The sequence below is a fragment of the Thermobia domestica genome, chromosome 11, assembly GCF_964235325.1.
Source record: "Thermobia domestica chromosome 11, izTheDome1.hap1.1, whole genome shotgun sequence".
Classification (NCBI taxonomy): domain Eukaryota; kingdom Metazoa; phylum Arthropoda; class Insecta; order Zygentoma; family Lepismatidae; genus Thermobia; species Thermobia domestica.
The window spans coordinates 94,256,992-94,401,170 of NC_137464.1; the positions used below are offsets into that span (position 1 = coordinate 94,256,992).

Sequence of the window (144,179 nt, forward strand, 5' to 3'; positions counted from 1 at the left end):
AGCAGAAAGAATTTCATTCCTCATATTAGTGACCCCATATTTAAGAACATTGTTTATCAAGTGAATTTTCTTTTTAAAAAAGATAAGAAAAAGTACATTGATTTTCAGTCTTGAAAGTTACTGTATTTTCAATTGAAATTTCGTTGATTAGGAAACAATCATGGATCTTTAGAATAAATTACTTATTGCAATATTTTTCTTGATTTTTTCTTGTCAGTGGTAATTCTAATCAGTATAGTTTTTAATACCATGTGAAATTTCAAATAGCATTACAAGGGGGTCCGCGTTATTAGGAAGTTTGAGAACCACTGCACTATTGCATGGATTTTAGCTTTACAAACAAACGTTCTATAGGGTAGAAGGGGTAATTGGGCGGAAAACTTTCTAAAATATTATATTTTGCATTTCAGCATATTTTTATGGAATTTAATTACACCCAAATTTTGGGTGGGTAGATGTTTATCAGAAAAAAAGCTTAGATGAATTTTGAGAGGGTGTAATAATGTCAAAAGAAACCAAAAACTGATTTGATTGAGAAATGACATATTTAAAACCGAGTTTCAGGTTTGTGTGTGTTTTGTTTTGTCACAATAAATCGTGCATCTGTTAATGTTTTGAGCCAGATTTTTACTGCTGCTTAAAACCATCATAAGGATGCTGCCATGAAGAGCAGCAATCTTGAATCCTCAATGTGAGGCAGTCAAAATTTTGTTAAAATTTGTACCCAGGGGGTGATTGGGCGCATGATGTGGGGATAAGTGGGTGGAATGCCTTAAGTGAATATCTTTTGCTTAGTATTAATTTAAATGCGTGCTATCTTTGTCTTTTGTGGTGTACACTTTCGTTTCATGGTGCATTGTGCTTCTTAAACTATTTTATTCAATTTAGGCCTCCAGTGCCCGGTGCGTATGCCAATAGTGCTGATACTGTAAATATTATCTATTTATCAATCCAGAATTCTAACACATGTTCTATTGTAATAGTTTATAGTTATTTAGCGTTAGTCTTATTACCTTCTTCTATGTTTGAATAACAGGACCTGTTCTCTTGTTTTTTTTTTAATTTTTTTTTACGTTTTCGGCCAAAATTTTGACCGCTTATGGTTTTTTTTTTCGTATGTGACACATAAACAATAACTGAAAGGCTTGAAAAATCAAATATCTTTGAAATATTTTGGCTTTTCTATTTTCTTTTACGTTTTCGGCCAAAGTTTTGACCGCTTATATTTTTATCGTATGTGGTACAATTTGGATTAAGTTCACAGAACAATATATTATGCTATAAACAATAACTGGAAAGCTCAAACTCAAATATCTTTGAAATTTAGAAATAAGTTACTCCTTATTTTGCTTAAACAAAGGTATAATTTTTTCTAGGCCACACAAAACTATTAGTTTTTAAATGAAATACAAGTTATATATAAAAATAATTATCTTCGTAGCAAATCATTTTCTCGCTAGATGTCACTCACAACTCATCAGAGTAAATAGATGTTAACGTTCTCCAATCTACATACAATACTATCTGCGGGTCTTATTTCGTCACGGTTGGAGGAAAATCAGCAGATTCGACTCAATGCAAATAACGTAATAAGTAATTATACGTACAATAACAACAATCGCAAAGTAAGACATAAATTTTACATTGCGTTGACGCAAAGTGCTACTAAATTCTCAGCTAGCCCCAAAATGGCTGTTGTGTCACTGTTCTTAAACTTCGATTTACTCGCTCCGCCTACAGAAACCGATACACAGAGAGGAAACCTGCTTGGTTGCCAACCCGTAGCTCGCTACCACACTGTTATGGAGGAACCTACGTAGGCGCGAAAGCAATTAAACGTATCTTTATGCTAGCAGTAGACAGCGGTATACCAGAGGGTTGCCACATCATCAGTCACTAAGAAACCGAGAGGGATTGCATTCCAGCATTAACGGCTGTCTTAGTACGTATTCATGTTTGCAAAAAATATAGAGAAACTAGTACATGAAAAGAAAATAATAAACTGAAACATATTATTTCAAATTAGTTTATACGTGTTATATTAACTTTATTAATGTTACAGGGCTACCGCCGTGTTATATTAACTTTATTAGGTAGTCTCGGTTGCCCATAAAATACGCCACTGCTTTTGCTGTATGCAGTGGCTGCCGGTGGATTGTGGCTTAGGGTGTTGCAGTACGAACGATCGGAAGCAGAAGATATAAACTGGACTCATTGACTAATCAGCATAACTTTAGATGCAAATTCTATATGACATGTGAAATTGAATAAAATTCGGTGTTTTTTAAAAATAAAAATAATGCAGAATACTTTATCCGATTAGTCAACTTATTTAATTAGTAAGTCCATTCTCCTCTCTTTGATTAGATCAAATCTGTCTAATACATGATGGTTGAACTCTGGTATTCTTATTATCTGGTCTTTTTCAGTGGAAAGCATAACTAATTGTGATAACCTTTCTTGGGATATTCAATTCCTTGGAAATGTCAATTCTTTTCGATGTGGTAAAACGCCTTTCTCCTTATGCTGACGTCATAGGTACAGTTATTATTTATTTAAGAAGCTTTGTAGATTCACTAAATAATTTTCCCAGATTATTGAAAACAATTAATTCTAGCAAACACAGTGCCTGACAGTGATCCAAATTCCTCTGCAGCGTAGACTGAAGACAGTTTGTTGCTCAGATTAGTGTTATAAAAAATGTAAATTGAACACACACTTTATTTACAGTTTATCTAGGAAAATTCATAACAAATTGTGAAAATATATCTAGTGCAAACAACATTTCTGCCGTATGATGTTCTGTGAATTTAAACCGGATTTTTTGACACTCCCCTGAATTGCCCTGTGCTTGTTTTGTCTAAGCCTTAATTGTAAGTTTTTCCTCAGTGAAGAGCTGGGTCAATTGCTTATTTTTGTAAGTTATTTACAAAAGTCATGGTATAGAATTCATTTAGAATTTGTAGGCTACTTACAGAATTCCAGTATACACAATGCAAGTAAATATAATAACTAAAAACGAAAACAGCTGATTAAAAAAAAATACAGCTAATTCAAAAGTCAAAAGAGCTTATACAAAAGAGGTATATGATTCGCGAATGTCACATATACATCAATACACATACGTGCGTAAAAGAAAAACTACATTCCAAATCATCCGTTTTGGTTGTAAGCAATGCACAATGAACATAATATACTTTCACACGAGGCGAAACAATGCTTATCAATGTCACATGTTCTGGAAACCAAACTTTGAAACCCGCCAAATGTAGGATCACCATGTAACAGAAGCCAAAAGTCAAAGAACGTTAAAACAAACAGCATTGCCAGTTCTAAATCCAGAAATGTTTGCTGGGAGGGGTCCAATACGTGCGTATCCAAAAAGATGACAAGTAATTGTCTTTCAGTCATCTATATTTTTAGGGAAAAAATGATGGAACGATTATTGTATAAAAAAAGAAAGAGTGTATAATGAGGCGTAAAATAAAATATTTAACCTACATCAATCATTTCTCTGTTAAACAAGTAAAGTTCGTTAAGAAAGTCTACAAATGTTTGTCGAGTTTTGAAATTCTTGGGAGGTCCGAACCCGGTGGACCCTTCTTGTGGCTGCGCCCCTGAGCATTGCTAACTCGTCCCAAATTGAATATGGCGTTTCCCATCATAGCTACAGTTTTATGTGGAACGTTATCAAGAGTATAAAATTCAATAAGGGAGACACCTACTCTTAGTCTCTCGGATTTAGATTCTGCAGTCATTCAAAATCAGGTCACAAATTTTATTGACATTTTCTGTAGAGATTGACTTAGAAGGCCTGCTACTGCGGGGGTCATTTTCAATGCCACATTTAAATTCAACTACCCACTTTTACAACATGGAAAAAGAGGGCGCGGAGTCTCCTAGTATCTTTACCATGTCCATATGAATTTCCTGAGGTGTTAAGCTCTCTTTATGCAGGTACTTAATGACAGCTCGATTCTCGATTTTCCCATGTCACAAATTTCTGTCAATTCCGCCGATTTAGCGCCTTATAAACTCCTTACCTGAAGGAATAGAGAAATGAAGTTTTACACAGAGACTACCAACGAATATAGCTACGCAGCTAATGTATACAAACATAAAATAATTGCTTCCTTCTTAGTCCGCCTCGAAATAATGTAGAATTTAGAGTTTTCGGGGTCGCTGAGACAAACAGTGAGACATTCCACACCGTTTAAATTCGAGTTTAGCCCGCAGTGGGACAAATCTTCCTAGGACTCCAGGACTCATAGGACTTTAGACAAATTCTCCTAGAGTGAAGAGGATGACATGTAATAATAATCGAAAACGATCGATATTAGTGTCGAATTGATAGCTTTCGGGGTCGCTGATATAAATACTGGCCATTTAAGTCCACTTTAAGCAGCCTCCTATCAGCATGATGGGTGAGAAACATGAAAAATAAAATATCCAAAATGGCGAAGAATTGTATCTAATCTATAGTTTTTGGGGTCGGGAAACGGCTCACCCGTTTGAAATGACTTTTGGAACAAGACTAGTATCAACCTCAAGCTGAGCTTTTATCATGTCATTTCAATCTAACTTCGTATTCTATAGAGGAAGGAGACGGTATTTCAAAATTAAGTCTAAAAATACGAATTTCTTAGGACTTTTTATAATCACAGTTTCATTGAAATAAGTATCGAAAAGACAATTATTATTTTCAATAACCCTATTTCCCACAGAGCAGAGCAGAGCAGAGATTTCTTGGCGGTTTTTGTGGTTGATTTAAGTACCGGGCTTGGGCCCTTGCCTTCCATTTGTGTTGTTGACTGTCGTTTGTGTTGCGTGCGTATTTGTTGTGAGAGAGGACGCAACTGTCGCGCTCCTCTTTTGCTGTTCCTATGTCAGTTTAGTGGTTGTGCGTTTTAGGGGTGCGGCATCTTGTAAGTTCGTCTTCTTGGGTTGGCCGTTCCTATGGTGGCTATGTGTTGGTGTGGTGAGGCTCTGATTGTCCTCCAGAAGTTGGCTGATCTGTGAATTCTGTAGTCATGTAGAAATGGGAGTTCCAAATCTTCATGTATTTGCTCGAGGCGAGTGTCTCTCGAGTGTCCAGTGATAGCCCTGGCTACTCTGTTCTGGATGACTTGTAGTTGGCTGAGGTGCGTTTTTGCTGCGTGTTGCCATGCAGGGTGGGCATACATCAGGATGGGACGAATGCTCATCTGATATATATGGCGTTTGGTTTTCAGGGTGAGGGATGGGGAGAGGAGTAGCGGTAGCAAGGCTTGATGGCGTTGACTGGCTTTCTTGGCGATGGAATGTATGTGGTGAGCAAATGTAAGTTTCCTGTCCAGTATTATTCCGAGGTATTTGGCATCATCTCGGTTCTGGAGGGGTGTTCCAGCCATGGTGATCCTGACGTGAACCCTTCTTCTGTTTCTTGTGAAGTTTACTACTGAGGTCTTCTGTTCGCTGACTTTGATCTTCCACTCTTCAGACCATCGGTGGAGAAGTTCGGCGTGTCGTCTGAGGTATAGTTCAGCGTATCTGATGTTTCCATGGCTGGCAAAGATTGCCGTGTCGTCTGCGAATGTTGCTACCGCTGTGTTGGGGGTTGTGGGAATGTCCGCCGTGTACATGGCGTAGAGGGTTGGGGATAGGCAGGATCCTTGGGGGACTCCTGCTAGGATAGGTCTGGAGGGTGTTAGGTGTCCTGCATGGGCAACACGAAAGGTTCTTCCTTGAAGAAAGGATTTGATGATTCTCAGAAGGTAGTGCGGAGTGCCCTGGAGCATCATCTTGTGAAAGAGGCCTTCGTGCCACACCTTGTCGAATGCTTTTTCTATGTCGAGAAAAAGCCCCAAGGTGTGGCCTCCCTCGTTGAATCTGTCACATATCTTCTCTACCACCCGTACCAGCTGCTGATCCGCGCAGTGTCCTTTCCTGAAGCCGAACTGGTGGGCCGGGATGATGTCATGATCTTCTATGAATTGCTGAAGTCTGCTCTGCAGTACTCTTTCAAACACCTTGCTGGTATGCGAGAGCAGGCTGATAGGGCGGTAGTTGGCCGGGTTTGATCTTTTCTTTCCTGGTTTGGCCAGCATTATGACTTTTGCTTCTTTCCAGGCTTCTGGGTAGTGTCCGGTTCTCATAATGGCGTTGCACAACTTACAGAGTAGGACCAGGGCCTTTCTCGGGAGGTGCTTCAGTGCTTGCGGCGTCACTCGGTCTTGACCTGGAGCCCGGTGTGCATTGATCCTCTTGATGATTGCTTGTATCTCCCGCGGTGTTGTGAGGGCTTCTGGAGGAGGTGGGTCTTCTATTCGGGAGAGGTGGTAGGATCTATGTACTGCTGCAGTGGTGGTTGCTGGCGTGTTGGTATCGTTGATCTGGAAGGTGGTTTCCAGGGTCTGGGCGAAAAGTTCTGCCTGTTCTTCCGGTTCGTGTGTTGTTCCTTGTGGAGTTTGAAGTGTGAGTGTTCTGGACTTTGCTTCTGGTCTTGTGATGTTTTTCACTAACTTCCAGAATTGCCTGCTGGGTGCATCTAGCTCCTGGAGGTGGAGGTTCCAGTTTCTGAGTTTGATTCGAAGGAGCCTTTTCCTGACTCTGGATACTAGGTGGTTCCAAAGTGTTTTGAACTGGGGAATTCTGGTACGTTGCCACTGCTTCCGGGCCCAACGCTTCAAGTGGATCAAGGCTGAGGTGCGTTGTTCTTCTGGAGTGGTCTGGTGTGATGGATGAGTCGTTGTTGAGGTGGTTGAGGCGATGGCTATGGCTGAGTTGATGGCTGCGGTCAGGGACGCAGTGGTGGCCTCTATGTCTTCCGTTGTTTCAATTATCCGGCGTGGATCTAACATGTCGCTGAGCAAGGATCTGTAGTGGTCCCAGTCTGTTGTGCGCAGAGTTGGAAGGGTTCGAGTTGTGAAGTGGTAGCTGATTGCGATCGTTTGTAGAACGGGTAGATGATCCGAGTCGAGGCCGTGGATAACCTGAGGTACACCTAGGATTGCCAGGTTCGCTGTCAGTACCATGTCCAGTACATCAGGCATCCCGCCGTTTCTGGGATAATGCGTGGGTTCCGTTGGAGCCGTGGGAGTGAAGTCTATGGTGGTGAGAGCGTGGTGGAGGATCCTTCCGTTTGCGTTTGACACATTGGAGTTCCACGCCGGATGTTTACTGTTGAGGTCTCCTCCTAGTAGAATCCGGTGTCCTAGCTGTCGCAGGGCTTGCAGATCTGTTGCGTTGAGGTTGTTGTTGTGAGGCTTGTAGGCTGCTATTATTATTATCGGTCCATTAGCTGAGTAGAGGGTGATCCCTGTAGCTTCCAGGGATTGTAGAGGTGGTAGAGGGAGAGGGTCGTACGGGATACTGTCTTTGATTAGAATTGCTGTTCCTCCAAGGGGTCGGTCGGGACGGTCGGTACGGATGGTGGAGTAGTTGCGGATTTTTAGGGTAAGGTGTGGTTTTAGGTGGGTCTCTGACAATAGGGCTATGTCCACTTCTTCTCTGCGGAGAAAGTCCTCAAGGTTGTTCTTCTTCTTTTGGATTCCTTCTGCGTTCCAGTGCAGCACTTTGACTTGTCTGTTGATTCTTCTTTTAGTCGGTGCCATCGTCAAGGATGGACGCGACTACCTCAAACATGATGGTGATTTTGCTTAGCGGGTCTGTCGTTTCTTTCACCTTCCGGAGTCCTACTCGCAGCTTTTCTAGCATTGAACGAAGATTGAGGCCCGAGAAGAGTTCTCGGATCTCTTTGAATGTGTCTGCCAATGATGGTTCAGTGCGTTTGTCCTCGGTGTCTTCTTCTCTGGATTGGGAGTTGTCCTGGGTTGTTTGATTTTTCTTTGTTTCTTGGTTGGGGGGCCTCCTGGTTTTGTGGTTGGTGTTGTTCTTGTCTTCCGGCGTGACTGCTCCTGCGTAAGATGTAGCGTTGTTTCTTCTGCGGCTGGTATCAGACTTTGAGGGAGGGTCCGACTTAGCTGGTGTTTGGGTTGGCTGTTTCCTCTTGGCTTTGGTCGCCTTGAGCATGGGACAGCCCATGTAGTTGGCGGGGTGTTCGCCTCCGCAGTTACAACATTTTGCCGGAGTGTCCCTCGTTTTCTTCGGACATTCCGTGAAGAGATGGGATTCTTCGCATTTGATGCAGCGAGGGATCGCCCTGCATGTTTGCGTGGTGTGCCCTACTCGTTGGCATCGGTAGCATTGGAGAATTGACTGACCCTTGTAAGGTTCCACTGCCACTCTGTAACTAAGAAGGTACTTGAGATCGTAAATCTTGTTGTTCGTTGGGTCCTTGGGTAAAGTAACAAGGAATAGCGGAAACAGGGGCCTGTTGCCAGACGGGTCACTGCGTCCCCTCATCTGGACCACATTGGTTGGGGTGAACCCCTGGTCCTTCAAGTCCTGTAGTATGTCAGCCGTTGGAGTGTCGAGTGGCATCTTCCGGATGACTACTTTGATTGGGCGTGTTTGTTTCGGAAGTTCTGTGGCAAATGATTGTCCGGTCTGGATACAGAAGGCTTCCATCATTTCAAAGTCGCGCCAGGTGGTGCAGTGGATTTTTATGTATGCACTCGGTTGCAGAATTTTGTAGGGATCCTTGCAGTTTGCGGTTAGCGTTTTTATGAAAGTATGTCTTTTCTGGACGTCATATATGAAGAGGGGGGGTATCTTCCTGCTGCGGACGGTGTCCTCCGGATTTTCTTCTTCATATTCGGTGGGTGTTTGACCACCCCCAGCGTTGGATGGGTCGTTGGTGGTGTCCAGCGCCGAGAAAGAGTTCCTGAATTCAACAGGTGGCGTAATGCTACTTTCTGGTCTTCTTTTCGCTTTCTTCTTGGGGTGTTGGAACTCTCCTGCGCTATCGGTAGGGTCGTATTCTTCATCACTGGACCCTGCCATCTCGATGGACTGATCTTGGATCTGGGGGGCATCCGCGTGGACGGTTGCACTGTCAGCTGTTTCGTTCATGTGAGGGGTAGAAGTGGTTTGAGCCGTGAGGGCGTGGAGTTCCTCGAGACTCATAGGAACCAATTTAGCCTTACGGGTTGTTCTGCGGCGTTGAACAGAGCCTAAGTTACTAAAACTCATAGCTTTTAGTTGTTTCGCAAGGCTTGTTTCCGGTCCTGCGGGTGGTTTCCTGACGGGAGGCACTTGGTTGGTATGTGGATCACTGCTTCTTGGGGGGGGGGCGACCTGAGTGTTTTGTTTCATTTCTTGGCTGACGTCTAAACGCTGTCTAGGAACGTATTGGACGAGCTCCTAGCGGCCAGTTTTTCTTTTAGCCGTATTGCTGGGATCTTTTATTATTTATGGGAACAGGACCTAATTTTTATTTTTCCCCAGCCTATGATCCGGGCTCCCGCTCCAGCGGGCAACTGAGCTAGTTGACGATGGTCCTGCTCTTTTGTGTGTGCTGCTAGCGAATGCTGGCTTCTGATTGGCTCTCGCACCTGCGTCTCTCCGACCAATCAGAAGCAGGTTCTTGGTTTCTGTCGTCTCGGGGCCACGCAACTTGCTGAACAAAACTGTTCTTGTTCGTCGAAATGGCGGTTATAGTGCTACCGTGCTTTGTTGCTAACTACCAACTCTACTGCTAGCTACGCATGCAACATGCACACTGCACCGCACTTTCACATTCACTAGAGTTCGTCACAGCACTTAAATGTTCGCAAACACTGTAATAAATGTTTATTTCAATGTTTATTTAAGATGTGGGGAATAACAGTTTATATTTTCACGAAAACACGAAAAGATGTCAGGAGCACAGGCACTCGCGTGACGCGCACTACAGCTTCGTATCTCAGTATTATTTCCCACGTGCAAAGAACGGGTATTTCAGCTACTTCTATGATAATAATAAAATGAGTGTTGAAATTGTCTGCAGGTATAGTGATATTCATTCACCATAGCATATTAAAGTTGAGGTTATTGAAATAAATAAAGATATTGTCTGATTTTAATTTTTAAATACATTCTCTTGAAAACTTATAGTAAAGAATCATTTCATCGTTTAAATCCATTCAGTCAGTGCCGTTCTCTCTTGGACTTATTGGTTATTATATTTAGTAAATACGTATACTTTTTGAGTTAAGTATATCGGTATTTGACTTAAGTATATGACCCAATAAAACATGCTGACTATTTATTTTTGAGTTGCAATACTTCCTTCTTGGCTGGTTTTAGTTTAGCGTCCCCTTTCAACACTGAGGCTCTATGAGACACAGACCTCTACAGTTTAAGTGTTCTGAATCACCGAATCTGGGATCCGAATCACCGAAATGCGTTCGAATTTGAAGGCTCTCATAGGGAAATCGAGTCCGGGGCCTTTTGCACCAAAAGTCCGTGTGCTAACCACTAGATCATCACTGAGGACGTAATACTTTACCGTATGCTTGTTCTGGAATGAACAATGAGTACATTTCTAATTTCGGGACATTTCTTACTTGAGTGGTAGACAACATAGTTTATTCGAGATGCTAGTGTTTCCTCCCACATTCATTCTACCAATTATTTCATAATCATTCTTTTTTTTTAATTATTCATCTCCTTTAGCCTAAAGGATATAATTCTGGGACGTAAAAGCTAGAAATTTCATTTCATCTTAATATCTTTCTTGGAGAGTGACAAAATGAACATTACTACTTCTTGAAAACCTCTGATTAATTCTAACTTTCAGGAATTCCAAAGATCTACAAAACTGTCTTCATATCAACTGGCTTTATCTGTGACTCTCTTTAATTATGGACCACGTTGCCTTGAAAAGAGAAAAAGAGAAAATTCTACATATTTAATCGTGGTGAATGGAGTGGGTTAAGATTTGTGAGTGGGTCAATGGGTCATGGGTCAACAGGCCGTAACCCACTGTCACCCATCACCTACCGAGACCCACTCTTACCCATTGATTCCCCACTCTGACTCACCGACAAACTACAATGCACTAACCCACTCTGTTCTGTGCATTGTAGACAGTATCTTCTGAACACTGACGAATTAGTCTACGTTTCACTTTAAAGGCCTCCATTTTTTCCTTTTTCATTTGTTTCTGTTTATTTACCTGAGATGAGCATATCTACCTTGTAAATAAAAAAGAACTTCAGGCGCTCTTGGATATTGATATTTATAATTGTAATAATAGCAATAGGACTCACTATTTGACCTTCCAGACACAGTCGAATTTAACTTCGGGATTTTTTTCTGTACGTTGGCTTACTTTACTTTGATTTGAGACTTTCAAATTACATCCTGCTTTCCACTGAAAAGTGTCTATAATTCAAAAAGGAAATAATTATGATATATGATAATTAAATTTAAATTCATCTTAATTTGGAAGATGATAAACACTTTACCATTTCATATCGTAAAGGTCAGATTCACCGGTATTGAGCGATTGACCATAGAAATTCAAACTCGAATTAGTAATAATTTCACAGCTTTGTTTTACTACAACTGTAAACCCTGAAGTAGGTGGAGAGGAGGGCGTGGATCATGGGTCAAAGTTAATGATGATGGGTTTTGGTGTGTGGTGGCTCTGAGTAGGTCATGGTGGGTGGTGGGTCAAAATGGGTCTGGTGTGTAAGTCAGATGTATCAAGGTGGGTGGTAGGTCAGATTGGCTCACGGTGGGTCGTGGTTCAGAGTGGGTCACGGTGGGTCATGGGTCATCTTTTCATTGGCCTACGCCATTTCTGTGGGGAACAATGTAAAACTGAAAAGAATGGTGATCATTTGCGGGAAATATGAGGGTCATTGCTATTCTCACTACCTAAAGACTTCCAGAAAATTGCATTCATTTTGAGCGCAAATGAAACGAGAATAATGACATAACATTGAAGCACAATGTCGAAAACTATAACTGAAGCTGCAAAGCCATAAAGATGCTATACATACTTTAATTAAGAAAAACCCATGAATGTACACACTGCTAGAAAAAAAGACGACTATCCTCAATGATTTTCCTGTATTGACTTTAAAAAAAAAATCATTAGCCGCAATGTTTGATGTTTTTATAGCAAAAATTAGCAAGTATCAGAAACAAGGCTCTTGTGCATGTAGTTTCTGAGAAAATTGGATGAGCCTGATTCCTACTGATTGCCATTATCTGCATCACTCTGATCCCCATTACCTCTTTCGCATAGAAGAATTAATGAATTCGCATTTTGTTAAGTTTCGGGTTTTACTAGAAGGACTAATTCACAAAAGAAAAGAGATGGCCCTGTTATAAAATTAAAGTAATTCAACATCAAATACTTTGTTAAATATTTATTTTTTCATTTGTGTACTGTAGATTATTTTAATATTTTTACAGTCCTATGTTGGTTCATTAATTGACTTGAAAATGTTTACCGTAGGAAGTGGAAAGTACTTACAAATTTGTACCCATTGTTTAAAGAGAAGGGAAATTCTACTAGGGTACAATTGAAGATGAACCTCAGAAGTCAACGACCAATTAATGAGCTTATTTTCAGTTACATGGTTGTTATGGATACAAGCAATGTTAATAAAACATCCACATATTGTTCTTATTCTAGTATAAGTGGATAAACATTATTTATTCTGCTATGCGTGTAAATACAGTATGAAGACCATTGTAGATTATAGGGAATAAATATTCTATGTAAGTGCTGGCAAATAGGAATTGTAGTTAATTTATGAAACTGTTTTAAATTGTTTATTACGTTTATTAAATTTTCAATAATAAAAATCAATAAATGATTTTTATGTTTAATAATACTTATTTTTTTTTTTAACGAATCTTACATTTAATAACCTAACCTAAACATGAAATTATAAGCCAACACAGTACATGAATTAAGATAACCCTGTGTAGCGTTGATTGACATTGTATTAAACTAAACTTAAGCTAAGGTAACCACAACTAGCCTAATATAACCTAAACTTTTGAAAGATAATAATAATAAAAAATAGCGCCTATCTTAACATCTTCATTCCCTCGTTCGCTCCACTTCCTGTAGTTAAGAAGTATATAAAACTAGGGAAAATATGTAAAATTGCTGTTGGACTGAGCATTTTTAAGGCAATAGATACGCACTTCTTTTATGCTCACCCAAAGTTAATTTGGATGTAAAAGATGTGATTGCTTGTAGAGTAGAACTTTTAAGAATATCTTTAAGGATTGATTGTTTTATCTACACCTCATTTAGCAGCTCTATGCTCTCGTTCTTCTTCACCGTTCACATGAATACTTAACTGAATTTCGTCACACAAATTATCACTGATTTCTTTTTCTGCATGAACAATTTCAACGTCTGATTCAGAACTACCGTAGCCAGCAAACAGCTTGACTGGGACATCTCTTGTAACACCGCACGCCAAGAAATAAATCGCTTTTAATCGCTTCCCTTTTCAGAAACAATATCCACAACATCAATAAGATGACACAACATCCCACAGTATGCGCTGACCAAGTATTAAGGAAGGATGCTAAAAAGAAAATTGTTTTCGCCAACTACCTTGAGAGAATCTTCACTGCACACACTACATTGTTGTTCACTTGTCCTACAGACACCCATATCTTAAACGAGGTCTCTCTTACGCAGTCATCATTTCATCCTGATTTTGCTTACCAACTTGATCTCACCAAGCAACTTACTGCTATGATCACATCCGATGATATTACAGCTGCTTTTCAATATCGTTATCACACAGCTCCGGGAGCAGTGCTAAGTCTAACTTATTGTACTTATCTCCAAATTCTTGACTCACCTCTGACTTTTTAGTTTCACTTGCCTCTCTGTACATATTCTTTTATCTACAGACTATTTTCCTATACAATGGAAACTTGCAAAAGTTGTGGACTTTCTAAAATCTCGCAAAGATCCAGTTGTTGTGTCATCTTATTGATCCATTAGCCTTACTAAAGTATTTAGCATGACACACTAGAACGCATTTTAGTAAAACGGCTTCATCATACCTACGAGTGGAGAACAAACTACCAGCCATGCAAAGCTGAATTCCGTCCATCCTATAGCACTGCTGACCACTTACATTGGCTTTCTACCCTTTTTGTTAATCATTTGAATAAGCGTTTACCTTCTGTTAAGATCTCCTTTGACATTGAACAAGTGTTTGATACTGTTTGGCATGAGGGCTTAAGCGTCTACCTCCTCATCCTTATGTACGATTAATTGCCAATTTTCACTACCGACTCCAAGTTTCAGTTCAGATCATCATGGAAACGCATCACACTTTTCAACTAAGCGCCGGTGTACCACAAGGGTCTGTTCTGTCACGTCTTCTTCTTCTGTCACCTCTGTTCTGTCACTTATTATATATTCTTTATGTTTTCAACACTCCTCAACCTTACCTTCCATGCACTATATGCAATAATACTGATTACCATGCACTGGGGTCCACTGTTGACCGCATTACTTAGCTCCTACAACCAGCTTTGGAATAACTCATTACATGATGTCTCAAATCGAAGCTAAAATTAAATTCTAACAAGACTAAAATTACTCTCTTTGGACTCAAACGGCATAAACACTGTTAGCAATCCGAAACGTTTACGTTTAACCCTTTTTGACTCTCCAATACCTCTTCAAAAGAGTCTCAAATACTTGGGTGTAATGTTTGACGAATATTTTACTTGGAAATCTCTTACAAACTAGAGCCTAATATCCGTTGCTGTTTGAACCTTTTACTAAACTTTAAATTCACCGTGTGGGGTTTCAATACTAAACTTCTACCGCTCACATATAAAATCTGTGTGCGCCAAACAATCACATACGGTTATTTCATCTGGTTATCAGCAGCTCCGTATTTCTACGGGAGCCTCAAAGTTCTCGAATAACACATCTTACGCCTGGCCTATTTCCTCACAATACTCTCACTGCTGAAATATATCGTTGTGCACATTTCTTACCCCTTTTCTCGCACCTCTAATACATACGTCAACGGTGTATCACAATCCGTATCGATCTGGCACATCCAATTGTTCATGAGCTCTTAGTCCAAGTTCCAGCCTTACCACGCTATACCTGCCCACTGCTAGACCACCTTCTTGCTATATAAACGGACGCACCTTACCATAGACTGATATGATTCTGACTCTCGTATCCACTACTGTCATCCAGATCTATACTGCACATACTGCGGATCTCATGGCTCTAGGGCAGCACTTTACCGCCGTTGTCTGCTCTAACAATTCACCATTTTATTGTCTTACCATTACCTCCTTACAACTTTAGCGGATAGTCCAATACAGCCTGCAGCCATTCTAAAGACAGGGGTCGTGGTTGCTCAGTGGTAGAGCGTTCACCTTTGGTGCATGGTTCAATCCCAGCTCGCGTCAAGTGAGCTTTGTGGTGGACAAACACCGTGTGTGTGGGTTTTCTTAGGGGTTTCCCGTTTCCTCCCACTTTCTTAATTCCACCAATTCATTATTTTCTAATAATCAGCGTCTCCTTAGCCTAGCCGGTATAACCGTCATACTTTTAAAACTTATTGATTTCATTTCGTTCTAAAGATTTAGATTCCATAAAAATTGAAAGTATCTCTGGCCACAGAGAAGGTATTGCCTTCTATGGACCATCCATACGCGGGTGGGAATGGGGGCGCGGTGGCTCAGTGGTAGAGCGTTCACCTCCGGTGCTTGGAGTCCCTGGTTCGATCCCAGCTCGCGCCATGTGGACTTTGTGGTGCACAAACATCGTGCTCGTGTGTTTTCTCGGTGTTCTCCCGTTTCCTCCCACTTTCTTCATTCCACCATTTCACTCATCTCTCATCATCACCGTCTCATTTAGCCTAACCGGCATAACTGTGGGACGTAAAATTTAAAGATTTCATTTCATTATTTTTCGGATGGGAATGAAATTAAAAATAAATAAATAAATAAATAAAATGATTGTTCCAAGAATTGTAGAAATTTTCTTTGTATAGGTCTTAACTGAATTTATACGATCGCCAAATTAATTAACAATATATGTATCAACTACTAATTGACGACCGTGAAATAGTAAAATGAGTACTTGATTATCTGACGAAATGCGTCAACGGTAGCTCATTTCAAAGTTAATAGTATTGCCGTCTACCGACAGGCTGAAATGTTACCGTTCACATAGACACTATTTTATTTAATATAATACCAAAATAGCATATATATGACCATTTAAGGTGTTTAGACAATAATTTAATTAATAATAAAGGGCAAACAAATTGTAGAAAGAACAAATATATTACCATTTTGGACAAAATGTTTAACACAACAAATTACATTAATAACTAGAAATATAGGGTCGCAGTAGCTCAGTGGTAGAGCACTCATTTTTGATGTATAGGATCCCCGGTTCGGCCCCAGCTGCCTCCAAATAGATTCATTGATTTAAGTTGTGTCCTATCCAATCCAATCCAATCAGGGACCTATTAGTATCGATTTGCGTTTTAGTTTACAATCCTTAAATTTAGCGAAGACAGAGGATGAGGCTCCAGGATTGTTGTTACTCACATCAGAGGTCCAACTTTATATTTTCTTTCAATCTGCTTCTCAGCAGTCACATGTATACAGACATACGAGGGTGGGCTGATAAGTTCTCGGCCCGACCCAGAAGGACTTGAGCTGCAGGTATGAAAGTGTGAGACTATTCAACACAGACCCCTCGAAGGTCAACACACTTGGCACTTCGATGCTGCAACTTCTCCAACCCCTTGGCGAGTAAGGTGGGTGGTCAATGCACTGAAACCCTAGGTCCCTCAGAAAATCCATTGTTTTGCTAGCCTTGTGGACGGGAGCATTGTCCTGCAAGAACAAGACACCTTGAGTCAACTTTCCCCGGCGCTTTTCTTTAATAGAGTCCTTTACCTTAGCCAGCAGACTGCAGTAATACTCTGCAGTTATGGTTTGGCCCTTTGGAAGGTAGTCTGAGAGCAAAACACTATCCTTATCCCAGAACTAGCAGCATTCACCCCGCTTCGCTGCGGTCACCCCGGAACGCAATAAACTTTGTTACTTAGATAATTTTTACTTTTTCGCTTTCAAGTGATATGATAAAAACCATAGAAGATTGCACTAAATGTTAACATTATATCGCCTGTCATTTATGTTAACCCGCCCCGCTTCGCTGCGGTCACCCCCGAACGCAATAAACTTTGTTACTTAGATAATTTTTACTTTTTCGCTTTCAAGTGATATGATAAAAACCATTATAACGCCTGTCATTTATGTTAACCCGCCGAGTGACACGGTCATGCGGGTTGCATATAAATACGTTTATTTTTATACCTATGATGAACTAACAAAGGATTTGTACGTAATGGACACCTGAATGGTCAATTATCTCAAGACACTGGTAATTGAAAATTAAAGTGATATGATAAAAACCATCTAGGGTCCAAATCCTAATAACCCCCCAAAAATAAAAGAAATTGGTTCAGCCGTATTAGCGTGATGAGCGGACAAAGGATTTGTACGTTCTCTTTTATATATATAGATAGACCTTATCCCAGAATATTGAGGCAAGCACCTTCCCTGCGAACTTTTGTGCTTTGAATTTTTTGGGCCTTGGAGATCCTGAGTGGCGCCACTCGCATGACAGCTGTTTGGTTTCCGGAGCAAAGTAATGCAACCACGTTTCATCCTGGGTAACAAGCCGATTCAAAAAATCGTCCTTGGAGTTCGCAAAATGCCGTAAAATCACCTGCGATGATTTCACACGCTTGCGTTTCTGATTCGCGTTCAAACATTTCGGAATCCATTTCGCAGAAAGCTTGCGCATGTCCAAGTGATCATGGATTATTGACCTAACACGTTCTTTGGATATATGCACTTTGTCAGCTACCTCCTGAAGCGAAATCCGTCTGTTGCTCAAAATCAGGTCATGAACCTGGTCCACTTTTTCCGGAGTTTACACTGACCCTGGCCTGCCACACCTGTCACCATCTTCTGTTGAAAATTCACCACGCTTGAAGTTCTCACACCATTTCTTCAGAGTGGAGTATGAAGGGCACTGTCCACCAATAGTTCTAGCATGCAATCATGGATTTCCTTGGGCGACTTCTGTTGCAGGAAGAAGAACTTCATTACACCTCGCAACTCTTCTTTGGTGAATTTGACATCTGGCTTCGCCATGGTTCATTCAATTACCTATAAAATAAAAACCGTTCATGGTAGAATCGTGAAATTTGGTACTTGAACATATAAAAGACCAAAATTTCACATGACATCAATTACATTAGGATAGTACATTCGGAAGGGGGTCGGGCCGAGAACTTATCAGCCGACCCTCGTATTTCCCCTAAAGGGTTTTTGAGAATGTAAAAGGTAAGTTTGGGTGAATGTCGAAGGAAAGTTACATTTTTGAACCTAATTTTTCTCGGGGATACAATGGCCCTGCCATAGAGCGCTCACCCCTGGTGCGTGAGGTCCCTGGTTCGATCATAGCTAGTGTCAAATGCATTTTGTAGTGGACAAACACCGTGTGTTTAGGTTTCCTGAAGGTTCTCCCGTTTCCTCTAGTTTTCATCATAAGACCGTTTCATGTATCTCATCATCGCTGTCTTCCTTAGCTTTGGCGCATATCGTAGGACGTTAAACTCAAAGAAAACTAAAAATAAAATTACGTAATTAAGTAACAAACTGTATAGCCTATGAAACCCAGAGGATTAATGCCACATTCACGAAAGTTCTCTAATGTCTTCTGTTCTTAGCCTAATCGATCCAATTTCTAGTTTATATTGCTATTTCTGCGAGATCCATCTTAATACTGTCCTCCCAACTACACTTAGGCCTTCTTAATGGTCTTAATAAAATTACATAACTAAATTACAATACAAAAATATTTTTATTTAAACTACATACATAAGTAAATGTTATATACTCTACTTTTCTTTTGCTTTCACATCCATCTTATTTACAAAAGATACGTAATCTTCTAGGTCTCAAACAGTAATTATTTTTATCTGAGTAGATTTATTCCTTGTGGTGGTATTGTTAAATATTTATTTAGGATTTGTTTCTTGAATTTAACAAACTAGGAGCGAAAAGTGGGCAAGGCCGTCTAACGTAGACAAATTGTTGGTGGAGAGGTGTATGTTATTGCTGTACTCTTGAAGAAACTACTTTGACAATACAAGGTAGCCAGTAGTTGAGGACAATTGAGGAATGTGGTAACAATTTCTAACATCAGGAATAACATCGAAAAGTATACATACTCTGAAACTAGTCGCCTACACAATAATTTCGGAAAATAATACATACAACTATACAAATATTGACTACACTACTGTTAAAAGATGATGTAGCGCTTCCGCTATAAAATTCTCCTCTAATATGTTGTTGAGGTGTGTATTGTAGAACCAGATATTGGCGGGGTAGTAACTTCACTCGCTCCATTGAAACTGTGTCCCTGGAAGTATATTTAAAATTTTATTAACCAACATATAACAAGTATACAATATTACAATAAAACCTACCCAGTTGAGCCCATAACAGATGTAATTTCAAGCAAATTTGGAAATATGGAGTTGATATGGTCTTTTCCAGTTCATGACTGAGTACAATCCATCATCACTAGCGTACGCAGGAATTTATTTCGGGAGGGGTCCAAACTCAATATGAGGGTATTTTATATTAAAATTCCTAAAATTACCCCTAAAATTAGGCTAAATTTATACAAAAGTCGAAATTTCGGGGGGTGTCCGGACCCCCAGGACCCATCCTCTCCGTACGTCCCTGTCCATCATAAAATATATTGTCAAAATACGAGATGGAAATGATTTTCCTTTTGGGTACGATAGCTCCAGAAAGAAGACAGACTAATTCAACTGGCAACATCTGGCCAGTTCGCTCATCGGAACACTCATAACGCCGACGCCTCACTGGTAGTACGATCACAGAAAAATCTGTGATAGAGTGATGACGTATTAGGCCACCGTAATGACAGTCAGTCTCTCAGCCACCCCAGAAAAGAACTCATTCTGTTGTGAATAGAGTACAATGTAGCCAAAGAAGTTATTTATGCATTTGCTTAGACACATATTGAGCAGAATCTCTGGATATCGAGCCGAGGCTGATGGGAGCGAGAGATAATGCAGAGAGAGAGACACGAGTTCATTGATCACGTATTGTGCTCAAGTGATATGCAGCCGAGGAAGATGGCTATCGTTTATTCTCATTTTCAACAAATTTAAAAAGTTCGTTACTGAATTCTCTATGTCTGTCTCTGTGTGTATCTGTTATTTGCAATTTTTTCAATTTTGAGCCCTCCATTCGATAGAGCATAAAAAACTGTAATTTTTCGCGTCACTCTTAGCATACTCGAGATATTGGCCAAAAATGTTCCGATTTCGGGAGATTTAAAGAGCCATATCTTGTAAACTATAAGTCTTAAAGAGATCATACTGATGTTGATCAATACCTAGAGGGCGATGAACATTTTGGTACCAAATATTAACCGGTGGTTACTAGCCAACTAGCCACCGTTCCCCAGATATTGGCAAAAAAAGTTCGGATTTCGGTAGATTCAAAGAGCGATATATCGGGAACCGTAAGCTATAGAGAAAGGATATTTTGTGAATTTTTCAATTTTGAGCCCTCCATTTTAAGCATGTGTCTTCGGTAAACAACATATCGTAGAACGTTTTAACAAAACTCTTAAACAAAATATGTGGAAAATATTTAGTAATCAAGGAAATTATAAATGAATAGATATATTACAAGAATTGTTTAATGAATATAATAATCAAAGTACATAGAACACTTGGTATAAAGCCTGTAGAAAGTAATAAGAAAAATAATTCTTTCTAAGTTCGTTCTGACAATGCCCTTATATCATTCTCAACTGGTTTAGTCAAAATCAGACGGGGACTACATTTGGTTAGATAAATCGGAAGCGAAAAAGCAGGAACTTTTTAAAAAGACGAGTTACTCACTGGAAGCAAAGAATATTCTGATATTGAATTCTAACCATATATCTTTTTAAAATTCAATAATATTTTCAATGTGTTTGATGAATCATTTAACTGTAATAGAGGTAATTAAAATATAGGTATTTGCTTTGGTTAAATTTTATTTTCATATGAGTTATACGTACTTCCATAGCTACAATATACAGTATTCAGACTGTTATTAATATTTAATTTTAGAATAATTATCATATGATTATTTCGAACCTGAACGTTCACCATTAATATAATCCATATATTTTACTTCTCAATTCATCTCTCAATTAGTTTCTATAATCTTTATGGTTATATCGTAAAGCACTAGATGCATCCCAACAACTATAATCAACTTTCTCATTGTTTGCTAGGAGAGCTTATATGATCAAAACGTGGCAGATATAACGTGATCCTTGCTGCACATAAACTCGTTGAATATGAGACAAAGCTTTGATCCATTGTTGATTGTTTCCTGTCCTATATTGCATCTTGGCTTGGCCCTTCTAATCTGAGCTCAATATGTGGTTAGGCTATTTGTGGTGACCACAGCCAGCTTACTACAAAAGGAAACATTCACTAACATGTTACTTTTCTCTTTCTTTTCACCTTCAAACGAAAGATATACAAAACGGTCACTGAGGTATCGTGTGGAAATCACATAATTTTTAGGAGTGTCTAATAGATACCGAATCTGTGAAAAGGATAAGAGTAATATTAGAGAAAAGTGTGGATGGTAAACGGAAAATTCTACATTAATATTCTCAAATAAATATTAATAAATATTAATAATTCTATATTAAGATAATAAAGATAATATTTAATATTCTTTAAAATTCTATTCTCAAATAAGTGTCGTATTCTTTGTATGTTGGCTGCGGAACAAAATTACTGGATTATCTCCGTCTATTCATGGGCCCTTCATTAATATTTATCTCTCATAACTAGAGTTTACAAGAACCAACATGACGGTCAACATGTTGTTAGTTATTTGGAGTGTAACTTGACTTTGTGTCACTTTGTCAGTGTCAAGAGACATGGAGCTATTGGGAAACGTGAGATTAAAACATCTCAAACTTTCACTGGGAATCGAGTCACGTGTCCCGTACATGTGATCATTTCAAGCACTAAGTTATGTAGTGTATTCAGAATCGAGTCATTTATAAAATATTATTATTATTATTATTATGTTATTGTTCCCTTGCTTTGGTTATTATTTTTACTACGGCATTGTAGTTTTTGTTTTACGAATTTAATTTCTCACTTGTTATCAACTGGAGCATGCTGGGAGTTTGCTGGCTCGCCATGTAAAAATTCTCAGATGCTTCAGTTGACGTAATTGCCTGGTGAGTTTAACTTCATTTTTATAGCTTATCAAATTTTCTATAGTTTTGTGACAGTATAATTGAGTCTTGCCAGTAATATACGTATTGCAGATCAGTTTAAATATATACATATATTTATGTGAATCTTACGAGTATTAGTTCATAAATTTTCATACAGAAAAATTATAATTATTTGTCATTTTTTTAATCTTGTGGCTGACGCCATTTTTGTAACATAAGAAAAAAGGGCTATTGTGTCCTCGTGATCAAGGCCATTTTTGAACAAAATTAAAATATTACATATCCACAACTTAGAGTTGACAAGGGTTGAATTAAATAGCGTTTAGTTTCTTGTTGAATATTTTTGATTATTAAAAAATACAATTGTAATTTTTTGACTTTTTTATATTTCTAAAACCAGCAGTATAACCTCAATAGTATATAGAATTCATGTATGTATTTTAGCCAGAAACCAAATTAGATTCTCGGGAAGTTAATTTACTCATCCAGATGTGTGACTGTTTTGTCTCTCTGGCCTTGCAGCCTGCTTTCCAATACATGTTTGGATTTATTCAATTTTGTCTTGGGTGAGTTGTGGGGATGGAGAGAGGAAATGGTTACAGTTACGTTCATTGACTCTAATTTTAATTTGGGAGTTATTTTTAAGAGAATTACATTAGTTAACTTAGGTGAGAAACATATAAACTACATAAGATACAGAACATCTCAAGCAAAATCCTTACCTTGAAATGTAATTCTGCTTGTTTCCAGAAAGATAGACGTTTCCTTTAGATGGAAAATGATGCAGTAACTGAAGATTAAGCTCCTGTGTTCTGTTTGCTATATTAACTAATACAACGTAGCTTTCTGAATTCATTAATTCCCTTTAAAATAGAGAAAAGAAATATAAAGTGCTCATGAGCTATAGAAACAGAGAAATATCAACGCTGAAATTGTAATTAAAATTATTCACTCAAGTAGTTTATTTTAATTAAAATTAAAATACCGTTATAAATAATTTAACAAACTGTTACATGGTGTAAAGTAGGTATTTTAGAGTAGCTAACTATTTGACCGGCCGCTGGTTATGACATCATACAACAGACGACCAATTTCCACAGTCATAGTTAATATCTCAAAAGTAACGGTCACTTTTTCCCCATGATACTGTACTTTCTAAACACTCGACCAGTTATTTCTAATTGCTCCCTCATTATTCACATTTTGCTGCCTCCATTCCGAGTAAACCATACAAAGAAAACAAGAAGCCGATATGAAACCTGGTCTTGTAGATGCGCTATTCGTAGATCTATGACTCCTAGCATACTGCAAACACTTGTATTTATTACATTTCCTTACCTCGACACATCTTCAATTTTTTTCATCTATATCTTATGGACATTTCTCCGATCGGAAAACTATACTCCTACATCACACGACATGACTCTAATAGATATTCACGAAACCTAATTTTGATATTTTCCTTCGTTTTAACGTTTTATCATTTTTCTTCTACGCCCTTTTCTCACTTAACTGGGCTTGGTTTGCCGGATTGCTGTTCTTCGCCTGTTTCTATCTTGTGTCATATCCACTGTGATACTACGCTGCACTATATTATTCTTCACACAATCTCACCGCTTCTTCTTTGACTGGTCTCGCCCTCTTTTCCCATTCAGTTCTACAGCATCCACTCGGTAAGATACGTATTCCGAAGGTCTTGTTATATTCCCAAACTACCTTTTTCTACTCTTTCTACTATTGGTCTCACCTTTACTGTCCCTCGGATCAATTCAGTATTAATTCTATTATTCTACGTCATTTCACACATACACCACAGCATTTTCATCTCCGCAATATGCAACTTCTGCTTCTCTCTCTCTTCTTCATCGTTCAACATTCCCTTCCGTATAATATACAAGATCTCACTAGACTTTGAAAACTTTCTCTTTAAGGCGTACTGGTAAATTATTGTCAGACAATATTTCCCCCACTTGTTTCCATTTTGTCCAACCACTGCTAATTCTGCTTTTTATATCTTCTATTCTTGTATTTTCCTGCAGTACTTCAATTTCTTTGTCATTATTAGCTCTTCTTTGTCTAGTTCTATTCTTGTATTTTCAATTACAACTTTCCTGAACGGAAACAAAAATATTTTCTTAATTTTACTAATTCTATGTATTTTGCTCTCGAATGCTTCTCTCCAGATATCTAATTCTCTAGAGTGCTGCCTTGGCTTCACTCATCAGTACACTGTCGTCAGCAAATAGTATATTCCGATACGCGAACTCTTGGGTACCCTTTGTAAACTTGTCCATCACACGTGCAGAAAGGAATGTGCTAAATCTCGATCCCTGGTGGGCTCCCACTTTAGCTATGAACTGTTCTGTTATTCTACACTCGATCCTCACTCCTGTCATATATTCATCACACACATCTTGCATTATACAGCTGTATGTGTTCGGAACACACTTCTTCGGTGCCCACCAAGGAAGATCTCGTGGAAGTCAATCATACGCTTTCTCTTGGTCGATAAAAACCTTATGGAGGTCCTTCTGCTATTCTCTGTATTTTTCCATTTACATCCAATATCTACCGTCCTGAAATTAAATGAGCTCTTTGTTATTTCGGTCTCTACTCTGAATCTTTCTTCTACCACTCTTTTCCAGAGCTTCATTACATGGTTCATAAGTTTTATTCCCCTATAGCTACCACATTCCTGCACATCTCCACTGTTTTAAAAATTTGGCACAACGTAGCTGCTTCTTCATTCGTTTGGCATATTTCCTGTTTCTAACATCCTATTATAGAGTCAAATAAACCATTGAACTTCTTCACTTAAACTTTTCCATGCTTCAATAGGAATATTATCCGGTCCTGGGACTTTACCACTTCATCTTTTTCATGTCATTTTCTATTTCTACCATAGTCACAGGCCAATCCAGTCCCTGATTTGTGGGTAGATTTTTAGCAACTTTCCCTTGGCTTTCTTCCTTGAGAATTTTCTGGAAATATTTCTTCCACGCTTTGTATTTTCTCCTCATTTGCCAGAACCTCGTTCTTTTTACCCTTGAGACCGTGCCCATGCGAAATATCTTTCATTTGCTCTCTCTTATTTTGAAAGCTTGTATATCATCTTTGATCCCTCTTTGGTTTCCAGGTTATTGGACAACTTATCATAAACGTGTCTTTTGATACACTCACCGCCTTCTTGACGTTCTTCTTTGCTTCTTTGGAGCTCTCTAGGTCTTATTGATTGGCAGAATTCTGCCAGTTTTTGTATCGTTCCATTTCTTTCCTTCTCAGCTGCTTGAACTCCATTATTCCACCACCACGTTTCCTTATCAATGAGGCTCTTGATTTAATTTATTCCACAACTTTTCTTGGTGTTTCCCTGAGGGTAACTGATTCTCAGATTCATTCCTCTTCCACATGCATCTTTTCTCCATTTATTTGCAATAATTGCAATGTGGTAATTTTCCTTCGAATACTTTTAGCACTTGTTTCATTTAGTTTCCACCACTTTGTTCGGATTGGAACATATTATTTCTTTTGTCCTTCTTTTTACTTGCAAATATTTGCTACTACGAAGCAGTGTTGCTTCGTTAGAGTCTCACCTGGTATTACTTTGCATGATCTTGTATTACCTAGGTTTTGTCTCCTCTGTAAGATGAAGTCAATTATTAATATTATTTTAAAACATTAAAACGGCAAAACCACTGTGATTTTTACTTACTTACGTAGTTCTCCTAACGTGAGAAGACTCGTGTTCTTTTTGCAATACGTTTCCATTTTTTTGTTTATTGCTGTTTTTTAATCGGTTTTCGATCTACTAATGTTTGTGTATACTTTGTCTTTCCACTGGAATGTTTTACTCTGCCTCTGTGTCTTTCAGTTTCAACTCGTTATGTAATGTTTCTTTTTCTCTTCTTTGGATGTGTCTCCCGATTGTGACCTTCTCCGAGTTATTGATGTTATATTCTTGTCTAATGTACTTATTTTAATTATCCTTTGCCTGATCCTATAGGTTTCATTTTTCAATTCTATGGGCCCGAAGTCATGGTCGATCGAAGAAAATTTTCTAGAGAGGGGAAATTCCATGCTATATTGCTATATTACATTTGGTATTTAATATACTTGGTTTGCTATATTACGTATACATTTTCGTGAGTCAGAGGATGCGAGCCACACCCTGACCTCCCCTTCGGGCGCCCATGCCCGAAGCCATTGTGTAGTGTCTGTTTTCAAATATAAAAAGTCTCTACTCTGTTTGACATGATATTGTCTATGTTTTCCGCTTACGTATCAGAATTACGTCTAACGCTAATTATGTTGTGAAACTTCTCTTCTTATCTTGAAATCAGCCTAAATATTCTGTTCCATACACCTAATATTTCTACCATTTAACTTATTACCGACCAGAACTTCTTGCTTTAGATTGGAAGAATATTGTTCCCGGAATTTGGATAAACTTCTATGTTGTTTCAATCTCTTTAAATTACGCGTATTCACTCAGCAAAAAGAAAGAAACTAGTTCTACTATGACGCACCAACAATAATAAATACAAGATTGTCACTATCCTATTTGAAGCTATGTGTTCATACATAGACACGTTTATCTAAAAGAGTAGAAGCGATTGCTCATTATCTTCCAGACAGGTAGAAACATGAAATTTCCGCAGAGTACTCTTGTCACCATGAACACAAGAAGTAAAAACCTTAAGAGAACAAGTATGCTAAGAGAGTAAAGGGAAATTAAATTTTCCGCCAGAAAATGAGTGTCCCACTAATCCTCGAAGCTAGAGAAATAAAACTTGGTATATAGGCTTGTTAGTACACATTAGGAAATATATGTTTCAGCGTTTTCGAAAATTCCACACATAAAGAGCATTTTATAACAGTTACATTTCCCTTTCTCAAATCAGAAGGTCCCCAATATGAGGTATTGCTTAGATTGATGTGAAAATCAGTATATAAATTATCTATTAAGAGCAAGGTAATAAGGTAAAGTAAGGATAGTTCGTACACAATTCAATAAACTTGCATACAATAAACAGTATTGAAGCAATACCGTTCAGATGATACTGTGTAGTTAAGTGTCTTGTGCACAATACCAGACCCACAGTCCAGTGGTGCCCACCCCTCCTCATGTCCATGACGCACCCCCCTCAATTGTCTATCCGTAGGTGTTCTTCCATGAAAAGAATCTTTTCGATTAATTTTTACACCCCCTCAAACATACTTATATAGATTTTTAACTCCCCCAAATATTTCAATGACGCAGTTTGCGTCATAGCTCCCCTTTGTGGGCACCCCTGCCACAGTCGTTGTTTAAAGTGATTGTGTTCTTAGTGGTGGCCGGTTTCCTAAACACTAATTTTGGAGGATTTCTTTTACAAAGGAAGGGGAGATCGAGATTGCAGTGATACTACAGAAACAAGAAAATCCTCAAGAAAATATAAAATATATATTTGAAACATGACACAACTGATAGTGAACAGTTATCGACACTATGAAAACACACTTATAAACTGTGCTACCAAAATAACGAACAATATTTAGGTATATAGACAGTTACGTAAAGGATAAAACCGCTGTGAAACCAATATTTACCTCAAGTCCATAGCCAGAGCACTAAGACAGGAAAAGCAGAGACCATCTTAGGAGAGGGTACAACCCTCATGCATAGGGCTACATTCCAACAAACAACTGAAAGTTTCAGGGAATTAAAGGTGGTCACAGAGCGGCTCAGTCCTTTGGTCATCCCCACAATATGGGCATTTCTCTTATTATTGCGTTCAATGGATGTCTGAGCGACCTCTTCTACTTCATGATTGCGCGAATTATCCTATTTGAGTATGGAATATCGAATCCGCAGAGCTCGAGTACAATTTTTCAGATTTACGGTAAACTACGTGAAAGCTAGTTTCAATAATGAAATAGCTCAAATACGCATTATTTTTTTGAATATTATCATCACAATCTTCCTATGAATTTACACTGAGTGTTTGGAAAAAGGTACGCATTTACTTTGCACCATTCACGCAAAACATGAAACATATTTCTCAGCGAACAGTTTCTATTGACACATGAATATAACGACTCAATTTGGAAAGCTACCAATTCTTCGTTCGTTACAACTCGCAACATCCTTATCTCCTCCCCTCTGTCCCGCACGCGAACTTCCCTACTGTGTAATCCTTCCTTACTATATCTTATGTGATTTATGTGTTTCAAAAAATGCTGCTCCTAAATGGGAAATAAGAGAAATTTCTACAACATCCGAATTTTCGATTATTTATTCCACGCACGTAGCCAGGATTTCGTGAGGGGGGGGGGGTTCGTGACTGAAATATTGTGGGCATCACACCAGGGGTTTGATCATTCTAAACTATTTTACTGGAACATTGAGACGAGCCTAATTACTCTTCAAAGTTGTTTAGCTCTTCTCAATAAAATTTGAGTCTTTAGTTGTTGTTTTTATAAATCTTCTTGTATGTTTTGCCATCTTATCCATAATTTCGATAGTTTCGAGGAATACTGTATTTCCGGTGGAGAAATTCCTAGAACATTCCAGACTTTTATATTTTTAATCATTTACGTTCTTTTCCCCTTTTAGATTTCCTTGCTAATAATAATTAGTTATTATAATTGTCATAATAATACATAGTAACTATTTAATTAATATATATCAATATTTAGTTGAACCGATATTAAGGTTATAGTAATTGAGCGAAAAAGAATCTAGTTTTCATTCCGGAAGGACAAAGGAAACGCGCGTAGACAGAGGAAGAAGAAGAAGAAGAATAAAGCAAGGTTGAACACAAAATGGACGCTACGATGTAGCTAGCAACAAATCCAGTTATTGCTTTAAAAAAGATTAATCTATGATCTAAGAGCAAGACGAATGATGACTTAAGTAAATCAGAGAGTGGTGAGAAGCTTCATGAACAAAGGAAATACACCCTCCATTCCAAAAGAAACCGATCTTTTGAAAACAAATAGTACCACTAGTGCCATCTGTTGTAATATTTTACCGGTAGATGGCGTAGTCCCTCATTGACAACTGGTATAAATGTCATGACATTTGGATGCACGGCAACAAAGTTATTGCGTTTCAATTGTCAGTGTGTTGTGTACATCGGTCGGAAAATGAGTTTCAAACAACGAGCTGCAATTGAGTTTTGTGTTAAACTGGGTAAAACTTTTAGTGAAACGTACCAAATGCTACAAAATTCATATGGTGATGAGTGTCTATCCCGTACGCAAGTTTACGAGTGGTTCATGCGATTCAAATCGGGTAGAGAGACGCTGGATGATGACGAAAGATCAGGCCGTCCCAGAACCGGATTATCGGAAGAAGACATCGAAAAAGTGCGTGAATTCATCAAACATAACAAAAAATCGTCGGTGAAAGTTATTGAAATGGAATTAGGCATTCCTCAAACAACCGCATACCGCATTTTGACCGAAGTTTTGGGCCTTAAGAAGGTTAATTCGCGGTTTGTACCACACAAACTCACCGAAGACCAAAAAGTTGATCGAATTGCGCATTGCAAAGACATCGTTAAAAGTGCTCGGCAGGATCGAAACTTCTTGAAATCGATTGTAACTGGTGACGAGACTTGGTGTTTTGAATATGAGCCCGAAACAAAGAGGCAAAGTGCTGAATGGAGAGCGCCGGATGAAGGAACATCCAAAAAAAAGTCGCTTGGTGAAGTCAAAAGTTAAGGTGATGCTGATTTGTTTTTACGATTCAAAAGGAATTATCCACAAAGAATTTGTTCAGCCCGGCCAGACAGTCACTGGAGAGTTTTACTTGGGCGTCATGAAGCGTTTGCTGGCAAGAATTCGTCGTATTCGGCCCGAATATCGCGAAATCGGCAGTTGGACTCTTTTGGACGGTAATGCACCATCACATCGTTCGCGACTTGTAACTGAATTTTTGGTCAAAAATCACATTATTCGGTTGCATCATCCGCCCTATTCACCAGATCTCGCTCCTTGCGATTTCTATCTGTTCCCGAAACTACATTTGGCGATGAAAGGAAAGTGGCACGCATCGATTGATGCCATTGAGAAGGCGACGACCGCCGTCCTAAAGACCATTCCAATAAAGGACATGGAGAAGTCGTTTGACAACTTGTTGGAGCGTGCAAATATGTGTATCGATGCAGAAGGGGAATACATTGATTAATGAAAATGATTTGTTCCAAAATGTACATTGCTTTTTTGTTTTTTTAAAACGTTCGGTTTCTTTTGGAATGGAGGGTGTATATCATAATCGGATTTCAGTGTTCTCTCTCAAGTTGTCTGTAGGTACGTCCATACTAATACGGTTCCTTTAGTTTTCTAATTAATTATCCCATTTATCTAGATTCCTGAATACTTAGACACTTGTCTTGGGAACATGTTAGTTCTTGTAGTGTATAAGGTAATTCTGTACCGCTTCCTCAGTAGCCAGGTCAGTGTTAACATTTTTCGTGAACTAAATAATCTGTAATGCTCGTCTTGTAGCACACTAGAGATGTTACGAGGGTAAAGATAATACAAATGAATTTTGATATGGGACTACCTAGCATAGGTTGGTTAGATATGGTGGTCTAATTTGAACGCCTACGATGTAAGTTGTTTATAGTTAGAATTTTTCCATAGTGCTGTGATATAGAGATACAAAATTATATAAATATAAAGCGAAGCAGATGTAGTAATGGAACAAGTGTATAAATATTGAGATGAAGGTGTAAAGAAATCGTTTCCATTATAACTCGGCCAGCATTCAAGTAGCCCTAGATTGTAAAATGACCCGTAGTTTCTAAGTTATGTCACTATCGAAGCATTGTGTAAATCTTTATATGTTTGAAACGTAACTGATATTATTATTCTCATCAACTGATAAGGCCTGAAATGTGTAAGTTACGAATATGGGAGGAATGCGAATCTAACGTTTCTAGTGAAATATTAGTGAATGTTTCAAGCCTTAGTGTGTTCACTTCCACTTATGGTTTTCTCCCCATAACTCATTATCCTAATATAACACGTGTCTGGAATCTAACTGTTCACGTCTGAAGTGTCACAATGTATTCGACCGCATGAAAGAAGTTTCGGACTGGATACAACTATTTTTAGAATTTCTAACGTTTATGTTAATATCAATTATAGAATTACTTTCTGGTGTATAGACACAACTGAGATAGTTTTTCAACTTCTGAACGGGGACCTAGCAACTCGGTGTCAAGTTGCAATGCATAAATACGTTGTTCTAGTCAACTGTCTTACGGAATGACATTCTACTTAAGGTGATTATGATTTTTTCTTTCTTTTGCTTATGAAGTTATATTAATAAAACTCTCTTCAATCAATAATTATTTTTATTCCATGGTAATATTAGCTTGATAGTATACAATTAAGTTAAGGTATTCTTAATTTAACTATAAAATTAGTTATTTAAGGTTGCTAGTGTTCGATAATGTTGTCAAGGACTTGGAGAGTATATTGTTTGGATATCTTTTTCTTTTCTGATTAAGGATTTCATATATATATATATATATATATATATATATATATATATATATATATATATATATATTTGGTCTAGGAATTAACTCGTGCGGGTGGACAAGAGATGGCGCAACGAACGGAGCGTCCCACAGTTCCGTGTATCCACACATGTGTTGCAAACCCCTGTCATCGCGTATCGTTCGTAGTATAGGGCAGTGGATTAAAGCGTCAACAACACCAGTTTGTAGTTAAGTGAACATGGCGCAATTTGTGCCTGATAAAGTGTTTTTGCGGGGTGTCCTGCTGCATTACTTTAACATGCAGAAAAGTGCGACTGAAAGTCATCGTATTTTGGTGGAAGTGTATGGTGACCATGCTCTAGCTGAGCGAACGTGTCAGAAGCGGTTTGCACGGTTTAGAAGTGGTGATTTCGGCTTGGCAGACCAAGAGCGAGCTGGACAGCCAAAAAAATTTCAAGACGAAGAATTGACAGCATTGCTCGAGCAGGATTCGTGTCAAACGCAGGAACAACTTGCAGCAGCATTAGGCGTTGATCAAACAACAGTCTCCAAACGCTTGAAAGCCATGGGAATGATTCAAAAGATGTCACATTGGGTTCCACATGAATTGAAAGACAGAGACGTTGAAAGACGAAAAACCATTTGCGAATTGCTGCTTCAACGACAGAGCAGAAAGGGGTTTCTACATCGAATTATTACGGGTGATGAGAAGTGGATCCATTACGAGAACCCTAAACGAAAAAAGGCCTGGGTGAAACCAGGTGAACCAGGTCCATCACAACCAAAACGAGATATTCACTGTGCAAAGGTTAAGCTGTGCATATGGTGGGATATGAAAGGTGTGGTGTACTATGAGCTGCTGCAACCGGGTGAAACTATGAATGGAGAACGTTATCGAGGACAATTAATGCGTTTGAAGCAAGCTCTGGCCAGAACACGACCAGAATGGGAGAACAGACATGATAAACTTATTGTTCAACATGATAACGCTCGCCCACATGTCGCAAAACCGGTCAAAACCTATTTAGAAAATGTCGGATGGGAAGTTTTACCCCACCCGCCGTATTCACCAGACGTTGCTCCTTCGGACTACTACTTGTTCGATTGCATGAAAAACGATTTGATTGGACAGCGGTTTACTTCTTCAGAAGATATCGAAACATGGGTCTCTGACTGGATCGCTTCCAAGGATGAGGACTTCTTTCGCCACGGAATCCGTACATTGCCTGACAGATGGGCGAAAGTGGTGGCTAGCGATGGACAATATTTTTCTTAAGGTATTTATGTATTTTGTGTTTGTACTACAGCTTCAATGTGTGCGTACCAACCGCACGAATTAATTCCTAGACCAAATATATATATATTACTCCCGTTGCGCACTGGTTTAATATTTAATCACTTAATCAACTAACTGACTTTAGGCATTGTTTATAGGGTAAGGTGACTCTCTCAGGCCACGCTAAACCGTGATTAGCGTACGGCTCCTGACATGCCAACAGTGAGGAGGGATCGTTACAACATATACTGGTTCGTTTAGGCAGGATTTCGTCACGGGGGGGGGGGGGGGTCGTGACATGAAACACTGAAGGCCCAATCAATCTAAACTACTTTACTATCAACATATATTGGTGTGTTATGGCAATAAAATGAGGATATGCTGGTAAGTATTTTAATAACAACCTACGAAGAAATCTCGAGTAAAATAAAAAAAAAGTATTGAGAATGATTTTACAATATTTACGTTCTTCCTCTGTTTATTCAAATATAACAATTTTCCTTTCATTACGACCTCAACTATTATAAAAGTACACATTCACTATTATAAAAAGTACTCTCATGTCCAAAATGATTGTCGCATATCTACGACTGTCTTCTTGTAAGAATATAATTTGATAATGATTTTGCAGGGTACTATTAATACTGATACCATTTGTATAATCGGGAAATGTATAGACCCTATTTGTGGTAAATTTCATAGGAAAAGAATCGTAAATACGAAAATTAGAGTGATTAAAACGAAATGGTGCTAAATAGAGAAGAAAGTTTTGTTTTTGTTTTATTGTTCTAATTTACTGCTCTTTTGACAAAATTTTCCACTTACATGCCTTTGCCGATTATACACATACTAACATTGTAAGAAATACCGGGCGAATTCGTTATCAAATTATACTCCTACAACAACATATTTATAGACATTCGAGAATAGTTTTGGACATGTGTGTACAAACTCAATAATGTCTTGTAAAATATATTACAATATCTGCGCTCTGTTGAATCAAATGTTAACAAAACTTCCTTTTCACATAATTTTTTTGTTTTTATTATTCCTTCAACTACTGTCTGTTCCAAATGACAGGTTGAAGGCGTAGGAGAAAATTGTTTTTAAAATAACATGTTTGATACTGCAAGGGTGCGATGACGAAACATTGTGATCAAAAATGTCCACGCTGTTACACAACCGGCATTATGCTTTCAGAAGCTTGAAATCTCCCTGACTAGTAGCGGAAATTCTAAGAATTGCGTAACTTCCGAAAATTTCAAATTCCCTGACTCTTCCAGGATATCCCACTCACCTCGCCACCATGTATTGGAAGTAATACAAATCTCCTCATAAGAAATAGTAACCAAAAGCTTTCTGTAGTTTACGCCGATTCTTCTTTTTCTCACTTCATTTAGTTTTATTCTTCCTTAATTTTTTTCATTTCTGGTCTCGAAGGGGAAGGGACCCCCTTGGCTACGTGCATGATTTATTCAGAAAGTGCTGAATGTGAGGATTAGTCCTTAAGTTGTAACTATGTATCATAACTTCGGGGTGACGTAAAGATAAAGTGCACAAAAGGTCTCTACGTGGTGGTGCATTAATAGTTCATTTACTCTTGTTGAGCTTCACAACAAAATACCCTATACGGAATAGCAATTGCTATAATCAGGAAAATACTTTATGGAACCCTATATATCTTAAGAAAAAACTCTCACCTAGCAAACACGAAAATATTATCAAAATAGTCCATGATTAAGTTTCCTTTTTGGATGGCTGGTTTACTTCTGGCATTTTGAAGCTTTTTATACACTTGCAAATGGCTTCCTTCTTCTCGTCTTTGTTCATCAACATTCAGACGTCGGTAGTTGCTATTGACTGGCAACCAGGTTCTGAAGTTCTTTGAAAACCCTACAAAAGAGAAAGCACTCTTTTAGTACTTATTGTGATCAGTAGATGTCAAAAAGTCGAAAACGAAGGCCATGTTCATGCAATAGGTTGCACTAAGATTGCCCAATTTGAGAAATAAAATTACCGGCATCCGCTATTCCTAAAAATAGATGAAGAATAATTGTATTTTTAACCTTGCAATGTATATAGACGTGTTCAAATTATTAGACTCAACATTCAGTTTCTGAATATCTTACTGTTCTTACAATATTACGTCAGAAAACGCGTTTGAACTTAATGCAAATTACTGTTCTGTAACTCTGTTCTAATTTCTTGTGGTCATAGCACATGCTTTTCCATATCAATTAAACAAATGCGTACGTGACATTTTAAATATAAATACTATATAGTGTGTGTATCGAAATTGGAGACAAACAATGAAATGGAATACTTACAAGAAAATGATCTCTCACACAAAGATTACTATTTCGTATGAAATCTTTCTATTCTTTATTCCTTTATGGCATGCTATTTACGAGTTTAGCACATTTTGACTTCAATTCAGTATCATGATACCACAAATTAGTGATCTCGATCAATTGATGTTTGGTGGTAATATGCTTCTTCTTTAGCTTTTTCTTCATGAAGCTCCAGGGGTTTTCAATCGGGTTCATATCAGGACTATTGCCCGGCTACGGAAGAACACGAATTTCGATGCTCTCGAAGAATTTTGTCACAGTTTTGCCCCGGTGGCATGGAGCTCCATCATGCATAAAGATGAAGCGTGCGTCGTCAAACCAGATTGCAGTCTGGAGAAGCAGTTCTTCTTGAAGAACTTGTAGGTATTGGTCGTACTTCATTGTTCCCTCTATTAAATGCAGTTTCCCAGGCCCGAAGACAAACATCACACCCCAGACCATGACTGAATTTAGGATGCTTCACTGCATGTTGGAGGGATTCCAACTTGAATTCTTCCCCAGGTCGACGTCGCACATATTGTGAACATTCATCAGACACGAAGACACATGATTCATGACTGAAACACCTATTCTCCAACCATCAGCAGTCCAATGTTCTAGGCCTAGTGCCTATTCGAGGTGCTTCTTTGCCATGATTGGAGTAATTTTTGCTTTCTTTCTTGGCCTGAGTGCTTTTATTCCCTCAGCACAAAGAAGCCTTCGAACATTTTCAGGCGAAATGTCTATACCATACTCAGCCATTTTTAAGTCTCTAGAAGTTGCGTTTTTGTTTCCCAGAGTCAATCTTTTTAGTTTTTTGATACCTCTTAGCGATAGCTTTGGATTTCGCCCACACTTCTTAAGCCTATTTTGCTGATACATTTTCTTATTGTTAATCGCGACGGAAATTTTACTCACAGATTTTTGCCCTACCCCAACTCTAATAGCAATTTTTGTTGTGTATATCTTCCTTCGGCCAAAAGTGCTTTGACAACTTCCACTTTACGCGAAAAAACGTCTCTGGCTTTTCAAATTATGCCGCGATTACAGGACTTCATAGAATAAAAGATTAATACACAAAACACGACAAGATCACTTTAAACTGGCCCATTCGAACAGTTGAACGCTTTGACTGTTGTAACTGCTCACGACTGCAACCACAATACTTCAGACTGTAACTTGTTGTTAGACTGAAACCACAATAGCTGTCTACAACTGAAATACCACTTTCAGAACTCCCTCCCCTCTACTATGCAATATCCTGTTTAACGGTGATATCACTACTTCAAGTGTACAGTAAACAAATGAAGAATCCTATATTGGTGGTTTAAACCACTAAATTACATGTTCTAGAACTCCGAAATTAGGACTGCAACAACATTTTCGCATTTTTCGAGAGTGAGTCTAATAATTTGAACACGTCTGTAGTTGAGCCTGAAAAACTACCGGTTAATTGGTGACCCTAGTCTGTATTGTTAATAGTCTTTTATTTATAAATTTTGATAAAATCTTAAATAGAGAAGCAATCAGAGGAAGTTTATCAATACAATTAAACATACAATAAATTTATAATTGACGTCAAAATAAACTATGTACAGACCTAAGCTACGGTTCTTCAATATCTGCTTGTTTACATATTTGATGTTCGTTGATTTCTAAAGCTTTTGCATTTTCAGATGCATCTGTTGTTTGTATTAGATTAATTCGAGTAGACAAATCATGGTTATAAGTTACATCAAGAATCTCTATTGCAGCTTTCAAAGGAACGATTTTCTGTTTTTCCCAGAAGAAATTGATAATGTTTGATAGACCAAAATATTATCATATAATAAATAAATAATGGGGAAAACTGACCAATTAAACTCGGCTTAAGAAACAAAAGGCATCTTATTCCCATCATTAGATTCTAACAAAGTACTAATGAAGAGATGGTACCTTTCTGCAAAAAGCCTTTAAAAATCCTAACTAATTAGGTTCATAATCGCCCCCCTCGCAAATTTTCCTAATTCACCTTAAGTCCCTCTCAAACAAATAATACTATGGAAAAAAGGTTTAAAATTCCTAACAAATCTAGTTCTTAAATCACTGTCCGTGAAAGAGGCACAATCTTTTGCGACTTCTCTATCTATGATGAGGCTAAAAGTCTAAAACAACAAATCCAGATAATTTCCACTTTCTGTAGAGTATTAAAGTATATTCTCGCCAAACGATTCCATCCACTCTTACTGGACCGAACCGACAACTTATGAATTGAAGGCACTAAACTATTAAAGCATCATGCATAATACTACGTGTAAATCATGAAATTCCGCAGAAAATATTACTAGGAAGCATGTTTGGTAAGGGAGAGTATAATCTTTCCAAGCCATAAGAATGATAGATGTTTACCTATATATTTACAGTATATACTTGAACTCGGGAGTTCGCGAGAACAATGCTTTTGTATTGTGTTTTAAAATATATCAGGACAAATACTCTTTTTTTAAAGTTTTATCCGCCATATATATCTAGCTTACACTCACTTTAGCCGAAAGTTATAAATAAAGAGTGCACCTTGACACTAAAGAGAGATTTTGTTTGCCTTGCCACTGAAAAGGAACGTTAAGTCTTAACTATATCTTCACTCAACACCTGGCTCTACCATGCAAAAGCGTCTTCGCCTGTAAGATTATGTTGAATTACTGTCCCTCCTACAGGGAGTAAATAACCTACCTGCATTTTTTGATGCATCCCATTGCATGGGCGTTCTCTCTGGATCTCTGGATTGTTGTTGATAGAGACGTGGTCCAGCATTTCTACCGCTTGGATCAACTGTGTCTTGCCAGCTGATATGCGTATCCTCCATACCAATCTCCTCGCCATAGTACGTTACAGGAGTACCTGGCAATAGCAAGCTAATGGCATTCAAACTGTCCACAAAATCACTACCAAATCTAGTTGCAACGCGATGGTTGTCGTGATTGCCAATCTGGAAAATTCAAAAGTTTCCCGTTAGAAAAAAGTACAACAGTTCCTATTAGCAAAACTAACGCTTCAAAAGTAGATTGTATCCACGCTATCTCTTTAGTTCCATTCAAAATAATACGAAAATAGTCGTCCTGAATTAATTTAATCGTCAGACTAATAAATATCGCCCCTTTACAAATTAGAATGTACTCTCATGTCCAAAATTATTGTCGCATGTCTATAAATGTGTTGTTGTAGGAATATAATTTGATAATGAATTCGCCCGGTATTTCTTATAATGTTAGTATGTGTATAATCGGCAAAGATATGTATGTGGCAAATTTCAGGTTAAAAGAGCAGTAAATAAGAACAACAAAACGAAAATAAAACTTTCTTGTCCATTTAGCAACATTTTGTTTTACTCATTCTAATTTTCGTATTTGTAATTCTTTCCCTATGAAACTTACCACAAATATACATTTCCCGATTATACACATAGTATCAGTATTAAAAGTTCCCTGCAAGATCATTAGCAAATTATATTCTTACAAGAAACAGTTATAGATATGCGACAATCATTTTGGACATGACTGTATGTGTTCAAAAGTAAAAGCCTCGAAACCGAGAACTTTATCGGGGGCAGGTACACTTTTTAGTGTTTTATAGTTGTTCACAAATAAACCTGTAATCTTCAGCTATTCCTCAAAAAGATTACTAAACTATACCTGAAAAATCCACATAAGAAGCGATCAAAATTTGTTGAAACATTTCACTCAATAAGTATATGCGAGAGGTTAGCGCTCTTATTTTGCAAACGGAAGATTCAAATATTGCAACTGGCCATCCTCACTGAAGTTTCCAAAGTTTTCCACCAGTACCATCAACCGAATCACATAATTATATCTTTAAATCAGGGTTCACCAAATTTGAGCAAATTCTGCTGTGCAAAGTGCAATAAACACCGCGAAACCGTAGAATACGTACGGTACATTCTTTGATTGAGTTTTCAAACTGTCAAAAGGAATCAAGACAAATCACAAAGATTAGACTATCTAGATATGTTATTAGAGTTCATAAATTCAGAACATACGAAAAACAGCATTTAATACGAGCTAGTATTAAACTTTACAGTTATATGTGTTTAATAAAACTGCCGTTTAGATTTTCGATCTATGCTGTGTAAGAATGGGGAGTCTGTATCTGTCCATCAGTAGCACAGCAAAAATGGTAAGAAATATAAGGAAACTAATTCAGTTTCCTATGTATAGAGCTTTTGCAACAGAAAGTGGTAGAAATCTGCCTTTTCCGATGTTAATATTGATCGTCATAGAGCAAAAAAGGTATTTTGATACAGATTATGTATCCCAAGAATAGAGCCTATCTTTTTATCACTCACCTGGAAACGGAAGTAGTGAAGCCCATCGTAATTTCAGATATCAGTATTAAACCTCTCGGTTTCTCTAGGTGACGGCTGACTTAGGTGAAATTCCAAAATCAGACAGTTCAGAAACCATATTCTATGCCAATGAACGAACCACATTATTCACGCGTTCAATAAGGTCGTCCGCTGGCACAGATTTCCATCCTTAGCTACTCTCATCGAGTATATCGGTAAGTCTTTCTTTATAATCTCTGTAGCACTTGTGGACACAATAGTCACTTATAAAGTTCCCGCCGTAATCTTTACTCATTCGACAATGAATTGCGACTGTATTATGCTCTTTCGCCTGGGAAATCGTATATTACTGTACAGGGTGGACTATAATTAGGTATATATAGGGTGTTTCAAAACAACACTGACAACGTTTGGGAGGTGATTCCTGACACCAAGATAAGACAAAAAGTATAGACCGCCCTGGATGCACAAATGCTTCCTTTCGGAGTTATAGGCTGCCGGAAACATGAAAAAATCAACTTTAAGACTCAATAGCTCCAAAACTATGGGAACTACCGTAGTCGGATCAAGATTTCACTTAGGAACTAGTATGTGCAAAATTTAAATGTTCAAGTTTCAGAATCCTGTGGTATTTTCGGAACAATTTTTATAGAGGTAGTTGGAGGGTACTTCAAATTATGTGCCCGTAGCCAAACTCCCTCTATAAAAATTGCTCTGTGAGTACCTTAGAATTCTGAAACATGTATTTTTGGATAGCACACATATTATTTCCTAAGTGAAGTCTTGTCTGACTACGGTAGGGCCCATAGTTTTGGAGTTATTGACCTTTAAAGTTCATTTTTTCATGTTTTCGGCAGCCTATAACTCCGAAAGAAAGGATTTGTGCACCCAGGTTAATCTATACTTTTCCCCTTATCTTGGTGTCAGGAATTGCCTCCCAAACGTTTTCGGTGTTGTTTTGAAACACCCTGTATTTCAAAGATTGCGGTAAAGAAATTAGCAACATAGCTTGAACATAAAATTATACATAAACACATTACTCTCATATCTTTGCTTACAAGAATTTTAATCTCTGTTCTCCCCGGCATGGTCCACCAATGCACCATCCAAATCAATACATACCTGGAGACGAAGAGCAACATTGTCAGTTTGATAGACCCGTATTGGTATCCTGTGGAACTCTTCTGTGTTAACTTCCAGTAATTCGGTCAAATTGCGTATGTGATGTTGATACACTTTGTCTTTTAAAACACCCCATAAGAAAAGTCAGGTGGTGGCAAATCGGGAGATTGAGCTCCGTCCCACCTCCGCGTAATTGTTTGTTGCAGAATACAAACGCACACCACGCACACGCTGTTCCAGAAATAACCGTTCCGCCATCTTGTCTGGCATACACTAACGGTTCTAACTTTAGCGACCGTTATCTCTACTTTCAGGCTACTCAATGTTACCATATCGAAACTTTTTGTTCAAAATTACAAATACTACTGTCAGTGAAACATCATATATAAATAATTATGGGCCACCCTGTACATTACGTGGTTCACACTTGGGGAGCGCTTTCACTTGAAATGTTTTCACGCTCGCCACTCCACAATGATTGAACGACAGAGTCTATCCATCAGTGTGGAGTATGGACAACGTCGAATGAACAGCTGTCTTATCCTCGTTTCGTCATCTCATGTGGTTCTCTTCTAAGTGGCTTAACTGAAGTTGAAAAGTAACCATGTTTCATTTCTTTTAATAGTAATTTCTTTGTTGTCATTAAAGTTTGTTTTACCCAAAATGTATTAATATTTGAAAGCTTATTACTTACCACCCAGTTAGGCCATTTACCCTCGGGCATATTATCAAGCCAAAGACGAACAACTTCATAGAAGTCTCTGGCTGATGATCTTCTGTTTATATTACTAATGAAGAAGAAATTAAATGGTAAGTGAGCTATTGGTGTGGATTCATTTCCATAATATTTCATCGTGTTCTCCACGGAAGCATAAGCTTCTGTCATCATTACTCTGGAACAAACAAACAAACAAAAATGTTATTTTAATATAGTGAGCTTTACAAGAAACGTGAGGGCTACTTTTTTTTAGTAACCGCCGTTATACCACCAGAGTTGTGCAAAAACGAGCAGTTGTGCATTGGAGGTCGCGCATCCATCCCCATCTGATAGAAAGACTCTACCGTTGGATCATTGTCGAGTAGCAAACGTTAAAACATATCGAGTGCAATTTAAGGGCCCTCTAAATATAATCTCCTTTATGTAATTTGATTTATTCAAGCGAGTGCTGAGTTTCCTGAAATTCTAAGATCAGACAGTGCAGAAGCCATCAGAAATCCAATGATTCACGCGTTCTTCAAACTTTTCTGCAGCCATAGATTTCCATCCTTGGTTGCTTTCATCATGGGTGTCGGTAAGTATTTCTTTAAATTCTCTGAAACATTTGTGCACACAGGAATCACTTATATAAAGTTCCTACAGTTATACTCATTCGACAATAAACTGAGGCTGTATTAAGCCCTCTTTCATCTGAAGAAATCTAATTATATAACGTAGTTCATACTTGGAGGGCGCTTCGATTTTACTCGATGGGACTTTCCATGTGAAATCAACCAATGAAATGACAAAATCTGACCTGACCATCTTAGATTTTTGTAAAAATTGGTGCACAGCTTTATTACAGTGGGAGATTTAAAAAATCCAAATATTACCTCTCTCCTCCTGAAAGTGTACCCATACAGGGTGTTCAAAAATGTCAAAAAAAGGATTTTTTCAGTTACAATGATTATTAAAAATTGTCATAAAATTGTTAATATGTGCACTAGAGACGTGAAACAAACACCATTAAAAATATTAAAGATTGCTCTACAAATTGTATTATATTGAAAAAACTTGTAAAACAAAAAATAACGCCTCAAAAACTCAAATTAAAATTTGGATTTTGAATTTCGTATAGAAATGTCCCTGTGAATTTGTTCAAAATTGTCCACAGTGTAGTCTCATATATGTACTAAAACACCACAAAGTTACTCCTTGGGCACTCAATGGGATCCTATTCAAAATTTAACATAAATTAAACATTGAACGATATTGACCATGTGAATATCTGGGTTCAGATCGATAACCATTTGCATGTAGCTATTAACCTGCAACGTCAAAGGAATTTATATTCAATTTCATTTGGTTCTTCATGTATTCATTTGAATTTATACAATTATCCACCTTTCGAGTTATTTAGAGAGGTATTACGTTTCCGAACAGTACTCAATACAGGTCATTATTCTTGTTAATCAATATGGATGTTTCTAAATTTATATTGGCTCCATTGATACATATTATTTTCATTCCTTTGTTTCAGGATTGCTGTTACAGATCTTATTATAAAAGGGAGGGATATATTTGCCTCCCTTTCACAATATTTGTATCAAATGTGTTATGAAACACAGTGACACTGATCACAATGACTTCACACACTTTCAGCACAAACGATTAGTCAATAAATTCTTTTTTCCTATTTCAATTGTGTACTTTCACATGTCTGTGACAGCAATCTTGAAACAAGGGAATGAAAATAACTTGTATCAATGTAGCCACTATAAATTTAGAAACATTCATACTGACTAACAAGAATAATGACCTATATTGAGTACTATTCGGAAACGTAATACCTCTCTAAATAACTCGCAAGGTGGATAATTGTTTAAATTCAAATGAATACACCACGAAACAAATGAAATTGAATATAAATTCCTTTGATGCTGCAGATAAATAGCTACATGCAAATGGTTATCGATTTGAACCGAATATTCACATGGACAATATCATTCATTGTTTGGTTTATGTTAAATTTTGAATCGAATCCCATTGAGTGCCTAAAATGTAACTTTCTGGTGTTTTAGTACACATATGATACTACAATCTGGACAATTTTGTACAAATTCACAGGGACATTTCTATGCGGAATTCAAAATTCAAATTTTAATTTTAATTTTTTGAAGTGTTATTTTTTATTTTACAGGCCTTTTTTCAATATACCTAGGTAATACAACTTGTAGAGCAATCTTTAAGCTTTCCAATGGTGTTTGTTCCACGTCTCTAGTGACATGTTAACCATTTTATGACAATTTTTAATAATCACTGTAACTGGAAAAATTCCTTTTTTGACATTTTTGAACACCCTGTATCAGGGTTGAAAAAAACATGATTTTTTTTTAAAAAAATCAAAAAGGACGTTTTTATGTTTAAAACATGTTTTTTTGTTTAAAACGTTTTAAACGTTTAAAACAAAGTACTTTGTTTTAAACAAAAAAAAACGTTTAAAATGTTTATTTTGTTTAAAACAATAATCTAAATAGGCATATATGTTACATTTTTACACTCTTAGGTATTGCTTGCCATCTACATTCAACCGCTAGATCAAATTTCGGGAACTTCCCTAATCTCGATCCGCCCAAATGTTCAATTTCGGAGAAAGAAATCGGGATTTTCCCGATCTCCGTACACAGAGTATGTAGTTTAGTTTCTTTGTGTTACGTTCTACTGGTCGTCTGCAGTCTTAATCTTTAAACGCCCATTAACGCAACTGCTGTGTCAGGGCTTTAAACCTCAATGGCTCAGTCTTGAACCTCAAATTAAGGCTGGAAGATGGTTTCGGTGCCAATTTATTCCTGAAAGATGCCGCTTTGCTGGTGTGCATTTTATGTATGTGGGAGGAGGGTATAGTTTTTTTTTTCAACAGTTTTTTTGGGGGCCATTCCCCCTCTTGGGTGATAGATTCATAAAAATTGTTACGTGAAGCAATGAAGTAGGCTACTACATGGTAATATCGTGTATTTGTACTTCTTGCTTATATGGGGTAGCAAGGAGGAGGCAAAGTTAGCCAATTTTTGGAGTTTAGTTTTTAGACTTAAATTACATTTATTTTTACAACAAACATCAATAGCTCACTCTTTAATTAAGCTAGAAAGATGATTTGGTGGCAAAGTATTTTTGAGGGATGAAGCTTTCCGTCAGTTGCATTTTATGGATATAGGGGGTACGTATGTACGGCCGAGAGAGGGAGGATGAAGTTTTTTTTTTAATTTTTCATTATTTTTTTCATCAGGTTTTGGCGGGTATTCCTCCCCCCTTTGTGGTACATCCATAAAAATTGGTATGTGAAGCAATGAAGCAGTTCCCTACATGATAGTAACCTGTATGTGTACTTGTTTATAGAGGAAGAGGGGGTCAAATTTGGTTAATTTACATTTATTTTCGGGACGGTCCAATATAATACAAGATATAATTATTTCACTAAAGTGATCTAGAAGCATAATTCTTGTTCGTATACATGATGTGTGCAGCAAAAATGATTTGCATAAGGACGTGGTACTAGTGGGGGAGGGGAGAGAATGTCTAATTCAATGAATGTTTTCTGCGCATATATATATATATATATATATATATATATATATATATATATATATATATATATATTAGATATTTCCTACATAAAACGAATTCATTACGCAATGGCAGCAATGGCTACCATTTCTTACATTATTGTCACAAGTATGTGGCCTACACATTAGCATCATTTTGTCAGCGTAGAGTGGCTACAAGGGTTGCCAGGGCCCCGCAAAGTCAATATTTTCATATTTTTAATGATTTTTTTTATGTCTGTTCTTTTTCTACGAATACGGCGGGAATTTCACGAATGTTATCTCGTTGGAATTTGTGGTCCATAAGCTTTCCAATGGTGTATAACTCATGACTGTGTGATAATTAGGGGAGTCACCAGAGCCCCGAACGTGAGAGTCTACCATTTTGTTAAAATCCCTGGCGGGTGTCTAGAGTTAATTGTGTTGTTATGCCGTAGACACTAATCATTATTAGCTACCCATGTTGGAGATAGAGATGTATTTTGAAAACTGTTTAGTTAAAATATGTCATTTGCTCCTTGTAGGCTAGTCACTGCTCTTTTCTATGAGTTGTATTGTACTTGCCAGAGCATTTCTTCTAGCTTATGATGTGAGAACTGTTCATTATTATGGAAATGATAGTGATCAAAAAATACCCAAGTTTTGAATTTGTAAATTTGGATCTTAGAATAGTGTAAAGTGTGTTTAACCTCCGTTATTCTTGGAAATTAAGAAATGTTCAAATATTTCACTTGAATTTCTGTTGGTTTAGTTATACGCACACTGATGTGCAGATTTTCGTTCAGTAATTGCTGTTATAATAAGAATATAACTCTGCTTGTAATTTACTCTATGCACAAATCCTGCGGAGGATGGGTTGTTTGTTAGAAAATTAAATTAGCTTCTTCAATCTGATATTTTAGTTGTTTTAAACATGTCCAACCAGCATCGAAAAAAAACACGTTTAAAACAATTTGTTTAAAACGTTTAAAACAAACTGAATAAAACAACAGCCCTCGTTTTAAACATGTTTTAAACACGTGTTTTAAACATTTTGTTTTAAACATATCAACCCTGCCCTGTATGGGTACACTTTCAGGAGGAGAGAGGTAATATTTGGAATTTTCTCATCTCCCACTGTAATAAAGCTGTGCACCAATTTTTACAAAAATCTGAGATGGTCAAGTTTGATGACTTATTGATTTGACATGGAATGTTTTCACGCTCGCTACTTCACAATGATTGAACGGCAGTGTCTGTCGATGTACGGAGTGTGCAACCTCCAAAGAACAATTTTGGCTTACCAACGTTTCGTTATTTCTAGTGGCTTAACGGAGGTGGAAAAAGAACAGCCCTCCCACTTACAATTCTTAATTCATTGATTTAAAGATATTTAAGATTAAACTTTAATAATTAATAATAATTTCAGGCTATTATATCTCATTAATCGTAGTGAGATGATTTCATACTGGCATTATGAAAGGTTAGATAGGAGTATATTTTAACGTCAGTTTCACCTTAAGTGATATGTGGCGTATTTTTGAAGTTGTTTCTGTTGGCAAAGAAGGATATACTTTTAGCGGCATAAAAAAAAAAAAAAAAAAGTTCTTATCGATTATCTCGAAACGACATGTGAAAATTTATTTCCAAGCGTGTAATTTTACTCATCTTGATGCGGCTTATAATTTTATAGACGCATATGCAGGACTGGATTAAGGGGGGTGCACCGGTGCACGTGCACCCCCTTCATTGTAAATATACACTTTCTAAAATAAGAAGCTAGCAGTGAAAATAGCAACACTTTCCGAAACTTTCTGCCGTGATGTTTCCGTTTGAGGCTTGAAAGAAAGAGGAGTTTAGCAAAAGCAATTGTTTAAGTCGATTTTCTGAAGGTTGAACGAAAAAGATTAACCAAGCAAAGCAATATAACATTTGTCAAGTAGGGAAGCCAGGAAGAGAGAACAATTTTTCCTGCATATCACTTGCGACCCTCTTTAAAATACTCTCCCGCCCCTCCGTTCAGCGTTGTCAGGTGTAAAAAATATTTTCACATGTCACTTTGAAGAGTTTCAATGAAACTAATTATTTTGGTAGTTATGGTGCACCCCGCTCAGAAAATCCTGAATCCGACCCTGCGCGTTTGTTTCATCTTGAAGCATTTTTGCCAAATATATTAATACGTACTATTGGAGAATTCAAAACTTTCCGATACATTATGATTTTATTGTCTCAAGGTTCAGCAATTGGAATTTTAAATTTACATTCTATATTAAGTACTTAAGCTATTTTTTTTTTTTTTAAAAGTCACGAGTCAATTTGAAGTTTATTGTGGCCTACTCAATAAATAATTTATGTACGATTTCATCTTGTATGTTAACTTCACTTACTAAAATATAAAGCTCTTATTATATTATAAAACTCTTGAAATACCTTCTTCACCTAAAGAGAATATGTTTACATATAAAGTGCTCCCTCCCTTAGGATACGCATGGTAAGAGAAGAAAAAGGGGTTCAAGTTTTCTGCCAAGAATTGAGTATCTCACGAATCCTTGAACTTAGAGTGATGAAACTCAGCACATGTACCCTTCATTAAAAAGTAAGAGAAAACTGTTTCAGTGTTTTTGAAAATTCCGCTCCAAAGGGAGGGGAAAGACAGAGTAGGCCTATTTCTATAATATTTAATGTTCTTTTCACGTATGCAGAAAGTGTCGAATGTGAGACTTCACTTAAGTTGAAGTGTGAAATTCCTTAAAAGAAAAATAAACCCTTCCCTAAAGTAAGAAAAATATCGTTTTCGAAAATCCTGTTCTTAAAGGAGGCGCATATTACTTTTTACAAAACTAGTATCCCTTTTCTTAATTCAGTAAATGTAGAGTGTGAGGTTGAAAGTGTGACCTTCGGTATATAAACTCTAAATTAAATATAAGGAATACGTACTTTAGTGTTTTCAAAATTTTTACCTTTCAGAAAGTTTTTAATGTGAAGATGCGCTTAAATTAGAAGTGTAAAATTAAATTAAAAATATTTAATTTAATTTAATTTAAAGTCTCTAAATTAAAATTCTATACAACATTCGAATTTTTTTATTTTTTTATTTATAAAGTGCCGAATGTCAGGTTTTGCTTACTTTGAAGGTGTAAAATTTTGTATATATAGACCTTTGATTAAAAATAAGGGAACAAATGCTTCAACGTTTTCGAAAATACCCCTCCTGAGCGGATAAGGGCGGTGATATCTGTATCAACCACATTTTCCTTCCTATATTCACGAAGGGCCAAATGTGATGATTTGCTTAAGTTGGCAGTTCTAAAATTCAGTGTATAAACTCTTATTTCAAAATAGGAGAACATATGTTTCAACTTTTTTTAAACAATTGTAAAAGGAAAACTCGGGGTCATCTGTGTGATATTGCAATTTCCTTATATTTATTCAGGAAGCAGCGAGTGTCAGGATTCGCTTAAGTTGGGGATGTGAGATTCAGTGGTATATAAATACTAAATTTAAAATAAAGGTTACATTTTTCAGGGTTTTTGAAAAATTCCACTCCTAAGGCGGAAAATTTGCATAATATTCCAATTGCTTTTTCTTTATTCAGAAAATACTCTCTGTATGGACTCGCTTAAGTTGGAGATGTGAAATTCAGTATATAAACCCTTACTTAAAAATAAGGGAATATGCGTTTTATTGTTTGAAAATTCTATTTCTAAAGGGAAAGAAGGGAATTATTTATAATATGCAAATTTCTCTTTCGTCGTTAAAAAAAGTGCTTGGTGTGGGGATTCGCTTAAGTTGAAGGTGTGAAATTCTCTTCTCTCTCTTCTCTTCTACACAACCTCTTCATTAAAATTAACTGAACGTCTATTCGGAAATTTCGCTTCTGAAGGGGAAATGGCGCAAATTTTACAATGTACACATTTCCGATTTTATGTTTATTATGACTTATTCTTTCTGTGCGAAGAACAGACACATTTCTGCTAGTTTCAATAATAAAAGCTCACTATGAACAATTTGGATTGTTAATAAATATACACTATGCCTTAAAGGATACAACAACGTAAAAGTGGGAACGATACATGCGGCAGATCCCTCAACTATGTTGGAAGGAGTTCTTGGTTCGATCCCAAGTCATACGAATTTGTGCTGGACAACATCATGTCCGTGGGTTTTCTCGGTTTCTCCCGTTTCCTCCCACGTTCTCATTCTATCATTTGTTTCAAAATAATCTACTTTGAGCAATTACCCATATCTTTTGGCCCATCTCTTCCTAGGGTAAAATTGTGAAACGTAACAATATAAATTTGATTTCAATGATACACAATAAGGATAGAATGAAGAGATATAAGTTTGATCATATTCAATTATAATTATCTCAGTTTCTTCTAACAATTCCGCCCAGTGTGTTATATAGTAGAGTAGATATTTTTAAAGTTAAATACATTGTGGATACAATTACTGGCATTGACTTTCTTTCTCATAAAGTAAGAAGAACCATATGTGAAGATATCCTACCTGGAGAGAAGAGGTTCTTCTTACTCAAAAAAATGGGTGGATTACACGAGTTATTAGTCCCAAAAATGCAGGTTGTATCTCACACCTAATCTGAGATAGATAGAGCTCAGATTGTAGCTCCTCCCTGGTTTCAAGGGGATCCCAGGCTAAGGGTTGCTCTCTGGTGGATTGTGAACAGACTGTGGGATGTGGTACCTTGCGATGTCAGACCTTAAAACGCTACGGTGCCAACAATGATGATGTTGGGATATTCCCACTAGCTAGAGCAGTTCTTTCCTCCAGTAAAGCAACATCCCACTGTACATGTGAGAGGAGAAATTGCGCTTATCTTTGAAGGTGATGGAAGCTCACAGAGTTTAATGAATTTAGAGATCAGTTTCGACATGCGACATGTGCAAACCATGAAGATTTTTATTAAATATGTTAATTTTGTCAAAATATTTTGAAATATGTAAAGACTTATTTCGATTCACCATACCACGAAACATTAATATCCTTGTTCCGATTGCGCTTCGAGGCATGGTTTAAAATATGAAATTTCGTATTTTGCTTCTCTCTCTAGTTATGATATTTTTTTTTTCATATGAGGAACTCTAAAAACTCCTTAGTATCAGTTTTTTTCTCTGTTCATCGAATGAGTATGTAATTTTGTCCAAGTGCTTTACGTATCAAATTATTAGAATTTCGTAGCTTTTTTGGTATTAATAGTATTTCAGTTTCTATATATGTTGACTAGTCTTCTATAGCTTGTTAAATAAATCGTTAAATACAAATCAAATTTGAGCAACGTCGAAGATAACAAAAGCTAAAGCAAGGAGACAAATCGGGAATAGCGAAATACATATTATCTAAGAATCACATTCTTTTCAGGAATAGGTTACATCACTAATACAGAAGAATCGTACGAATTTCTATAACAGTAGAAAAATTGTTTTCCATAAAACTAAATAGCCGAAGAATTGAAACTAAGATAAGCACTATTTACCATAAAAAAAAAGTCATTTATGGAGTTCTAACAACTTTGGGAAAATACTTCTGGTTCCAACAATTATGTTCGTTGAATACATTGAAACGTTCTACGCTCAAACGCCAGTTAATTATAACTTTTAGAAATATGGGAAAATGAAAATAAAACAAAAAAGGATGAAACGTAAGAGCTATATCAAATGTTTATCTCTATGAAAACCATACAAAGGACATTATATGATCATAGCTACTACCCGTACCTTGTCATTCCATCTCGTCTTGTATAATCATCTAGAACTTGTCTGAATTTCGCCATTACGTCGTACAGCTCTGGTAAATCTTTGGTGTAAATATGATCCAATGTGCCATAAGTGTCAGGATTAGCATCGTTAGCAGATCGTGGTTCGTTTCTTAGTCGTGGATCCTCGAATAAATGAGGAGTGGCATCTACTCGAAACCCGTCAACTCCCAAGTTCAACCAAAATCTTAAAATATCCTGTAAAATAAATAAATAATAACATATTAACTGAATTGTTGTAATTTAGGTTTTAAAACTTATTATTCTTTACTTAATCCGGCAAACTAAGACAATTTATGTAGCTTTTAATTTACAAATGAGGTGCTGGTGAACCCCAACTACTTATTTACATAATATTTTACGACTAAATTAAGCAGAAATATTTCAATTCTACGTGATGTTTGTAGATGACTGGAATTGTTATAAAGCATAATTGATGGCACAGTTAAGTAGTATACAGGGTGTTTCAAAACAACACCGACAAGGTTTGGGAGGTGATTCCTGACACCAAGATAAGACAAAAAGTATAGACCAACATGGGTGCACAAATGCTTCCTTTCGGAGTTATAGGCTGTCGAAAACATTAAAAAAAAATGAACTTTAAAGGTCCATAGCTCCAAAACTATGGAACTTACCGTAGTCGTGTCAAGATTTCACTTAGGAACTAGTTTGGCTTATGTGCCCTAACTAAATATCCAAGTCTCAGAATCCTGCGGTACTTCCGCAACAATTTTTATAGAGGTTGTTGGTGAGTACTTCAAATTATATGCCCGTAGTCAAACTCTCTCTATAAAAATTGTTCCGTGAGTACCTTAGGATTCTGAAACATGTATTTTTGATTAGGTCACATACTAGTTTCTAAGCGAAGTCTTGACCGATTGCGGCAGGTTCCATAGTATTGGAGCTATAGACCTTTAAAGTTCATTTTTTCATGTTTTCGGCAGCCTGTAACTCCGGAAAGACGCATTTGTACACCCAGGTTGATCTACACTTTTTGTCTTATCTTGATGTCAGAAATCGCCTCCCAAACGTTGTCAGAAATCGCCTCCGAAATCGCCTCCGAAGTCGCCTCAGAAGTCACCTCAGAAATCGCCTCCGTGTTGTTTTGAAACACCTTGTATATGGCTAAATACAGTACATAATGAATGCGGAATACTGTTGTTATCATGAACTGAATTTCGGTGGACTGAATCTCGATGTTATTACAACTTTTCTTAGGTCTTCAAAATTAAGGCATTTACTTACTTCATCAACATTATTTCGTATAGCATCTTCAGTCATTATCAGTTGGATTGTTTTTAATAAATCTTATTGTTACATAGAATCCCGAGATAATTATAAAGTCGTAAAAAAAAAAAAACTAAAATTCAATAAGTATAGAAGTAGATTAGGTTAGGTTAGGTAACCTAACTATGTAACGTACATTGGAGTTAAATGTCATCCAAGCAATTGTGCAGCTGTATAACCGTATAGAATCAGCTATAAGTCTTCTTATAAGGCAGCAACAGGTTCAATTCAAGTTGTAGGGTTCTCTCATCCAACGTATATATATATATATATATATATATATATATATATATATATATATATATTACAAGTTACTTTGCGTTAAATATGTTAGCCACTAGTGTTCGCTGGTTTCTTTTTTTCTTTTTTTTTAAATCCCTCAAATTTCTCAAAATTTTCCGTAATTTGTTGAGTGACCAATTCCTATGACAGAAGTTATGAGCTAACAATTTAGGTACGTATCCCAGACAGCATGTTTGCTTGCCGCAAGCTTGCCTGCCGCTTTTATTTGATTTTATTTCGCTTTGGCTTATACACAAAAGCTTATTTCTGCTTAGCGCAAGCCGTATTGCGGGCAACCCACGCTTCGCTTGCGAGACGCTTTTCTTTAGATTGAAGTAAAAAGCCAGCGCGCGTTCGATTTTCAGTTGTTCTCAAAATCCACGTGACGCTGACCTCCTTACTTTCGGCGATAAGGTAGTGTTTGCGTTGTTAGTGTCTTGTTAGCATTCAGCTTGAATAAAGGACAAACTTAATTATTTTTTTTAATTGTTCCGTCTAGTACTCTTGTACTCTAGTCCCACGTACCTATAATATCGCTCTTTATTTCCTCATATTTCGGTAACTATGAGGCATAACGAATTGTAGTATTTACGTATAAAGCATAAATGTGAACATAGATGGCAGCAGATTTGAACCTACTTATTTCGCGAAAGAATACAGAACTCTTGCAGATATTTTAATATAAACTTCAAGTTTAACTTACAGTTTACTATAAACTTTATCTGAATGCTGTGTTTAAAGTATAAACATTTTTCTGCGTTTTTATATAAAAAGGTAGAAATTTCAAGTACTCGCCACTAATATAACAATATGTTAGATATTTGTAAGAAGCAACGGCGCGTTGCGTGTCACAACTAAACCGTAACAATTATGCTTATTTTGATGTTTTGCAAAAGCGGATGGGAGACTTGGGTGTTTTCATGGATGTGCATATGCTCCAATAATTGGGGAGGTGAGGGGACAATATATTGTAGCATAGATTTAATTAGACGGTTAAATTATACTGATTTCATACTGTTTTATCTAAATTCGCTTAGTGCAAGATTCCATATAACTTCTTTGGATTGTGTTTCGCTTGCAGTAAGCTTAATAAAGCTTGCCATTGATGAGAATACGCTTAAATTGGCTTGCGTTTGAGATAAATTGACTTGTGTTTAACTTGTGAAGACAAGCTTGCCCCAAGCCTTGCCCAGATGTAACTAACTAGCTTGCCACAAGCTTAAAGCAAGCTAATTGGCTTGCATAGTATAGCTTGCGGCAAGCTAATTTACCTTGCAACAGCAAGTTTGTGGCAACTTGCAGCAAGTTTAAATTGCTGTCTGGGTATGTAATAAAGGAAGTGCCAACTACATTTGATTTATTCACTTGCTTTTTTTTTTTTTAACTTTTCCTTCACTTTTTTCTACACAAAATACACACAAATACACCCAGTCACAAATGCTACTTTGAACAGACATAGACTTTGAACAAAAATCTATTGCTATTGTATTACTTTATTTCAAAAGAACAAAGAAAAATCTAAGGATTGTGAAGGTTATTCAGTCAGCGCGAGAATTTCTCTGGATTTTCAAGGTATTATTCAAAAATTCCTCTTTCTTTTTTTTTTTTTTCCTTTTTACTAATTTACCTTAGAAATTTCCCTAGATATAGGCCAATTTCCGTCGAACTACGAACACTGCTAGCCACAAGGAGTAATCTCTGTACACGTTAATTGATATAAATTCATAGTAATCCCGACAGATGGTAGCACGTATTTATAGTTCAAAGAAAAGCACTATCACGAGAGCTATCTTACAAAGAACTGCGAACTACTTCCACAGAAAAGCTGATCAGAGGTTTGTATTATTACAAAACTTTTCTCTCTCTCTTATCTCTCAACTAAGTTACATTACAACTAAGAAAAAAAAAAACGGTCAGAAAGTTCAGTGCGACTTTTGTAGATAAACAAAAAACTAGTGAGGTGCCACAGCATTCCTCGGTATATTCCAGGCTTAAGAAAGCAAGTTCAAAAGTTGCGAGATGCCGAAATCGAGAAAATTGCAACTTTGAGGCTGTTTAGCTCGAAAACTACGAGAGATGTCAATGGCGGTTAAAGAAATACAGTATTAGAGGAACTACTATGCTGTCTATCTAAATAACCATGTTTCAGAGTTGGGACGTATCGGAGCAACGAACGGATTTTACAGAGGGAGCCGCTCTTCCAGGGACGTCATTTAGGGGGGGGGCAGGGAGGGGCATTTGCCCCCCATGAGTTTGAGTTGTATATAGATTTTATCAATAGAATAGTAGTAAATCAGTGAAAAACGCGAAATTTTACTTATATCAAGAGGTCTTGCCCCCCCCCCCCAAGCAAAATCTAAAATGACATTCCTGCGCTCTTCCTCCTCTCTCTCTAAAATCGTATGCGCCGGTACAACCCAACTCTGAAACAAGGTTATTTAGATAGAGAATGCCGACTGATTTTGCTTTTTTTTCTGGTTCTTTGTCGAAAACAAAGAAGATAACCAGATAAGGGACAAAGATTAAAAGGAACGCTCAGATGGTGAGGTCAATGCTTGCACCTTACAGATTTCGATTAACTAGATCTTGTGTACTACAAACAAAAACTAGCTTGGAGCTTTTTACTCGGAACGCAGACTATTGCAACATACGGTATTCTGCAGTTGATAACTCTGTTGAGAGATGTTTCGGTTGTACTTTCACTTGTGTCCACTATCAACTCACCATTTGTCGACCTATAGCGGTATCACTCTTTGTAGGGGGCCACTAGGGGGCCAAGAATTTGAGCAAGGGGGCCTGGCCCCCAGGCCTCCCTTGGCGCCGCCACTAGCCATAAACATATTCAATCTAAACTTATGCTCCGTATCATTTTAACATGAAATTTTTAATTATATTAGAATCATAGACAACGGCGGAGCTACTCGAAATATTTAGTTAGTTTTCCCCTTGATGGAGCCAATGTATTCATAGAAATTAATTTTAAAATATAATATTAGGAAAAACCTATAAGAGATTGTTAATGTAATGAGAGCATTCTCACATATTAAATTCAGGTAGAGTGAAATTTTTCATAGTACATTTTGTTAGGTTCTAAATCACATTAGCATAAAACAAGTTAAAGAAGAGCGAGCCTTATCTTCTTCCATTATCTTAGTATGAACGAATCGGTGACTTATAGGACAGTTAACAGATCCCCAGACAGCAATTTAAACTTGCTGCAAGTTGCACAAACTTGCTGTTGCAAGGTCAATTAGCTTGCTGCAAGCTATACTATGCAAGTCAATTAGCTTGCTGCAAGCTTGTGGCAAGCTAGTTAGTTACATCTGGAGAAGGCTTGCGGCAAGCTTGTCTTCACAAGTTAAACACAAGTCATCTATGTTCACATTTATGCTTTATACATAAATACTACAATTCGTTATGCCTTATGGTTACCGAAATATGAGGAAATAAAGAGCGACATTATAGGTACGTGGGACTAGAGTACTAGAGTACTAGACGGCACAATTAAAAAAAATAATTAAGTTCGTCCTTTATTCAAGCTGAATGCTAACAAGACGCTAACAACGCGAACACTACCTTGTCGCCGAAAGTTAAGAGGTCAGCGTCACGTGGTTTTTGAGAACAACTGAAAATCGAACACGTACTGGCTTTTTACTTCAATCTAAAGAAAAGCGTCTCGCAAGTGAAGCGTGGGTTGCCCGCACTACAGCTTGCGCTAAGCAGAAATAAGCTTTTGTGTATAAAAATGCGAAATAAAATCAAATAAAAGCGACAGGCAAGCTTGCGGCAAGCAAACATGCTGTCTGGGTCGAATCGGTCGCTCATAGGACAGTTAACAGTTCCTCTCGCTAATAGGACTGTCGCAAGTGGGAAGACACCAATAAAACTACATGTTTAATATTTCGTATTTTCAAAGTTGTTCGTCGACCCCATTTTCTCTAAGACAGAAAAAGAAATATTCCGTTCTCATTGAAAAGATGTCGGTATGCAGTATCCGTGCATACCGCCAGAAATAAAACTCTCTCTCTCTCTAAACGTAAGAAAGAAAAAAAATATAATAGGTCTATCATGTTTCTATGGCTAGAACAGATTAGTTGTGTTTATATTAATTTCAGTGGCAAAAATAATTTCAGTTCAAGAAGAATTTTACGGAACGAATTAAGTTCGCAACCCGACTGTCTACTGTACTGTAAAAAATGAAATGAAACCTTTAAGTTTTATGTCCCACGATTATGTCGGCTAGGCTAAAGGAGACGGTGATGATGAGAAATGAATGAAATTGAGAAAGTAGGACGAAACGGAAGAACCCCGAGAAAACCCTCACACACGGTGTTTGTCCCGTGCCACTTGACGCGAGTCCCGCTTCACCGCTGCCCCCTACTGTACCATAGTTCAAATAATTATCAGCGTTGGCAGAAATGTCTGTCTATCCTCTATCCCACGTAGTAAATTTACTCAATTGTTCTTAGTATATCTAGGTATGATGTAGATGAAAACGTTTATTTTCTTGTAAAAATTAAAGATTTATTCTTTTATTAAATGCGGCTTAATTTTTTATTATTGTCGGCCCTTGAAAACTTCAATGACCTACTTTGGTTACAATTCTCCGTACAAGCACTACTAGTTGTTAGTAAATACAAGAGCTTTTTTTTTTTCGTGTGTGTGTGTGTGTGTGTGGAAGTGTCATATTGTGGTCCTTGCGTTCCATTTGATTTGTGTGTTCTCGTTGGGTGTGCAAATGTAGAATTTTGAGCAGAAATTAAATGTACACGTAAATGGAAAATATTCATACTCTTCTTTATGGTTAATTCTTATGGTTTCGTTCTAAAAGAAAAATCTAATTTTTGTGAATGGCAGTCAACATGTAAATCATTACACACTAAAGTATATTATTGTCAGACTTCCAAAAACACTTTGGTATAATCGGTTTGTTTTGTATGTGATCCCTTGAAACTCTAAATCTTGAGTAGATACAATCTTATGTATTAACGAAGTGACTACTTACCAACATTTCTTCAAGTACTGCAGGATTTCTATAGTTCAGATCAGGCTGTTTGTATGTGAATTGATGAAGATAAAATTCACCTCTGTCCTGGCTATAAGACCAGGCTGATCCGCCGAAAACACTGATCTGAAACAAAATAAAGTAATGAAAAGACATTTTTATAATGAATCTGACGCCCACGTAGTTCAGGTTTAGTATGTAGCGATGGTCATTTCTGGCTTGGAGCGTATTCTTCATCTTTAAATATTTATTAAAGAATGTTTAGGCTCAGTAGTAACCGCACCGTATTGATATATAAAGGGAATAAATTCACATATTAATTCATTCTTGCTAGTTCAATAATACTAGTACCATTTGTAATTAATGATAATCGATAACCTTCATACCTATTCTGAAGATTGCCGGTTTCTAGCCGGTGATTTTGTTTCAGGGTAAAAGAATTATCTATTATTATTATTATTATTATTATTATTATTATTATTATTATTATTATTATTATTATTATTATTATTATTATTATTATTATTATTATTATTATTATTTTTATTATTATTATTATAAAGAGAATCAATCCACAATTTGCCTTCTAATATCCAACACAAAACATGTAATAAGCTTAAGTCTAACTGGCTCATTTGCTTAATTTGTTCAAAAATTGGTTAAAATTTACAATTATCTTTGATATTTGAATTATTTTATCATGATTATTTATACAGGGTGTTTTAATTTTTTGAAGTACAACTTTATTTCTTGAATTCAGAACTGCTTTATTAAGATGCTTGAGTTCGACTTCATGCGCATCGAAAAGAAGGACTGGTTTAGGTAGCTTAGAGTAAGGTAGAATATGATAGAGTAGAGTAGAATAGGGTAGGGTAGGAAAGAGTAAAGTAGAGTAGGGAAGGGTTAGGTTAAGGTAAGGCAAGGTAAGTTTAGACTGACCCCTTCTGTTAAAATGAATCCAGTGCCATTTTTCATGTCTATGTAAGGATGCAAACTGAAGCATCGCGTTGTAAAGTTGATCTCAGTCATCTTCTATCCTGCGTCAAGTACAGATGGAGTTCTATTTGCATTTTGTCAGTCTTTGGCACAGATAGTGAAACTACTAATCACACGGTAAACACTGAATCCACATTGTCATCAAGACCAGAACAAGAACCACATCGATAATGTTACTGTTCCAACATGCGTCATGCCCGAAAAACGAATCCTCAAACACGATCCCTCAGGTACCTGCTTCATTCCTATGCTTTTTACCCTTTCTCATTTGACGCTTAGAGATATTTAGGCGTCCTGTTAAATTGTGTCCGTCTACTGCTTGTGCGGATTTATTGGCTGTGAGGGATTCTTGTAAGGAAGTGTTGGTTTCTCTGGTGCAGCCCCGCATTATTTCTCACTTCCATGATGATACAACTGCGAATTGCACTTATCACACTGATTATTCAGTAAAACATTAAGAAAACAAGAACTAACATAAATATTTAGAGAGTCAGTGACAATATATTAATAAAATGTATATGAATTGAAACAGGGACCTTTCACTTAGATACTAGATTAATTCCACCCACGAATTCTTCCAAACACAAAACTACTCACTTGAAAACTGACTGTTCTTCGCTCTTCGCATTACTGCGATAATAATGTAATCTGTTGGATTAGTTCCTTCAAAATTCACCACAGCACTGTTATCGTTTCACGTTTCCCATGACAATTCATTTTTCGGAATATGTTCGTAATCGTCAATAGTGTAATTATCACAAAATTATCCGAGTAACGAAATTGCCCGAATTTCCCTTACATATAAAATAAGACTAGAAGGTTTTCGATAGCATCCTTAACAAATTTTACTATTGTATTTCTGCGCACTGACTTCTGTCCTGCATTTTGGATATAGGCAATAATGTCATTTTATTAGATTACATCTCTTGCTGAAAGCTTTCAGATTATGTAATCCGATTCCCTTTTTAATTTGTAATTTTTGAGTTGCCCCAAGCTACTCCGTTGTACCGACGATAATGATCACATTACTGTGTTGGTCTGAATAGAGAACGATATATTTAGTATAGAAGCAGCTTCGTAAAAGAAAATACTGTAAATATTGTAAATGTTCCATACTACACAGGGCTGTGCTATCTGTATCATTCAATCGCGACTATGCTGTGCTGTTGTATGGCTCGTCAAGATCAGATGCATACAGGAATAGTAGGTAATCGTAAAGTGTCAGGTTATGGCTCAATTTGATTGACACCTAAAATTTGCTATAATATATTTTCATTACGCACTCATGAAGCATTCAAATCAATCTGTGTGTACTACCAGAGTACCACTGTTGCCAGATCAATCAGTTGGAAAAGCAGGAGATTCGAAGATAAAAAACAGGAGAAAGCAGTAGACACATACAGTGGTGGCGTTGAATGTAAATCCGAGAGAAGGCAATAAAATTTGCTATTAGTAAGGGGGCAGTAGTCAAAACAAGTAGTCCAGAATTCATTTCCGATTAACTACGTTGAGCAAATAAAAGGGAAAGTCCCGAGTGAAAGAGCAAAGTGGAGTGGTAAAATGTCTTTTCATGCACGTAGCGATAACATAGCTATATGGTACAGTCACACGTGATCGTGGCGTGAAACGATTTCTTGCTGACGATCGTGGAGAAATGATCTAAGCCACTCTTCCAACCCAAGTCACAATCTAAACAACACTTACTTGTAAACCTTACAGAAAGTCTGAATATAGACGAATCTTATAGAAGATGACGTACAGTTGTATTCTTTGCATTCATATTATATATAGTAAAGCTCTGTAACTATACGCTCTACAGAACTTTGTGTATTATAACAGAGAAATTTCATCTTTTTATGAGGAAACATTGAAAATTCAATATTAATAATCTTCAACTTCTCGAAGTAAGGAAAAAGCAGGAGATTGTTCACTTTTCGTTTTCTTTCGCAGTAGATCAGTAGAACGTAGAAAAAGCAGGAGATCTCCTGCAAAATCAGTAGATCTGGCAACACTGCAGAGTACAGCTCACAGAGGACGAGAACCCTGAAACAGGAGAAGAGGGGAAAGGTCAACGACACGGTCAAGTCCATTTTCTGTTTTTGAGGTGTGGTCTATACTTAAATGTCGTCTGCTACTCCGGGTAATTATCTGTGTGTTATTCCGTGGTGTCATTTGAAACCCCTGTGCGGAAAGCGGGAGAGCCCATACCTACGTAACACTATTTCCGCTAGGTTTCTTCTCGTCATCTGAGAGCTGTACTATACGTAGAGTGACAACCGTCAGAAAAAGATCATATAACAAAGACTGGCATTTAAGTTTTAAATTGCATAATGTTTTCAAAGTGTGTGTGTGATATTTTATTCTGGGTATTTTTAATTTCCCACTAAAATCATCTCAAAACCTTGATGGAATGATACGAGGTTTTTTATATTTTATTTATTGGAGCGAAGCTCTGATTTACTCGAATTAGGCGTTCATTTGTAGGGATAATCCTCTGAAATACCTGAACCGTCCATAACCAAATTTGACATGTTAAATTGCGAGGCTGCTCTGAGTGTCGTAAGAGATCGAATGTCACGATCGGACATACCATTGAGGAATAATCACCGGAAAACTGGATTCCAAAGACTTAACATTGGAAAAGAATTTGTTGCTAGACTTCTTATTGTAAACAATGGAAAATAGAATTTTCAGCATTAGAAATAGGACAAAAACTTTTCGTTTTGTTGTGTGAACACAATTCGTCCAAGCCAGAATGGTTTTCGCTGATATGTCAAATTCAACTATTTGCATGATGTGTTCGTTCACGAAAAAAATGATACACTAAAAACTGTATGAATAATCAATAAAGGTCTATCGCTTCCAGTGGCGTAGGGAAGGGGGGCGGAGGACCCCCCAAAGAGGTCCGACAATGTACTTTGGTACTTTGATGTTTGTATTTTTTTAATATATTTTTATGTTTATATATTTTTTGTTTGCAATTTTTCTATATGTACGTATAACAGCACTTTCCCCCCCCAAACACACATCCTGGCTACGCTACTGATCGCTTCACTCAAAATTTGCAACTAATGCATATATAGTTATATTTTAAAGTCGTACTATACAATGTTAAAGAGAATACGGTATTTTAGCTGAACTTCTGAGCGTCTTTAAATAATGGCGTACAGGTAACGAGATTTTGTACAGCTACCCCTAGTTTCTGAACTGAAAAGATAACACTGACTTACGGGACTGCCTTGTTGTATCAATATGTGAGAAAATAAAAATACTTCTCATTAATATATATTAATAACCATTGACGAATTAGTGGTATGGGAATGCTGGTAATAAGTAACAATACAGTTTTTAATACTTAAAGCCGAACCCATTGTTAGTTTGTTACGGGGGCAACAAAAAACTATTAAAATAGGACGAAAATAAAAGTTCTTCGCAAGTAATATAAACAAATAGAGGGGTTAAATAACGCTTAGAGAATTAATTATGGACCAAAATAATTCTAATACTCCAACAAATCAAGCCATGCAAAGGAATTGGTCGCAGGGCATACCATTAGGTGATAGTTTATCTCGAGGTAACCTCCCATCAACGCCTTTAGCTCCTCCTACAAGTGAGTCTGCTTCTTTTGTTCACAGTAGAGGAGGATTTACACTGCAAGACAGAATAGCTCAACGAATGCGTCGTTTTTTACATGAGCTTTCGCAACGTTTGAATCGACTTGTAGGTAATCCAGACCTTGAATTCGAGGATGAAGATGATGATCGTTTATTGGATCATGCCGTACCTGCTGAGATAAACGGAATTCAGGTACTTATAATAAATACATCATCAATTTACCAAGTTATTATTCGCAGGATAAGAACCGGAACGTTCATACATAATGGATCTGTGTTATTAAGTGTTGTTTCAATTTCTGCAAACTCTGTTGACAATATATTTTTAGCTGTTGCTGCTGCTGCTGGATCAGCTTGCTTATCATCCATGTATACTTATTTCTGGGAAGACAGTAATTTAAGAGTATATAGACCACTAAATAATCTTTTAGTGCAACCACAGCAACCAAATGAGGATGGAGGTATTTTAGCTTTAAGAGCTGACGACGAGGAGGCCAGAACATCATTAAGGAATGGACTTCTGTTCACAGCAGTGTCATTTTGTGCTGTCAGAGTTTTGAAACGGCTGCTCAACTGAAAGCCTTAAGTGTCTTCATTTTGAGGATTGTATATAGTGTACATAGTTTTTCCTTGGTTCACTTTCTCGTAGTTAATATGTAAATAGTAGATAAATAAAAAACACGTACTTAAAGATCATACTATGCGTTTTTTAAATATGCGTTTTTTAAAAATATGTTCATTGGTGATCCAGACCAATGATTGCCAGATGGTGGTCAGCGGGGCGGATCCAACTCGCGTGTATGTTGCATACGCCCACAAATAAAAGTTAATATTGTATGATATGTTTGCTTTTTTTCTCTTCAGGAATAACTGAAAATGTGTAGCTTGCCATCACAATATAGATACATGACTCAAGTCCTGGTTTGTAATTGTGAATATATATTTTCTTAACTTCTTAGTTACCAAACCCATTTTGAAAGATAGAACCTTTGGTACCGGCCTGATTTTTAAAGAAAAATGTCAGTTCATATGGTTATTTCTAAATGTTCGAACCTTAGGTTCTAATTGGCTAGCCAAAAGAAACAAGAAGCAGGATACTGAGAATACAACGAAAATTAGAAACTGTATGATTTACATACATTTAGAGAAGCGTAGGATCACGTAATTCCTTTTGAAAATAGTCAAATTTCAATCCCTTAGGCCTATAACTTTTATTCCAGTTTATTGGAAATATCATACTTTGGATGTGCATAACCCTACGTCTTACTTTCTTCATTACTGTCGTAGAAGTCTCCAAAATTTGCTCTTGATATAAGGATGCCGCCTGATAATTCAACCAGTCCATGAAAGCTTCCTTCAGACCCTCATTATCATCCATAATGTGTTTATCAGCAACATTTTCCTTCATTTTCGAGAATAGGTGATAATCCGAAGAAGTCATCTCAGGACTATATTGTAAAGTTTTCTGTCTTTTAGGGTAGAGCTAGAAGATGGTACACGGAAGTTTGGACTTTCCCATCACCTTTTATTATAAAAGCTTCCTCTTGAATACAAAATATTACAAATAAGCACAAGCTACTCTAATATTTCGGAGGTTTGTTGGCGTGCATCTTAGGGCATATTGAATAGGTGCCTCTCAATGTCCGGGTATCTTAGAGAATTTGGTAATTAGGTGCCTCTCAATGGCCGAACGTCTTAGAGAGGTAGTGAAGGAGCTCAATGACCATACGTATTAGAGAGTATAGGAAGAGTACCTCTTAATCGTCAGGCGTCTTAGAGAGTTGGTGGTTTGATCAACCGGGAGAGATTGATATCTCCTATGGTGAGCTGTCTTCTTCTATCCTAAAATGTCGGCTATCTTCGTTGATCTCCGTCACTTGCCGACTATTGGTGATGGTAGACGACGTCTTTGTGGATGTCGTCTGAAGAGTGCTTACATCAAGCACGTCGTGTAGAAACACACGGTTACATCTAGCACATGCTCTGAAAACGCGTGGCACCTTACAATATATATGGGCGCTCAAGTGTGTTCCAGTGTAATTCATCAAGGAACAAGGCTTATGCAAGTTGTGTGATATGCGGACTATATTGTTATGATTCAGAGCAATGTCACGCGGAGCTTGCGCTTGCAACAGTTCTGAATAGTCCGTCGAAGAACACTGTAATAAGCATCAAGGTTTGTGGTTGTATTGTGGGGTATAAAATCGAAGAGAAGTACAAGGTTCGTTCAAGATCGACCAGGAATTTTATTTCTTCAGAGGAAACAGATAGCACAAGAAGCACCAAACTATGTCAGCTTTTCAAAGTATTATCCGTGCGCCTCGAGGCACCATTGCCATCATTGTGGCAGCTCCCTGATTCCTTTGGCGTACAAAGAACTTGCTTGTTGTCGTAGCCACTGGAAGACATCGTTCCGCAGTGTTTCATCTGTCGTGAATTTCTTCCCTCACAAATCGTCTTTAAGGGGTGCAACGTAATGATGGATTGCAAGAATTCATCACTTTCGGCTCGGAACCGATTCGGAAGCTGTTCACAGACCGTCATGCGTGTCCACTTCTGATAAATTGACTGTTGGCGGGAAACCCACCTTGCACAGATTTTGCAGAACCGTAAGTGGTTGTGAATGATTCTCTCACCACTCCCGGCACTGATATTCACCTCGGCAGCATTATCCGGCACTGATACTCGCCCGTTCTCAAGTACACGTGCGACATTTACTGGTGTGACTACAGTCAGGCGAATGTGTCCATGCGCTTCATTTGTCACAACTCCCGTTCTTCGCGAAACTGTTCTCTCCATTCGTACACTCTTGTCCGTGACAACATTTGTTCACCGTACTGTGCTTGCAATCTTCTGAAAATCTCAGCTGATTTAACTTTCTCCTTCACAAGAAATTTGAATACACACCGCTGCTCCACAGCCACAGACACACTGCTTGCTGCCATGTTCGCTGCAACTGCTGCGCATGCGCCAAATACGTCATGCCGGACGTTAGTTACTCGAGAAGGAATACATTACGTCACCCACAAGTTTAATCATGATACGGCTATTCATAGATTATTTACGTACGAAAATCCCGGTCAACCTTGAACGACCCCTGTACCCGTTGAAGATCCTATTCAATATTCTTGAATATCCTATGAACTACAGTATACCGGTATACTTATATTGGTGCTCACGACATTTGAGGCTGCCTCGTTATAGAATCCATTGTCGTCTTGTTAATCGAGAAGAGACGAGATACGAGCCGTGTCCCGTCTCGTGAGCAACACTAAAACTATTCCACATTACTGTTTATATTTTTCATAGCTTTCGCTTTCCAGTCTAATCAGGCAATGATTTCAAAACGAGTTAAAACGAGCGAGCCATTTATCAGACTCGACTCGACTCGAAACTCAACCTCAAAACAGTGACTCGACTCGGAACTTGACGTGAGAAAATTACCTTTGACTCAACTCGAATTTTCTTCGAGTTTCGAGTCGAGTCGAGTTTTAGCTCGACTCGTGCCCATTTCTATCAACTAGTCTGAGCGAAGATTTCCCTGGATTTTCACGTTTTATCGAAAAAATCCCTTTTCCCTTATTTGTTAAATTTATGTACTAAATTCCCCTAAATTAGGGAAGTTCCCCTAACACTACAAACACTGATCAACGAATGTTACCTGAAAAAAAAAAATACGAGCGAACCCGGGGTATTTTAGGTGGAAGAAGGCAGAATCAGCGCCACCCTCAGGACATTTTTGAAAGGTACATACCTAAAATTTATGTACTAAATAGAGACTCAATATGTTGATGTGATATTAATTTGAGTGTAACTATAATAATCCTGGTGGCATTTCCTATGTGACCATCTTTAAAATATAATTAGTTAAGGAGGGAGGGGGAAGAGTTAGGTACTTGGATTCCTTGTCGATACGGCGCCAATATAAACGTCAGGATTGTAGAATAATTTTGAAGAAGGATATAAATAGCATTTGCGATTTAATTTATTTATTTTTAATGAAAAAGGGAAATGAAACTATGAAGCATAAAATATAGGTTTAGTAGTAGAGGTGGTTCGATGGACGGGGAAGAACATTTTCCCGCTCTTTAAGGAAGAACAAATATCTTAACATTTACTCTTCATAATAAAAACAACATACGGAACTGAATGATGGTCACTAATCCTAAAACATTTGAATATCGCGGTAAAACTTTAAAACTTTACGTAATTTTTAATTTGATTTTTCAGAAACTGAACATTACTTATAGAGAATATTGTCTTAGAAAAATTTTGTAACTGTTATTTTATAAAAATTCTCTGCTCTCTGGAACTTGTTGAGTTTATTTTCTTCCTAAAATTAGCTGTTTTTGAGAAATTAGCTAAAAACCATACAAAGATACCTGTTTGTCATCTATTTTTTCAAGACAGCGGGAATATTACGTCAGGTAAGTAACGATTTTTGGTATGTTGAAAAGGCGCAATTACAGCAATACTATGAAGAAAAAATCTCATTATTAAGACTATCCATAAACACTACATCTAGTGCAGGAATTTTAGATCAAAATTAGGGATTTATAAGAAAAAACTCATACAAGCAAGAAACTTTGCAAAGTTGTAGTGCTTGACCTCCAAGATTTACCTTGAGCTTCGGCCGCCATATTGGAAAACTGCTACCGATTTTTAGTTTTTCGCCGAGAACTTTAAAACGAGTAGAGATAGCGTGAAGTATAAAGAATAATGATATGTAGAGAATGAAAATACACATTTTAATATACAATACATCTCTTTAACTGTATTTGTTCAGGAAATATGAAATTTTAAGTTATGGGAACTTTGTTATTTTGTGCAGATTGTACAGTTTCTCTGGCAGATTTCGATCACTACAGATTACATACTTACTCAAATTGTGCATTGAAATGAAGAGGACAAAAATACAGGTTCATATATCTTTATCAGTGGCTTGTAAATCACACAATAATAATAATACTTGTATCCTAAAAAGCTCATAAGTAAGTGAAATACTCCAAGTCAGACAATAACAGACGATACTGGGTTGTCCGTTTCCGTCGAGGTCACAATTTCACAAGCCTTTATATATAAAGGCTGGTCGAAAGTAACAAAACATAGTTTCTTAATTGCATTCAGAAACAGTATACGATACAGCAGAATACAGAGTTTTAAATTGTTTCCATTTAAGTTAATAAACTGAACTGGCAAAAAAAAAAAAAAAAAAAAAAACCAAAAACAAACAAAAAAAAAAAAAACGTGAAGTTTGAAAAGTTCCTGCTTCTTCCGTCGCAGCTTGATATACACATTCCAGCTGGGCAGTGGTTTGGTTGAATATATGAATTCACTCATCCATAGCAAATCAAGTTTTATGCCAGCACTAACTTGATCTACATCATGTAAAGTTTGTGCCAGTTTTTTTTTTTTTTTTTTTTTTTTTTTTGCTGGAATACTTGCAAGATCTTGTACACTCGTCTTCTTGCACACTTTTACAGACATACTCAAATGAATATCTAATTTCTTATTTTTATCCCTTGGAATAAAGGATTGGGTGTTAGCACGTTTAGTAGGGGCTACACTACACAGTTGATTCCTCCTAATATGTGGATTGCATCCTTCCCACATAGGGTTTTGATGTTAGCATCTCCATTATCAAAAACATACTGCTGGAACGCATCATGACTAACGACAGGTTGAGTTGCTTCATTTGGACAGTTCATAAATGAAAATATCTCTTTGTAAGATTTTTAATGCCCTAATGCATGGAGCATATCGATTAGGTGCCTAGACCCATACTTAAAATGTAGATGAACTGACAATTGTAGCTGTATTAGCGATGTAAATGTCTTTGGTCGGCAGGCAGATATTATTGCATGGTTTAACCACTTTTTCTCTTGCTGACTATTTTTATTCACATTACCATGGATCACAGCTTCAGTTAAAACTTGAAGGGATTTAGGAACAAGATTTGAACCCTCTTCTCGAATGGCTGAAACGATAGGAAAACATGTTATACACTTCTTTTCAGATATCTTCTCTTATTATTGCGCAGCTGTTTTGACTATTCGTAGCCTTTCCAATTCTGGATCATTATTTCTCTCCGGATACTACTGAGCGCATAAGAGTTTCTGAGTCGTCCCCCAAAAACCTAATTGGGAATTGACGACAGGGACACACTCTCGCATTCTATTAGGTGTTGAAACTGGTAAATCGTGTTCAAGCTTCGCGACTCCTTGCGATTACTATAGGGGACATAAGTAAACTGCCAGTGACTTTTGAAGGGAAAACTACCCCTCAAATCTGAAAAGATTTTTACAAGGCAAGATAATTCACAACAAAAATGTATTGAGTTTGGAAAAAGTATTACCTGTGGATCGTATCGAGAGCCTATGAAATTTCCCTCGTACTAATCTGAAAACACAATAATGTTGAAGGTAAGAAAATGTTTCTACATTTGATGTAATGTTCCCTGGTGAGTAGAAAACATAATTTTCCTGGGGAAAGTTTGAATCCTTATATTCATCAATGATTAAGATGAACTGGTCCAACCCAAAATGTTAAAAAAAAAAAAAAAACCTAGAGAGACCGTTAAAATAAGGATTAAAAAAAAAGTTATCTAAAACTACATATTTAAAGCGTTAAACATTAAAAAGTTGTCATTTAAAAGTACATACCCAATTATTTGGCGGTATGGGCCGCCCACTGTCTGAGTATCCTCTAGGGGGAGCCCACACGTAGTAATTAGTGTACGGGTCTTCTCTTCGTACGGACTTCTGAAACCATCGATGCTCGTCGCTTGAGTGATTAGGGACGAAGTCCATTATAATCTTTAACCCTAAAAATAGTGAATTAGGCTAATTATTATAAAATATACATTATACAGGATACATGCGAAGTATGTATTTAATAAAAATCAAGGGCAATAAATCTTTTATTTTGTAAATATTTGTTAATTGGTCTTCCCTATAAGTAGATTGTAATTGAGAAAGCGTCTAAATGTATGTAAGTATAGATGTAGAATTAAATTATAATTGTAAATAATATATTATCATTCATTCATTAATTTGGAGAGTTTGTCTTCTAATTAACAATTTAATTAATATGAGTTTGAGAATATTTAGCAATCAGTAGTATAAAAGTTCATTATGGTATAACATTGATAATTATTGACTATTTTACAGTAAAACTGAGCTGTGTAAATGTATAAGCCTTCCAAAAATTCGAGTGTAACAAATAAATCACCTGATCTCGGTTTATACTAATCTGAGTTCAGGTGATTTACTAATTAACGAACCGTTAACTTCAACTACCAATGACTGAAGCCAATAGATTAGTTGAAGGAAATTATTAGGAGGGCTACGTGAAAGGCATTTATTCTGACTTTAATTATATTCATTGTTATTATTATTTAACTTTTGCAATTTTTTTTTCATCTTACGAACTTTTCGTCCAACGTGGACCCTAACCTTGGCCTTCTAATAAATCTCCCGCTTTATCTATCTATCTATCTATCTATCTATCTATCTATCTATCTATCTATCTATCTATCTATCTATCTATCTATCTATCTATCTACCTATCTATCTATCTATATATATATATATCTGTGTGTGTGTGTGTGTGTGTATACAAGGAGGATCCAAGGGGGGATGGCTATAGGGGCTATAGCTCCCCCCTTGACCCCTCAGGTATGCACTGGATAAAATGGACTTCAATCCTCTTTTACATTGGATAAAGCGGCAAACTATGGTTTTAGCCCCTCCCTTGATCATATCCTGGATCCGCCACTATATATATATATATATATATATATATATATATATATATATATATATATATATATATATATATATATATATATATATATATATATACTCGGTCAGTATATGTTGCATTTTCTCTTATGGCTTTGTTCGCTAACAAATACTGATCTATTTACGTTCAAACAAAGAAGCAAATGAGCAGAAAATATTTTTTTTCAAGGCTCTGCTAATTTAATTTTAGAAAATCTTATCTCTCTCTTTTTTTTTTTTTTTTTTTTTTTTACTGGAAAGAAAATTAGAGAAATGAAAAATATTGCCAAGTTAACATTCTTTCTTATGATAGATTCTCATGGCCTTACATAATAGTAAACGTGATTACTCTTCCCAGACACTTCTTTTTCTTAGAAAGAAAGAATATTACGAAATAATGCAAAATGAATTACTACTACAAATTAATTTTTGACAGCTTAAACACGCAAAGTATAGGTTGATGTGAAGTCAGTCTACAGTAATATAGTCAAAAATCTTCCAACTTCGATTCATCAAACATTATGCCTTGAAACCATGTAAAACTGACAAATGAAAAAAAAAATCTTTAATTTAACCCCCTTCGCTTATGTCCAGTAGGCTAAAAGACACTGATTGAGTAACAAGAGTGAATGATTAAGAAAGAATTGGTGAAATGAGAGGAAAGGAGAAAAGGAGGAAACATTCGTACACGGTGTTGTCCACCACAACTCATATGATCTGGAATCGAACGAAGGGTCTTTCGTATCAAAGGTAAATGGTCTACCACTGGGCCATCGTTGTTCTTATTTTGAGCAACGTAGCTAGTAGTAAATTTGAAATAAAAATTTCATAGTGTTTTGTTCATGAAGAATGTAAGGTTTTAAGATTCTCAATCGCCCCATGACGAGCAAATAACGTTTTCTACGAAGTTATTACTGTCATTAACTTACCTGTACTAGTTTCTACTGAGTAAAATAATAATTAATTGAGAATATATTAGTAAAGAACCTAAGACAAAATTATATATAAAGAACATTTAAATAATAATGAACCAATTAATAAACAAACTCACTGCAAAATCACATCGGCGAAGAGTGTCAATTCGCATTAAAGCCCACAGATTTTTAAAAACAATTAAACAATTAAGATAATGAATTGCGTTATGTAGTTTTGTTAGAGTACACGTTTGAGAACGCTTAATTGCATTAAAAATTTAAACCTTAAAACGGTTAATAGACCATACATATATCTAGCTGTCTATACATACCAATATCTGTGATGGGGTCTTGAGAAAAAATATAGAAAACCAAATAAAAGTTTAGAAATATACATGTGCTGCGAGCGGTCCTGGGTTCGGTTTTCGTTAAGGACACTCGATAGAAAAAGTGCAAAAAAAAAATTGAGGCTAGCCATCCTGATTTGAGGTTTCACTGGATTTTCCTTATTCACAGTAGGCAAATGCCGAGATGGTGCCTAACATATAGATCCCAGGCCCCTCCCTTCATTTTCTTTTTTCGGATAGTGTGCTCGCCGAGGGACGTCATCCCTCATATGTGACGGACTAACATGGCCATAGACGCCGAAAGCCCAGAAATCTAATTCCTAATCCTTATCCGAGAAATATACACGATGAAACATATTGAGCACAAAATAAAACAATATAGAGGAATATACTTGTCAATTCAATGAGAGATAGAAGTACGACGTTGATCTTCACATGAGCGTTAAATTCACATCTTAAGAACAGTAAATTGAAGTTGTACGACTAATATTAACCCATTTCCCAATCGAGAATGGAGTGGCCAACGAAACACCCTAAAACAGACGATTAGCCAATCAAGTTGTCGGAAACAATTCCCAGACACCACCAAAATGACTGCTGTGTCATTACTGCTATGATTTCCATTTATCCTGATCTTAAGTACAACAACAACAACAACAAAAAGTACAAACGTTAGTTAATGTACGACTTTAATATTATTTATCTTTGAAATTATTTATTTTTCGTATAACTAAACGAGTGATTGTACTAATTTCAAAAAAATTACAAAAGGAAGAATCGGAGGAATTACAAAATGTTGTACGAAATGACTGTTAAGTTCAAAAGTACAAGGCATGTTTACATGTCAACCAACCAATGTAGATATTAATTTGCAAAGTATATCTGGCATAATTACCCCGTCTCTTCATGGCAGAAACCAAATCCCTAAAATCATCCAACGTTCCAAATATTGGGTCAATATCCTTGAAGTCGGAGATGTCATATCCAAAATCTGCCATGGGTGATTTATAAACAGGAGAGAGCCATACAGCTTTCACTCCTATTTCTACCAGATAATCTAGTCTTGATTCAATTCCTGAAAGAGAGAAAGAGAACAAAAGCTTCAGCTTCAGAAAGGCAAAAGTTCGTCAATATAAGTATAATAGAGAAAATACCTTAAAATATCTCCCAGTTATCCCTTAATTTTATGCTTCAATTATCTTCAATCTGCAGGAAATAGGTGTAAAAGTGATGGGGAACACAGGGGCTTTTCGTTCCCTCACTTCCAAAAAAAAAAAAAAAAAAAAAAAAAATGACGTCGCTCCACTTCCTAAACTTACAATGGGCAAAGATAAGCACAGGGGACGGCGTGACGTCATGTATCTCCCTATACCTTTTCCGATCCACTTTTACCCCTGGCAGGAAACACTAAAGAAAGACTCTGAATCTACTTAAATTTATATATTTTATTACTAAGAAATGACACTGGATCACGTAAAGTTTAATATGATATACACACTAAACGTCAAAACTGTTGTAACTAATATATATATATATATATTAGTTCCATTATATATATTCCATCAATAAATCATTTTGTAAGTAGAACCCTAAGTAAGATAAGACTATCTAGCATTTACAAAGTTAATTTTTACACAATTAATAAATTTGTTCTTCTCCCACGGTTTCCACTGGGGGTTAGAAACTATTTAAATTCATAATCCTAATTTTGTTGAAAATTAGTGGAAAGAAGATTCACATTTCTATATAAGATTGAAATAAAATTTTAAAACAAATGTGATTTTCTTATATAAAATATATCTTACCAAGAAAAGCGCCAGCTTAACTTAAATCCTGTTTATACATATCACTTGTATTCCTACATATACAGAATATAATCTGATGTACGTGGTGTGGAAATCAGTTGCCCTAATCATCTTAACAAGTTAACATCTATTATAATTTACTGCATTTTTAAAATCTGTTAAATCTAAAATTTAAACACACGTCATCGTATCTCTTTTAAAGATTGAAATATTTTTTTCTTTGTTGAATACTAGATTTAGGCAGGGCTGTAATCGAGGGTACATGGTGGTACACGCCGTATACCCTCTGCTTAATCTTCGTCATTAGAGTGTACCTTCTGCTTCAAAGCGTATAGTACTTTCTACTTTTTCTTTATTTATATTTATTTATTTAATCGGGCCATGACTCCAGTGATAAAATGACTACATTACCTATTTTCCCTTATATTCTTAGCAGGTGTTCACATATCCCTGCATGATATTTCAGGGTTTAGCAGGGGTTTTCCTGAGAAAAAATCCGTTTTTTCTAACTATCCTGTTTTTATATGTTTTTTCTAAACTAAAATAGAATTAAATTTAGGCACAATTTTCCTATTTCTGGCTACATCGGGCGCGATTTTTCTGTTTCTTCGCGGAGTGAGTTGTTTCCTTCTCCATATCTACACCCATTCATGTTATTAATGCTGTGACTTAAGTAAGGAGTGTCATCAAGAAAACATCACGAAATGCTTTTAGAATATAAAACAATTGTGTATTCGTTATATTTTAAGTGAATTAAGTAATAGATACCTATTTCTTTTATGTCTTTTATGACAACCATAAATGATCACAAAACAGCATATAGCCTCTGAAAATTTCCTTATATTTAGAACTACAGCACTGGATTTAGCCATTTTTTCATCAAAAGTTTAAGAACAAAAGTATGTTGGAATGACTACCACATTCAAGGATCCATCAAATACATAATTATTACGTTTCTACAACGCTACATTTAATTGTATGGAATATATTAATATACGTGCATTAAATACAGTAATAACATTTGCAGCTTAAAACAGTCAATTTCTATAACCTCCTTATATTTAAAATCCTATGTAGTATACATCATCCTTTCCCAACCTGGGGTCCCAAAGACGATCTCAGGAGGTCCGGAAGCCAATCTGAGAAATGCACATTCAGTGTTGAGAAATACACTATTTTAAATTAAATGATCGAATTAATAATGACAAGTCAATTTGCGTGAGAAGTGATATATATACACTAACATGGGGAAGAAATATAAATACTAACAAATATATATATCAAGGGGTCCTTCACATGTATTGTAGACTCTAAAGGGGGTGGCAGTGTGGAAGAGGTTGGGAAAGGCTGCTATACATAATATGTTTATACTACATAATAATGTTGCGCTTGAGATCAAATTAATTAATGTATGTAATAGGACTATTCCTTAATATTGAATCGAGATATGCTTTATAGGGCCTTTGTTCCCTGAGATCATACTCCCACTTGATAAAATAAGTTTAAAATAAACTGACATAATGTTTACTTGAATACTACATGTAAAATAATAGTCTGCAAAACAGGAATACTACAATTTCCAGGGGTGGGGTATTTCAAATGATTGTACACATAAAACGTGCATATATATATATATATATATATATATATATATATATATATATATATATATATATATATATATATATATATATATATATACAGTATGGCGCTAAATTCGTTGTACAAAAGCAGAGGAATGATTCCTGAGAGTAAAACAAACAAAAAACTTCCAATAAACATAAGGCGAAAACCCCATCGTTTACGTCTTATAGGCTGCCGAAAACATGAAAAAATGAACTCTAATGGTCCATAGCTCCAAAACTATGGAACCTATTGTAGTCGGATCAAGACTTCACTTAGGAACTAGTATGTGCCCTATCCAAAAATCCGTGTTCCAGAATCCTGAGGTGCTTCCACAACAATTTTTATAGAGGGAGTTTGACTACGGGCCTATGATATAAAGTACTCTCCAACTATCTCCAGAAAAATTGTTGTGTGAGTACCTTAGTATTCTAAGACATGCATTTTTGGATAGAGCACATACTAGTTCCTAAATGAAGTCTTGATCCGACTACAGTATGTCCCATAGTTTTGGAGCTATGAACCTTTAAAATTCATTTTTTTCATGTTTACGGCAGCCTATAACACGTAAACTATGAGGTTTTCGCCGTATGTTTATTGGAACTTTTTTTGTTTGTTTTACTCTCAGGAATCTCTCCTCTCCTTTTGTACAACGAATTTAGCGAATATATATAATTTGACGTTTTGTCTACAGCCTTGCATGCCTTTTCATAGTATGTAATTCCAGTTCGATTTCAAAAATTGAGATAGATAATAACTATTTAGGCTGACAGTGAGTAAGTAACGACGCCAGATGAGTGAAAAGGGGCGGGCTCCCGCTCCCCCTCCCCCTTGTGGCTACGTCTGTCCCCAGTCATGCTGTATTGTAATGTAGATAAAGTCATATACTTTGTCTCAGTGGCATATTTAGGGGGTTATCGAGAACAGCTCCCCGAAACGAATTTATTTGTTTCTCGCATTCCACATACAACAATAATCCTTCTTACCATTTCATTGACTTTCTATTTTCTTATACTCTTTGTTCAGAAATAATACTGTATTTGTCAAATTTCATTCCATGTAAGAACTGCGTTCTTTTCTAATTTCTTTCGTCCATTCTACCCTTCTGTTTCTTTTTCTTAGTTATTACCTTCTTTCGTTTCTCCTATCACACTTTCAACCGTTGATAGTTGTGATTCAAGTCGGCCGTCGTCAGTAAAAACAAAACTAAGAGGAGCTGATTATCAGCTCCTCTTAGTTTTGTTTTTACTGACGACGGCCGACTTGAATCACAACTATCAACGGATTGAAAGGAATATTTACACGTTTAGTTATAAAGAAAAGTAAATGTTTGAAATAAAGAAAATGAGGAGGGGGAATAAGTAGTCCGGGAAATTAGATAGGCCAAGAGGATGCTTCCTTTTTCTTCTGTGAATAGAGTAAAAGGTTAGATTCACTGCTACAGTGGGTAAAAAAAAAAAGTATTTGGACAGCTAGACCTAGGATGAAAACACAAGAAAGTACCTACCGTATATTATGTAAATCAGTATAGAGCAAAATATTATTGGGCCATTAGCACCAGAGGTATGATAGTTTGTGCCGCCTATTAAGTACTGTCATGTACTCCACCTGACAGCCGTGAGTGAAGGAAAAAGAAATAAGTAGGTAGGAGGGTAGCAAAAAAAAGTATTTGGACAGCGCTGTGATCGTCAAAAAATCACGCTAAAATAGGAGCTGAAAAGTTGCTTCAGTGCATCTGGGTAGTCTACAAAGTAGAGAGAGGCAATTCATGGCAGTTGAAGACGAAACTACTATCGTGAGGAGAAAACAGAGAGAGACAAACCTAGAGGAAATAAAGTTAATTGTGAAATTGTATGCGGAAGGTAAAAGTTACCGAGAAATTGGCCGTATAGTGAACAAATTACCTTGTACTGTTGGTTATATTATAAAGAAACACAAAACAGAAGAAACACTACAAAATAAACCGCGAATAGGCCGACCAAGGAAGCTAAATCCTCTTCAAGAAAAGTACATCATTAGAACTGTGAAGAAAAATCCACGAACAAGTGCAAGTCATGTGGCTACATCACTCACCCAAGACATGCATGTCAATGTTACACCTCAAACAGTAAGAAATACGCTTAAAACAGCAGATTTTCGGGGATGTGCAGCTAGGAAAAAAACATACAAACAGAAAGCAAAGGCTAGAACTTGCAAAGAAATACCAAAATGAACCTGTAGACTTTTGGCACAACGTGATTTTCACAGGTCAAACTAAAATCAACACATTTAGAAGTGGTGGCTACAAACATGTGTGGCGAAAGATGAATAATGCATTCAAAAAACAGAATATTGTTCCAAGAGTTAAACATAGCAGCTGTTCAGTGATGTTGTGGGGGGAGGGAGGTAATGCTAACGGAGTGGGAAATATCCATGTGATTGATAGTATTATAAGTGCGAGTGTATTTGGAGATCTTAAAATCAAACTTAAAGGATAGCGCACAAAAACTTCGCTTGGGTGATAAGTGGATGTTCCAACAAGATAACGACCCCAGAAACGGAGCTTACGATGTTCGCCAATGGATTCTTTACAATGCATTCCATTATCTGGAAACTCCGCCGCAATCACCAGATTTGAATCCATTGGAGAACTTATGGTTTGAACTAAAGAAAAATATCCGTAAACGCAACCCTACCAGCAGAGGAGAGTTGGCTCAGTATGTTCAACAGGAATAGGCCCAATTTGATTCCACAATTTGTCGTGAATACATTAATTCAATGTCGAAATGTCTTCAAGCAGTCGTCGCAGCTAAAGGTCAAGCAGACAAATGAAGTACTGAGAGGTCCTCTTGTTTTCATTTCGTAGCTTTCTTATGTTCATTTTCCGTTGTATCCAAATACATTTTTTGTTGTTATCTTTCGTTCGATATTATAATGTATATTTTTCATATTTTTAAATATGTATACATGCAAATAAAAGACCGTATTTGCCCCTTGTTTCCAACATAAACCCAATCTGTTATCTTGTTATGTACGCTGCAAAGTAGCGGCTCTTTTGTTTTTGTACGAGGTGTCCAAATATTTTTTACCCACTGTAAATTTTTGTGTGTATCATATCACTTACGATTCACCAGTCTGCAATCTTGCCCTCAAAACTGCAATCGGTATATTTTAGCTTCAACTTGTCTCAACGTTTTCTGTCAGGTAAAAACGTATACAGAAAAAAAACTTAATATTTCAATTTTTTCTAAAACGAAATCAGCTAAGTTGAAATGAGATTACAAATATTCAACGTTTGTTTGTAGGAGCGTCAGTTCGGATTTGTCTTGGAGGTAAGATTCTCCACAGACATAAGAGTTTCACGTTTTTTCCTAGTATATTAATAGACAATCGATTAAAATATACTTAATTCTCAAACTCAGGTGAGCTTGTGAACCCCCCTGTTTCCCCGTGTTTTGCATAGCCCCCTAAACAAAATCCCAAATACGCCACTGCTTTGTCTACATTCCAATGGACTACATACAAAAAGGGAGATTTTTCTGCCTCTCCCCTTCCCCCTCCTCAGGAAATTAAAGCTGACGTCATTATTGACTTGCGTCCTTCTCTCTGGTCTTTCACGACTCGTTAAGGACCTATGTCTCCCAGTCTGCAAACCACTGTTTTAATTAAACACTTGAACTGTATTGTAAATAAATAATCAGCACGTTAAATTAAATTAAAGTCCAGAAGTAACGTATTCCAAGAAAATACATGGATTTGGACGTCGGCCAAACACAAGCACTGGCTAAAATTTAGATAAGAATACTTTCTTTCCCTTCCAAATAGATATTTTGGTTGGATTAAAATTTTGCGTCTCTTTCAGTTAACAAAGTCCTATGAGACGTGGATTTAGAGCGTAATAAGAGTCAGAAACCACATTAACTTCCACCGGGAATCTACTGTACCTCTGCTCATCAGCACCGAAGATGCGGGCGTTAACCATACAGACCCGAGGAAGCGTTCTTTACAAATCGAGGTCACATCAAATTCAAGATTCAGAGCTAATTTAATATATTCCCCTGCAGCAGATAGTTTAAATTTGGTGCTCTATTAAATGTAATTAGAATACCTTGATGTTAAATGTCAGAACTTTTCAAAGCCTTGCGTGACCTTTCGCTCTGTTTAAAACCATTCTGCCGGTTTACTACGGTGTGAACTACATGTGATGAGTATTTGATTACAATAAAGAAAAAACAGAGAATGTTCCCATTTGATGGCATTGTGTACGTAACTCTTCTCTTTGTCAAGGTAACAGCTGATTTTTTTTTTTTTAAACAAAAGATTGGAATTACGTAACACTGTAAGGTTGTCCAAACAAGGGAAAAGAATAAAAATAAAATCGCTTTGTCAAAACATAAGCCCCAAAGTCATTTAAGACTTCCGGACATTGTCAAGTTAGTTTTGACATAAGCATTATAATATATTTTGTCGCAAACATTATAATATTATACAACTCTTTTTTTTTTCTTTTCTAAAACTAAAAATGGTACGATTGCGCTCACATCCAGATAGAAACAGACATCTTCAAGTTCATGTCACAATGTTAAAGGAGTTGAATAGAAACATAACAGAATCAACATATGGATTTACTTCTTGAATACCTAGCATAAAATAATAATCATCATGGGTATTCTACCATTATTGCATGCTTCCATGCTCCACGGTCTTCCGCTAACCTCTTCGTCTTCACGTACGATTTCTCAGTTTTGATATCGTCCATTAATTGTTGTCCACTTCGTCGCCTCCCTCTATTTACTGCGACCATACTTCTAAAACGTATTACCTCATGATGAAGTTTCTTCTTAGTCAATACCCCATCCAGTTTCTCTTCCTCCTTTTAAGAATATATAAATTGTTTTTTCTTCTTTCCCACCACTTCCAACACCCTCTCATTCGTTTCCCTCAGGACCAGCTAATTCTCTACGATCTTCTCCACACCCACATTTCGAAGGCTTCCAATCTTTTTACCATCACTTTTGCGTAATGTTCATGTTCCTGACCCATACAGGACAATACTCCACACGTAGTGCTTTATAAATAAAATATGTATTGTAAAAAAATATGTATATTTTATTATAATGGAACGTAATAATAATAATAGGCAAGTGGTGCACGGATTCCCAAATTCAATTTCCGGTAGGAGAGCCTTGAAATATTGAGCGGTACGATGATTCGGATTTCATCTTAGACTGTAGTCTCCAGTCTCACATAGCTTCGCTGCTGAACTCCAACTGACAGCAATAATAATAATAATAATAATAATAATAATAATAATAATAATAATAATAATAATAAAGTTCTACAAGTTATTAGCGTTTAATAAAAGAAAGCAATTGCCATAAATGATCCAAGTACCAATCGGTTGATTTTAAGCTAAACAAAATCATAAAGATTAGTGAAACTTGCAAGAGAATCGAGAAAACGAATTTGCTTTTAAACCAAAATGAATGATACTGTTTTAGAATCACGCCATCTAATAAGATGAAATTGATACTTAAGTATAACCTCGTCTCATTCATTGTGAGGCGTTATAAAGACTTCAGCATAGTTAATGAAATACTGCTCAAAATTATGAAGCATATTTTCATAATGCGACACATCTATCTTTATTTATTTAGTTATTTATTTATTTTGATAAATTGACCTTTAACGATTTTTGAATCTATGAGATGAACTCTGTCAGATTACGCAAAATAGGTTTGATGCAAACGGGAAGGGTTTTGGTAGAATACACACAGCGCCATAACTTAAATTTTTTCTGGTAGGTGGGGGAGCAAGCATTAATAGACGTGTATTTGGGCCAACTAGAAAAGTTGTTTTTCTAATTCTTGGGCCCCCTCTTTCCATATCTCTTACTCTATATGGACTCCCCGGAGCCTGTGGGTCCTCCCGCAAGGCAAGGTCTGGAGGACCGTTAGTTACGCCCCTGGGCCCGTTCCATACATGAGAAATTCATTACAGGGACAATATTGACAAATCTCAAAGCCATACGAATAAATATTATTTCTAGGGCTCCTAATAGTATATACATTTTTTTTACTGAAATGGGCCCAATACTCATTTTTTGTTTTATTGACCTTGTGTGTGCTGTTTTGTTTATGTAAAGTAGTGAACCTGTTAGATGTTTCCTTTATAATTTCATGATCGTATCGTATATGGAGTAAGAAAATTTTGTCTTAAAATGGGCCCAATACTCATTTTTTGTTTTATTGACCTTGTGTGTGCTGTTTTGTTTATGTAAAGTAGTGAACCTGTTAGATGCTTCCTTTATAATTTCATGTTCGTATCGTATATGGAGTAAGAAAATTTTGTCTTAAAATGGGCCTCCTCGAACAGCGGAGAGCTTCCCTGGGGAAGTTGCCCCCGGCCTCCCCACAAGTTACGGCCCTGAATACACAATCTAAAAAGTTAGTCATGTCTATAAACAAAAGGAATATATCCACCTTGTTCATTCATTTACATTGTAAAATTAGCAATCATGGAGCATTCCATCCCAAAATTTGGAAAATCGTTAAGGGTCAATTATGCAAAAATTTTGAAGATGAAAATATTCCGTTTTGAAAATACCATAAGCTCCTTAATTATCATTTTAACTTAAACTTTAATTTCCCCTTAACTAAAATAATTTTAAAAAGTTGATACAAATTTCTGCCAAAAGATGACATCGAGCAGAAGAGAATGACATGCTTGAAGGTTAATCCCCATGCATAATTTTTAAGAAAGTAAAATAAAATAAATGAAAAAGAATTAATTTTTATGGTGCTAAAAGATATTTTGTTCGTTCCTAAATTGTAGTTTTTATTCTTGTGCAAAGATTGTTTATTTATATACAAAATGGACCATTTATCTCGAAACTATGACATTCAAACTCTTTGGAAACTAATTGATGAAAAGCAATGAAATTTGTAACATAGAGAAACATTGTTTGAGATACTAAACAATACAACAACTAGGCTAAAGGAGACGGTGATGATGAGTAATGAGTGAAATGGTGGAATGAAGAAAGTGGGAGGAAACGGGAGAACCACGCACACGGTGTTTGTCCACCACAAAGTTCACGTGGCGGGGGCTGGGATCGAACCCGGGACCCCAAGCACCAGAGGTGAACGCTCTACCACTGAGCCACAAAAATAATCTAATTTTTGTCCATTTTTATCCACCCAAGAAAATTTTGTGCCATTCCAAAATTTGGCCAGTTCAATCACTTGTAGTGTGACATTTTCAAATTTAAATTTTAACTAACCCAGAATTTTGTCCAATTCTTGTCCATTTTTGTCCACCTAAGAAAAGTTTTTACTATTCAAATTAACAAAGGAAGCCCATTTCAAAATTTGGCCACTTGAATCCCTGCAATGCAACATCTTCAAATTCGAATTTTAACTAGCTCAGAATTTTGTCCAATTTTTGTCCATTGTGTCCACCCTAGAAAAAATTGTGAACTATTCAAATAAACGAGAGAGGTTCATTTCAAAATTTGGGCAACTTTGATCAGCTGTAGTGCGGCATTTTAAAATTTGAATTTTAACTAGTTTAGAATTTAGTCCAATTTTTGTCCACCCACGAAAATATTTTGTACCATTCAAATAAACGAGGGAGGGCCATTTCAAAATTTAGGCAACTTCGGTCATCTGTAGTGCGATAATTTTCAAATTCGAATTTTAATTAACTCATAACTTTGTCGGATTCTTATGCATTTTTGCACCACCAAGGAAAAAATGATACCATTTAAATGATAGAATAAAATATAAGAACATAAAATAAAATATAAGTAATTATAACTAGGGAGTAAAAGATATTTTAATAATAATTTAAAGCTGAAGGACAAGCTTTTTAGACAATCATACTTGAAAAAAAAAGTAGTTTTAAATCCATTTCTATTCATGCAGGGCTAAAAACAAGAGAGTAGTGCTCATCTTGATTGCCACTATTCATCTATTCGAACCAGAAAACTATGAATTCTACACCTATATTTTCGTATTCTATTACTTTTTTACATACCACTCCTTCCTCTCCTAGTAATGGTTTCAGTGTCTTACCTTCACAGTAAGTTGTTCAGATGGTAATTTATACTTATACGAAATTCGTTTGAAATTCCTCCAGGGGCAGGAGTCCATGTTGCATCGTACGGTCCACCGTAGTTTTTTAAAGTCAAATTTTATAAATTTATATTCATATATTGCAGTAACAATGGATTTTTTTTAATTACCGCTCGACTATTGTCGTTGTGCAAACATTCATCATGATATGACATACGGAAATGAATTACACTAAGGTTGTAAGATTTGTATCAAAGTTGAAGCATTCAAGTTTAAAAAAAAAAATGTATATTTGAAAATAATTTCGGCTTAAACTAATTGTGACTATATTTACTTCAAAATTGAACTTCTGGGGTGCACAGTATTAGCGTAGTTAAAAGAAAAAATCAATAAGAACGGTCGGGATTCGTACCTAAGACCATCCAAATAGGAGTCAATTACACTAACCATTCATCTAATAGTCAATGAGCAAAGTATTTGGCACTACTTTTTCAGATGGTTCTATCAAATATAACTTAATTAACACAATAATAACAAACTTTTACTGCCTTAAAAAGTGTTCCTGAACAAGGGGAAGTTCATTATACACCCTGTAACTAAGCTACAAGAGGCCTGCGGCCCATCTGAACTGAGTTGAATGACTGGATTTTGAGTTTAATGTCCCCTTCAGCAGCGAGTCTATATGAGACGGAATCTACTGCTTAACGTGGAATTCGAACCACATGAGCTCCTGCCGAGAATCGAACTCTGGTCTCCAACGCCAAAAGCGAGTACGCTAACCGCTTATCCACAACTCTAACAGAACAGAATGTGCTAGGCATGTGCCATTTAGATGTCCCAGCTACTTTTTAGGTACTCGACACTTGACACATATGATATTCATGTGCTAAGTATGTACTTCAGCTACCTACAGTTTAGATACTTGTTACACCTATTTGATATTTGCAAATATAGCATTTATATACCTGGCTCAGTTTCGCACTCTGACAGTCATTTGTTTTTATGTCGTGACTTGGGACATATAGCTGTCATGTTCTAGGTACGTCCTTTAGGAACATGCTGTTTCAGATACTTTAACAGCACAAGATGTGCTAGGCATGCACCATTTATGTGTTCTAAATTCATCTCCCACATTTGATGCATTTGCTGCTTCTTTTTCTAAGCGATTGTGTACTAGAAGCAATAAACGCATCAAATTTATTAGATGGCAACTGTCGCTGATCATTTGAAAGTGAATATGGAAGAACCATGAAATAAAGTAAATAGATACTCGTCATTTTGTTATAAAATTACATGGCGAGTAGATTTTATCTGATCCCAAACGTTATCGTCGAATATATGCGGTTTAAGGAGCACTCTGATTAGCCACATTCAAAAGACCTCAACAATTTCTCTCTCTACAAGCGACATCGTCTTCATCGCCTTCGTGACTAAGTAGGTAGAGTTTGCGGCTAGCAATCCAAAGATTGGTGGTTCGCTCTCACCCCGGGTACTTGCTTTCTTTTACTTTTTAAAGTGTTTTTAGACTCATCTTAACCCTTATCCGGGCAAGCGGGGCCTCCAAGGCCCAGTAGCTTCATTTTTTTTTCGAATTTCTCAATAACCATAAATATTTCGATGACATAAATTTCTGAATTACTCTATCGTAGTCGAAGTTAAAGTCATGAACATATCGAGTTGGTTAGGCCCAGTTGCCCGTCTACGTTACAATATCTTGCCCGGACAAGGGTTAATGTAAACACATTACACATATAGGTGATTTAACATATTTTGGGAGTTTAATTTTGTGGTCCATTGACGCTTACGGCATGGGGAACATACCTATAACATACTAGGGACTTTCCCCAGATACATGTCAGGCATGTGCTTAGGGTCGGACATAGACTGTAACTATAACTTGCCATCCATGTGATTTCTCTCTTAGAGGTACATAAGGCACATACTGGACACATAAACATGTACCTGAGGGAACATGTTAGGCATATACATGTTTTTAGAGCTCTGCGTCCGCATCACAAACTTTGGGAAACACATAATCTACTGCCGTGATTGACAATTTCCATCGATTTCATAAGGAGCACCTTCCTAGTTTCAGTCTTTGAAGAAGGGAAAGATTACAAATAAAGATGTTTATGAAGCTATCGGAACATTTTGTCTTTTTCTTATTATTCAGGCTCTAAAAAGCTAATTCAAAACAAACGAATGAGAGAGAGGGTTTTTAGAGTTATAGACCTTGTAAACTGGTTCCTGTTTTCTACGTCTGAATGGAAAGAGTACATTACATTACATATTGCTTTAAACACGATGAGGTGGGGCAGGGGAGTAAGTTGGATGAAATACCAGAAGTAAGCAGTCGATGAAGAAGCTGTTTCTGAATGCATAAACAAACGGAGCAAGAATTAATTCCTAACTTAAACCTTTTTGTAATATTTTCTTTGCCGCGAATTGTACTACCACGATAATGAAAATTCAAATTTGAGGACGTGTCACTACAAGAGATTAAAGTCTCCACATTTTAGAATGACTGTCTCTGGTTTAATTGAACTGTATAAAATTTTTAGTTGGTGGTACAAAATTGTACGAAACATTGAGAAGGTTAAAATTCTAATTTGAAGATGTCGTGCTACAGATGATCGATGCGGTTAAAATTTCAAATGGCCCTCCCTCGTTTATTTAAATGTACCAAATTTTTCTTGCTGGTACAAAAATGAACAAGATTCGGACAAAGTTATGAGGTAATTAAAATCCGAATTTGAAAATTGTCGCACTACAGGTGATCGAATTGGTCAAATTTTAAATGACCCTCTCTCATTTATTTGAATGGTACAAAATATTTTCTTGGGTGGACAAAAATAAACAAAAATTGGACAAAATTCTGAGGAACTTAAAATTCAAATTTGAGGATGTCTCACTACAGGTGACCGAAGTTCCCAAATTTTTAAATGGACCTCAATCGTTTATTTGAATGGTACAAAGTTTTTTATTGGGTTTACAAAAATGAACAAAAATTGGACAAAATTCTGACCTAGTTAAAATTCGAATTTGAGGATGTCGCACTACAGGCGATCGAAGTTGCCCAAATTTTGAAATGTTCCTTCTTTGTTAATTTGGCACAATTTTTTTTCTTATGAGGACAAAAATGGACAAAAAATAAACAAAATTCTGCGGTAGTTAAAATTCGAATTTGAGGATGTCGCACTACAGGTGATCGAAGTTCCCAAATTTTGAAATGGCCCTCCCTCGTTTATTTGAATGGTACAAATTTTTTTCTTGGGTAGGCAAAAATGGACAAAAATTGGATAAAATTCTGGGCTAGTTAAAATTGAAATTTGAGGATGACGCACTATAACTAAATGGACCCGCTCCCGCCGGGAATCAAAATGGCAACAAAGGACAATAAAAAGAAAATGTTCATAAGACATGTATGTCTCTTGATTTCTTTTTACTATAAGTCTTTAATTTATCTCTTTTCTTTTAAATTCACATATGTTAAAAACCTTCCACTCATTCACAGGAATGGCCAACTCGACGCACACGGAGTCACTCATCAAAGACAGAGCAGATTTTTTAAAAATCGTCACACTTTTTAATTGTGCTTCAATGAAACTGCAAATATGTAGACTACAACAAGAAATATTTTTCTACGTACTTTTCCTCGTGCGGATCCCAAACTATATACAATTATATACAGGGTGAACCTGCAAGATGTGCAGAAACTCCGCACTGAGAAAAAAAAAATGTAGGTGGCGTACTTAAAAAGATAGGTTACATGCGTAATTCCTGTAGTTTTTGGACTTAACATACAGCAGACGTATAACTGAAAGCGCATGTTTTATAATACTTTCTGTATAAGTGTTCCATCTATACATACTTTCTGTATGAAACAATGTAAGCGGTCAGAATCTCACATACAAATGGACGTATATAACATAGCTGACGAAGGTAACATAAGTATATGCATGTGATATACGGAAAACTGTTAGATGTCAGACATCCTGCAACGGCATGATGTAACATCTAAGGGCAGTGCCTATGTAGCATACGGATAACGCATTCTCAATACTGATTTCTATAGTAAGCAAGAGGATACTGTATATTTGTACAATACACCGCTGTCCGGAGAACGGATTTTTCTCTGTGCGCGATGTGATTTGTGACATCAAAAGAAGATTTAAAAAAATCCTCTTTCATGTTATCGAATTTCGCGTTGTGTACGAGTGACAGGGGTGCCAACTTGGAATAGACAATCGAACTCTGACAATTGGAACGGAACAGAAAGATGTGCACACACCGCGGGAAGTGATGAGTGTTGTGCACATCTTTCAGGTTCATGTTGTGTATGTATACAAATCTTTATAGGGAAAATTCCGGTAAGTTTTCCCAAATTTATGAATCGTTGCACATGACAGTGATGTCATTCGAAAATTGGATTTATTCTAAATTCAACTATATTTTTTATCAATGCATCTATGTTAATTAGGGAATTAGCATCAGTTTCCTACGTGAACATATAGCCTACGATTGTCTTGAATACCCCGTAAATTTAAAAGGTTAAGCCTTGGTGTGGACTAGTAGTCTAAGGGATTAGGCTATCACAGGATATTCCTACTACGAGTTCAAATCCCATTTAAAAACTATTTGAAGTTAATATAAATTTGGATCTTTGTGAAGTCACTAATATAGGGCTATAACAATTCAAATTGAATTAGTTTGGAACATGTTATGATTCGCTACACACTTGTTGTTTCTTCAGGCGACACTAATAGGATAGGAATATACAAGTTGGGGGGAGTTAGAAAAAGGATGTGTTTACTATTGCATGGGTGGTCTACATTTTACGTGCCTCTGGTGGAAGAGTGGGTAACGTTCCGAGTTGTCAACCTCAGAGAAAAAATTATCGATTTTCCTCTTTAAAATTATTGTTTATTACAAAAAAGTCCAGTGTATACTCACAATAAATTTACGAAAGAACGTGCATACATAATGATGTTTATATGCTATATTTTTAAAAACGGTCGAGCATATATCTATCAAAAGTTTAGCTTTACATCACTGTAACCAACCAACCTATAAACTATTGTGTGTTCCCAAGAATTGTGTAATTGTTTCTACACTGAACACAACAATTTCATTCGAACATGTTGATGTAAACTAAAACTACAAACGAGTCTTAAAAAGCACATAATAATAATAATATTAATATTAATAATAATAATAATAATAATAATAATAATAATAATAATAATAATAATAATAATAATAATAATAATAATAATAATAATAATAATAATACACTATTGTTTCCAGATCCAAACGACCAGACATTGCACAGCTTGGAATCTGAACTAAAAATTCGAACAATTTTTGCCTCTGAAATCCGATTGCTTTGAAATTCGAACCTTTCGCACTGTTGAAATCAAGCATCTACTCAGCAAAAAGCCAGGCAGTCGTTGAGACCCTAACATTTTAGAATATTTCAATATGGTCGCCGACATGAGACTGAAAGACACTAAAACTAATTACCTCCAAACCCCTCTGCAAGTGGTACACTCATGTTCATAATTATCGTCGCATATTTATAACTGTCTTCTTGTAAGAATATAATTTGATAATGACTTTGCAGGGTACTTTTAATATTGAAACTATGTGTATAATCGGGAAATGTATATTTGTGGTAAATTTCATAGGAAAAAAATTATAAATACGAAAATTATAATGAGTAAAATAAAATGTTGCTAAATGGACAAGAAAGTTTTATTTTCGTTTTATTATTCTTATTTACTGTTCTTTTGACATAAAATTTATCACATACATGCCTTTGCCAGTTATACACATACTAACATTATAAGAAATACTGGGTGAATTCATTATCAAATTATATTCCTTGAACAACACCTTTATAGACATGCGACAATAATTTTGGACATGAGTGTACATTAGCAAAAGACATGACAAAAGGAAAAGAAGGCAGGCACCAGAAAATCAGACACTCGAAAGGTAAGTTAAGGTAAGGTAACTCTCTTCCAAGTGACAATCTGCGCCATATTCAAATATTATTGTTTGTTAATACAATATTTTACATTAAAATCGAAAATATTTACTGTTAAAATCATTTTGAAAATTCGAATATGCGGGACTCAGGAATGGATTGACCCAATTTCTATTAGGGGAGAAAACCTATCGTGGAACTGGAACGATTTACAACGGATTAAGTTCGGATTCCACACTATCATTTTAAGAATACTAATTTTAATAATAACGCTTAACAGGTTGCGGTAGCTCAGTGTTAGAAAATGATAGAGCTTTCACCTCTGGTGCGAGGGGCGCCTGGTTCGATTTCAGCTTGTGACAAGGGACTTTGTGGTGAAAGAACACCGTGTAGGTTGGTTTTCTTGGAGTTCTTCTCTTTCTTCCCTATTTCTTCATTCTACCATTTTCATTCATTATCATAATCACCGTCTCCCTTAACCTCAGTGCAGACATGGTGTGGATCAATGAAAACTCTACCAATTACCCACTGATCCTCCACCCACCGTGACCCACCACCAGGCCCGTGCTGGCCCACCGGAACACCGGGACGTGTCCCGGTGCGCCCTCCGAAATATCACAGTATAAATAAAGGTACAAGTTTTTAGTAATAAATTCTTACAGTTTTATTGGTAAAGGACCCGTGAAAGGTGCAGTGCTTCCTTTATATTAGGCGCCCTTCCGAGACCATATCAAAAATGAACGATTTTATTTACTCTTCTATATAGCACAGTTCTGTACAATGAATACACACAGTTACTGTTTGCGAAGAACCCGTGAAAGATACAGTGCGCCCTTTACATAAGGCGCCCTACGAAACATCACATTATAAATAAGTGGTTTTAGTTATCCTGTATACGAGCTTTGTATAATAAATTCAAATAGTGATTGGTAGTACAGAACCTGTGAAGAATACAAGCGCCCTTTACATAAGATGCCCTGCGAAATATCAGATTATTGTTTTTTATTTTATTCTTCTGAATTTCAATTTTGTATTATGAATTCAAACAGTTGCTTTTGGCAGAGAACAGGTAAAGAGTATAATCACTTACAAAAATGTTATAAAGTTATATATCTATGAAACGAAACAATGTGATACATCAAGAATAGTTCGGATAGTCAAACGTACGATGCATTTATGTAATACTACACTGACACTAGTCTCTAATTGACGATTTTTACGGCATCGAAGCTTTCACAGTCTTAATATGCATCCATATATCCGAGCATATTGATTGCTCCTGTGTGTTTTAAAGCAGTGTTCGGATAATCAGTACCTTTTGTATTTCTGAAATATAGCTGTATTAATTTCCATAAAATGTGGTCTTCCTGTCACCACGGCACGGCGCGTCCTCAGGTTGTGGATCGAGGAGAAGGTCTCTGGGATATAGAGGTTAGCTGCGAATATACTGAGTAAGCAGTCGCGGACAGACAAGGGGTGATAATCCAGCTTGAGAATTTGGTGTGAGGCTAACAACCTCATCCTGTAAAAAAAAAGGATTGTTCATATAAGTTCGCAGAATCCTCTGATTAGAACTGATAACTTGGCACGAACTCAGCAAAGTAAAATCGACATGAGGTCTGGAACATGAAATATAAGAAGTTCCTATAGGACAGGCGCGTTAAAATTTGTAAAAAATGAGTTTAGAAATAGAGGTTGGATATAGTGGGATATCAGGAAGTTAGATGAGAAGGAAATGGAGGAGTCAAGTCGGGAAATTTTACGTACTTTTACGGGGAACAAATTAAAAATTACCAACTAGAAACAGGGCTTTCCGTTCACAATAGGCAATTACATAGGTTGAATTTGTTAATGATAGATTTTCTTTCACTTCCCTTAAGGGTCGGTAGTGTAATATTATTGTTTTAAATTCACATGCCCCAACAGAAAATAAGGATGGCGATTTAAAAAAATACAGTTTTTACGAAAGAATAGAACGGGTATTTGATCATCTCCTGCAATATCATATGAAAATTCTGTTAGGCGGTTTCAATGCGAAGGTAGGACGAGAGGGTATTTTCAAACCGATCATAGGGAATAAATGTTTGCATAAGGAAGGTTGTGACATTGGCGTTAGACTCGTGAACTGTGCAATATCCAGAAACCTTATCGTGAAGATTACAAAATTTCAACATCGCGAAATTCATAAAGATACTTGGACTTCATTAGATGGAAAAACACATATTCAAACTGATCATGTTTTAGTAGACAGAAAAGAACAGTCTAGCACAACTGATGTTCGGTCGTTCAGAGGAGTTGATTGTGATAGTAAGAGGGAGACTATCGTTGAATAAAGTAAATATTCAATATCTGAAAACGGAGCGGTTTATTTTATTTAAAAAAAAAAAGTAGAGGAGAGTCAGGTGAGAGGGGAGCCAGATTGAAGTGTCGAATAGATTCTTGTTCTTAGAAGGTTCGGAGTGCACTAGTGTTCAAGATACTTGGTTGAAATTAGAGATAACATAAAAATTTCAGCAAAAGAAATATTGGGTCACGCAGAAATACGTAGGAACAAAGCATGGTTCAGCCAGAAATGTACTAAAGTAGCAGAGAAGAGAAAACAGAAGAAACAGCGTTGGCTACAAAATCCTACATAATAATGAAATAACTACATAAAATTTCATTGTCATCTGGCAGAAAACTTCTAAAACTTTTAGAACAAAGAAACGCGACTTTTGAAAGTTAAAATTAATTAACTTGAAGATAATAGTGAAAACAAAAACATTCGGGACATGGATAAATGCATCAACGAACTTAAGAAAGGCTATCAACTTCGTGCTTATATATTAAGGAAACCTAAAGGAGCAGTTCGCACTGATACAGATAGCATCTTAAATAGATGGACAGATTTCTTTGATGATTTGCTTAACACATAGCCAAAAACTAAAGGGCGTGGAGAAAATTAAATGCATGCAGCATAACCGTATGTTCCAGAACCTAACCAGACAGAACTAGAAATCGCTATTTAAGAAAATTAAACATACATCTCCGGGTGTAGACGAAATTCTGGTTGACTTAATTTTAACTGGAGGGTAAAAATTGTAGAGCAAGATACACAAACTAATTCTCCTTATCTGGAACAATGAGGAATTACCACAAAAGTGAAGAGAATCAATCATTGTTCCAGTTCAGAAGCAGCAAAACAGATTTAATAATTATCGAGGCATTTCTCTTCTGTCAACATCCAATAAATCCTCCTAAACATTGTATTAGCAAGATTGACTCCATACGCAGATGAAATTATTGGATATTATCAGCCCAGATTTAGGTAAAATTGATCAACTATCGAACAGATATTTACCATTCGACTAATACTTGAAAAGAAATGAGAGAATACAACATCCTGACACATCAATTATTGACTTTAGACTCTGGTAGGAGGGAAACATTGTACAACATGCTTACAGAATTTGCAATACCGAAAAAGGTAGATTAATTGAGATATGTTTAAATGAATCCCAAAATAAGGTTCGAGTAGGGAAATTCTTGTTCACGAGCTTTCACGTTGAGAATCACTTGAAACAAGGAGATGCGTTGTCGTTATTATTATTTAACTTTGTTCTGGAGAACACTATAAGGAAAATCAAAGATAGCACTCAGGTTCTAGAGCTGAATTGTATTTGCCAGGTTATGGCGTATGCTGATTATGTAAATTTAATAGGGAATGATAGAATAATAGAAAGGAATGCAGAAATCTTAATTAACGCTTGCAGGGATATAGGCTTAAAAGTTAATGCAGAGAAAACTAAATTAACGGAAGTTTGGCGGGATCGTAATTCTTAATTTTATGGATGCGTTAAAATACCAACTTATATTTTCTTGCGACAAAGTGGATACTTTCAAATATCTAGGATCATTATTATCAGACCAAAACTATAATCACTAAAAAATTTGATGTCAACTGAAAGCGGGGTTTTCGTGCTATTATTCAGTTAAAAATCTTTTGTTGTTGCTAATTCTGGTGAGGAGTTTGTAACTCAAAATATAAAACGATAGTCATGCCTGTTGTGCTGTATGGTTGCAAAACATGATCACTGACTCTGAGGGAAAATCGCAGATTGAAAGTATTTGAAAACAAGATTCTTAAACCAATATTCGAACTCTAAAAGGAACGGGATTGGGGAAAGGCGGAAACTTCATAAGGTGGAACTGCATAATTTTATACCGTTTACCAAACATTGTTAGGGTCATCAAGTTTAGGTGGCTCAAATGGTCAGGTTATTTAGCCAGAATGGAAGAAATTAGAAACGCTTTCGAAGTTGTAACTGGAAATCCAAATAGGAAAATGACCGTTAGGAAGATCGAGGCGCAGATGGGAGGACAATATTAAAATGGTTCTCGCAGAGATTGAAATATAAAGTAGAAACTGGGTTCAGTTGGCTGACAGAAATCAATGGAGAGCTTTTGTAAACGCGGCAATGAACCTCCTGCGTCCATTGGCGTGCTATATTAAGTTGTTGATATATTTAGCTTCTTTTTATTTGACAGAAATATTATTACAGGAACTAAAAATTTTTTCTGTAGTAAAGAAGATTTCGATTCGAGGTTAACTATTTACGTTAATACTAAAACAAATTTGGTGATGATTTTGATATTAAATGGCACCCATACTTTCTTTCAAAGTCTCTCTCTCTCTCTCTCTATATATATATATATATATATATATATATATATATATATATACTAGCAGCGTTCACCCCGCTTCGCTGGGGTCACCCCGGAACGCAATAAACCTTGTTAATTAGATAATTTTTACTTTTTCGCTTTCAAGTGATATGATAAAAACCATAGTAGATTGCAGTAAATGTTAACATTATATCGCCTGTCATTTATGTTAACCCGCCGAGTGACACGGTCATGCGGGTTGCATATAAATACGTTTATTTTTACCTATGATGAACTAACAAAGGATTTGTACGTTATGGACACTTGAATGGTCAATTATCTCAAGACACTGGTAATTAAAAATTAAAGTGATATGATAAAAACCATCTAGGGTCCAAATCCTAATAACCCCCCAAAAATGAAAGAAATTGGTTCAGCCGTATTAGCGTGATGAGGGAACAAAGGATTTGTGCGTTCTCTTTTATATATAAGACTAGCAGCGTTCACCCCGCTTCGCTGCGGTCACCCCGGAACGCAATAAACTTTGTTACTTAGATAATTTTTACTTTTTCGCTTTCAAGTGATATGATAAAAACCATAGAAGATTGCAGTAAATGTTAACATTATATCGCCTGTCATTTATGTTAACCCGCCCCGCTTCGCTGCGGTCACCCCGGAAGTTTTCGCTTTCAAGTGATATGATAAAAACCATAGTAGATTGCAGTAAATGTTAACATTATATCGCCTGTCATTTATGTTAACCCGCCGAGTGACACGGTCATGCGGGTTGCATATAAATACGTTTATTTTTACCTATGATGAACTAACAAAGGATTTGTACGTTATGGACACTTGAATGGTCAATTATCTCAAGACACTGGTAATTAAAAATTAAAGTGATATGATAAAAACCATCTAGGGTCCAAATCCTAATAACCCCCCAAAAATAAAAGAAATTGGTTCAGCCGTATTAGCGTGATGAGGTAACAAAGGATTTGTGCGTTCTCTTTTATATATATAGATATATATATATATATTCCTGTTTGTATGACGCCCTTTTAGTAGACTTGTCCACCGCCCTCATTAGTATCCCAGCACGGCCCTGCCCACCACCGACCAAAACCTATCGTCATCAACTCTGACCCATGATCCATGACCTCCTCTTCATTGACTAAAGAGTTTACACTTGGAATAAAACCAGATTGTGAAATTACCACTAATCGGAGTTTGAATTTCTACCGTCAAGCGCCGCTCTGTTACAATACCAGTGGATCTGACCTTTACGATATAAAATAGTGAAGTGTTTGTTATGAGCCAAATTTCGATGAATTACAATTTAATTATTATATCATTTTTTACAGTAGTCAGCTCCTCTAAAAATGCACAGGCTGTATCTCGAAAGCCAAGTAGTAAGTCCTATTGCTATTATTGCAAGTACGAATATCAATATCTAAAAGTCCCTGAAGTTCTTTTTTCACTTAGGTATACTCGTCTCAGGTAAATAAATAGCAACAAATGAAAAAGAAAGAAAAATGGAGACCTTGAAAGTAAAACGCAGACAAATTGACTAGTATTCAGAAGATGCTGTCTATAATGCACTGAGCAGAGTGGGTCACGGTAGGTGGTGGATTGCAATGGGTCAGGTCCTGTTGACCCACGACCCACTGACTCACAAATCTTGACCCACGGCCTACTGACCCACTCCATCTCTGCCTCACTGCATAACAGTGGAAAGTTGCTCCAAAAATAAATATATAGGTCTAACACCTGATTGAATGCCAAACTTTGATTTTATTTTATTTACGGAGTGTTTCCAGAAACATTTTTTTTTTCTTTTTTAATACATTGATACCTTTCTTGCTGTCTGTATATTAACATGGTGTCCTTTAGCGTGCGAGATCCGGATTCGATTCCCGGCGGTAGCTTATTTGGTTCGAATTCCACGTTAAACTGTAAGTCCACGTCTCATATAGGTTCGCTGCTGAAAGGGATGTTAAACTAAAAATCAAATCAAATCAAAATTAACACGGTGCGTTCAGAGCACAAGGGAATGAAGACACATTACTAAAGTTGCGAGAAAAAGGTACAAAGTTTGTACGGTACACTTAAGTACATAAAAAATTAACACTATTCGTTACACTGTAATTGTTATTTACAATATCTAGACAACATTTTTTTAAGCTTTGAAAGAAATTTCAGATAGAGATCATAAAGTAGGCTATGTCTAAAGTGATCAAAACTGGACTTGATTTCCTTGTGCACTGAAAGCGCCATATGTGATAAAGTTTACCTTTTAAGTCCCCAACTCCATCGTTGTCACTATCTTGGAACGACCTTGGATAAATTTGGTAAATAGTTGTCGTTTGCCACCAATCGAGCTCGTTATCTTCAACACTGGGTTCAAAACGGTAACAAATAACACAACTAATAACACAATGCACCAAAACAAAACTGAACGCAAATATTTTGTCTAAACGATCCTGCAACATTGTGTTCGACTGGAGCAACATATAATACAAACAGAGCTCAAACGATTATTTCCGTAGAGCTTGGCTTATAAAAACTTTCTGTTGTCTTTATTTTGGTTGTTATTTATATACAGCAATAAACGTTTGAAACTTAGCGTGACCGAAAATGACGGCGGAGTGAGAAAAAGAAGTATACGCGAGGTCATCAAGATACATAAGGCGACGATTGCGTAATAAAAATTAAATTAACTTTTTTTTTTCATCATTTGCAGACAGTGTTGACTTTCTTCGACATAACAATAACTACGCTTCGATATAATTAGTGGCATTATCTTCATATACTGATAAATTTAGTCTTCGCACTTTTCATTGAAACAAAGGCGGTTTGTAGGCTTTTGCTTTGGGTACCGGTATTACATATAATAGAAGAATGAAACAGGTATCTGCTTATGTACTTAAGATACTATTTTCACTTACAGATCTATGTTCAGGGGTAAAAGTGGATCTGAAGAGGTAAGGGAACACATGATGTCACGCCGTCCCACGTGCCTATCTTTACCAATTGTATTTTTTTTGGAAGTAGGGGGACGCCCTATATTTTTTGGAAGTGGGCAGACGGCGTCCCCCCGAGTTCCCCTCACTTTTACCCCTGGCTACAGTGCTAATTATCACCATAATAAATGTTCTGCCATTATTGCCAGGCCACTTGGCGCAATTGAGAAATTCACGTGAACCACGATTTTCAGCTTTCTTCGACTTCATATAGGAATTTTGTTCTAATGCGTCTACCAACTACAGCCTCTTTCGCTTCTTCTTTTTTCTGTCACCAACGGCGGATCTAACCGAGGCCTAGGCCTCCCCAGTTTTTTGAGTGACAAAAGTAATTTAAGTTATTATTTATATATTTTTGAAAATTTATAGTATTAACTCATGATATAGTTATTTACTCATGCATTTATAGTATTAACTCATAGTCTGGGTTCTGCCCCTCCAGTTTTTACTTCTAGATCCGCTACTGCTTGTCACCGGTGGAGGCGGTGATAACTCCCTTTTCGGAGAAAGAAGGGTCCTAAAAGATTTTAATTAGAAACTACAGAATTGCTTTAAAATTTGTTTTAATCGCGTTTATCTCTGTATATTCTTTTCTAATAGCCTTTATTTTAATTGTGAAGTTAAGAAAATTGGTTGTCTCCATTGAGAGAGGGATGTGTTTGATCTGTGGAACAGCCTTGTATTTTCAGCTGCTTCTGAGAAAGAAACATTGATGTTCTGGACAGTTGGATGTTGTCACTTCGTTGTTTTTATATGTAAACATTGTTCTTTTCTGTACTATCTATAGTGTGTGAGATATCATTGTAAAACTACAGATAGTAATAATGTAACATATTATCCAAGGGCGCCGATTTATCCATAAATGGGGGGAGGGGATTCATATGCAGAAGGTGTATATATATATGAGGATTTTAAGACAAATTACATTCAAATTATGCCAAATATTGTATATTCATAAATACAATAGGGGGAGCACATGAACTTTGGAGGGGCCCGCCCCCCGGCCCCGCAGGATCGGCACCCTTGATATTATCTATGTTAACTTTCAGCACTTTCAGTAATTACGGCATTTTTAGCAAATTTTGTAAATGTTTGTATCAGTGTGTCCATTCGGTCATTCAATACGGTACTGTCTAGCATAGACCTACAGTATTGTGTAGAATTTCAGATGTAGCCACTGTGTAGGGATGGGAAGCAGCGGGGTGAATTATAACTCGCTTTTATTGTTTAATTATCTCTTTAATTCTATACTATCTATAGTGTGAGAGATATCAATGTAAAACTACAGATAGTTTGTAAAATATTATTACGTAAGTGCAGTGCCGTGTTTACGTATAAGCTAAACAAGCTATAGCTTAGGGCCCCCTTACTTTGGGGCATATAAAATAAAGAAAAAAAATGATTGTAATGTAATTTCCAAATAACAAGAATAAGCAAATAAGATAAGAAAAAGCAAATAAGAGAAACATAAATAAGCAGATAAGATAAATGATATTTTGTATTGTTATGTACTGGGCTTTTATGAAGCAAAATAGCGCTCCATTTCTCAGCCCCACTTGTAATGAGGCCCGTGTTATGCAGTTCGCTTTTGGTACCCCCGTTTCCCAGCCCTGTTTGCAATGGGCCCCTATTTCCATTTAGATATCCATTAGGTCCATAAATTAGCATATAGCATATATTCAAACCTAAAAAATAGGGACATTTTGTTGCTGAGGAAGAAAGCTTGACGTATAAAGGACCCCTTTCAATAGCTTAGGGCCCCATCAAATCTAAATCTGGCATTGCATAAGTGGTTCTTGCAGACAGAGCACTAGTAAAGTAAAAGTCGGGCGAAAACACATAAACAGAACAAATCAAGAAGCTACAGTTGAGCATATGAACACCCAAGTTGGTTGATGAAATAGGGTGAGTTCATTTGATTTTCAGCACATCGTGTGCGAGCAGGACCGGATTAAAGGCGGGGGGGCTTAGGGGGCTGTAGAGCGGGCCTCCACTCTGATCAAATTCTCCACTGGCTGTCTAAAGACAATTATACAAAGATACAATCATCACTATAAGGTAAAATGTGAAACAAATTTCTTCGTTTGTTACATCCACATCGAAAGTTCCATTAGGTATATCAACTAATGGATGACATGGTTGATGTCGTAGAATAACTTGTATTCCCTTAATTTTCCCACTGAACTTTCACAGAAATGTGTCAGGCAAAGTCAGTAGGGGCCGCATCCTATTTTCTAGCCCCGGGCTTCCAGATGGGTTAATCCAGCCCTGTGTGCGAGTACTTGTTTTTGCGGCATACATAGGCCGAGCAAAGCAAGTGGCGAGAGAACTAACGGGAGAGTCTTGAAAAGTTCACAGTTCAAGACACGTCGGAAGTTACGGGCTATTCGCTGTGATAAGTCTTTAATGCTAATCATTGCTTATATTTTGAACTTCAAATGTTGAAATAGTATCAGACAGCAAGATGGAAAGACTTAAGTCTTATTTCTACTCTTGTGCCACCATACAGCTACAATGTAATTCTGTACACTTTAATATGTAGGGGCCTATATATTTTTTGAGAAGGACATTTCAATAGTGTTATTTCAAAATGTGCTGTGTAAACCAATCTGGACGCGGTAGTGAAATTATTCGATAATCTAATAGAATGAAGTAATACATAGACGTGAACGTATATATTTCTGCTACATATATTACAGTATATATTGCTACTACTGTACTTATATTACTAAAATGCATGTCCAAAACCTTCAGAAAAGTATGTATGAATTGTAGTGATTGTATGCAACAAAATTTACTTAAACAGTCTATGATACATAGACCTTAGCGTGTTCTAGTGCATTGCTTATCATCTCTTAAGGTGCTATTATTATACAATAGAGTTTAGAGCAGAAGTTCTCTTCTATGCTCTTGGTGGAGGCAGATACAACACAATTCTCACATTGGAAGGTGGTACTTTTGATCTCCAGCAAAGCAAGGGTAAATAATGTCAGTTCACACCCAGGGCCGTCGCGTGGGTTGTAAGCGCCCAGGGCGAGAATTCCCACGTGGTTCCCTTTAGTGTGTTATAAAAAAACAACCAGAATTTATTCTGCACTTCTAGATTTAAATATGGAATGTAAGATCATGATCTAAGATAAAATAAGTTGGTATTATGTCAATTTTTAAAGTGAATGGCATTCGTAGTTAAAACATATAAATTAATGATAACATGATTTCGAATTATTGAAATCGAGTGCTATTCTTGTTTATGTTGAACTTGATATACATCAACATAATAATAGCTTAGAACATACCAATAACATACAAATAACCGAGGTAAAACTCGACTCGGCTCGAAACTCGAAGCGAATTCGAATCGAGTTTCTAGTCGAGTCAAAGGAAATTTTCTCGAGTCGAGTTCCGAGCCGAGTCACTGTTTTGAGGTCGAGTTTCGAGTCGAGTCGAATTTAATAAATGACTCGGTCGTTCAGCTCGTTTAAAATCGTTTTGAAATCATGGCCTAATTAGACTGGAACGTGAAATCTATGAAAAATGTAAGCAGTAATATGGAATATTTTTAGTGTTGCTCACGAGATGGGACACTGCTCCATCTCATCTCGTCTCAATTAACAAGACGACAATGGATTTTTATAACGAGAGAGCCTCAAATGTCGTGAGCACCAATGTAAATAACGGTATATACTGTAGTTCTTACCACCAAGGCTGAGATCTGCACAATCTAATTTTTAAGCCGAAGCAGAAGCCCAACCCAGGTAGTGATGTTAACTGGCTCAGTTCGGTTCAACTGAGCGAGCAGCTCGAGCCGACTCGGTTGAGATGAGGCACCGACTCATTTCAGGTGAGCCATAGGCTCGAGCCGGCTCGGTTATGGTGAGCCATCAGCTCGATTTGTTTCGGCTCGAGCTGGCTCGGTTGGGTGAGCTGTTGGTTCGGTTCGATAGTGAATGAGCTGTGAGGCGAACCGTTAGAGACGTTGAGAACCCTAAACCCGAGCCGAGCAGGTTTGAACATATTTGGCCGGCGTCCTCTAACTTTTAACGATATTTGCTCCTCCGGAACTCAAACCCAGAACCTCGTGAACGATGTCTTGCTTCCTAGACTTCACGACTACCGAGGTCAGCAGTGAACTAGTTTCTAGTATTCAGATACAAACTGCCTATCATTCATGTTTATACACGGTGTTGTAATAATAATAATAATAATAATAATAATAATAATAATAATAATAATAATAATAATAATAATAATAATAATAATAATAATAATAATAATAAAGATTGTAGTAGTAGTATCATTGATAATAATCATATTTCTATGTAGGATACGGTACTTGAAGAAAGTATTTGAAACTACACACAGGAACGGATCCAGGACGTACTTCTGGGGAGCGGTGGGTTGTAATACTGTTATTTAGAGTTACTTTTAAGACCTCCAAACTCTGGAATAGCTTTTATTTATATATAAAATAAGAAAGTTTCCTCTTCTGGCTGGGGGCTATTGCCCCTGGATCGCCCCTGGTTGCACACAGTATTTGGCTAGATTTGGCTCGTTTTGGCTCGACTCGAGTCGAAACACGAGTCAAATTCAAATCGAGTTGGAAGAAATTTTTCGAGCCCAGTTCTCGAGTCGAATTCAAAGGTGTCTGTTTCGAGTCGAGTCGAGTTTCAATGAAAACTCGCTCGTGCCAATCTCTAAAAATAAACTTTCCTTTCCTTGCGATTAACACATAAATTTTTCAGTAATTTAGCATCACGGACATCGAGAAAAGGGGTCTGGGAATACCCTTCCGAGTACACGAGGTCCAGCAGTACCCCTTGAAAATTTTCGTAAAACTTAAGCCTTAAAATTGCATTGTAATGCCTTTTTTAAAAAATATTTTCAGTTAAAACCAATATAGAATAATATAAATTTGAATTTATTAAGATTTCTTTTTCTATTTTCGTTGGGAGGGAACCTTGAGCCCCCTCCATGGCTACGTCCCTGATAGTTAATAAACACAGTTGTTGTATGAGGTTAGTACATAGTTGAAGGACTGAAAAAAAAAATTCTGTTATTGATTGGAAAGTACGTGCGAAGTTGTATTTGTGATGCTAACCGGTTATTATTAAGTGGTGTCAAAATAAGCAGATAATTATAATATTGCAGTTATTGTGGTGTTACTTGAGAATTTTTGAACGCAATAGGAATACAGAAATGTTATTGAATTCTACTGAAGTTTGTTCAGTTTGTACCAAACTGTTATACGGATAAGTCAATAGTAGCAGATTTCGGTCAGTTTCCCAAGGTAAAAACTCTTCTCATAGAGGGCTGCAGAGTTGCAGTTGAATAATCAGGGGTATAAAAAGCCAAGTTTATCTAAGAGTGACCCGTCGTATTTGAGGGGGGTCAGCTACAATGAACCAAGCGAAAAAAAATGTTACAGTTAGTGGTTTTGAGGCGTGACAAAACGGAGAATTGTAGCAGATGTGAAAGCAAGCTGTGCATCTACTCATTCCTTACACCAGCGTTTCCCAACCTTTTTCAACTTGCGGCACACTACAGGTCTAACTTGAATTCTCGCGGCACACACACACACACACACACATATATATATATATACATGGGCGGCGATTAGGAGGGGCAAAGGGGGGCAGTTGCCCCCTCACTTTTTTGAAGTGACCCATTATTGTATATCATTTGGAAATGTAAAGTTATTGTATGTATTACTGGTTCATAGAAAAAATGATGCCATGTATAATATTTGCCGTTACGTGAGTACGTATTGGTTGTCTTTCCGTGGAGTTATGAAAGTTGCACGAATTACGTTTTAATTGCCACGGAAAATGGCCCAAAATTAACCTATTTTAGCTCCTCAATTCCAGAATACTTTCATTTCTTCTTACAAGAGCTCGATATGTTAGTCAGCCGCTTTGAAACTAATTGAGATATCATTTCGAAAAAAGAAAGGAAAAAAAGGAAAAGTTTTTCACAAGCTATTCTTTAATTGCACAAAAATTGTCAGTTCATAAAATGTCTTTTCTTCTTTCTAATAGTAAGGAATATTGATTAAAAAGAAAATAACAAAAAACAACTTCTATCTTTTGTATTGTTTTGCAGTGTAATAGTGTGTGAAGTGATGTGTTTAGGGGTGTACGAGTGTATAAACAACTAAATTTAGTGAATTGAACAGAATTCTAGATTTTAGGATTATTTAGTATAACTGGAGTGTGGAGTAATTCTAAGATTGTTGAGTTTAGATGTATTCCAAGAAAGTGAAAACTGCACCTAATGGCAATGAACATGTTTCGGGAAGCTGCAAATGTATTTATTTAAATGTCGTAGGGGTTAAGTTCCGAAGTTGGGCTTCCGTTTCCAGCAAAATTTTTAAAATTTACAGGAAAGATATGGATAATTTGATCGTTTATGTGCTTGATAATATATAAGGGTCTCGAAAAATCTGTTTGTTTGTTATATATAAGCACTTAAAAACATGGGACTATACCGCGAGCGGAGGGAACTATTTGGACTAAGCTAACCAAACAGTTGCATTGTGGGAAAGTAACGAGCATTTATGTTATCAACATGGCGAATGTGCAAGGGCAATGAAGTAACAGTTTTAACATTTGTGAAGCAATATGTTGATAACGGACAAAATCTTTTAAAAGTTTGTGAAGAGCACGGATTAATGAACCTAATAACAAATTGCAGTAAATGTGGAAACGAGTTGAGTTGATTGAGTTGATTTTAGTTTAGCGTTTTTCAGCAGCGAGGCTATATGAGACGTGGACCTACTGATTAACGTGGAATCCGAACCACATGAGCTCCCGCCGGGAATCGAACCCGGGTCTCCCGCGCCAAAATGTGGAAACGAGATGACAGCGAAAAAACGTGGCGAAAGCGGACACCCAACTTCGGAATAAATGTCTGTCGTAGCATATGCTTGTAGTATTTATTGTCTTTCTAAGAGTAATAACATACATTTAACAGCATGTGTAGAATTAAAAATATAAGATGTTCATTAATCCCCAGTTTCAATATAACTTTAGCAAAACAAGGCTCATTATTCATTATTGTGATTAATATTATCCTTTATATTTACTTGTTTTGCAAATTTGTTATTAAATAATTAGATCATACAATTTTCCAGACAGAATTTTAACATGTTCATGAGCAATGAATCAAATTTCTTCTTACACCTTCGTTGTATAAGAGTACAAAGGGCTAGTATCTACTTGCGTTTCTCTTGTCAATTTAGGGGGACGCGGTGGCTCAGTGGTACAGCGTTCACCTCCGGTGCTTGGGGTCTCTGGTTCAATCCCAGCCCGCGCCGTGTGAACTTTGTGGTGGACAAACACCGTGCTCGTGGGTTTTCTCAAGGTTCTCCCTTTTCCTCGCACTTTCTTCATTCCACCATATCATTCATTTTTCATCATCACCGTCTCCTTTAGCCTAACCGGCATAACTGTGGGACGTAAAACTTTAAGATTTAATTTCATTTCATTTCTCTTGTCAATTTACTTAATAAAATATAAAATTCGATATACAGTATTTTAACTGAAGAAGATAGTATCTTATTAGTTATACAACCTTTCGTCAAACGAAGTGTTAGCATCAACCAGGAAAGCTAACATTGATATACAAATATTCAGATCATATCTTGCCCCCCACTTTTAACGTCCAATCTCCGCCACTGTATGCATATATATATATATATATATATATATATATATATATATATATATATATATATATATATATATATATATATATATATATATATATATATAATTACTATTATTATTTGTAAATATATATAATACCGTGGTATTTTAATGTGATTACTGATTTCCTTCTTACAGAGAAGAAAGCTCGATCACTGATTTTCCCCCGTGGTAAATCATTATGCATATTTTTTATTCTAATTTTAAAATAGAAAACAATTGCAATGAAATATAGGACTCGGGTTTTAAAACTCCACTTTCTCTTTCGAACAAATGTAGGCAATTTGTATACATGTTTGCTTTGTTGAATTTATTGAATGATATGTTAAAATTTCAAGTTAAGAAATAGTCTGCAACAATAAAGAAGCGATAATGGTCATAACAATGATAAATACGTTTTTCAACATTAAAAATGTACAGAAAAGTAACACAGTATGAAACTTAAAATTGTAGATTTATAGTAGAGTTTTATAGTTATGTGAAATACAAATATACATTTTCCCCTATGTCTTGCGATTTGGTTCCTATACAATTAATAATTTGTTTCGATTTTCTCGCGGCACACCAGCGGTCCATTTGCGATACACCAGTGTGCCGCGGCACACCGGTTGGAAAACGCTGCCTTACACGGAAGAGATACCATACTATTTTTCGATCGGTAAGGATCGGTAAATAATTTACGATAAATTATTAATTATATGTATTTTTTTTATTTTTTATAAAATGACTGAAGCAAGGTAATCCCACGATGATGTTTTAAAAGTTGGTCATTTGAGGGTCCAGGAAATCATTTGGGGAGGCCTGGCCCCGATGGGCCTCCCTGTGGCTACATCCCTACGTGAATAATCCTAGCTGTACATTACCGGTAATTTTACTTTACCGTGGCCTGATCATTATTAAAATATCTGATTTAACATTTTAAAAAAAATCATTTACCACCATAATTTGAATTCTTTGAATTTTGTTGACTTGTCCTCCCGGCGCCCCCTTGGTTTCGGCGCCCGGGGAGATTGGCCCGGTCGCCTCGCCCACGCGACGGCCCTATTCACACCCAATAGGAAAAGAATGTAACGAGGAGCTCCAAAGAATGATACTACAGTGAAGGAAACGGAAGACCACCAGAATTTGAACAATATATGGAATTTGAAATCAGAAATCAAGTACATTCACAATTATTCTTTCATAATTTTTTGGAGCTAACTAAATCCAAGAATGCTTGATAAAATGTAATATAAATTTCATCTCTGCTGAATAATGTGAAATTATAAGGTACGCTAACCAAAGAAGTTCTTGCGTTCTAGAGCAGTGATAAACAAAGAGCAATACAGAGGACGGTACGTGCTTTAGGTTTCGAAGCAATCTCCATCGGCATCCAACACCTTTTGCCAACGTTACTGCAGCTGCACAAAACGCTGCTGATAAAACTCGACGGTCGTGAATACAAAGAAGTCCGTAAGTGCGTTCCGCAGGTCTCCCTCATTTGCGAAGGATCTCCCACGAAAGTGTCTATCGAGGGAATGAAATAAGATCCGCTATGTTAGCGCAACGTCCGGTGAATATATAGCATGGCACAATGTCTTCTTGCCAAGTTACTGAAAGGTCCCTCTATCCTCTTTTCCACATGTAGCTTGGCATTGTCACGCAGGAACAGCACATTCTTGAGATTCACCAATGCCGGCTCCTTCTGCCACAATGCACGGTGCACCTTTTGCAACTGCTGAGAGTATAAGTCAGCAATGATGGTCTGACCAGGTGAAAGAAGCTCGTAACGCACCACTTGCCGACAATTCCACCGTACAGGGAGCATAACCTTTCGTGGGTGCAGGGGTGGTTTTAATGTGTGAGGAACAAGGTCGTATGGCGATAAGCAATGTCTGGTACGCTTGAGAGTGTCATAGAGGACTCACTTTTTGACATCAGTGAGCAAGTGATCAAATATTTTAGGCACAGAGTGATCAAGGACAAACGGGTTGTCACTCGTTGTACCTTGTTGTTTGCCAACAATGTGTGAGGTATTGCTTAACTTGTATAATTTCCCTATCTCATGCAAATACAATCTGACTGTTTCAGCGGAAACATGGAACCTTTCTGCAAATTCTTCACACTTAGACCATTGTCCTCCTCGATGGCTGCTTTCAGGGCCTCCTCATCCAATACATGTAATTGTTCCTTGCGAAGTTTATTCGAAAGGCTCACATCTCCGAACGGAATTTCTGGAGCGGATGGTTGGCGATGCGTTATTTCAGAGCATTATTTCCAAATGCCTGGTATACGGCGACTTGATGTGGCAGCTAGCAGGTACACTTTAAAATCACACAACAAACACATCCAAACAAGCTCCTTCGATGCCTCCAGTTTGCTTCGACACTGGACGAGCTATAACTGTTGTGTGTGCGCAACGAACTTGTATTACTGAAGATCGATGGTCTAACTATGTCCCTATCGCTTGGCAGGCACGTGCGTCATTTCGTTTCCTCTCTGTCAGCGCACGATTAATGGGACATCAAAAACAAAAAGAACTTTTTTGGTTACGTTGTACTAGTGCCAAATTCTGCTCGCATATATATTGCAATTTTTTTTTTTCATTTGAAGAGCCCAATAAATAGTTATTATGTCGCACAGAGAAGTTTTGGAGAAACACTATCCTCTCTCGATCCAGTGAAGGTAGGTCTGTAGTGAATATATGTATGTTTTCTTACAGAAAACAACCAATGCAATTGCATTTGGTACGTATCTGCTATAACTATGGTAGTTTATAGCACATCTCCTAAGGGATAAGGGAATGAGACATACCCACGAAACAATAATTATGTTATACAAGAGATAAGTTAAGGGAGGTAAATAAGATATAATTTCTGTATTTCAGCTACTAGTCCAGACTTCACATTTTAGAAGACGAGTTTTTTCTTCTATTTATTTTGCTATCAATAAAATTTTAAGATCTCATCTGTACGCCTTAGCATCTTGGTCTTGATTACTTTCAAAATCTCTTGCTCATTAACATAATTAATATCTCTTTATATACCCTGCAATTCTTATTCCCCTTCTGTGAATTTTGAACAGCCAATCTGAGCCCTTCACAATATATGTAATTATACTGACGTGCACATCTCATTAATTGAAGTTCTGGCATTGTCACACCCACATATATGTTGTCCTGATTAGTCGCATTGGGGATATAACTAGACAGAATCTGTGGCTTTAATGCTGAATAATCGTGACAAGCGGAACGAGAGAAACATGGGACTTAGTCTTGTTTGACCGAGAGTAGGTCGTTGGTGCTCGACAAATGAGGCACTCCATTTCAGAGATTGCAAGTCAACTGGAGTTGTTGCGTACCACAGTTGCAAGGGTGTGTCAAGATTGTGCAAAGAGAAAACATCCGGGAATTGGTTACAGTGCAAAGGACAATGTATTCTCAATGAGCATGGACTGCGCCTGCTGAACCGTATCGTATGAAGCAGTAGGTGCCAGACATTGCAGCAAATTACATCTCATCTCAACGACGGATCTATTCGAAGTATTATTTCACGGACGCTTCAACGTTCCCTGCATCGACTTCGTTTCAGGAGGCGCAGACCAATCCTAGTAACCTGCTCACAAGCTGCCATCGGATTGAATGACTTTCATGAGCTCGAAGGAACAGGATTTGGACAATGGAACAATGAAAACGGGTAGTCTGGAGTGCTGAGATCCAGTTCCGGTTGCATCGTGTCGACGAGAGAGTCCGAATTTGGCAACAACAGCACTGAAGCCATGGATCCCGCATGTTAGGTTGCTACATTGCAAGGTTGGTGGTCTGTTGTGGCCTCAGGTGTCTTCAGTTGGGCATCGTTGGAACCAATAGTCCACGTAAGAGGATCTCTGAATGTCAACCGGTATGTGGACAACCTGAGGAACCATCTACACCCATTCATGACTATAGTTCATGCCAGTAGAACGGGCATTTTGCAGCAAGACAACTGTCCACCCATAGACAATTCTCCAGGTCATAGACAAGCACAGGGAGGTTCGAGAAACATTGTACTGATCTCCAGTTAATGTAATGCCCCCTGTTACCCAGATTTGAAACCAATGGAATATTCTGGGATGTCGGGGAAATGACTGAGAGGAAAGGACTGTACCCCACCAGTAAAGAAGGATCAGCTGGGGATCACTGTGGAAAACGAATGGTTTGCAATACCTTCAGCCAAATACGTCCGATACGATATTATAGGTGTGCATAACTCAGAACCAGATCAGTATATATATAGAGCTGTCAAAAACGTTCTCTTACTGGACGCACTATAGAACCTTCAAATTTTGTGGAAGTGTCCCTCTTGCACTCTACGCTATAGATGAGACAAGAATTTTCGAAATACGTATTCTAAAAGGGATGGGAAAAGATTTGAATATTTTTTGTCATTCCCGGCGGGAGCTCATGTGGTTCGGATTACACGTTAATCAGTAGGTCCCGTCTCATATAGCCTCGCTGCTGAAAAGGACGTTAAACTCAAAATCAACTCAATTTAGTTTTTGGCCGTATGACAGGTCTCCGAAACTGTTAGACATAGAGCCTTGAAATTTTCTATGAATATTCTCCTTGCATCCTAGGTCTCAAATAAGGCGAGATTTTGGGAATTACTTATCCTAAGGGAGGGTGAAGCCTTAAATAGGGTTGGGGAGGTTTCTCAGATCTCCGAAACTATAAAACATATAATTTTTTTGTATAAAGGGTACTCTTGCACCCTAAGCTACAAATAAAACGGGATTTTGCGAAAAAAAAACTTATTCTAAGGGGAATGGGTAGGGGACTTCAATGATTTTTTTTTGTCGTTCGCCATATCTCCGAAACCATTAGACACATAAACGTGAAATTTCCTATAAATTTTCCCTTGGCACCTGTTGGAAATAGGATTGGTAAGAAGTGCTTAGAAATATGTAAATGTCCGTTATTTAGTTAATGAAAGAGTCTGTGCAAATAAGATTTAGAATTACGATGAATGTATAAGTTGTATGCGATATGAATAATTATGAAGAGATTGTCCATATTAAATATGTAATAGCTGTTGAATGACAAAGCTGAATTGTGATAAGTAAAGAGTGCACTGGGCACAGATTAATAATAAAGAGGTATAGAGGAACGAAAGTATTTATTGTATATATAATAAGATGGAGCATAGTTGCTAAGAAGGTTTACACATGTATAGATTATTGCATCCTTTGACTTTGGTTTAATATTTTGAGCAGTGAATACATCTGTTTGTTTTTTAAAAGTATTAACAATTGGCGCAGTCGATTTTGAACAAAGCTTCCGAATTGAAATATTATGGCAACTTTTTCAGGTTTCAAGCAAGATCAAAGTCATAAGGTAGTCATGGCCAATTCAGACATCAAGTGCAGCAAATGGGCACATCGTTTCAAATTTCATTCGATGAAGCAACAAAACCAGCAAAGTGTTGTGCAGTTTATTTCAGATCTTCAGAACGCTGTTTCAGCCTGTGCATTTGAAAGATATGAAGAACTTGCTTTATGCAATCAATTAATTTTTGGATTATGTAGCAATCAAATACGTAATGTATTACTGTCTAAAGACAAATTGTCGTTTGCAGAAGCAGTACAACTGGCTTGCGAGATGGAGGGTGCTAATGCTCAAGTTTATTTTAACCAATCACAAAACAGACAGCAAGGGTTACCAGTTGTTTGTCAACGGTGTTCGCAATTGCCTACATATCAGAACTGGAAGTTTCCATGCAGAAGGTGTAAGAAATATCATGAGTTTAAGAACTGTCCGGCGTATAGAAAGCAATGTTTTTCTTGCAATGGAATGAATCATTTCGCCTACGCATGCAGACATAAAAAGATTTCAAATAGGGTTCAGCCGATAGAACAAGCGCAAACAAAATTAGTGCAAGGTAATAATAATGGTAGTGATCAAACAAGTATGGATATCAGTTCTATCAGTCCGTTGCAAAATGCGAGTGTAAATTGTAACAACTCGTTTATCTCAAACAAGAACGATGTAGAGGCACATCCCACGACAGACCAGTCTATACAACATTTGGGTGTAATTGACGCAGCAGTACAGAATAAGGATAAAAGCTTCGAACGGGGCATTACAGTAATAAATCACAATGAAGACAAGAAAGAAATAAACAATAATCCAAAGGTAAATGCTGAGTGTGAGTCTAAGAAAGATGATGAAGTGCTCGACAACGATGGGCATATGATAACGTGCGGGAAGAAGTATAAAAAGAAAGAGAAAAAGAGTAAGAAAGTTCTAGACAACCAAAACGCACCTACTGTTGCAGATAGCAAGTCAAATTCGTCGGAGGTTATTACGAGCAAGAATACGGTAGAAGTGGTGAAAGGAAAAAGCGAGAAAGTTGAAGAGGATATTATGGAAGAAGAAAAGGAAGAACCAACAGGGAAAGATGCAAGCAAAAAAGTTGAAGAGGATAATATGGAAGAAGGAAAAGAAAAAACAGAACTTTTGGAACAGAACAATTGTAAATGTAAAGTCGAATGGATGCAATTGTTGGCAGAGGAATTTAAAAAGAGAGATAATGATTTTGAACAACTTAAAAAGCGGAATGAAATATTTGAGAAGTTAGTTCTTGGGGAGTTGAAAAAACGTGAGGAAATATTGGAGCAACTGCAAGTAGAGATAGGAAAAATAAAGAAAAAACTGGAGGTAAATGCATTAAAGGTTGAGAATTTGGATAATAAAGTAGCAACCTGGTATATGCATTTGGATAATAGATTGAAAGAGGCTTCCAGGTCATAAGAGTGTGTTGATTCATTGTTAGATAGAATGTGGAGAAGGTTTGGTAAACATATTTACTCATTACTTTGTTAGGTTAGGTTGATTACCGGTACTATTGACTTTGTAATTAGAATTAGGTATAGATTGACTTTATGAGGGATGTTATAGTCATAGGATTATTTTGTTTTATTAGGTTAGATTCTTCTTTTGTACAGGGGGGAGAATTGTTGGAAATAGGATTGGTAAGAAGTGCTTAGAAATATGTAAATGTCCGTTATTTAGTTAATGAAAGAGTCTGTGCAAATAAGATTTAGAATTACGATGAATGTATAAGTTGTATGCGATATGAATAATTATGAAGAGATTGTCCATATTAAATATGTAATAGCTGTTGAATGACAAAGCTGAATTGTGATAAGTAAAGAGTGCACTGGGCACAGATTAATAATAAAGAGGTATAGAGGAACGAAAGTATTTATTGTATATATAATAAGATGGAGCATAGTTGCTAAGAAGGTTTACACATGTATAGATTATTGCATCCTTTGACTTTGGTTTAATATTTTGAGCAGTGAATACATCTGTTTGTTTTTTAAAAGTATTAACAGCACCCTAAGCTGCAAATAAGAAGAGAGTTTGAGAATTGCTTATCCAAAGGAGATGGGAGGGGGCTTAAATAGTTTCTTTTTAAGTTTCTCAGATCTCGTAAACTATTAGACGTAGAACCTTGAAATATTGGATAAATATTCTCCTTGTACCCTAGGCTGCAAATAATACAAAATTCTGGGAATAGCAGAGCTAAGGGGGAGTAGAGGGCATCAAAATTTTTGGCGTTCTTCAAATTAAAAAAAAAAAAAAAACTAGTACATTTTACGTAGAACCTTGCAGTTTTGTATAAATGTTCTCCTAGAATTCAAGACTACAAATATTGCAAAGTTATGGCAGTTGCACATCCTTAGGAGGAATGGGAGTGTAAATAGATTTTTGGCATGTTTGTATTATTCACTTACATCAATACTGAAGATGAAGAAGAATAGAACCGGAGGAGAGGAAGGGAAGATAAATATAATCCGCGGCAACACGTAGTAGTAGACTCTAGTTACATCTAAAAGTGTTATTTTCTCCCCAACTATTTTTAACATCTTTTCATTCGTCTTCTATTCGACCTAGCTAATTTTCTCAATTCTTCTCCACACTTACAGTTCGAAAGCATGCAAGTCTTTTTCACCGCTTTCACTTAATGTCCATGTTTCTGCTCAATACTCCACATGAAGCATTTTATGGGTCTTTTTTATAAACTTTTATTCGAGAACTCACAAAATAGACTTTCCCTCCTCTTAAATGCTTATTTTACCATATTCATTCTGCTTTGATTTTACGTTCGCACTTCATGTCATCACAAATAATACTATCCAGATATTGAAAATTTGTCAAATATTTTATCTTCTCCGCTCCTACTTCTATATTTGACACGGGCCGTTTCGTTCCATCACCATGGCTTTTGCCTTTGTAACGTTTATTTTCATCCCGTTCTCTTAGCAGTACTTCCTCACGTTTCACAACAAGTTAGTAATTTCCTTTTCAGGTTCTGCAACAAGCACTTTTTATCCGCTTATAGTATACACTTAATCATTCTACCTCCTGCCGAAATACTCTTTTCATCATGCAGTATCTTTTTCACTACAGCATCTCTGTCGAACGCCTCTTCCATTTGCATTTTGCTGACATTTCTTCCCATATTCTAACACTTACTTTTTGGTTCATATATAAATTTCTTATACCGGTAAGTAAGGCCCGAGTTTTTAAAAATATATATTCATATACATATTTGTATTTTCTAAGTTAGTGCATGTTCTAAGGATATTCGGATACTTTTCCATACAGCCTATGTGAAGTTTCTAGTCATTTGAATCATTTTAAGGTTGGTAATCGTAATTTTTCTACACTTCTTGCAAGAGGGTAACTCTTTTCTAGCGTCCTTTTAAAAATTGTTTCAGGAAACAAACTTCTTTAATTTCTGCCCCTGGCGGAATTGGAAAAAGAAAATTCGAATAAAGTGATTACCTCAAATCAAAGTTTGGAAATAATCAACAGTCCATCTTCAAGGATCAACGAATAAACTGATCATTTTCAGTCTATCAAATTATTTTAACATCCAATAGACGAAGTTTGACACAAATTCCGTAGTATTAGTATAATGTGAAAATTCGTTCTTCACAGTAAATATTGTAATCTGCTAAGTGATTCACTGGTGGAGCGCTCACATCTGACACATGTAGTCCCTAGTTCAATTCCAGATCTGCCATGGGGGCCTTGTGGTGGACGAACACTGTGTGTGTTAGTTTTCTCGGGGTTCTCCTGTCTCCTCCCCAGGCCTATAGCCAACCCAAAAATTGGGGGGACCTGATAGAAGTTAGGGGACCCCATAATTTGCAAGCCTACTGAAAATTTTAGGGGGGGCAGTAAAAATTTAGGGAAACCTGGCCTCCCAGTGCCCATCATGGATATGGACCTGTTCCTCCCACTTTCGCCATTCCATCATTATTATCCATTTAATGATTGCCGTCTCCTTTAGACTCGGTGCATGCATGATCGTGGGATGTTAAATTTTAAACAGTGTGAACATTATACGTAGTAAATCTGAAGCCAATAAGCCACTTCTTAAGTGTACACTATTTTATTTATAGCGCATGTTTTCACGTCTTTTAGTGCATATACAGTAAATCCAGATTGTATTTATGAGTCTTTGATCCTTTATTCTAACTCAACCTTCATTAGAAGTCCCATCAATACTTCCCAGTTTATCCGGTCAAAATTATTTTCTAGATCAATAAACACGATATACACCTCTTTCTATTTTTCTATCAACCCCTCATCTATATTACTCTTAACTTTTAGTCGTATTTCGGATTCGAATTGAGCCTGTACCTCTGAAACAAAGTGATTCCGAGGAGATGTGTGCGGGATATTTTTTCTTGTTTCTATGAGTAGAATCATCTTCCAAGCGTTGTAAACGATCATTAGAATCATCCTATAGTTATTCATTTAGGAGTCACTTTGGAACAAAGTCTCTTTTCAACGTGCATGTAAATATTTTTTCTCATTATTGTCATAAAGCTGAAATAAAGTATAATTTTCGGTTGGGAGAAAGTGATTGATACACGTTTTGACTTTATTGAAATAGATATGATGACAACTTGAAATGGTAGAGTGGGAAACTACAGGGAATTGCAATTTGCATCAATGAGATAGCTAGTCCAGAAGCGAAAAAATATACATTATTTGAAAATATTTTCTATTAATCTTATCACAGATTTGCAGAGATATACATGCGCATGTAAAAAACCACAACTTCATTCCACGGGCCACCACTATTCATATATGTATGTACAGAATTACCTTTTTGTCAGCTAACGCTTCGCTACTGCTTTCCATCATAAATATATGGTTTCAAACTAAATTCTTTAATGTAATTTAACATTTCAAAAATAATATTCTAGGCCGCTCTGTTGGCTGAACTTCAATATCTGAAAAACCATGCTCTGTTCACGAAGATAAGCTGAATAATTTACGCAGCAGGAAGCAGAGAAAGATAAAACATCTTTTATTACGTAGAAAGCATCTCATTACATGATTTTCCATGGGATAAGCACTTGAAGGGTAATTTTGTTTTAGTTTCCAGGACATTCCTATATGTTCAGAACAGAAAACATATCGTACTACAGTGGCCAAGTTCTCTTTACAGCCTTCTCTTTCGTGTCCTTTGCCGAGCTACCTTTTCAAGGATTGAAATGAAATTTTATTGATACTATTGCATAAATTACAAAAAGTATCTTTACCAGTTAGAAATACTGAACGTTCATTCTTCAGGTAAGTTTAATTTTCATGCCTACTATTAAGAAAGAGTCGAACGAATGTATTAGTCTAATATTAAGAGGTTTGAGTGTAACTAGTAGAATTGTGACTAAAAGTATATAATAATCACAAATCAGATACACAATACCTGATTGTCTGTTCACAAGGCACTCGTGGCTATTTGGTTAACGTGACACCCAGGCCTTGAAAGTGCTGAAGGATCTAATATATAAAAAGTTGTTCAGGGGATGAATTTGTAAGTATTTGTGCTCTGTTTAAATGATGCTAAACACAAAACATTTGCCCCATTTCATGGATATCGATAATTCCATGTGATCTTGTATAGAATGTTATGTAATCTATATTGCACTTTAAAATATTTTAAGAGGAGTATCTTTGCGTCTGGCAGTTTAGGCTGGATTATCCAGATAGCCTACATCTTGTTTCGAAGGAATTTTTTGTTCACCGGCACGATAAAAACCCGGAATTCATTCTTCCGTCTCCCGAATAAGGAATGTACGATACGTTGGTTACAAAAATAAAAAAAAATCAATCAATCAATCAAATGCAAGTTTGCAACTACCACAATGTATCAATAACAACATCAACAATTAAGTAGTATTTAGAAATCTAGCTTTATAATTGTAACTAGCTGGGGGCTCCACCTTCAGACCTCCGCGTCAGACCTCCTACGGCCTCGCACCTCTAAATAGGGATGCGCAAGAGACGAGTCGAGACAGGATTTTCCTGACAAAATTCGAGTCGGGACATGGCTCTTCCAATAGAGAAATATACATTTTTCGAGTCGAGACATCACTTTTACAGCACACTTTCGAGACGAGACAGCCACAAATCTTGTCTCGTGCGCATCCCTACCTATAAAGCCTAGAATTATAAAGAAGTTCAAGTTTTTTTTTCCTATTTCAACTATCTAAAAGATAAGATTTGGTATCCCAAGAAAACGCCCATTTAAATGACATGGGAATTTTTTCATCCCTTTTTTGGATCCCTTAAAAACTAAAAATATTCATCTTTGGCAATTTTTCTGGAGTTGCTCCGGAAATATACAATCATGTCAAATTTCATCATTCTAATCCTGTCGGAAGTGCCTCAACATTTTGGGGCGTAGATGTCCCATATATAAATAACATAGAAAAGATTTTTCAGTTCCCCATATAATAAAATCACTCTAAAATTGGAAATTTTTAATTTTAGTGATTATGTTAAATAATCCCATAGAAAACGTACAAGCATACCGAATTCCAAAAGGTTTATTCCAATTTCAAGTACCTGGTATCACATATGTTCCTCGTTTCTTAAGTCATCTCCGATAAATCTTTTGCACAGACCAACCATTAAATATTTATCCCGGAATAATTCAATTCAGTTGGGAACCTTAAACAAACAAACTTTTATCTCTTAAACAAACTGGCATCCTTTAACTTCTCGAAATCAACTCTGCAATACTTTGCTTCCTACCTTCAAAATCGTAAACAAACTATACTGTATCGAAATCACAAATCTCAAATCTTTCACACAACATCTGGAGTTCCTCAAGGCTCGAATCTGGGACCTCTACTTTTCACTTTGGCGATAAATGATCTTCCTGAGTGCTTTCAATTTTCTAGAAATCTACTTTTTGCTGATGGTTTGTGGCGGACAACATCATATCCGTGGATTTTCTCGGGATAATGTCGTTTCCTACCACATTCACAGGTGTCTGCTACCGTTGCCTTCTGGCCCAGAGTCAAATCGGGTGGGACCCATCGATCCGACTTGTAATGTTTCCAAAGTTGATGGAGCTGCTGCCGAATGGTTTCTTCACTCACACTGAATTCTAGTCCCAGTTCCTCACATGTCTGACCACTGTTCGCGTCAATTACTGCCTGCAGATCTTCATTTTGTACATGTGTTGCTGCGTCTTCGAGTGTTTCGTCACAGTTCTTAAACTTGTTAAACCGCCTCGGCACTGTCCGTGTAGTCACGATATCCTCACCAAAGGTCTGGCATATCTTTTGCCCCCTGCATAAGTGTTTGACACCAGTTCAAACTCGTGCAGCATATACGCTCTTACGACGCTCTGTGGAGGTCCCATATTCACTCTGTCCTTACGCACGTTCACTGTGTAACTGAACTGCCAGAACCAGCTAATGTGTGGATATACGCACACCAACTACTGACCTTCGTCTTATCTCCATTCGCATTCAACACATGGTGTGAGGACCAATGGAACACAGACCTCTACAAAATGCGACAGAACTTTCTTGGTTACCTCTATAATATCCATCACGCATGCCATATTTGCTGATGATTTCATACATATGCTTCGTTGTATAGTCTGCGGATTCTCAATGTCTGATTTTGATAATGTCCTCATCTCCGATCCATATGTCAGCAAAATAGTCAAAATATGCGTATTCGTTGAAAGTTGTATGCTTTAGATGCATTTGCATTTTATATTTCAATTGAATCTATTTTTACCGAATGCACTCATCTCAACTTAACTTACTATTTCTCTTAATTGAAGTCTGATATACTAAACCCCGTTAAGTCCACTGTGATAAATTTGAGAGAAGAAAGGGAAAAACTGTTATTTATATGTAATACATAACACTTGCTCGTATAACACATTTATCCATATCATTATCGTCAAACAATGGTATTTTGTCCCTCAAAAAATTTTGATTTTGTTTTTAAAATGGACTTGACGAAATTCAGCATAACAGCACTGGCGCAAATCGCGGGGGGATGAGGGAGACGCGTTCCCCTCAATCTTGGAACTGGAGGGGACTGTCCTCCCAATAATATGATTTGAAAAGTGCTATTTGGGGATAAGGTGATGATTTGTGTCCGACTGCCGAGTGATTCTTTTGGCTTTTCCATTTCACCTTAATGATGTAAAGATTTGAAACTTCATTGCATTAAATTTATCATTAATTACTGTTAGTCTATTTCCAACTCTTTGTAAATAGACTGTAACGATTCCTATAATGCTATTGAAATCATTATCGTTTTGCTCGCGTCATACATAATTGATTTTCTTTCATTGGGGAAGTCATTATTTATATTATTATAAAACAAGTGTCCTAAAATTTTAATGTGGATCATTGTGGATGCCTCAGTAGAAACATATCAATTTGTGAACTTGTTGAGCATAACTTTCTTTTTCTTTCTTTTTTTCATATTCATTTTCAACCCGACTTCCTTTCTCTTTAATCGTATCTTGGAGTTCAGAGTTGTTTGCAAAGGTAACGATGTGTTCAGCGAAACGAAAACGAATAAGATATTCCCCATTTATATGAGCACTTATTCAAGTTTGTACGTATGTAGAAAGCTTAGGAGAAATAGTATCCTCTGTAGTACTCCCTTCTCTATTCGACCTTGCTTTGTGCAGTCAAACAGTGTGATATTTGCATAGATCGTTTATATACATTATCTATAACTCTTATATAAGTTTCTTGGATAGCCGTTGACTTCTGCCTAAGAGCGTGAATAATTGTCGTGGTCATCACCGAATCCAAAGCTTCTCTATAGTCAATGAACGCCAACACATAAGGCTGATACTTATTAGTTCGATATTTCTATCAGTTTCCTCACCACTTGAATATGATATACTTGCTGTAACTACTTCTAAATCCAGATTGTTCTCTTGGTTGAGAAGGTCTAGCTCTTTTTCTAATAGGAGTATCAATACAGGCTCTTGGAGAAAGACTTCGTGAGTGGCGATGGTTAAAATATCCAAGTCAACGGCTTACAGGTAAAAGCAGGTTGCGATGCGGTGCTGTGATTTTTCAAAACGAGTGAATGCGTAAATTGAAACTTACACTGAATATTGAGTGATAAGTTTGGAATGACCACGGAATTGGTGCAGTGTTTATTCGTTATCATCACTCAATGAAGCAGCAATTTTTGCGTGATCCTACGCAACGTGTAGTGAAATTTAGTGTACGGGAAATGTGTTCGTCAACAAGAACGATGACAACCGTGCAAAAAATAGTCGCATATGTGTTATGATTGGCGGAATACAAGTCGGTGATTAGGGACGAAAAACAGTTTATCAGAAACTACAAAACATGCAAATAACATATATTGTCAATACAATACAATTCGAGGAAACGTGTATTGTGGCAAAACAACATCCTACCAGCAACCCGCATACATTAGAGGAAAATTTAGAAAGAGTAACATAGTTTTATGTGTGTAATCCATACAAGTCAATTGTACGCCGCAATATCTAGTTAGAGTTTCCTCCCAAGACATTCTATGACGTGATTGATAAGAGGCTACGGTTGCATGCGTACAAAAGCCAATTCTTGCAGGAATTGAATCAGAAGACAGACCACGGACACGTGAATTTACTGTGAACATGCTTCAAATAATTGTCTCAGAAGATTATTATTATTATTTTCTTTCCTTTTCTCTGATTAAGATACTTTCTATGTCAACGGGTATGATAATAGGAAGAACTGTCATATAAGGAACTTGGGGGTCATATATGAGCACATTAGAGAACATTACTCAAGCTCAATGTCTGGTGTGGTCTGTCGAATAATCCAATAATTGGACCCATCTCCTTCGCTGAACAAATCGGCATCCCAAATCGATACCGGGACGTGTTAGAACTATATTTTTTTTCTAAAAATCCAAGCCGTGGAAACACCTGGTTTTAAAATTATTTTATAGCATGATGGGGCACTCCTTCATTTTGCTGTTATTGTTTCACGTCCTTTGAATGTTTGTTTTGGAGATCAATGGATCGGACGTCAAGGACCCACTCCTTGGCCCTCAAGAAGCACCGACCTCATTCTGTTGGCTTGTTTTTGTTGGGTTTTATCAAAAACATTATTCTGTACCGTTTTAAAATTGATTATAAGAACCAATTGAAAGCAAGAATTAACGAGACTGGCGATTGAACGAGATGAATTATGAGGCAAAAACGAATTGATACTATTACGCCAAATGTGTTTGACAGAATCTGGTATAAAGTTGATTATCATCTCTACATGTGTGTGCACACATAGGAACATAAATGCAAACGCACTTAGTTTATTATTATTTTGTCACAATGAAGTGGATACTAGTAGCGGTGCATTTGTTATTGTATTGAATAAACTATTTCACTTGCAAAGCAAATCTGTGTATTATTGAATTAACCACGTGCCCCTACGCCTGAACAGCAGTTCCACGAATCCTCACTATTTTATCTCGAAAGCTCTATACTTTCGTAAGCATTTTGTAAATTGCAGGCAGAAGATTTATAGGTCTAACGTAAGTCAGTATAATATAATGCACTAAATACAACTTACTTCCCGAAAACGGAGGCTGTCGAGTTTGCTTTGTCTGTTGAAGAGCTCAAGTATTTTCATTAGACGATAACCAAAACCGCTTCTGATCAGTGCAAATTTCTTCGGAATTCCAGTACAAGAGGGTGTTTTGGCCCTTACCGAGTTAACTCCGGGCAGAGACGGACTAAACTAAAATGAAGTCCCACTGTATTAACATGCTTTAAAATGTATTTAGCATTGTTTATATAAGTGATTTTCAACTTATTTTGACTTACGATACAGTTTACTGAACAAACAAGATATCGCGACACATTTGTTTGATTTTTAAGTTAATAATAGTACGAATTGTGATAGTGTAAGTCTATAAGGTTCCTCATGAAGTAGTGACTTTATGTAATACTGAGCAGTACAGTCTGTTTCAAAATTGGTTTTAATTAATTATTAAAAGCTTTATGACTTTTAAATTCTAAAATCTTTCGACACACCCTATTGAACTACGTGATCCATTAGAAGTGAGAAACACTGATTAATATGATGTATCAAACCTATGAATGGTGTTACATTAATATAAAGGCTCCATGCAGTATATAATTGGAATTACCCGCTTTAATTCTAAACACATATAACACGGGAATTCGTGCTTTTAGTTACTTATGTAGTGAATTTAAACACCAATATTTTTTTAAAAAAAATTCTCACATTAAAAAAACAAAAATATTAGTCTTTGTAGAATACATTTTCACTAAGGAAAACCGAATTTAAACTACATTGTTGAAACAAAAATAAATAACTAAAACACTTCGAGTAATAGTTTAAGCTTCTTTCTTCATAATAGAACTTATTTCAAATACGAGATTAAAATTTACTTCTTAATTACATATATCATTCATAAGCTATCCTAACATTTATATTTTTTAAGTGCTTACCAATGGAGCTCGAATTTTAGTAATATTACTTCTGTATTTGTTTCAATTTGTGCCTATCTGTATTTTACGAAGGAGTATAAAATCTTTTCGTTGAAAAATTCTAACAAATATACTCAAACGAGGAAAGGATAGGCGCAGGAGTAACAAACAGTGGAACACATTAAACTTTGCATACCGCAGGTTGCAGAAGAAATAGCAAGTTACCACGAACATAAAACAGAGATTCATCTTCTGTTGGAGAACTTACAAGGCACCAGTGGCGATAATTCGAGTAAACAGTGTGTGCTTTCTATATCATACTCTGTAATGATAAGTATGTTTCACATTTATATTCGTCCCCTTTTCTCTCTCTTTCTTGCCGTTTCCCTGTGCTGTCTTTGCATCTTTCACTTCTCCCCTCTCTCTTACACACACACACACACGCACTTTATGTGCGTGCGCGTGTTCCAAAGTTAAAACGGAGCAATAATCAACTGGGAACTTCGGCGTCGTGTTTTTCGTGCTCTGGGGATTACTTCTCCAGTCCTTGTCATCTCTGACAGAAATACTGTTTAAACGCAAGGGAATAAGTAAAATCTCTTTTTATCCGCTGGGTTACCGAGTCTCAGTCGAATTACCGGGTCACTACTGGTTTGAATCCTCGACCCAGTGGTGGTCTATAACCTAACCAACATAATCCGACTGACGCGACGACCCGTTTGAGCTCTCGCCTGTTCATTCTATCTGTGCAAATTACGTTATATCCGCAAGTGATGACATCGATGCTGGATGTTCGGAACAGATAAAACTTCGGAAAAGACTAGAAAATGGTAACCTCTTTGGTTATTTGAAAACAAAATTTTATTTATAATTGTTCGACACAAATTTGTTTCCATCCTATATTTCAACGTGTTTTATTCACGTTGAAATTTAAAACATGCTACATCTATAAAGAACGTCCTATTTTTCTTTTGAACATTTGTAAGTTTTCATTACGATACAGTTTATACTTTTAATACAGGAGTTTTCTGATAGAAATTTAGCAGTAAAATAGCATTCATTCAATTTTCCCTCTCTTTCTTTCTTTTTCTCTTTGTTTCGTTTCTTTTTGTTTTGTTCAGTTTGTATTAGAAGTCTGAAATGGAGGATATGACCTACGCTACCTACTGAGTTTATTAGAATGTAATTTGGATCAGCACTTCCAATGAACACTACCGAATTTGCAATCGTAGCACTCGGAAACAAAGCATGTGTTAAACTTTTGACATTATCCTAGATGTGTCTCGGAGATATACTGTTCTATTGGAAATTGAGTATGCTATCCTTTATGAAAGTGACTTAATGAATGTTTAAAGCATCCTCTATATTTTTCGAATAGTTCTGAAAAAATATATAGAAACAAACGTTATTTATATATTACTGTTGTATTTTTGGAAACGTAACTTTATAATGTTAGGTTCTTTTCTTACTTCGTTTAAATTCCACATTTTTAGCTCTTCTCCCTTTACATTTTGTTCTTCTCTCCGCTTCTCTCTCTCTCTCTCTCTGCCTCATTTCTGAATATCTGTGTAATAGACATCCATTAGTTTCATTTTTTCATTGTGTGTGTTTCAGTTTCTCCCTACATCAAGTTATGAATCTTGAGTTGAGTTGAGTTTGAGTTTAACGTCCCGTTCAGCAGCGAGGCTAAATGAGACGTGGACCTACTGATTAACGTGGAATCCGAACTACATGAGCTCCTGCCGGGAATCGAACGCTTAGGAATCTTGTTTCGTCTCTGTTTTATTATTTCATTTTATCGATACTAATACATGTGTAGTTTGAAATTAAAATTGCGCTCATGTTGTTAGCTAATTTTAGTATGGGAGAGAAGAAAGGAGGAGAGAGAGGGGGTCTCTTTATCAGACACGATTATGGGATAAAGAAGTGTATATTGGGTGGCCTAGCTGCTCGGCGTTAGCTGTCGCTTTTTTGATGCGGGTGTACCATCATATGTAATAAAAGGTTGTGTAGAGAGTTTTTTATTACCTCTACATATGCTGTTTAATCTAATACTCCAAACCAGCACGTTTCCAGCAAAATGGAAACTTACAAAAGTTTGCCTTATTCCTAAAAATAATGACAGTAAGAAAATTCAATATTATACGCCAGTTTAAGCTCATTTGCAAAAATATTTGAAAGCATAACTTACATGCGCATTGAAAATCACATTAAACCAGTAATATCGGATTATCAACATGGATTCGTTCCTGGCATAACCATCGTAACAAACCTCACAATTTTAACTGACCATCTAGATGATACATTGGAGAATAATAAACAAATAGATGTAGTTTATACAGATATTGCGAAAGCGTTTGATAAGGTAAGCCACATGTTGTTAGTGAATAAACTTAAATTTCTCAACTTTTCTGATCAGTTAATTGCTCTTATGAAGTCATATTTGATGGACAGAAAACAGTATGTGGTTTATAAATTCTGTAGGTTACTCGAATACATTCAATTTTCTGGACTGCACAAGGATCTAATTTAGGGCCTTTACTTTTTACAATATTCATTAATGACCTTCCTAATTGTGCTATACCTTACATAAACTATGCAGATAATCTAAAATTATATAGGAGAGTTATAGCAGTACAGAACTGTGTCAGTTTACGGGAGCATCTAGATAGAGTAAATGAATTGTGCAAGGGCAACTTGTTGAACATAAATTCAGATAAATGCAAAACCGTGTCCTTCACTAAGAAACGGAATGTTGTTAAATTTCAATATAAGATAGGTGGTAAACAATTAAAGGGGGAACAAACTGTCACAGATCTGGGTGTAATATATGATAGCAAACTATCGTTTGAGCATCATATAAAGCAAATTGTAAATGACGCAAACAGAAATATTGGATTCATTTTGAGAATGGGAAGGGAATTTAATAAGTCGAATGCTTTACTGAAATTATATTTTTCATTTGTTAGATCAAATTAGAATATGCGTCTATTATATGGAACCTCCACACGAAGAAAGACTATTAAAATAGAAAGAGTTTAAAATAAATTTCTGCGGTTTCTGGTATACAAGAGAACAGGCATCTTCCCCAAATATGAAAATAGTACTTCTCTTAATGAAAATTTTAACACGATGTCTCTCAATCACAGAAGAGTGTTAAATGACATGATGTTCTTGTACAAAATATTAAATAACAAATTAAATAGTAAGGATTTGGTCTCTGCCTTTCATCTCAGGGTACCCAATGGAAACATACGTGTGGGCAATAAAAATTTCTTTTATTGTAAGTAATCTCGAACAAATGCAATAAAACGGTCACCAACGTGGAGGATGTGTGCAGTCTACAACAAACTGAGTAAATGTAAAGAAGTTCTGGATATACACGGTATGAGTCAGAATAGATTTCGCAAATATATTATAGCTATTCTATGTAACTCTGATATGAACACTGTAATTGGGTAGAATTACCTGTTGTGTTTTTCTTAAATAAATTAATAAATATATGAGAGAAGGGCCTAGATGTTGAAGTAGAAAGTGAAGTACTCGAGTATAATAAAAGGTTTAGTATTCTTCGGGATGAATTTGAAAAAACTAATGCCGAGACAACTGACATAGATAACATACAAATCTACAACTAATGCCGAGGAATGGAAAGACAACTGACATAGATAACATACAAATCAAATTCATTAAGCGTATGGGAGACAAGGGCAAGAAAGAATTGAAGCCGTAACTTCCATTCCATAGCCATATAAGTCCAGCTGAAGAGATATTGAAAAAATTAATAAAAACTGAATATTTCTTGGAAATGTGAACTTGAAATCTGATTTTTTTCATAGTCACACTTTGCTGAATAACAAATGTAACTAAGTATTAAAATAACGAGTATTACAAGTAATATGTCTATAAATAAATAATGAAAATACTGGACTTGTGTTATTGTGGAACTCATCAGCCTGTTATATTGGTTTTAGATAATATAACTCTGATTTGAAAAATGAATATACTGATGTTTAATCAATAATGTTTCGAAATCAAACAACAGTCACTGTGCGTAGACCCAGTCTCTAACATTTAGTTTACTCATATCTTTCCTTCATTTAATCAGAATTCCACACTGATTTTTCAGTACTGAGAGTCTGATCTTTACTATACTGCTCCAGAAGTCTCTAAAAGTAAAGTTGCTATGGAGGACAGGACAGCAGGACAAATATTAAGGACAGGTATTTTTCAATATCCTTGACTTTAGCAGTTTTCAGGGGAATTTCAGCTCTATATGCTTTTTCTCGAAGTTTTTCATCATTCTTTTTATTTTTCCTGTCATCCTGAATGTTTCTGTAAGTAAGCTGCTTGATGTCTTGCTTGCTGTTACGATTTTGTTTATTTGTATTCAATTATTAACCCATTTAATCCCATTTTTTCCAGAATTTTCTTAATTCCTTCTACACTTATTGATTCTGATCTCATTTAATACATTTTGAGTATTTTAGTAGTAGCAGATGGACTGGTAGCAGGTCCTTATTGTAAAAGACGAAATAAATCCACAACAAATAATGCACAGACAAATAATCTATAGAGAAAAATTGACAAAAATAAATTGTTCCCATTTGGGAACAGTGGGATTAAAAGGGTTTAAATTAGTCCATGCTGCGACAGTAGAACATGGTGCTGTTATGATTCAAAGACACGCTTAACTCTTGCCTGCTGTTTGGTTCCCATAACAACAAAGGTCCATGGACTTTGAAACTCAACACGTCAGTAACTTGCGGAAGATACAGGAACTTGTGTTGTTTTGAATGTCAAACGACAGAGCTCAGACGATAGCAACGATGTATATAATTCATATAGTGCCAAAAAGTGGACTTGTGCTGTTATGGGACGCGTGGCTTCAATTGTTCCGACTCTGCAATGAAATATATGAAACAAGAGACCGGCTAAAAGACATCCTGAAGACGATCATGATACTAATGGCTAAGAAATTAAACCCAGAGAGAGGTGAGGATTAGTTTAAGAACAGTTTAGGTTCACGAGAGGTAAGGGAACAAGAGATGCAATTGGATTATTAAGAGTAATCAACTAAAGGTTTATGAAAAAAGAGAAAGAGGTATATGTTACATTTATTGATTTTAAAATTTTTCGCAGCTTTAAATCGCCAAAATTTTTCCGGTACATCCTATTCATTATGCTAGTTCCTACTTCTTTTGCTTGGTCAAAGTTTGTTGCTTCATTTGATTCAAGACCAGTAGCTTCATATTTGAGGTCTTCAGGGTCATCTTGTGTTGCAAATGGTGAATGAGCGTCAATCCATTATTGAAAGGAGTTAATGTTCTATCACGATTTTGTCGAAACACACTAAGTTCAATATGTTCTGTTGAAGAAGAGTATATACCATAAACTTTTTAGCTTCTTCACGTGCATCCAGACAAACTGTCGTTGTCAGTATCCACTGCGCTAGGATACTTTCTGTAACACCTCTGCCCTGTGTTAATCCTCCTGATATCTTCATTGGACGCATAAGGCATTGCTGAATTACCGTATCAATCCACACTCCACTATAAAAAGAGCCACTTCTGCTGATTGTAAAGGAACCACATATCAATTTCTCGTATTCAATTGGATCTAATCTTGTTTTTAAGTCCTCCATTAGCTGGACATATAAATGCGCACTCTTGGCATAATTTATGCGACCTGCTGCATGCAAATGAGACACCATAAGATTTGGGGCACGTAAATGCAATTGCCAGTCTCCAGTCCTTTTAGAGCTAATAAACAGTAACATAATTTTCACTTGCTCAATATACTCCAACCACAATCTACTGTACGTCCAACTTATTCAACCTTCATATATGAAGCAACTATTCTTCTTGGAACGATGTCATTTCACTGCTGCTAAGCAAACTTTCCTCTGTTCTTGCCGGATCATTCATAGAGTGAAAATTTAGTTATTCAGTTGTCGACAATACTTTCATCTATTTGGCTAAAAGCCGACCACATTATGTTTCATCAGAGCAATAAACGTTAGAATGGGAGCTCTCACTACTCGTAAAAGCAAAAAATATCTAAATAAATAAACTAACTAACTAACTCTATGACCTATGGAACCCGGAGGTTCAATGCCGCGTTCACAAAAGCTCTCCACTGACTTCTATCCTTAGCTAACTGCATCCAGTTTCTACTTTGTATTCCAATCTCTGCGAGATCCATCTTAATATTGTCCTCCCATCTGCGCCTAGGTCTTCCTAATGGTCGTTTTCCGATTGGTCTTCCAGTCAAGACTTTGAAAGCGTCTCTACTTTCTTCCATTCTAGCTACATGACCCGCCCATCTAAGCCTCCTAGACTTGACGACCCTAACAATGTTGGGTAGCCCATATAAATTATGTAGTTCCTCGTTATGAAGTTTCCGCCATTCCCCATTCCCGTTCCTCTTGGGTCCGAATATTCGTCTCAGGATCTTGTTCTCAAATACTTTCAGTCTATGTTCTTCCCTCAGAGTAAGTGACCATGTTTCGCAGCCATACAGAACAACAGGCATGATTATCGTTTTGTATATTTTAAGTTTCAAATTCCTCGACAGAATTCGCGACTACAAGAGATTTTGAACCGAATAGTAACACGAATTCCCTGCTTTTAGTCGACATTTAATTTCTCCGTGAATATGATTTTCCTCTGTTAATATTGATCCTAGATATTTGAAACTATCCACTTTATCAAAAGTATTATTTAGTATTTTAACGCATCCATAATTTGCTGTATTCCGGTCCCGACGCACTTCCATGTATTTAGTTTTCTCTGCATTTACTTCTAAACCCATGTCCCTGCAAGCGTTTAATAAGATCTCTGCATTTATTTCTATTGTTCTCTTATCATCTTCTATTAAATTTACATAATCAGCATATGCCACAACCTGGTGAATACCGTTCAACTGTAAGCCCTGGTTGCTATCTTTGATTTTCCTTACAGTGTATTCCAAAACGAAGTTAAATAATAATGGCGACAACGCATCTCCTTGTTTCAGGCCATTTTCGACGTGAAAGCTCGTGGACAAAAATTTTCCTACCCGGACTTTACTTTGGGATTCATTTAAACATATCTAAATAAATAAATAAATAAAATATTTAAAAAATAAAAAATAAAATAAAAATTAAAAATTCAGCTTTATATGATCTTATAAAATTATCTGCATCTTTTATTTCTTCACTTCTGACTTGTGTTCTAACATAAATGTCCGCAAACATAAAAAGCGTGATATTTGCTTTAATTCTTTTGTATATACATATAACAAATTTCAATCTGCCGAAAGTGAAATTTGACAAGATAATTAAAAAAATAATTTATGTCTTTCCTGTATGTATATATAATTGATATATATTCAAAATGTTATAAAAACGAAAGTTATTGTCGCCCAAAGTCGTTAAGTTGAAATTTCATGGTCACCATCTTTGTCCGCCATTTTGAGATAAAGCACACGTCGGAAAGTAGGGGACTTTTGATATGTCAAACTATATTAACAAAGGAAATTATTCTGAAAAACTCAGGTTTATGGGATTCTTTCCAACTTCAAGGCAACTTTTAGGGACAAAATGCTTGAACTACTAGAAAAGATAATGAAAAATAGCCTACATAATGCAGACGCCATTTCGATAGAAAGTGGAATGATTAGATATATATACGGTTTGCAGATGATCTGGAACTTTTTGCGGAATCAGAATAGGACAGCAATAAGATTTTAGAAAACTTCAGGAAGGACTGTGCAGAATATGGGATGCAAATAAATGTTAGAAAGAGAAAAGCCATGGTGATTGGAACGAAACTATCTGTGTCAACTATAAAAACAGGGGACAGAGTGAAAATAGAATGGGTTACTAATTTTCGGTATCTGACTAGTATTATTAGTGATGCTATGGAGTGCGAACGTGAAATGAAAGCGAAAATATGCATGGCGAAAGAAGTATTTAGGAGGAAAAAAAGTGCAATAGATATTTTTGATTGGGATAGTAGTTAATTTGATTGAGATCACTAATTGATAATTTTAAATTGATTGAATTATTATTTTATTTTTAACATGAGATTTGTTTTGTCTTTGTTGGTTTTTGGGTTTGGAAATATAATTGAATGTATCCAATTCCTTGACGAAAACGTGGCTATGATTCATGTGAAATATTTATTAAATGGAAAGGACTAGAATTTTTTCCTTTGTAAGAAGAACGTTGTATTACTTTTCTTAGAAGTGATTTTAACTGTACCCATACAGGAGAAAAAGGAAAATATTATCAGCAAAAAGGAAATTGCATATCTATATCACATAAGGAGTTACGCAAACTATTAACAAAGTATTCACGCAAATTAGTAATACTGTTTACGAAATCATAGAAAAGCATATCCGACCTATAACACTAGCCAATTATGTTATAAAAAGTCTGTTCTATGTTGTTCACTCCGCCTTTTCACTTTTCCGGGTCTTGTCTGGACAACACTTCATCCGTAGTATGTATATATAAACATATACAAGAATTCTCTCTCCAGTATCCGACTATCAGTAACCGAAGTTCAATCCTCGTGGGACGTCGTGTTGATAAGGTAAATATGTTTTTGACTTTGCTATTGACCAGGTTGCTATAATCGTAACTTACACCCTGTTTCAAAAAGAATATACGTATTTCGAATGCATGTATTTATTAAACTTTTAAGACACACGAATATGAAATTTTACACACATATTTACGAACCTCTCAAGTTCAAATTACAGTTCAAAGTTCAAATTACAAATGTTCAATATGGTAAGGACGGGGCAGATGGACGGTGGGGGCAGACGGACAGGAGTTAAGAAATATAGTAATAGGAAATATGCTAACCTGGCAACAGTGAGTTGAGTCGTGTGTGGTGTTTGGTTATAGTTTGTGCTTCACATCGCAGGAGTAGGATTCACTGAATATCGTATGTGTACAGCACTATTGCAAAGAAATTGGCACAATTACACGGAGGCAAGTATCCCAAAACGTGATTTCTAAAAACTCGACTTCAGAAATTAAATATTTGACAAGGAAGGAAAGTTGCAAAACATTCGCGGGAGGAGCAGCAGACAATAGATGGATAGTCACACGCACCACTAGAGTAAATGAATGTTGCGTGTCATCTATTGAGTAGGGTCAGAAATATTTGAAACCAATGTGTGTGCGGGGCAGACGGACACGCAATTAGCGGGGCAAACGGACAGTGACCTAAATGGTTAGTATGAAATAGAAAAACAATATTTCTGTGTATGTATATTACTTAAGAGGTTTCTTACTAGTACTACCATTTCTTCCAAAGATGGTACGTTATCGATCTCGTACAACACACAGATGCAAATAGGAAAATGAGTCCATAGCCGCTGCTGTTAGAGCCGTACGTGAAGACAAGATGCCTTTGTCAACTGCAGCGACAGCTTTCAATGTCCCTCGTAATACACTACGACGAGCGTTATGTCATCGCACGTAATCCGAAAGTTTGGAAATCATACAACATTCTCAGCACAGCAGAAAATGAATTAGAAAAGCATCTATCTACTTGCCTTGGACGAAATGGGATTTGGGCTAACTCTACGCGAATTACGAAAGTTGGCGTACAACTTTGCTGTTGAGAACAAATACAAACACATATTCAATAATGATGCAAAAATGGCTGGTAAAGATTCGGAGCATAGTTTCATACAACGTCACAAGACACTTAGTGCGCTTGTAACGCAATCATTTTCCTATGCTACAGCTAGAAGTTTAACTCGTGGAAAAGATATCTCGAGGGAGAAGACTGGGTAATGTGTACAGGTTGTTTTTTCTGGTTCCATGTGAAATGCGATCCAAATGGTCGTGATGAATACTTTGTACGCATTCATTGTAACAGTGTTAGTGATTTATAAACTGTAACTGTAACTGTCCGTTTGCCCCACTATTTTTGTTCTTCTGCCCCACCCCATGGGGCATATGGACATCTTGCACCCTTGTATACTAATTGTTCAATATATCCTTGACTAATTGACAAACTAATTTCTTTGTTATACTTTTACTTTGTACAAAGCTTACTGGTTTGTAAGAAATATCTTGAGTTCTCTTCGGTCATTCGTATTCATACAAGCAACAGAAAACTGCTTAGCATGTCCGTTTGCCCCGTCTTTACCATATGTCCTCAATCAGCGACACGAACAATACCATATCGATACTCAAATTCCTCCCATACTCGGGCAAGCATGTGCTGCGTCACTGATGTTATGGCAGTACGGATCCGGTTCTTCAACTCTTCCAGATTCTGTGGGAGTGGTGGTACATAAACGTTGTATTTAACGATATCCCACAGGAAGAAGTCACAGGGTTACATATCCGGTGAGCGTGGAGGCCAGCTGAGACATGCTAAGTCGCCAGCTCCTTGACAACCAATCCAACGGTTCGGTAGAGTTTCATTCAGATATTCACACACTTCGCGACTCCAGTGAGGGGGTGCCCCGTCTTGTTGAAAAATGAAGTTGTCTTCGTGCAGCCTCGGAAACAACCAGTTTTGTAACATAGCGAGATACTGCTGACTGTTAACAATGTTTCCATTAAAGAAGAATGGGCCGTAAACAGATGATCGTGATATCGCACAAAACACATTGACTTTGGGCGAATCTCGTAATGTTCAATGACTGCATGTGGGTTCTGTAGGCCCAAAATTCGAACATTTTGTTTGTTTACCTGACCACTAACACGGAAAGTCGCATCATCACTGAATACGATGCGTTGTGCAAAAGTGTTATCATTGTCAATAGCATCCAGAATCTCGTTACAAAATGCCACACGTTTGCGTTTGTCATCAGGATGCAGAGCTTATAACAGCTATAACTTGTAAGGCTTCATAACCAACCGACATTTCAAAACACGCCAAATTGTTGTTGTCGGCACTTTGTAACTCCCGACTGGCACGACGAGTTGATTTTGAAGGACTACGTTGGAAAGCAATTTGAATTCATACAACATTTTCTTCAGGAACACGAGGGCGACCAAGACACTTTCCTTTACATACACATTTTGTATCTACAAACGATATGTCGATATCATCTGCGCATGTTCCACCCATTCGGAGGATCAATTTGGTATCTCAACCTGAAACGTCTTTGCACTGTAATTACGGAATTGCACTTCGCAAACTCAAGAACACAAAATGATTTCTGCTGCGGAGTAGCCATTTTAAACATATGACGGTTACCAAGCAAAACAGAAGACAACTGACATCTAGGGGCTATTCATATAAACTAGACTATGTATTCGTTTCCCCAATAGCCGAGCCGAGGCGCAGCGATCGATAGTTTGGACAAAATAATTCTTCGTAAAACGTATATTCTTTTTGAAACAGGGTGTATATTCCCTTAGACAACATTAATCTTGTCATGGCTCAAGTAATGTTTTAAATTTTCTCGGAGGCATGACCTACAAAATTCTAGATACAAAAACTAGAGCGAGCGCTACTTGAAGTCCTGGAATCACTTTTGAAATAATACCTTTTCTAGTGTGTTGCTTTATTTTATTTAAAGGAGCAGTTCGACTTAGAAATGCATTTTTTACAATTTATTTCCATTTGTAGAATTGAAAATTCTAAAGGAAATGGTGTTTGTTTGGTCGCGATACGTTCAGTCGTTAGCGAGTAACAGAGGAAGAAAGATTTTGTGATGACGTCATAGGTGGGCAAGGAGCGAGAGCAGGCTTACATACTACACAGTGCCAAGCATTTCGTTTGTGAGAGGTGCGGTGGCACGTTCTAAGTGCGGTTTCCTTTTCCAGAACTGATTGCAAAGACTTACAAATATCATCTGCAGAATAATAATGATTTCATTCTTTTACTGAGAATGGGATGTAGTAAAAGTAGCCAATATGACTCAGTAATTATTACTAATAGGTTCCGCAAATTAATATAAGATAAGTAGCATAGATATCCAGAGCGGAAGACGGGAAGACTGTAAATGAAAATCGTAGAAACCCTACAATCGAATTTTCGGTAGCCTTTGTTTTATCCCGAGCAATCCCTTAAGTAATATTTGCTTGTGAGATGTGAGGTGTATAGGTTCTAAAGGTGTATGTAACTCGCCAGCGGTCAGAGCACTTAAATCTCATATGACATCTTCTTGGATTAAAAAAAAAAAAAAAAACGTAAGATATTGTGGCAAACATAAGAAAATATGCAATTTCTTCTTGCTTCCCCTGTGAATAGAAATGTGTTGTTAATAGATTTTTTTTTTATATAGATACTGATAGGTATATGAGTTTGACTTGTCCAAAGAACATAAGACGTATTATTAAGACTCCATGCTTCAAAACTTAGGTGCGAATGAAATTCCCAGTTACATATAAGTTTTTTAGAGATTGCAGAGACCCAGAATACAATTCCTAGATGTACTGATAGATTAGTAAGGAAGTTATTAACGTCCGGATCTACTATACCAAGTAAACTAATTTCACCACGTCAACTACATGGAAGGGGTCAATATATTCCTTTGAATAGCAAGATTGTTGGCTAAATGTTAGAAAGGGTAAGCATATTCATATACTTGCACTAATTCATTAAAACCTTCCGACAAAACCCTCTGAGCTATGAAAAGGGAGGTATATTAGTATACGAGTTAGAATTGAATAAGAAAAACTTTTAAAATACTTATATGCAAATACGCATATTGTTCTTACTGTCGTATGTTATTCATACTTAGAATAGTTAGCTTTTGCCTTCTTTCCCTAATACAAAAATTGGGGCACGGTTGAGCAAAGAAGTGAATGTAGAAGTGGTGATAAAGGGTGACGCCACTAAAAAGAAACCTCGACTTTCCGTCTTAACTGGAATGTTTGAAGAAAGTGTTATACGCTTCATACTTTACACTTTATTATAGTTCTATTTGTATATAGGATAGAATAAGTGACATTCAGGGGAAAAAAGTATGTGGAGATTTTCATCATACGAAAAAGAGTGGGTAGAAGACATGAGAATCGGGTTGCTTTTTTCTTCGTCGGATATGAGATAAAACGAAAAAATGCCGGTTCAACTACTTCTGAACTGAGATTACATCTATGGGCACATAATTCATCTCAATTCTATTGTGATCTAGATGAATTTGATTTTCATTGGCCATAAGAGACAAGCGCCGTTTACAGTAAGGGAGTCATCTTCCGGGTCACTATAGGGATTTATAGACTGTTAAGTTATTATTACGACCTAAAATGTCGTGTTCAGACATGTGATACTATATTGTTTTTGAGAGCTAAATTTCCCAAGAGCTGTAGGGAGCATGAATGGACAAAATAAGCAGTTTACATTATAACAGAGAGATAATCAGAAAGAGCATTATAACGTCTAAACCGAGGTATTGAGAAAATTTCAAAATAAATATATAGAATCAAGGGTAATTACCAAGCCTAGGTCTCGTGGGATGAACTTACATTATCAAACCATCTTGTAGTTGGTACTACATATTTTGTTCGGATAGTCATGACAGGGTATCGAAGGTAGCTACACTTCAAATCCTTATATGTGGGACGATAGAGTTATTAATTTGTCGTAGTAAGACGAATAGAAAGGAATCTCATAAGATGAGCAAGGGAAAATTGTAGTCTTGAATCTCAATAAATAAATAAATAAATCTCAATTAATCAACAATAATTTGCATTTTGTGGTAGAGTGTAAGGAAAAACAATCCTCCTATCCTAAAATAAAAGTGCTTATATGTTAATTTCTAAAATTAATTATTTAATTTATGAAAGTCTGATTCATATGGTTATGAAAGAAATATATCATAGGAGGCTATGATGAATAAATCGCAACTAGTGCAGTAAATAGGAGTTCCGTGTCTCTATAGTCATACATTGCCATGTTATCGTTAAGCATTGTTTTTCTAAAGTTGTAAGGAAAGGAAAAACGTAAAAAACGTATGTCCTGAGCAGAATATGAACTCCAGACCTTCTACTTAAAAAAACTCCCACCATTCTTTTAGTTCTCAATGTTAGTGATAGTTTTTCTTTGTGTTTTATTCAAGATTTTTAAAAAATATAATGTTTATATTTGATTCCATATAATGTAAAGAAATCACTTCATTCTCAATATTGAATGTGACCCTTGTGATTCCTTTTAATTGTTTGCTTGAAGATTTTTTAAAATAAATCTTACATATGTAGAAAGGAAAACAAATATGAACGAGAAAAAGTTTATGTAGCCATTATAGGAAGTTGTTTTCTGATTAGAATTACGTCAAATTGCAAGAATCTTTATTCGTTTATCTCATTTCCGAGATTCCAGTTGATGTGATATCGTAGCTCTTCCGTTAGACAAGCTGACGAATGTTTTCTTTACTTTCCTTGTTCTAAAATTTTGTTAAAAAAGAAAAAAAAAATATCCAACCGAGTGTGAAAAATAGGATATACATTTGCGTTCAATAAAATGTTCCTTGGTATGTACACTTGGGCACTAAAAGATGTCCATCAGCATTTTTTTTACATCTTCAGTTGTTCTACTATGTTCTGGTCTCTCCAAGTCTTAAAGATCTGCGGTAAATAAATTTTCTTTGAAGCATTTTCAATCTGAGGTTTTAACAGAAATCTCGGGTTCGTGAAACTTGGTGGAATTGTACGGAGTAATGATGGCAGTCGCATATTTTACTATAAACAACCTGAAGAATCGTTTCAAATGTTTATTTTGGGGAACCTTGAATAATGAATTGAGGAAAAGACAAATAAAATGCTTCATGTGGAATATCGCGCTGTATGGAGCAGAGACATGGACATTACGCAAGTGATGAAAAATGACTGAAATCTTTCGAAGTGTAGGTGTGAAGAAAAATGGAGAAAATTAGCTGGGTAGAGCGTAAAACGAAGGAGAGTGTGTTCGAAATGGTGGGGGGAGAAAAGAATAATTTTAGACATTATTGAAAAGAGGAAGAAAAACTGGTTTGAGACATTAGCTAAAAGGGAACTGTATCATGAGAGACGTCTTAGAGGGTATGATGGTAGGAAAGGAGGGGAGAGGTTGAAGGAAGTTACAATTGATGGACGGTATCAACACAAAAAAATCTTATATGAAGACGAAGAGTTTAGCTAAAGACCGCGGAGCAAGGAAGCTTCTCAGTGCGGCAAGTAACCTACCAATAATGGCAGAATACCTATGATGATAATGATGATGACCCTCTTTAAAATACCAATACAAAAGAGCATTTTTCAATTTTTATGAACAACATTAATAGCAACATTTATTAAAAATTACTCTGTAAATAAACAACAAAAATATGTTTCATTATTTATTGTTAACAAACTACAGGGTGCTTGAAAAGTGTGAAAGCATTCAAATGAAAGACAAGGCTTTACAAAAATTGCAGAAGTAACACTGTAGATTAGTAGCACAGGAAGAGAAAAACTTTTGGGACACGTGATGTCGATCGGATTTTGAATTCACTTTAATTTTCTTAAATGGAAATCAAATGTTGTGATACCTTGTTCTTATCTGACATTTTCTCAGAAAGTCAATGCTGTGTTTGCTTTTGCTTTATCACTTACCATAGCGAAGTTATGACCGTTTTCTTCTTTTGTTGGTATCGTTTTAGATGACTAAGATAACATGGATGTGACGCAAAGAGAAGGCATTGTGATCATTTAAATGTCAGGAGAGCAAAGTATAAGGGTCGTTGCTAATGATTTTAACAACCGTAACCCAGATAGGACATCTATTAGCCATATTACTCTAAGAATGTTGATCAAGAAGTTTAAAAAAAAACAGGGTCCGTGGTCAATAAACCAAAATCAGGCAGGACACGCATGGCGTGTGACGAAACAACTTCAATAGCAATGTTGGCAGCATTTAACAAGACCGAATCGGAGCACTCGTCGTATGTACCAGGAAACTGGTGTTAGTCGCATACACATCATGTGTGTTTTCTCCCTGCATAAGTGGTACTCATACAAGATTTAAGTACATCAGCACCTGTTAAAGAATGACCCCATCGTCGTTTGGAATTCGCGGAATGGGCAATAGAGCAAATACGCCATAATCCCCATTTCCCCAACAACGTCTTATTCATAGATGAGGACAACTTTTACTCTTTAGGTGATGTGAACAAACAGAATGTTGGCTACTGGTTGGACACACATCCACAATGGTGTGAAGCGTTTGCTGCCATTCATGGAAAAGTGATGGTGTGGTGCGGTGTGTGGTGGTCCCGTACTGTGTGTCCTTTGTTTATCAATAGTACGTTAACAGGAATCGCGTGTCGTCGAATGTTGGAAGAAGATATATTGTCATCTCTCTTTTCTGAAGATGAGACATTCCCTGACTTCTACCAATATGATGGTTCCCCTCTCCATTGTGGAAATTGTGTTCGTGAATATTGGGATGTGCAGTTTCCCAAATCGTGGATCGGTAGATGTGGTGCTATGGAGTGACCTCACTCCCCTGACCTCACTCACCTAGAGTTTAATCTTTGGAAACATTTCAAGTCAATTGTTTATTCAGTGAAAATTCGGGATATTGACCACTTAAACGAACGCATAACAAACGTGTGTGCTAGCATACCTGAAAGCACTTTGAGCAAAATTTTGGATGAATGGGAATAAAGAAAACTGTCACAACTCAACAGAATGGACAACACATTGAACGCATCCTTTCATCGGAAGAGATGTCTGGTGTGTGACTGATGTTGTGAAAACCAAAAACAATCACAACTTCGTTACAGTAAACTATAAAGGAAAAACAAACACAGCATCGAATTTTTGAGAAACTTTCAGATGAGAACAAGATATCACAACATATGGTTTCCATTCAAGAAGATGAAAGTGAATTCAAATTGCGGATTTCAAAATGGGGGCCATTGACATCACATGTCTTGAAAGTTTTCTCCCACATGTACTACTAATCTACAGTGTTACTTTTGCAATTCTTTTAAAATCTTGTCTTTTATTTGAGTGTTTTCCCATTTTTGGACCACCTTGTAATATATAGAGAACTAAACACTGACATGTTTGAAAACTCCCTCGTGGTTTGTGATTAGCATGAGCGTCTTGAGTGAGGAAGACACGGGCTTGATTTTCGTTGAAAGTTCATGTAATTGGGATTCTATATATCACGTAGAAGGGTTAACCCTAGGAACGTCAAGGAAGGGGCCTCGGAGGCCCACAATTTTTTTTTGTTACATTTTGTAACATTTCTAATTGCATAACAGTCCAGGACCTTTATTCAATGAATTGGAAAAAAAATAGGGGAGAGATGAAACTTTTTGGAATAGTTTCAGTTTCATGTCCTAGCTAACATACTAAAAGTCCCCAAAGCTCCGGGTTATGGAATGGGAGTTATGACGTCATCAATATGGCCGCCGTAAGAATTTATAGGATAATTTTTAAATGCCTATAAACTCTCACAGAATTAACGTAGAAAGATCATTTTTGCACTAAATTACAGAGAAAGTGTTGAAAAATATTTATATTGCAATATCTTACATATATCTACAATTCGTCTGAGTTATATTAACCAAAAGTGAGAAAATGTCATTTTTTCAATCTTTTCTTCGAATTTCCTGTGTAATTAACCAGGTTGTTATGCAACAATATGACTATTTTTTGTTAGTTATGTAATACATTCTTAGAGCTGTAAAACGATATCAATATGTTTTCTCTATCCTTAATAGTAAGGGAGGTATGTTAATTTATTTACTAAAAGGTGTGATTATTCATTAGCCAGACACTTTCTGTAATATAATTTTCTTACAATTTCTCAAGCAGATAAATAAGAGTTTCCAGTACATATGATTATTCTCCAGGAATAGTAAAACGTATGTTTAGTTCGTCATAGGTGTGTTCCTCAAACAATTGCTCGCGACTCACCAAGAAGCTGAATGAATACTTTATACAACAGGCAAAAGTATTCAGTAAATTTGAGTTAAAAGCTTTACAGCTAAGAGTTTTGGGATACTGTTATTTTAATTGGAACTTGATACAGAAACTAGCACTTGAGATTTTCCTATTCGTTGTGTGTATTTAATAGACTTACAGAAAATTTGTTAATATAAAATCTCCACAATATTTTACTATTGTGAATTTTATTTTAAAATTTCTGAGTTGTTAAACCTTGAACAAAATACAAATTTTTGTACCGTTTATTTGTGCTGATATGTTTCTATGTATACTTTCAATGTTGGTCGATACCGTAATTAAAATAATGTACGTATCTTTTGTATTTTTGAGGTTTCTGAGTAATTGATAAAATATTTTGCAATGCGGAGATGGAAGAGGTGTGTCTTATTTGCAACAAAACTTTGCTGTCACAACATGGAACAGTAACGGTTACTCGAGAGATCCATACTCTAGTGAAAAGCAGTCTTTACGATGGATTATACGAAAAACGGATAAACGTTGCAGCGGTTCGGATACATGTGAGCTGTCATTGGAACTACACAGGTCCAAGCAGTATTGTGGCATTCGTTCAACACTTTCCTTCAAAAATTCCAAAGCTGAGATCCCCTTTCCCTACCTTTGACTTCAAACAGCATTGCCTCTTTTATGGAGAGGAATGTGATATAAACTTTGATTAAAATAACTTGCCTTAGGACATCCAGAACGTGTACGAAGTGCGATCCATAAAGAGCAAACAGTCAATTTTGAGTGCTGTTAATTCTGGTAAAGAAGAGTGGGGTCGAAATGTGACAGTTCGAGTGGAAAGTGTTATTGATTTATTTGCTGCTGAAGCCAGATACCAAAAGCTGCTACAAAAGTTTTTCAAAATGCCATCATTTCGTAAGTACGCGGTTGTAATAGTTGTTCAACAGTGGTGGCGTGGTATGCACCTCATTCTCTGCTCACAAATCATTCTGAGCTCATATCTTTATCACGTGGTATTACAGCAAATGAGGCTATTAATTGTGATGATGCAGTTGATGTCTAAAAAGCTGCATCAGGACGAATAGTAGAGACATTTTTTAAGGACGTTCATTTACATTGTAATGACAGAGTGTGAACATTAGCATATATGACTAGCGCTGTCAAGATCAACGATGACGTGGCTACTCCTATAAACACTACGCAGTTATTCTTCATAGTAAGTTGTGTTGCGAAAACCAATAAGGACCTCCAGAAATGTTTAAGCCATGAACTAACAACTCAATCCTTATCTCTGTTTGTCGACTGTTACATGAGAAAAATACCGAAATCCGTATTGTATGATATAATAGATAATTGTATCGAAAGTGACAAGTATCTATGTCCTCCTCAAGATTGTGCTTATGTTGTAGATGGTGGATATTTATTGTGAAGAGTTGTTTGGTCACGATGCCTGATTTACAAAGAATTATATGGACTGTACTCCACCTATCTGATGAAGCATTTTGGTAATAACTACATTGTCATCTTTGATGGTTATTCCATGCCCAGCACAAAAAGTGAAGAGCACAAGCGTCACTTGACATCCACTTCACAGAAAATATAATGTGCACGGTAGCCCAGGAGAAGTTTCTGAGCAATTCTGGAAATAAGGAACGATTTGATTTATTGCTGGTTTAAGAAATCACCTTGAGTTTGGAAATACTTTGATGCGGCAAACACAGACTCATGTTCGTACATTGATCGACAGGACAACCCTGGAGATGACAGAAGAGAAAGCAATTATGGTGGTTAGCACAAATGTCGATTTACTAGTCCTTCTAATTATACTTGCACCCAATAATATGCCCATTTACTTTCAAAAGTCATCTGTGGGGAAAATGCCTTTCACGTACTTAACATATTTATGTCAAGTGTAGAAGGCCCCTGTCCTTCTCCATCATCTGCATATTAAAATGCAGATGAGGGCACATTTACATATTGATATGTAAATATAATGATTTTGTGATATAATTAATTTCTTATATTAGCATACTCATTGCATATTAATTAGATAGTATAAGTAATGAAGTGTAAAACACCGAGCGTAGTACGTAAATATTAATACAATATTGTATCATATTGTATTAAATTCATTTGTGTTTATTCCTTTTATAGGCAAGTTATAGTGTATTTATGGGTTGCATCTAATTACTGAGTCTTTGAATAATGTATAGCTACTGGGGATGATGGAAGAAATGATATTAAAAGCATAGATGAAGGATTAATTAAATAGGAAATAAGCAGATTCTATGGGAATCATACATGAATTTCAGAACGCTGGAAGATAGAGCGAGCGCTGAGAGAAGTTTTTTTTTTCCTTTCCCGACTTTTTGTCGCCTAGTATTCAAGATGTGAGGTCCCTCACAACTCACCATGGAAAGAAATCACCAGAATAGGAACTAAATAAGAATCTTTATACACAGGAAGTAGCCTACAGACTTCCTTAGTGGAACCACACTGACGTTGATACAGTGGGTCGAAACACACCGTTTGTATTGTTTCAAAAGTCATAAACTTTTTCGCTTCTACATGCGAGATTTTAGTTTTCTATAGGTGTGATTTTCTATGTAGCGAGCTCTAGCGTCACTTCCTCCCCCCTCTTCTCAGAAGACCAGTAACGTCAGCCAGCGAGCCTTTAGCTTGTTCCCGAGATGCAACACCAGTTTAAAAATGTATACTCTGTTTTGACTTATTTTCTATGTATAATATTAATATTTACGTAGTACGCTCAACACGTTCTTGGAAATACCGCACAAAATTCTGATTTATTTTATCAGCGTGATCCCGAGTCGTACAAGACATTTGGATCTTGTAATTTTCAAAAATTAAATATAAACAAAGATGTTTCCTATATCCCTCTCCTTGCAAACATGGTGGCATTAGTAGCAGACAGCTTGAAGGACAGCCACAGGAAATTGGGCTTACTTCGGCTTCTGGGAGAGATGACAGTGTGTGTATAGAATGTCAATGTATTGTATAAATGTTATTCTTTATTGCTGTGTATGTTAACATATATTTTCTATTTCCATATGAGTATAATAAGTGAAGAAAACTTATTGTTTTGAATACTCTCAAAGATTTCTGCTAGGAGCAGAAAGTTCACAGATCTCCGCAAGTTACATAGGGCAGCACTTGTCACAGGGGTGAAGGGTTGAAGTTGCTCTCAGAAGCAACCAAACTAGTGTTTTGCGGTAAGGACCACCTGTGAGAATAGCCTGAAGGGACAAAACCTTTGTGAGAGAGACTGGAGGAAGCGAGTTTCCTCATTTCCTTGTTTTTTGGGAATAGATATACTTGTTTTCGAGAGAGAACAGGGTAGTTCAACTTAGTAGCTTCGAGTGAGAACACGAAATTTTCCGTTGTAAGAAGTCATCTGACTTCACTTACATAGTGTTTGATAACCCAGGACACGTGTGAACAATTTTCCGGTTCCCGTGGAGGTCCTGTGAACAACAGTCTACACGAGTGTGTAGAGAACTCAATTTTTCATATCGTCTTCAAGTGAATTCACAGAATGTGTGAAGCCATACACATTTCTGTAGTGCGTACGAATAAGTTGTGATTATTACAACAAGTGACAATGGAAAGTTAACATTTATATTCATTTAATCTTCGTTCATTCTCTGAGTGCTAACCGCCACTCAAAAGAGATTACGTACTTTGACTCTTGTCAAACAACCCACTTTTAATATGGGAAAACATACCCTTCCAGTATGGGGGAAATACATAACTTACCATACCTCAAGTAGAGATATTAACATTGGCCGGTAACGCTTTTACGCCGTGCCTGTCCTTGGACATTTAGAACAAGGCTTCAAGCATTAAATTTGCTTGTGAGAAGAGATACTACAAGTTACCTCGTGAAACGTCAATATCCAGGGTACCATAGCTTATAAGAACATTTCTCTTCGCAGTGGAATGACAATGCAGAAGGACTCTGTGAAATTTAACTAGAACTGTGCGACAACAACTAGTGAACAACATGAACAGTGGATCAACGTATTAAGTTTTTTTTTAAGTTTCAATCTGTTTGTTTTATCTACGCATTCATTTAAATATGATAATTACTGTGAAATATTTCTCTCCTCTCTAAACTGTTTAGAGACCATAAACTCACTAACATGAGGAGATAAGAAAGTTGTATATATATATATTGTTTTTTTAATTTTATTTAAAGGTCAGACAGATCTTTAACATCAGGTGTAGTCCTCCCCTTCCTTTTTTATTTTTATATTATAAAGCTGTGATATAAAGATAAAAATCTGAAAGTATAAATATATATATGGAAAGTGTGTGTGTGGTAGTGCACTACGTGAAAAGTTATAATATCAGTGTATTGAAGTGTGGCTTTCATCACAACTCTCATCTTTATGTTCCTGGTTCCTATGAGAATAAAACTACCATCTCTTACCAGAAATCATGTCTACTCAATTTGCTGTAGGGTGAGTACCTGTACTAATGAGATGTTTGTTTTCAGGAAAGTGATACAAGGAGGCATTTTTCCCTTGTTTGTGTATGTCTGACCGGCTCTCTGAATGGGGCCTCAGAGAGAGTATTACTGCCCAAGGAACCATATAACAGTCATGAGATAGTGAGCTCAAGTACAGGCTGCTACCTGTAAATTTTAAAGTATAGATTTTTTTTCTTTTAACCTATTTTGGTAATTTTGAACTGACTCACTATATTAGCGTCTTTGACCATGGCTGGTATGCAGATGACCCTGAGATCTGCAGTTCCAAAATACTAACAATTTTATGCTCTACCGACTTACTTGAGGGAGTGGCGGCTCTTGCAGGAGAGTACCATTATCTCCAAGAGGGAAGAAATCATTTTCAGATGTTTGTGATTTGCATTTTATGCAAATATCTCTTTTGATTTGAATATTCCCAGCCACTCCACTTCAATTATTTTAAATTTTTATTTGTGTTGGTGTTCTTAGGTAACAGTAGTTTCGGCTCGGACTACCGGCACCTCACAAAAGAAGTGGCTACCCAGCTGCAGGGCACGATACTTCACGCCTTTGCGCCACAAGAAGTGGCGCCAGCAGCGTTAAGGGCATGGAGTATACTTTATATACTCACTGGTCGGCATACAGGTTGTATTAAATTCTCGGTATATGTTTTTTTCTCTTCCCGAAAAATTTCCAAGAACGAAGGTGTCTTGTGTTTGAAATTTATTTGTGTTTTGTATATTTTGATTACCAACACTGTGTTTAGAGAATTCAGTTTTTTTAGAACTTTGGGAGGAAGAATCCTTGTAACTCCGGTTTTATTTGTAAATGGTTTTAACGCGAGCACAGGCTCGACAGGTTGAAAGTATGGAAAAAGAGTTCATGAATGAAGAGTTCGGTCACAGAGCTGACGAGCTCTCAGATGAAGTACTTGTAGAAATACATAGCGAAAATGAGCACACCATCAGCGTGGTGGGAGACGCTGACGTGGTGGAAACGGTCCCGACAGTTACAGGTAGGGAACCGGAAGTGCCGTTGCGGGAGGAAAGGGAAGAAACGATAGAAAATCAAAGTGGAGTTAGCCCAGCCAAACATGTAGGTAGCTCTTTGGGAAACATCAGTAATGAAAATATAGCAGCTATGTTAAGGGAGAT

General features: G+C 36.6%; 1 protein-coding gene across 1 annotated transcript; it reads right to left on the reverse strand.

Moving 5' to 3' along the window:
• Window positions 1-18,759: 18,759 nt before the first annotated feature.
• On the reverse strand, window positions 18,760-95,821 carry LOC145664295 (maltase 2-like). Its single transcript, XM_081730834.1, has 10 exons — window positions 95,469-95,821; window positions 71,959-72,138; window positions 68,684-68,844; window positions 57,412-57,537; window positions 50,800-51,035; window positions 41,481-41,679; window positions 38,035-38,290; window positions 34,693-34,885; window positions 22,942-23,082; window positions 18,760-19,342 (listed from the first exon to the last, which is right to left on the reverse strand). Exons 1-10 carry the CDS (start codon window positions 95,686-95,688, stop codon window positions 19,156-19,158), a joined length of 1,899 nt encoding a protein of 632 aa, XP_081586960.1. The 5' UTR covers window positions 95,689-95,821; the 3' UTR covers window positions 18,760-19,155.
• Between the last annotated feature and the right edge of the window lie 48,358 nt (window positions 95,822-144,179).

Excerpts from the sequence above, each read along its gene's own strand:
- LOC145664295 (XM_081730834.1), bottom strand. The coding sequence starts at position 95,688 with ATGTTGCTCCAGTCGAACACAATGTTGCAGGATCGTTTAGACAAAATA. Across the intron at positions 34,886-38,034 it reads GGATGCATCAAAAAATGCAG|GGTTTTCAAAGAACTTCAGA; the intron begins GTAGGTTATTTA and ends TCTCTTTTGTAG. Across the intron at positions 19,343-22,941 it reads AAGCAGAATTACATTTCAAG|GGACACAGTTTCAATGGAGC; the intron begins GTAAGGATTTTG and ends ATATACTTCCAG.